This window comes from Triturus cristatus, chromosome 6 (assembly GCF_964204655.1).
Source record: "Triturus cristatus chromosome 6, aTriCri1.1, whole genome shotgun sequence".
NCBI lineage: Eukaryota > Metazoa > Chordata > Amphibia > Caudata > Salamandridae > Triturus > Triturus cristatus.
This window is the reverse complement of record NC_140589.1, coordinates 539,210,780-539,354,958: the sequence shown is the minus strand read 5'-3', so window position 1 is coordinate 539,354,958 and position 144,179 is coordinate 539,210,780.

The window sequence follows — 144,179 nt, the reverse complement described above, 5'->3', positions numbered from 1 at the left end:
CTAAGTTTCTTAACATACATTTTATTTCCCCATGACGTTGATATCAATATTCATTAGTGCCACGTTGACATGCCATCAAATTAGTTAACTGTGATTCTAAATGTTCCTCTCTTTCTTCAACTTTGTCCATAAATTCCTTCGCAGAAACATGTGAAAGATGCGTTCCTGTTTTTTTAAATATATGGTTGACTGCATATGAAAGCGCAGACAGATCACTCTCAAATAAAAGATTAAACAAATATGGAATACACTGACGAAATCTTGGTTCTTCTGAGTACAGTTGTAAAGTACGAAATTTTAAGCTGGAATCTGAACTGATCGTTCATCATATCGTCCACCTTTTCCAGTAGGGAACAGCTGTGGAAAACAATAAGCTTCCAGAGTTTTTTCCCACACACTCATGGGAGTTCCTTTTGCTTTTTTCATCTGGAACAATTCAATAGTATCTCCTATCAGTTCTTTTGAATGTAAAGGGTGTACAGTACAATGTTCATGAATTTCTTCTTTTCTGAAATTCCCCACTTTTTCTATTTGTCCACTTGAAATATGCGTTTCATCCTCTAAAGTCATTTCTTCTTCTTCTCCTACATTTACACTTTTATAGTAAATATTGTTTTGCACCAGATATAATGTAGCCTTTTGGACTTTCGTGACATCTACTAACTCTTGCCATATTTTCTGACTCCTTGTGGGTACACCATTAACAAGAATGACTACAGGTTCAATATGCTCTCTTTGTACACCAACAGTTTCAACATTTGTCTTAAAATCTAAAGGTAAATACACAACTCCTCCTTTTAAACCTCTTTGCAGATCTGATGGAGGCAGCTTACCTGTTTTATGCTCCATACAAATTATAGCCTGAAAAGGGTGCACAGATTGTATAAGGATGGCCGCATATGTACTTAAATCTTTAAGTTCAGGAGGTATAGCTACTAATTCTAAGTCATTATAGACAGCTCTAGCTGGCATTTTGTTTTCTTCTAATTTACTGTAACAATATTTACAAATACATTGTACAGTACCTAACTCTAAACGACCTTCCATAAACAGATAAGCAGCAAATTCTTTCCATTTATCATTGTTTTAGTTTTCACTTTTTGAAAACACATCTACATTCCTAGTTTGAATTTTATAATGAGTACTTCAACAACAAATACAAATATAGTTGGGATTTTTACCAGAAACTACTTTAAAGTTTGTTATTTCTATTTCAAACTTCACATCAGTACTATCTTCCCTTTCTTGTTCAACACCTACACTTATCAAACTCTCACTTTCTCTACAGTCCTCTTGACCAGAAAAGAAACATAACTCTATATCATCACATTTTTTTTTATATCCAACACTGAACCATGCAAAAGAGCTGTATTAAGTTCATTTAGACATAATCCAGGACTTTTCACGTAGTATACTCTTCTAACTAACTTTCGCATTTCAGAATGATGTACTGCTAAGATTCTTAAATGATGAAAACGACTTTGACACACTTTCCTAGAAAGACAAGCCAGAGAATGACCTTGCAACCCTGTATTTTTTATCAGTTTGCAAGGATCCAGTCCTTGTAATATCTTAATCTTCTGTTTCACAGTTTTTCTTCCATATTCTCTTAAGAACTTTAGTAAAATATCAATAGATTGTTGACGTATACTACAAATACTACTACAATCCCATGTAAACACGGGAGCCTGTGTAGCTAGTTAAAGGTCTGCATGGATAGTGCACATAATATTGTAGTTCTACTTGTGTTAGTGGCTAGGCCATTCTATAAGTACATAACTAGTAACTGGAATGATTACAGTCCTGCAAACAGAGCGCATGGTGAATTTGTAAGTGCCTAGTTATTGGCAGAGTAATAGGGTAAGTAGATAGTGCTGGATGGATGATTGGAGAAGTGCATGACACTGACAGCAGGATTGCTAAACTACATGGCACGCAGAGGGACACCTGTGGGTCGGCTAGCAGAGGATCTGCTGCGGGCCAAATACTATAGTAAAAAGTATGGGCCGTTGCCTTGCAAAGAGATAGCTACGACCGGTAATGTCGGAAGATAGAGCATGAAGGGGATATCTCGTAGAGAGAACTGCGGTATATTTCCAGTGTTGGCTTGCAGAGGTACAACTGCGGGCCCGACGGCTCGCAGATGAAGAGCTGCGAGCCGAACGATGGTTTGCAGTGGGAGAGCTGGCGGGCTGGCTCCTAGAGGAACACCTGGGAGACGACTGACTGGCACGTAGAGGAACAGTTGTGGCCCGTCGGCTCAAAGAGGAAGAGCTGAGGCCCGCTCGCACAGGAACAGCTGCATGCTGACTGCTAAAAGAAAAGATGCGGGCCATCGGCTTGCAAAGGCATACGTGCGGGACACTAATGTGGAGAGAGGGAACGTGAAGGGGCTATCTCGTAGAGTGACAGCTGAGGTATATTTCCAGTGTTGTCTTGCAGATGTACAACTGCAGACTGCCTCACAGAGAAAGAGCTGCGAGCCCACCAGTGGTTGTCAGAGGGAGAACTATGGGCCAGTGGACTAGCTCGTAGAGGAAGACCTGCGAGCCGACTGGCTGACTTGTAGAGGAACAGCTGCTGCCTGTTGGCTCAAAGATTGAGAGCTGCGGGTCGGCTCGCACAGTAATAGCTTTGTGACGACTGTAATAGGGAAAGGTGCAGGCCGTCGGCTTGCAAAGGTATAGGTGCGGGACGGTGATGTGAGGAGAGGGAGAGGGAAGGGGGTATTTCGTACAGAGACAACTGCGGTATATTTCCAGTGTGGCTTGCAGAATAACAGCTGCGAGCTAGGAAGCAGAGGAAGACCTGCGAGCCAAATGATATTTTGCAGAGGAAGAGGTGCGGGCTGGCAGGCTGGCTCATAGAGGAAGTATTGTAAGCCGACTGACTGCCTTGTAGAGGAACAGCTGCGGCCGAAGGGCTCGTTGCGGGTCAACTGCCATAGGGAAAGGTGAGGGCCGTCGGCTTGCAACTCATAGGTGCGGGACAATGATGTGAAGAGAGGGAGCATGAAGGGGGTATCTCGTACAGAGACATCTGCGATATATTTCCAGTGTTGGTTTGCAGAGATACAACTACTATCTGCCTCACAGACAAAGAGCTGCGAGCCCACCAGTGGTTTGCAGAGAGAGAGCTACGGGCCACCTCACAGAGGAACAGTTGCGGGCCAGCGGGCTGGCTCGTAGAGGATGACCTGCCAGCTGAGTGGCTGGCTTGTAGAGGGAGAGCTGTAGCCCGACTCACAGAGAAACAGCAGCGGGCCGAGTAGTATAGGGAGAGCTGCAGGCCGTCGTCTTACAAAGGGATAGCTGCGGGACGGTTATGTAGGGAGAAGGAGCGTGAAGGGGGTATCTCACAGAGAGAGAGCTGCGGTATATTTCTAGTGTTGGATTGCAGAGGTAAAACTGAGGGCCCGAAAACTCGCAGAGCGAGAGCTTATTCCTAAAACCATGTAATCTTTCAAACATATGTGACGTCCGTTTTCTTCCATTGAAACTGATAACCAGCTTCTCTATGCACTACAGATCCCACGAACATACCCCAAAAAGGTATAAGTGCTATTTTTATACTAGATAAAGCTCTATTACTTAATATTTATAAACACTACTATAGGGTGCACAAAATAAAGAATATGAGATGAGGAGAGTAAACGGAGGTGTAATTCCTAAACTTTAATTATACCATTACTTTAATATATGTATATTCAAGGGTTTCAGTGGGCTAAAAACATTACAGTTGTGTAAAAGCGGTAGCAGTGTTCAGCACCGGTAAGCTCCGGCCCACTTAAAGGCCTGTGTATATTCAGCACAGAGACACAACCTAACAATTTTCCTCACTTATTATAACAGTTACTTTAGTAGTGTGAAAAAATCGTACAGAAAATGTACTAAAACATTTTTTTTCTTTTTTCTCTCACACACATTGATAAAATATCTTTTGTAAAGAAACACCCTTCTCCACCTTTATTTTTTAAGAACAAGCAATACATAATCCCTTTAGAAGCATCTAGTCACTAACTATTAACACGGTGCAGTATAATCAATTGTAAAGCACAAATACTATTTAGATTATATCTTCAAACATCATCAAATGATTCTAACCATGCATACATAGAGAAAGCAACATGTACGTTTACTCTGTCCATTTACTCTCCATGTAATCTGTGCACATTTTCAACAGGTTCGCAGTATAACACCTGTCTTCACTTATATTCAAATATACCTCACAGTGTAAAATATAACATCACAACCAATGCATTTGTAATATTTCCAACATAACACAGTGCAGTTTTATACCAATTAAACTGATTGCACCATTCTCTACATAGTACATACTCTACCAAGATGGCAATAAACTTAGAAGTGCTATTTTTATAATGCAAAGAGCTGTATTAGATTATTTTTTATAAACAGTACCACTGGGGGCACAAAATGGTGGTGAGAGCTGCACAGAGTAAATAAAGGTGTATTTCCCAAACTTTTTATGTATCGTCCCTTTACTATACATATATTAACAGCTTTAAGTGGAATGAAAAATTTGGCAACTGTCTTAAACGGGTAGCGTAGCTCAGTACCAACAAGACCCGGACCACTTAAAGGCCTGCATATATACAGCAGGCAAACAAACAAACTCTGACAATTACCTTTACTAATAATCACATTTCTTTTAGCACTGTGAAAAAAATCGTACAGAAAACATACACAGAATATTTTCATTTATTCTTTAGCTCTCACATATTTATAAAAAATGTCTTCTGAAGAAATGCTCTCCAACAATTTCCATTTGATAAAGACACCAAAATCCAAAGCCTCCCAGTAACACACCAGTCTTAACTGATATTGAAATCTACCTCTCACTTTAAAAAATACCACAAATTGTCCACATAACATTTCTGGTTTTTGTTCCATCTCTGTTAAGTTAATAACCCATGAATTTTCTACTCTTACCCCTTCCCCACTATTTCTACACTAAGCATAACTTAACTTACGTTCATAGTTGGTATGCAGATTCCAAATGTCACAAACGCATGCAATTCTTTCTTTGTCACACAGTACATGTAATGCACCGCTCTCATCAAGAATGGAACCAGTAATGGCACCATTTCCCTGTTGCTTCACACATAAATACATGTAAAGAACAAATCAGAACAGTTGCTTGATTTTTTCAAATTGCCAAACTCTCTATTGGTTATTTTTTAACTTTCCATACAAACAGTTTTTTAAAAATGTAAGAACACATACAGGTGAAAAGTTCAACATATTCTATCAACACACTTTCTAGAACATTCTACGACACGTGCAGGTTAAAAGTTTATATTTTTTTAAAAACCTAATGATATTTTTTTGCGACATTTTCTCGAACATTTAACACACCTGCAGGTTAAAAGTCTATCATTGTTTTAAGTTTGAACAGTGCCTCCCAAATGCAGGTAGCAGGTGTGGTTGAACTGAGCACATTTTATCCTATCATATGTACTCCATGTTCAAACTGCTCTTTATGAACCAATGACAAAGATGCTTTTCGACAAACTAATATGCACCCTACTTTTAAGTAAACAATGCTTTTCATCTCCCAATCAGTTATCGTTTTGTATGAGAAAAAAGTAGTTCCCCATCTTTAAACATATCTCTTATTCTACGAATGGACTGCATGAGCTACAGACAATTATCCATATGTTCCAGCTATTCCTTCAAAATGCTAGTGTGGATCGCAGGACATAGCTATGTTTCTTGGTGCAAGAGGTATGCAGAACACAGACGTATTGACTTAGACCTAGGTTTACAAAATGTGGACATTAAATGGTTTGGACAGAGAGGATTGAAGTGGCACCAATTGCTCCCTTTTGTTAAAACCTGTTTGCATCTCCAACACCCTGACCTTATGATTGTGCACTGTGGTGGTAACGACCTAGGCACATTAACTTGGGTAGGTTTGGAAATGCTAATGAAGGACACCTTTAGACAATTGATGTTGCTTTCAAACTGTCTTTGTATATTCCAATATATGCCAAAGACGGAAGTGGAAATGGCCAAACCAATTTTGTCCTCAGATTGAAAAATCTAGGAAAAATGTCAACAAAGCTGTGTCTGCATATCTCAGAGACCATAGAATGGGGTTGATCTACAACAACATCCGTTTTGATATCTACAGAAGTGATGGAGTACACTTCACAGATCAGGGAAATCAAGTTTTTCTGTGTAACCTGAAGCTGTGCATCCACACTTATATGTAACTCCAACTAATAAACACAAAGGCTCTTTCTAGAGCCACCTTATATTCCCAATATCGGTTCGCAGAGTAACTGTTGCGAGCTGGCCAGCACAGGGAGACCTGCGGGACGTCGAGCAGCCTCGCAGAGGGAGAGCTGCGACCCATGAGCTCGTCTCGCACAGAGAGAGCTACGGGCCGTCGGCTCGCAAACTCAGACCTGTGAGCCAATGGACAGGTAGTGTTTTATGGTTTAGGGCAGTATGGAGCTGTTTGGGTAGTGTAGGGGGTCGTGCTAGGGTAGCGTTTTCCAGTTTAGGGTAGTGCAGTGGTGTTTGGGTATTGTAGGGGGTTGTGCTGGGGTAGTGTTTTAGGGTAGTGCAGTGGTGTTTGGGTACTGTAGGGAGTCATGCTGGCGGTAGTGTTTTAGGGTGTAGGGTAGTGTAGTGGTGTTTGGATAGTATAGGGGGTTGTGCTGGGGTAGATTTAGGGTTTACAATAGTGTAGTGATGTTTGTGTAGTGTAGGGAGTCATGCTGGGGGTAGATTTAGGATTTAGAGGTAGTGCAGTGGTGTTTGTGTAGTGTAGGGGGTGGTGTTTTAGGGTTTAGGGTAGTGCAGTGGTGTTTGGGTAGTGTAGGGGGTCGTGCTGGGGTAGTGTTGTAGGGTTTAAGGTAGTGCAGTGGTGTTTGGGTAGTGTGGGGGTCATGCTCGGGTAGTGTTTTAGATTTTAGGGTAGTGCAGTGGTGTTTGTGTAGTGTAGGGGGTTGTGTTTTAGGGTTTAGGGTAGTGCAGTGGTGTTTGGGTAGTGTAGGAGGCCATGCTGGAGGTAGTGTTGTAGGGTTTAAGGTAGTGCAGTGGTGTTTGGGTTGTGTGGGGGTCGTGCTGGGGTAGTGTTTTAGGGCTTAGGGTAGTGCATGGGTGTTTGGGTAGTGTAGGGAGTCGTGCTGGTGGTAGTGTTTTAGGGTCTAGGGTAGTGCAGTGGTGTTTGGACAGTATAGGGGTCATGCTGGTGATAGATTTAGGGTTACGATAGTGTAGTGATTTTTGGGTAGTGTAGGGAGTCATGTTAGTTAGTGGTAGATTTAGGGTTTAGGGTAGTGCAGTGGTGATTGTGTAGTGAAGGGGCTCATGCTGGGGGTAGTGTTTTAGGGTTTAGGGTAGTGCAATGGTGTTTGTGTACTGTAGGGGGTTGTGCTGGATGTAGTGATTTAGGGATTAGGGTAGTGCAGTCGTGTTTCGGTAGTGTAGGAGGTTGTGCTGGAGTAGTATTTTAGGGTTTAGGGTAGTGCAGTGGTGTTTGGGTAGTGTAGGGGGTTGTGCTGGGGTTAGTATTTTAAGATTTAAGGCAGTGCAGTGGTGTTTCTGTAGGTTAGGGGGTCGTGCTAGCAGTAGTGGTTTAGTGTTAAGTTAGGTAGTGCAGTGGTGTTTTGTTTGGGTAATGTAGAGGGTTGTGCCGACAAACTGACTCACAGAGCTCCGAGCCAACTGACTGGCTTCTAAAAGCATAGCCGCGACCTGATGATGTCGGTAGAGGCAGCATGAAATGGGTATCTTACACAGACACAGATACCAGTGTTGCCTCGCAGAGGTAAAACTACACACCCGATGGCTTCTAAACGGAGAGATGCGAGCTGATGGACTAAGTCACAAAATGCCTGCCAACACTTCCTAGTTTAACCGTTCACAGCTAATGAGCCACGAGCTCGTGCTCGTAACCGCTCTACCAATCAGATGTCAGAATTCTCAAATATCGATATCTGTAAAATGTGATATTTCTCAAAAACTACTGAACAGATGTCACAATTTCAACAAAAGCACGCTTTCTGTACCACAACCCTTTTCCCTGCCAAATTTGGCGTAATTCCGTTCAGCAGTTTGACCTGTAGCGTTCTCTAAAGTTTCCTATGGAAAATGCATTGAGAAAACACATTTTGGGACTCAGCCCCCCCTTGACCAATAACCCCCAAACTTTCAAGGTAGGAGCTGATTGAAAAAGAGAAACTTCTGAAAATTTCTTAGCACATGAGGGGCTCCAGGAGAGGGGCCGAGCAACCCCCCTCCCAACATGAGTGAAGCCCCGGGGCTGCAGGGACCCCAGCGGACCTTCGCAGCCCCAGCGAACCCCCACTATTATTTTTTAAGAAATGCTCCCGGGACCTAGCCTACCCGGGAGCCTCATTAAAATAAAAAATGCCTGAACCCGCGACCCTAGCGCGAATTGCGCCGATGTATTTTTTTTTTAATGCTTTTTTTGGCCCTACGGTCCTTCTGGGACCCCCTGAGCAATCCTAGGGGGTGAGGGTGTTTCTACCCTGCCCCCTTCTCTTGTTTTATACCTTTGTTTCTCTGTTTTCCAGTGACTCACTTCTTCCGAGCCACAAGATGGCTGCCAACACTTCCTGGTTTGGAATGTTGGCAGCCAATGACAGTGAAGCTCGTGCACGGGACTTAGGCCCCGCCCAGATAGCAAAAATTCTATTTTTCTAATTTCACAGCAACTACTGAACGGATTTACACCATTTAAAAAAAGGTTGCTTTCTGATCCAAGCACTACCTTTATGCCAAATTTGGGGTAATTCGTTCAGTAGTTTTGGCTGTAGCCTTGCACAAAGTTTCCTATGGGAAATTGATTTTCTGACTCTTATTTTTTGAATTTCTCAAAAACTACTGAAGGATTTGCACCATTTAAAAAAAAACAGGACGCTTCTGAACCAAGCTCTACCTTTTTGCCAAATTTGGGGTAATTCCGTTCAGCAGTTTGGGCTGTAGCTCGTCACCAAATTTCCTATGGAAATTGACATGGGGAAAATGTGTTTTGGGAACCCCCTTTTTCCTCAGCCCCTGCTTGACAAATCACCCCCAAAAACTTTCAGGATAGGAGCTGACCTGGATAGACTTTGCTTTGGGAGAATTTCACAAAGATTCGTCAAACGATGCCAAAGTTATTGGTAAGTCAAAAAATGCTTTTCCTATGGAAACTAGGTTGTAACTATAACTACCTACTGGCGACCGGCAGTAGGTAATATATATATATATCTATATATATTACCTACCGGCAGTCGCCAGTAGGTAGTTATAGTTAGGACCTATTTTCCTTAGGAAATTCGCAACATTCTATTCCCAATAACTTTGCCGCCGATTGACGAATCCACATCTGCCCAGATTCCAGGTCATTTTGCTTCGTAGCAACGCTCTTGTTGATTTCTATTACATTGTCTCCAGGACGATCGAGAAAGCATGGAATGCAAGTGTTATTGTATGAAAGCAAAAGTGAAAACAAAACTCGTGACAGAAAGGGGAAGGAACATCTTCATCTCAACAGCTCTCTATGGCCCAAGGCTCATCACATGGTGAGAGGTTCGGTGACGGCTTCGCTCGAGGGCACACAGAGGCAGCGTAGAGTTTCCGGGTGGGATGGGCGACGTTAGTGGCGGGTGATATAGGCGACGTTAGTGCTACGAGAGAATGCATGGACATGTACAGACCCGGGGCATTCCCATTGAGAGGCGACAATGAGGGCATCTCTATGAACTAGCAATGACCGGGCGAGTTGCTCCAGAGGTGCCGGATGATGTGTTCCAACCCGGGGCTCCCGCACCCGCTCTTCGGCGCCACGCTATTACTTCTCATGCTCGCAGATAAGGGTCTAGTGACATTGGGTATGGTGGGCAAAGGAGGGTTTGCGATTGCATGGGTGTCTGTGTGCATGGTGTGCATTCTGTCTGTACTGTGAATAGTCCCACGCCCTGGTGTAAATAGTCTCATGCTTGTTGTCAGTACCACTCACTCTATATCTCAACAGAATGAACCCGTCTGCCTTCCATTGTCACGTGCAGATACCAAGGCAGTTCCTAGTGTGTAGTATGGGCAGTCTTATATTCCTCCCCCAAGGGTTCGGGGCGGGCGTTGTTGCAAATCTCCTTTAAACTGTGCTCGGCAGGATGGAAGGTGAGGGGGCACGGGGTACTGAGGGTGGGAAAGTGACAGTGGCAGTATAATGACGGGTTCCATCCTGAGGTGGGCGGTATACCGAGAGGGGGCCAGGGTGTGCAATGTGCTCTGCTTCGAGGGTGAGCTCGGCGGAATGGAATATAAGGAGTATGATTTATAGAGAGGGTCATTCAGCAAGGGGGGCGGAACACTAAAGGTGGTATACGGAGGATGGTATACTGGTTAAGTGTATACCGAGGGGGCAGAATACCGAGGGAATAGTGGGACATCTTCCTCAATCAAAAGCCAGTGCCCTCAGCGACGACTCGTGGGCAGGAATATGACGTGCTCGGGGAGCGTGACACGGGAGTGTGTATGGAGGGGCTGTGACACGGAGGCCGACTATCAGACCAGCTCGTCTCCACTGTTTCGTCCGTGACACAGTGCGATGTCTGCAATATAGCCTCCACCGATCGTTCAGTGTGATGTCTGTAATACAACCTATGAGGCTTGTATTACGCCCACCTCTGTCGTACATTTAATAACTTCAATATGAACCACGTGTATCAGACATTAGGGTATGCAATATGCCCACATCTATCAAATTGTATGTTTTCCGTCTGTCCAATGTGAGAAAAATGCCCCCAACTTCGGATTAGAAAGTGTGGCGTCTTTAGAGTGTGTGTGTTGTGTGCGAGTTTGTGTGTGTATGCATGCTTGCCTGCATGTGAGTGGGTCTTCAAGAGCAGGGCTAAAAAGCACGAGTGGGTAGGGTAGCTTTCCAGGCTGGAAAAGCGGGTTACCCGCTGGGCTCCATCACCAGAGGGTTGGGTGTGGGTAAGGTGTTGTTTGAAGAGGGCAGTATCTTCATTGCTTTTGAGGGGCAACAATCAGGGAGGGAGCTTGCCGGGTGTGGGTGAAGATAGAGTTACTCATCCCAGTGTAAGAAGAGCACACGTGGTGTCATGTCTTTTCCCTGCATTTGTTGACATTCAGCTTCTTGATGTTACTCCTGTGAGTGGCATTTAGTTCCCTGAAATCTTCCAAAACGTGTGTGAGAGTGCTCGGTTTTACCGCTTCATGCATAATGCCCATCATTGAGGAGTGTAGGTGTGGTGGTACTCTGATGGAGGGAATTCTGCCACACTTTTTAAGACCCCTGACCAGTGGAGCAGTGGTGTAAAGGGTGTTCTATAGGGCTTCATGTGAGGTGGCTGTCAATGTTCAGCTTCCCGCATCAAGGGGTTGCTGTGAGAACATATTTTGGGCACCTGGGGTTGGAGAGAGAGGCCACAGGCACTTGTGACTGTACAAGGCATCGGATGATAGATCCCAATTCCCCCCTGCTTTTAAAACACGTTGCCACTCACCCCTGTAAACGACTCACCAGATGCCCCTGCCTGAAGAGGAAGGTACTGACCACCTCACCTGTGCAGCCCCCAGGCCCATCCAAGTCCCAACCAAAATGACGCTGCTCTCCTGCACAGCATGGGTCACCCCCTCGGAGAACACACCTATAACTCCTGCCTGCAACACTGCACACTGCTTGAGCCGCTGGCCCCCTCACTGCTGTACCATTTCCCTCCCCACTCAAGGGTAACCGGTGCCCCTCCCTTCGGTGCCGTTCATAAAAAGTTTCGATATCTGGGCGGAGCCTAAACCCCCGAGCACGAGCTTGGCTCTAATTGGCTGCCAACACTTCAAACCAGGAAGTGTTGGCAGCCATCTTGTGCTCGGACTGAGGGAGAAAGAAAACGGTAAATTGATTGTACTGCTCATGTGCACATCCATGTTGCACTTTTAGAGCTCCTGCGGCACTGTGTGGCTAGCCGTTTACTCACAGTGTCTCGCGAGCCACAGGTGCGTAGATTTATTAATAAGGGATGTAAGTATGGCACTCCCGAGACCTAACGAGCCTGGTAGCCTCCGGCACCTCCCAGAACTAGAGCCCCGCCGCCACTGGGCCACCATGGAGTGCTGAGTTTCGCCGCCGGCGCCCATCAATCCCATCCCCGCAGTGCACTCCCGCACCTCAGAGCGAGCTAAGGAGGGCCGCCCGGCCAGCATGGGACTGAGCTATAGCCTGTGCCCGCGGCTGTACAGGGACCCCGGCTCCATCTCCACTGCCTTTGACCATAAGCACCTTCCACCCGAGCTGAGCTGCCGAGGCATCGATGACAGGCAGCGCTCTCCCAGTGGCGGGGACCGTGGGCAGCCCGTAGACCCTTGCCGCAGCTTCTCCCAGCTTTTGACTTTCTGCTGCTTGTATTTGGGGCTGGACTTGTAGAGAAGCAAGTCCGGCCACAAATACAAGCAGCAGCAAGTCAAAAGCTGCGGCTGGAGAACAAGGAGGCCAAGAAGGAGGCCAACAAGCCTAGCTGAGCCCAGCAGCAGCAGGCGCCTGAGACAGCTCACAAACACCGGAGCTGGCCAGGGAGGGCCCATGTGAGCCAAGGAGCGCAGTGTGTGGCCGAGGAGGAGCCGATACAGGCACACAGACAGCTGGAGATACTCATGAGCTCAGGAGTCCAGCCAGCAGCTGAGCAGGGATCAGAACTCGGAGACACCCTCACACACCAGGATATCCCATAACAGGCAGAAACTATCCCAGAGAAACGTCTCCAGCACAAAGAGACCCGGAACCGGCGGAAAAACACCCAACTCTCTCCTCACTAAAGGAAACTCTGCAGGGCGCAAGAGCACTTCGGTCCATTATCATATGTTAAAGCCCATGGCGCCAGCAACTTTATAATACAAGTCTGAGCCACCAGGTCACAGCTAAAACCAATCCTTGGACTTTAACTGCCCTTGGACGGAATCGCCAACCTATTCGCGGAGACTTCAAAGGCTCCTAGTCCAACACCCTCAGCCAGTAGAGATACCGCTTTTAAAATGCAGGCATTTCCAATGGAAGGTGTCTCTGCCAAAGTTAGCCCCACTAAAAGGACAGTCATTTTGGGGAAAATCAAAAGGTCAGACTTCATTTTATCCATACCTGTAGGGATTGAGAGAAACAAACATTGTTGCTTCTGTTAAGTCCTTTTTGTCAATCTGTAAAAATATTGAATCTCGACTATGTATTTACCTTAATGATACCATGGTAGTCGATTTTTGGGATTACATGTTTTTGTTGGTCGATGTAGAAACCGATCTACATTGCGCTTTTTGTTCAATACATAATTAGAGAGCTAGTGACAATCTGGAATAAAGATGCAGCATTGGTCATTTACTTCACGTACTAATGTGTGTCCTTATCTCTCTGATAGCCCCTTCAATGTCCACCACCCGTGAGATGAGCCATATCGTAACTAACTATGCAAACACTTTGTACATGCTGGAGCAGGTGCCCTACAAGGCAGAGAACGTCCTCTCACTGTCCATCGCAGATCTACCCTTTGAACTGACAGGTAGGTGCCGGATGTCAGGATGCAACCGTGTTTAGTGAACATATATGAAAAGCAACTGCACTACCCTAATTGCATGCACCCATCCGTGGCTTCTGTAATCTGGTCTCAACCAGTGCTTGTTTTGAAGTACTGCATCCACTCCCTCTTCAGTAAAAACAAAAAATAATCTCTGTTAAGAGCTCTACTCCTTCTTGCCTAGGCCTGGGCTAAAATTTCGTTCCGTTCGCAGAAATTGTGATAATTTGACATTTTTGCGTTCCGCGGAAAGCTCGAAAATGTCAAAATTTCCGCATTCCGCAGCTTGGCGATAATTTGTTTCTTGCTCGCGCTGTAAAATAATACATTCTTGCGCGCGTGCGATCGCCTTACCTGAATCCCTGCGTTCGCCGACAAGTTTTCTTGAACCGGTCGCGTTCTCCATGAGATGTTGTATTGTTTTAAGCCATTTGCGCTGTCTCGCGACAGTTCGCGCCCGCAGTGATGTCATGCGTCGCGCGATCACGTCTTTCTTCTCGCGATTATGCACCGCAAGACAACTGAAAACAAGATGGCCGCGCCCGCGAGCAACCACATGGGTAAGTTGGCGAGCCGCAACCATGCAGAAAATCTCGCGAACATGCGGGAAAAAAACTTCCGCATCATCGCGATAATCCGCGTGTTTGCGTAAATTTTTACATTTTCGTGATAATTTGCAAAAGTGGATTTCGCAAATTCCGCCCACTCCTATTCTTGCCCCTATGCCTGAACTATTCCAAATACTCAGTATAAAAAGTAAGAATCATGCAAGTGAACTATTACACTAATCAGAGCTTTGTTGGCCCAGTAGACAAGTCTAGTTGGTTGAGTGAGCTACCGATGCTGTGGACCAGGCGGCACATGCTGGAATTGATGGGTTATCACATGGAGAAGAGCGAGTGGGATGCCAGCACCATTGACTTCACCTGCTGCAACATGGATGGGACCTGCTGTGCCAGCTGAGCCACGAGTACTTTCTCACACTCTTCGGAGGTCTTGGTGAAAAGCTCTACAGCCACATCTGGGAGCTCAGCAGCTCTGAGTATTTTATTTCAAGCGATCCTGAAGGCATGTGGGAGGAAAGTTGGTGATATTCAATCTAACTGCTGTAGCGGGTGCTTCAAGCAATATGTGCTTGTTAACTAGAGTTAAGGGCCTGAGCGGGTGGTGGGATAATTTTTAAAGGCATTGAACTGTCATCAGTAATACACCCTTGAACAGAGACTTTGCGTAGTTCTACCTTGTGTAGTGGTCACGCCTTGCTCATAATGTTAACTTCTATTGGCGCCAATAGAGCAAGACTTCTGTTTCCCAATTGGAGATTTCCGCCTTAGCTGAGATCTGCAATAGAATGTGTACATTTCTTTCCCTTTGTGATGAAAAGCCTGGAGCTTAGCACCACCGTAGGCTTATACACTTTTAATTACCCAGGCAGTACCTATACAGTCCACCAAACACCCTGTCACTCCCCATACACTCCTCCAGTTAGCCATCCAGCACCATTTACTAATCCATTCACTGTGCCAAAACCCAAACACTTACAAATTCACCCAGGCACTCTCCTTGCAGTACATTAATCATTCAGTCAGTACCCAAGTAGTCATGCAGAGACCCAGTGACCCAGGCCTTAACACATGCACTGCTACAATCCCCTGTCCACTATGCATGCAGTCCTCTAACCACCAACACACTTGTTTTTCACACCTTCAGTTCCCCAGGCAGTATACATACACTCCAGCAAACACCCTGTCACTCCCCTTCCACTCCTCCATTGACCCATTCAGCACCATGTACTAATCTATTCACTGTGCCAAAACCCAACCACATATAAATTCACCCAGGCACTCTCCATGCAGTACCCTAATCATTCAGTCAGTACCCAAGTACTCATGCAATGACCCAGGTCTTAACACATGCACTGATACAAACCCTTGTCCACTACGCATGCAGTCCTCTGACCACCTACACTTGTCTTTCACACCGTCAATTACCCAGGCAGTACCTACACACTTCAGCAATCACCCTGTCACTCGCTATGCACTCCTCCAGTCAGCCATTCTGCACCATGTACTAATCTAAACACTGCGCAAAAACCCAAACACTTATAAATTCATCCAGGCACGTTCCTTGCGGTACTCTAATCATTCACTCAGTACCCAAGTGCTCATGAACTGACCCAGGCCTTAACACATGCACTGATACAAACCCTTGTCCACTACGCATGCAGTCCTCTAGCCACCTACACACTTGTCTTTCACACTTTCAATTACTCAGGTCGTACCCATACACTCCAGCAAACACCCTGTTACTTCTCCACTCAGCCATCCAGCACCATGTACTAATGCAAACACTGCACCAAAACCAAAACACTTATAAATTCACCCAGGCACCCTCCTTGCAGTACTCTAATCATTCAGTCAGTGCCCAAGTACTCACGCAATGACCCAGTCTTTAACACATGCATTGCTAAAAAAACCTGTCCACTACGAATGCAGTCCTCTAACCACCAACACACTTGTCTTTCACACTTTCAATTACTCAGTTAGTACCCATACACTCCAGCAAACACCCTGTTACTCCCCATGCACTCCTCCACTCAGCCATCCAGCACCATGTACTAATCCAAACACTGCACCAAAACCAAAACACTTATAAATTCACCCAGGCACTCTCCTTACAGTAAGTACTCTAATCATTCAGTCACTACCCAAGTACTCCTCCAATGACCCAGGTCATAACTCATACACTGCTACAAACCCCTGTCCACTATATATGCAGTCCTCTAACCACCTACACACTTGTCTTTCACACCTTCAATTACCCAGGCAGTACCTATACACTCCAGCAATCACCCTGTCACTCCCCATGCACTCCTCCAATCAGCCATCCAGCACCATGTACTAATCCATTCATTGTGTCAAAACCCAAACACTTATAAATTTACCCAGACACTCTCATTGCAGTACTCTAATCATACAGTCATTACCCAAGTGCTCACACAATGACCCAGGCCTTAACACATGCACTGCTGCAAACACCTGTCCACTACGCATGCAGTCCTCTAACCACCTACACACTTGTCTTTCACACCTTCAATTACCCAGGCAGTACCTATACACTGCATAAGTCACCCTGTCACTCCCCATGCACTCCTCCAGTCAGCCATCCAGCAGCATGTACTAATCCAAACACTGCGCCAAAACCCAAACACTTATAAATTCACCCAGGCACTCTCCTTGCAGTTCTCTAATCATTCAGTCAGTGCCCAAGTAGTCATGCAGTGACCCAGGCCTTAACACATGCACTGCTACAAACCCCTGCCCACTACGTATGCAGTCCCCTAACTAACTATACACTTCTCTTTCACACCTTCAATTACCCAGGCAGTACCTATACACTCCAGCAAACACCCTGTCACTCCCCATGCAATCTACCAGTCGGCTATCAAGCACCATGTACTAATCCAAACACTGCGCCAAAACCCAACCACTTATAAATTCACCCAGACACTCTCCTTGCAGTACTCTAATCATTCAATCAGTACCCAAGTACTCAAGTAGTGACCCACTTGCTCTTTTCTACTCTTCTCCTGCCTCTTTCTGCACCCCTGTTGCTTCATTCTGCACTTTGCATGCTTCTTTCTGTACCTCTCTTGCTTCTTTTTGCACCCCTGTTGTCTCTTTATGTACCTCTTCTGCTTCTTTCTGCACTTTTCTTCCCTCTTTCTGCATGTCTGTTGCCCTTTTCTGCACATTCTTTGCTTCTTTGTGCACTCCTGTTGTCTCTTTCAGCACTCGTATTCCCTCTTTCTGTACCTTTCATGCCTGTTTTTGCATCTCACTTGCCTCTTTCTGCACTTTTCTTGCTTCTTTCTACACCTCTGTTGCTTCTTTCAGCAATTCTCTTGCCTCCTTCTGTACCTCTTAGTTAGAGGGAGTTTTAATCCCCTTGCCCTATTATGTACTAGGGCCATACAGAGAAGGCCATGCCAATCACAGGGGAACCCCAACCCATAGTGTACCCTAATGTATGTAGGTGTTTTCACTGTATTCTAAGTGTCTTTCAGCATAGCACTGGCTCCGGACCTGGTTAGTCAGTCAGTTATCACCAGTACCCATCAGTAAAAAGTTAGGGGCACAGGATGACTTTGCAACACGGCCTCTTTCTGCTCCTCTGTTGGTTCTTTGTGCACATCTCTTGCTTCTTTCTGTTGCTTTCTTCATCTTTCTGGACTTCTGTTTCCTCTTTCTGCATTTCTCTTGCTTCTTTCTGCGCCTTTCTTCCTCTTTCTGCACATGTCCTACCTTTGTAGGCATAGTTTGAAATTAGCATTTAAAAAACCTTTGAAATTCACTGAAAAAAACACAGGTTTCAGGGACGTTATAGTTAGAAATTAGCATTTAAAAAACCTTTGAAATTCACTGAAAAAAACATAGGTTTCAGGGACGTTATAGTTAGAAATTAGAATTTACAAAACCTTAGAAATTCACTGAAAAAAAACACAGATTTCAGGGTTATTATCGTTCGTTGGACATTTTACTCCTACAAAACCAGAGAAATTCAGCCGTTATAGTTAGTTCAGCTAACTATAACTCACGCCCCCGCAATGCACTGCTGATGACGTCACATATTACATCATTCACAAAATGGTCAGTAACATCACTGATAAAATCACTGATGACATCTCAAATGACATCACTGATGACATCACTGATGACATCATCCACGTGATAATCTGATGCACCTCCTCATACCCTAATTCAACATTTGATACACCCACTCTCAAATACAGACTACCATTTTTGAAACAGTAGACCCACCAATACCAGTTAGTACATACCCACTCAATAATTCCAAGATTTACACACACATCCACTCATTCACCCATACAGTCACTCATACATGCAGTCATCCATCAATACAGCACTATTATATGCACTCACATATCTATACAGACACTCACATACTGCCCTACAGAGCAGGCATCAGAGTTTGCAGCAGTACAATACACCACACAGGGCATGCAGGACGGGAGTGCAGCACAATAATCCATAGAAAGCAATAGGGAGGGGACAGGACCATGCACATGGACAACAGAGAACAGAGGGGGAAGCGGCAATGGTAGCTACCTGACCATAATGGACAAACAGGAGAGAAAGCAGCAGCATAACAGACCATAAAGGGCAGGAGGGATGGACCAGGGGCATTACAATGGAACAGACAAGCCAGGAGGGAGGGAATAGGGGTCTGCACATGGAAACAGAGGGATGGGGGCAAGGGGGCAGGGCAGGGGCAGCAAGATGACCATGGAGGTCAGGCAGGATGGGCACTAGAAACAAGACTATGATGGCATACACACAGACCATGGAGGGAAGGTGGGAGGGGATCAGGGGCAGCTAGCTGACCACACAGGGAAGGTGTGAGGGGCCATGGCAGCACAGAAGACCATGCATGGCAAGCGGGGGGTTAGTGGCAGCACAATGGCTATAATGGGCAAGAAGGAGGGTGCAGGGGCATGCACAAAGGACCATGGAGGATAGAAGGGAGGGTCAGGACCTGGGCACAGACAAGAGAGTTCAGGGGAAGGGGCCTCACAACACACCACGCGGGGCAGGCAGGAGGAGCAGATGCAGCACAACAGACCAGGGAGGGCAGAAGGGTGTGGCAGTAAAATGGACCATGGAGGACAGGAGGAAGGGGATAGGGGCATTGCATGTGGATAGGCAGGGTGGAGGTGGCAGGGACAGGTTACAGTCATCTGACAATGCTAGGCAGGTAGGAGAGGAGTGGCAGCTCAACAGAACACTCAGAGTAGATAGGAGTGGCAGGTCCATGGAACATGGTGGGCAAAAATGATGGAGCAGGGCCATGCACAAAGACATCGGAAGGCAGGGGAAGGAGATTAGGGGCAGCAAGCTAAGCACAGAGGCTAAGCAGGAGGTCAATGATGGGGCATAGAATTGGGCAATGGAGGGCAGGAGAAGTGGACTGGTACATCATGCTAAATGGAGGGCAGTGGCAGCACATCAGACAATGCATTGCAGGAGGGAGGAGGCTAGTCCATGGATTCAAACAACAAAGGATAGGGAGGAGGTGGATGGGGCAGCAAGCTAACTGTTCAGAGAAGGTGGGTATTAGGAACTTTATTGTTTTTAAAATGTGTGTCTGTGCGAACTACTTAAAATATGAACAAGTATGCAGCATAATCTCACTTTTATTCAGGAAGAAGAGGACGTTTGTGACTATGACTCTGGGCTCACTTGGCAGAAACACCCCCTGACCCTCCACCCCATCGCAAAATGTAATGCCCGTGAAAAGGGTAGGTGAACGCAGTGGTATATAGAACATAGTCCTGAGAGCAGGATTGAAAATGAAAACTAGATATAGAGTATGGTATAAACTATGCACCAAAAAGGGTGATATAAGATGAACTGGGGCGTGAAATATAATATGCAATACATTGTGTGCAATGACAGATTCATTGGAGAGCACAAGATAGCACAGGCACTAGCGTGGGCTATGCGATATGCGCCTTGGAGTGTAATATGTACAGGGCAGTGTTGTGTAACCTAACTAGTCTCTAAAGTTGTAATATAAAATATGTGCTGGGAGTGTAACGTTGCATATGCATTGTGACAAAGATATGGATCCCAGATTGTGATATGTATGGCATAGCGCTGTGCGTCATAACATAGGCATCAAGGAAGGCTGGTTAGATGGAGCAATATAACCCGTGCGAAGGCAAGTGTGGCATGACATATTCACGGGTTGGTGTTACAGTACACATGGGCTAGAGAGTGTCATACCATATGCACTAGCTGGTGGAATACAACACAGAGGTGTGTGGCACTCGGCGGGCACTGGTGGGTGTAACACAGCATTGGACTCAGCCAGGAGCATGCTGTGACTCTCAAGTGAGGTTCGTCTCCTTTCCAGAGAGTAAAATAAAAAGTTTTACACATCCGGCAGTGGATGTGTGTTTTATTAACCATAGGGGGGTTTCTTGCATAGTTTTTGTCGAATCCCCTTTGAATGGCTTGGTGTGCGTGTGTATTAAATGTACCCGTCAATAGCTACCTATGTTTGTATAAATAAATGACAAGGGTGTCTACTTGGAGAGAACTCACCGGTGGGTGCGCCGGGATTAGGCATGGTAGGGCATCAGACACGTCAGAGCTTCACTAGCGGTGTAAATACATTCCACGTGGATTCATTGTATGCATAGTCGCCTTTTAATGAATATCACGCAAATTGTCATGGTGATAGGTACATACGGTTTGTCCAGCATGTCCTAGGTGTTTCTACAAATATATTTTTTTTAAATTAATAAAAAATTAAGGCAGCCTCCCTCCTAAAGATTTTTTTTTTTAAAAAGCCCATGCCGCAGGGCCGATTAAGGCCTTGGGAGGGGGGGCCACGTGGCCCCCTTCCAAATGTTTTTTTTCCCAAAAATTTTTAGGGGGCTGGCCCTGGGGTATGGGGTCACCAGGACCAATAAATTAGAAAAAGAATGGGGCCACACAGCCCTCCTTCTTAAAAAAAAATTAAATAAATAAAAGACCGGCATCGCGCTGGAGGCCACTCCCCTCCTTGTAGCACTCTGCAAACGCATCCCCTGGCGAGTTGTAAGTTGTGGAATTAATTCCCCTTCAATACTGAGGGTCCCAGTATGCGCCAGGGAGCTGCGTTGCAGACAGGTGTTCAAAGGCCACGCCCCTTTTTACACCTCTCTGTAACGCAGCTCTGTGGCGCTTACTAGAGGTACCTAGTGGGCTAGTTTGACCCTAGGGACCCTTAGGATTCAAGGGGACTTAATCTCTCAACTTAGAACGGCCACAGGGCACGTTTACACAGTGGTGATAGGAGGGGACGGGGCCTGAGGTGACGTGTGCAAACGTGCCCTGTGGCGCATTTTAAGTTGTGGAAATATTTCCCTTTCAATCCTGAGGGACCCTGGTGGCTAACTAGCCCACCAGGGGCTTCCAGTAAGCGCCACTGCGCTGCGTTGCAAAGAGATGGTGCAGGCCGTGCCCCTTTTTACACCTCTCTGCAATGGCGCTTACTGGACGTACCTAGTGGGCTATTTTGCCCCTAGGGACTCTCAGGATTCAAGGGGACTTAATCTCCCAACTTAAAACGGCCACAGGGTGTGTTTACACAGTGGGGAAGGGAGGGGACGGGGCCCGAGGTGACGTGTGCAAACACACCCTATGGCGCGTTTTAAGTTGGGGAAATAATTCCGCTTCAATCCTGAGGGGCCCTGGGGGCTAACTAGCCCACCAGGTGCTTCCAGTAAGCGCCACTGAGCTGCGTTGCAGAGAGGTGGTCCAGGCCGTGCCACTTTTTATACCTCTCTGCAACACAGTTCTGTGGCGCTTACTGGAGGTACCTAGTGGGCTAGTTGGACCCTAGGGACCCTGAGGATTCAAATGAACAAATCCTTCAACTAAAAATGGCCACAGGGCGTGTTTACACAGTGGTGAAAGGAGGGGACGTGGCTTGAGTTAACGTGTGCAAACACGCCCTGTGGCGCCTTTTAAGTTGGGGAAATAATTCACTTTCAATCCTGAGGGACCCTGGTGGCCAACTAGCCCACCAGGGGCTTCCAGTAAGCGCCACTGCGCTGCGTTACAGAGAGATGGTGCAGGCCGTGCCCCTTTTTACACCTCTCTGCAATGGCGCTTACTGGACGTACCTAGTGGGCTATTTTGCCCCTAGGGACTCTCAGGATTCAAGGGGACTTAATCTCCCAACTTAAAACAGCCACAGGGCGGTTTACACAGTGGGGAAGGGAGGGGACGGGGCCTGAGGTGACGTGTGCAAACACACCCTATGGCACGTTTTAAGTTGGGGAAATAATTCCGCTTCAATCCTGAGGGCCCCTGGGGGCTAACTAGCCCACCAGGTGCTTCCAGTAAGCGCCACTGAGCTGCGTTGCAGAGAGGTGGTCTAGGCCGTAACACTTTTTACACCTCTCTGCAACACAGCTCTGTGGCGCTTACTGGAGGTACCTAGTGGGCTAGTTGGACCCTAGGGACCCTGAGGATTCAAATGAACAAATCCTTCAACTAAAAATGGCCACAGGGCGTGTTTACACAGTGGTGAAGGGAGGGGACGTGGCTTGAGTTAACGTGTGCAAACACGCCCTGTGGCGCCTTTTAAGTTGGGGAAATAATTCACCTTCAATCCTGAGGGACCCTGGGGCCAACTAGCCCACCAGGTGCTTCCAGTAAGCGCCACTGCACTGCGTTGCAGAGAGGTGGTGTAGGCCGTGCCCCTTTTTACATCTCTCTGCATCGCAGCTCTATGGTGCTTACTGGAGGTACCTAGTTTTCTAGTTGGACCCTAGGGACCCTCAGGATTAAAGGGGACTTAATCTCCCAACTTAAAACGGCCACAGGGCATGTTTACACATTGAGGAAGGGAGGGGACTGGGCCTGAGGTGACGTGTGCAAACACACCCTGTGACGCATTTTAAGAGGTAGTTTTAATCCCCCTGCCCTATTATATACTAGGGGCTTACAGAGGAGGTCTGCTAATCACAGGGGGACCCCAACGCATAGTGTTCCCTAGTGTATGTAGTTGTTTTCACTGTATTCTGAGTGTCTTTTAACATAGCACTGGCTCTAGGACTGGTTAGTCAGACTCAATTACCACCAGTATCCTTCTGAAAAAGTTGAGGGTACAGGATCATTTTACAACAAGTCTTCTTTCTGCTCTTCTGTTTGTGCTTCCTGCACGTTATCCTTCTTCCTGCACTTTTCTTCGTCTTTGAGGACTTCTGTTGCTTCTTTTTGCATTTCTTTTTTTTCTGTCTGTGCATATTTTCTTCTTTCTTCACATGTCCTATCTCTGTAGGCATAGTTAGAAATTAGCATTTAAAAAACCTTTGAAATTCACTGAAAAAACTATAGGTTTCAGGGGCGTTATAGTTAGGAATTAGCATTTAAAAAACCTAAGAAATTCACTGAAAAAACTATAGGTTTCAGGGGCGTTATAGTTAGCTGGACTTTTCACTCGTACAAAACCAATGAAATTCCCCCGTTATAGTTAGTTCAGCTAACTATAACTCGCGCGCCCGCAATGCACTGCTGATGACGTCACATATTACATCACTCATGACATGGTCAGTGACATCACTCAAGACAACACTGATGACATCTCAAATGACATCACTGATGATATCACTGATGACATCATCCTTGTGATAGAGTGGCAGACCTCCTCTCACCCTAATATAACCTTTGATACACAAACTTCAAAAATAGAAACTAAAATTTTCAAAACAATGGACATACCAATACCAGTTACAATAACCTATTCAGTAATTCTAAGATCTACATACACATCCACTCATTCACCAACAGTCCTATACAGTCACTCATCATATGTACTCATACGCCTATACATCCTGTTACACAACGCCACTCATCCATAGAGTTACTCACACACATAGTCACTCATGCTAATAAAGAATCAAACATCCATTTACTTGCATATACAGTTATACACATACCACCACACTTACTTCTACAGAAACTTACACATACTTAGTCTTTTAAACAATCACTTATAGAAACACATACTTATTCATACAGGAACTCTTCCAATCTCTCACTCTCACATATACTCACTTATATACACCAATAGTCACATATAGTAGTTTAAAACATATATATTTAGTCGTAAAGACACTATTGAGACAGTCATTCACTCACTAACACACCCATGCACATACTCATCCACCCATACAGTCCCGCACACATGCTGTCTTCAACACATACAAACAGTGACACACATGCTGTCTTCAACACATACAAACAGTGAGTCACTCATTCATGCACCTATGCACTATGTAATACCCCTCACCGAACCATACAGACACTCATACTGATACTCAAAAACCAACTAATAAGCTATATAGACACTCATGTAGCTACTCACCAACCCATGCAGCCACTTATACACAAAGTGAGAGACTGATACAGATATTTACATATTTAAACATTACTCACTAAGCCATGTATTCACTAAGATACACTTAATCAGTCCGTTATACAATCAATTTTTCAAAACAAATCATCCATTTAGACACTTATATACCCATTTATTCTTCCATCAACCTTGAGATATACATATATAAAACATTTTTAATTTTCTGAAAAACACACATTCACTGGATGATGTCATCAGTGATGTCATCAGTGATGTCATTTGAGATGTCATCAGTGATGCCATGAGTGATGTAATATGTGACGTCATCAGCAGTGCATTGCGGGCGCGCGAGTTATAGTTAGCTGAACTAACTATAACAGGGGAATTTCAATGGTTTTGTATGAGTGAAAAGTCCAGCTAACTATAACGCCCCTGAAACCAATGTTTTTTTCATTGAATATATATATATATATATATATATAAAACATATTAAAACTTTACAGAAACACACAGTCACTGGATGATGTCATCAGTGATGTCATTTGAGATGTCATCAGTGATGTCATCAGTGACGTCACTGACCATGTCATGAATGATGTAATATGTGATGTCATCAGCAGTGCATTGTGGGGGCGCGAGTTATAGTTAGCTGAACTAACAATAACGGCAGAATTTCTGGTTTTGTACTAACTATAACGTGCCTGAAACCTATGGCTTTTTCATTAAATATATGGTGCCCCCGGGACCAGGTGTTTCCAGTCCCGGGGGCATTGCCAAAATTTATTGTGGGGGCCCTGTGGAGCCCCTGCAGCCTCATGGATGGCCACCTCCTGGGCAATTTCGATGATATGTGGGGGGCACACAGCCCCCCACAGCCCCGGGGACCACCATCTCTCTAGACCTTTTTAATAAAAAAAAGTGTTGGTGTGCTTCTTCCCCCCACACTGCCCTGGGGACCATCAACTCCCCAGGGAATTCATTAAGTATGGGTGGGGGCTTCAATTTTGAAATTGGGACCACCACTTCCTGGGGCATTAATTAATTAAAATATGGGGGTCTGTTGAGGACTCACACCAAGGAGACCACCACCTCCCCGGGGCTGCACAAAAGATAAGAGGGGGGTTGCATGGCTCCTTCAATGGCCCTGGGGATAGCCAGCCCCCAGGGCCGGCTCCAGCAATGTCCCGGGATGCCCACGCCCAGGACATTGCAGTTTGCTAACTGATCTCGCTTCCATGAAGCAAAACAGATTTGCTTTTGGGCAAAAGGAGGTGCATGTTTGCAGCTCTTTTAGTCCAAAAGCAGTGGTGGATCCCACAGAAGGCAGTGAGCTGGCAGGGACTGCGGGGGCATTGTGGCTCCCCCCGTGATCCCCAACATTATGGCAATGCCCCAGGGGATGGTTTCCCATGGCCAAAAATGGCCCGGAAGGGGGCCACGCAGACACCCACCTTTTTTGTTTTTTTAAACATAAGGCTGGCCCCGGGAGATGGGGTCCCATGGGTCAAAATTGGCCTCAGGAGGAGGGCCACGTGCCCCCCCTCCAAAATTTAAAACAAAAAAGGAAGGGCCGGCCCCAAGGGATGGGTACCCTGGGGCCAAAAGAGGCATTGCCCCCCTTCCATTAAAAAAAGGTTTTGCTGGGCCCCGGAAGATTGGGATCCCTTGGGCCGAAATTGGTCTGGGGAGGGGGGCCACTCAGCCCCCTCCCTTTTAAAAATAAAAAGGCCCAGCCCCAGTGGATGGGATCCTTGGGGCCATAATCGACCTCGGAGGGTTTCATCAGTGATGTCACTGACCATGTCATGAGTGATGTAATATATGACGCCATCAGCAGTGCATTGTGGGGGTGCGAGTTATAGTTAGCTCAGCTAACTATAACGGATGAATTTCACTCTGTTTTGTACTAGTGCAATGTCAGCCTAACTATAATGTCCGTGAAACATGTGTTTTTTTCAGTGAATATCTAAGGTTTTTTATAAATGCTAATTTATAACTGTAATGTCCCTGAAACGTGTTTTTTTTCAGTGAATATATATATATATATATATTTCAAACATGAGATTCATTTGTTATCCAAGAAATGTAATTATATAATGTAATCGTTAATCTTTTCCAAAACCTACAAATGCATAAGCGTACAAATGTATTCAGTATATCATCGAGGAGATGAGAAAGTGGTGGTACGATCCGTGTTTGTGTACTAAGGACAGGGTTCCTACAAGACTTGTTGAGGCACACGGAACAGGAGGGTGTTTCTCAGCCCAGCCACAGTTTATACCTCTAGAAGACCTCATTGAAGCAATTTTGAGTCTGAAAACTAGCCAGTATTCTTATCCTTCCCACCATCATGTACAATGCAGCAACTGTAGAAACACCGAGGCATGCTGGGGATATTTATATACAGTGCTCCTAGTTACCAGCGTTTTTCAAGTTGATGGTCAATTGTTCATGAAAACAAGCACTGTGGGAATGCTTCGTACATTAAAATAGTGATTTGGAAATATAACATCACAAAACACAGATTCTATATTGAATAGGTTCACTAAAATAGCAAAGCAAATGACTTTCATGCATGCAAAGTGCCCAAATTTTGTGAATCAGAACATTTGCAAATGCAAGCAGGCTTAGTGCAACTGACCCTTAGTTCTTCCTCAGGGCCATGCTTAGATTTGGATATCAATACCATGTGGGTATGTGTTCCTTATATGGGTTTTGTTCACTATAGATACATTTCTCCTGTAGATATTAGCTAGTTCTGGGGCAAAGGCACAGCCTATTGCTACCAATAATTTGCAAATGAATCTTAATCAACCAGAAAACAAACTATTTGAGAACATTTTGGGCTAATCCTATAATCAAGTCTATGGGGATATTATTTGTCAAAGATTAAGTGTCCATAATTTATTTAATAATTTCTAGCACCTAATCTTGTGGGATATTTGTGTAAAGTGATTAAACAGCAAGTTGACCAACAGGTCAGTCTTGGAGTTGACGTGAATCTTTTCTATAATATTAATAAAGTGCCCTTGAATCATTCACATATGATTTGATAGTTTTACAATAGGTTTCAGGAAAAAACATCTATATATTGTTTGAGTGATTACAATAAAGATTTATGTCTCAAGACTATCCGTCTCCACAGTGAATTTTCTGTGATTTTGTGTTCCTTCAAAAGCATATTAAACACTGTTACTCTTGTTCCTTTCTTTTCTAGCTTGGGATCCTCTCTCACTAATTTCTATATTTGTTTCACGATTTCTACACTTTAATCAACTGGTAACTTTCTGTTATGTTCTACATTTGTAAATTGCCTCAGTACCTCTGTCTTATAATCTGTAGTTTTCAGTATAACTATCTCAAACTATTTGTTTGCTGGTTTTATCATATGTTTTTGATTTGAGGTTTAGTGTTTCTCTATTTAAATTGGGCTTGATCCATAGCTTTTAGTTCATGATCCTCTCGCAAGATTTATCAGATTCACTAATTCAGACAGATGTTAAAAGACCGAAAACATGCTAGGCTCGGTGGTATGTGGTGGCACAAGTTCATACAGTACATGCATGTCTAGTCATGAGCATACTCATTCACATAGAGAAGGAACAAGACATTTTAGCACTATTTCTCCACCAGGTACAATGATGCATGGTAGCTTGACCCAGGATGTCTGGCGCTTTTAGAAGTTCCTGCATGAATACAATGTGTGGACATATGCCGAGAGGCCATAATAGTGCATGCTAGCCTCGAAGGATGATAACTTTGGTGCGAGCAATCCTCCTTAAAATACCACACAATATCCAACATAAGGCAGTAACAGAGCTCGATCAATGTACAAGACAAATGCCTATGTACACTCCATGTGGCAAGTATGAATATGACCCATGTTACACATAGACCCATTTCACGATTTTTTATTGTAGGTCCTTGAGAAAGTCTTGAGGAGGCCTGAGAAATAAAACAAGAGGCCAAAACACGTCAACAGCCGAGGAAGCCTATTTGTTCGAATACATGGTAAAAATTCAGGATTTTTCGCAACGGAATACAGATGAGCAAAATCTGACCAATAAAATTGATTGCACAAAAAATACATTGCAGCAGGCTCTCATATTTGAACTTTTGCTTGCGTTCAGAAGCATACATCTTACATGGATCCTTGCAACTCAAGGATAAGGGAATTTTTGAACGTTAGGATATATAAAAAGTGTGTTAAGTCATAAAAGTAGTAGTAACTGATAAACGAATTGTGCTGTGTACAGTTATCATATGGTTCTTACTGTATCAGTAAGACTGTGCGTTTGGACAACATAAACGTCAAAATTGTGCAAAACTGAGTTCACGCACGGCATCAGAATATGTTGGCCTTAGTCCTGGCTGGCTCAAAGTGCACCACCTGGACCTCTAACCTTACATGGTACCAGATAATATTTGCAACCCCAGAACATGACAACTCGCACCCCTCAAGAGAATTGTGGAATTAGATTAGTCCCTTTCAATGATAACTTATGCATGCTAAAAGGGCGACACAAGAAATACTCAAATCGGCATTTCAAACATTTATTAAAGCAATATGATTGTGTAAAATACTTGTGCTGCAATTATTAATAGAAGATAACAGAACAGAGTAATCAGCATTACTAGAATGGTAAATAAGATAAACAATTCAACAATTGTGTTGTTACATTAATTAAATTCATACAATTATAATCATATCTATACTCCTACTGAGGTTCTGGACTTTTAAGAGTCCAGAGGTGTCAGGGAAACAACACCCAAAGACCCCTGAGTTCCTCCTGTCTCGGTGCACAAATAAACAGAGACACGGGCTTCTCGATGGTGGCGTCAAAGACCAAGGTTTATTTACTGCAGGGACACAGAAGTCATAGGAACCACACAGAGGCAGAATCTACGAGACTGTTCGAATTGTATTAAGTGGGTTGTTCCTTAAATACACGGAAAATGTCTTTAGGCAACATTACACGAATATTTCTCATGCCCAACCCGGTATCCCAAATAAACAGTAAATAGACATCAAACAATGATTAGTCGTAGGTTTTCGGTATTCGATCAGGCCCCCTTGTCAGTTTTCCATTCTTTACCCGATCCTCCCCATCATAAAAATCGTAACCTCCCCATTGTAAAAGCCCAGAAGGAGAGGAGCAGAGCCAGGTGCAAAGGATTGGAAAGTAGGATAAGAGGTGTTTATGGATCATAAACGGGCATGGCTACCGTCTTCGGCCTTTCAGTCAGGACAATGGACACGAGAACCAGTATAGCAGGACTGGCCTCAGGCAAGGGAGGCAGCTTGATTCTGCCTAGTCATGCAGCGTCAGCCTTTCTCGGGGCTTGAGCTTACGTGTCCTTAACAAGGTGACTCTGTCGGGGTCATTGCCCGTTCATTGACTATGTGAGGGCAAGAAACAAAATGGATGCCGTAACTAAAATGGATGCCATGATTTTACAACAGAATGCCCTATTTCTCAGTAAATTCATGCTAGTTGCGTAGCGAAAACACTGTCATGCATGTAATGGATCATTTGCGGTTCATTGGTACCAAAACCGTGTCAGTACTACGATACCGAATTCACGGGTTCGGATCGCTACAGAACCTCAATGTGGAGCCAGTGCAGGTCACTCAGGAGGGGGATGGTGTGGCTGTGGCGGGGGCGTTGACAATCAGTCGTGCGGAGGCGTTTTGGAAGCGTTGTAGCCGCCGTTGGTGTTTGGATGGGAGTTCTGCGTAGAGTGTGTTGCCGTAGTCCAGTCTGCTGCTGGCGAGGGCCTGTGTCACTGTTCTAATTGTTTCGGTCGGGATCCACCTGTTGATCCGGCGGAGCGTGCGTAGGGTGTCGTAGCAGGAGGAGGAGACGGCGTTGACCTGCTTGGACATGGAGAGGGAGGATGCGAGGATCAATCCTAGGTTGCGTGCGTGGTCGGTGGGTGTCGGTGCTGTCCCCTGAGCGATCGGCCACCAGAAGTCGTCCCAGGCTGAGGGTGTGGGTCCGAGGATGAGGACCTCCGTCTTGTCCGAGTTCAGTTTCAGATGGCTGCTCCTCATCCAGTCGGCGATGGCCCTCAGACCCTCGTGGATGTTTGTTTTGGTGGTGTGAGGGTCCTTGGTGAGGGAGAGGATGAGCTGGGTGTCATCGGCGTAGGAGATGTTTTTGAGGTTGTGGTGGCGGGCCACTTGTGTGAGGGGGGCCATGTGGATGTTGAACAGCGTCGGGCTGAGGGATGATCACTCACCCCTTACACAAGCACACACCCCCGGGGCAGCCAATGGAGTTACCCACTCTCACAATGGACATGTGACACAACAAGATCAAGCCACAGCCAAAGAAGCATCCAAGCCCAAATTTGGCATGTCAAACACCCTGCAGAACATTTCAATCAGTCCCCTGCAACATCCCCATCCACAAGTGAAAATTGATGTGAATGCTAGGCACATACAACTACCTGGAGGAACTGTGGCAACTAGAATATGTATGAAACATGGATGTCGCATTAACATTGTCTCTCTCTCACACACAGGGCAACGTCATGGATCTCCCCCAATAATGGGGGGGAAGTACCACAGTCCCAGGCTCTGGAGGAACCTGATCCCACCGGCAGCGACACCTCACAACACTCCGCAGATGACCCCAACCCACCTGGCCCATCTGGTGTCCAAGCCCCTGCAGCACCTGCTTCAGGTACATCTGTGCCAACCACCACCCCCGTTACTGCCTTACATAGGCAATAACTTACTCTTTGTCAGAGTCCATTTCTATGTTCATCAGGTCACTGATATGTTGTTGAAGCATTACTCTATCCCGTGGCGTATCTCTAAAAACAGGTGGTCTTCTTACGCATGTTGAAATGCAGAGATAACATAAGGCAGGACCACACTGAACAATGAGACAGCACGAAAATAAAAATACCAGCGCAACACCAATGACTATCAGAACCTTCCATCCCCACGCAGACAACAGGCTCCAGAACCATCCCATTAATGAGCAGTCACCTTCCTCTACATGAATAGAGTCAGAGATTTTGTGTAACTTAGAGATGGCCTTGTATACCGTTGGCGCATTATCTGGGATAAAAACACAACAACTCGATTGGATCATTTTACATACTCCACCTCGATCTGCAAGTAACACATCAAGAACCATACGGTTCTGTAACGTCATGAGACGATCCGCTTGAAGCTCAGCTGTCAGGTTACTAAGGGCACCCGCAGTTTCGGTGATAGTGGATTCAACTACCCGTGTTAGTTGACGTAAGTTTCTACTGTTAACCATAGGCCCCCAAAACGGAAGGAAACCTTTGAAGAAGTCTCCTGCTTCTTGGCCAGCAGTATCCTCTTTACTGAAAACACCTCTCACAACTCTAGTTTTGTGATAGTCCGGTGCAGCAGTGTATGTCGGAGGTAGCAGTTGAGCGATATAACATGAGCCTGAGAAGTCAGCAGGCAGCCATGTGTATGCTCTGTCTTGGCAAACAAAATAGGTACCCTTAGCAGCTAAGAATGCAGGGGAAGACTGTGACGGGAAAACATATGTTTCGATACAGTCACTCTTTCCTAGTCGAGCTTTCGGATTCCTCCCATTTCCTTGCAAACAGACCTGACCTTGGTGGGGTACGACCCAGATCGGAGTCGAGCTTTTACGTTTGTTCTCACCCAGAGTAATGCCATATTCCGTAACATTCCAACCCATGTAAACTCGCAATTCATCCTTGGGAATGAACGGAGTGTTATTGACATCTCTAACCATGTCAGTGATTCCTTTTACCAAGGCTCTATTAGCAGAGTTATACCGAGTGGAACGCGGAGGTCGTGGAGGATAGGTCTCTAGGGCATAAGCGAACATGGTCTGAAATGCCCAGAATGATCCATTATAACTAAAGGGCAGAACCAGATAAGGGATGCCCTTGTCCATGGTATGTGGTATCAAGCCACACACCCAGCAGTTTGTTGTGTTAACTACTAGTTGATGTTGGTGCAAGAGCTGAATGAAAGTGTTATTTATAAACTCAGAGCGTCGAGCTTGCTCGTGGGCAGGAAAAGGATGGAAAGAATGAAGAGAAACAACAGTCGGAGAAACAGGAACATGGGGAGATACTGTAGATGTAACAGGTGTAAAGATCAACTGAATACCAAAAATAATTCCGCCTACCAAAGTTATTAAAACAATTAGAAGTGTCAAAGTACATTGCATTAGAAAGCATTTGCTATATAATATATCATATAGCTTTGTCTTGTGCACATTTATGACATTAACCCGTCGCAGTTCAGGAAGCTCCATCTTCTACAACCGTTCGCAACGGATGGTTTGTACCTGTTAAAAACTTGCCTCTGTTTACCCTGGGAGTTCCCAAGATAGACAGAAGAAACCGACCTTATGTCTGATTCCCTGCAAATTAAAACAAGGCACACGTTACGACCCTACGGTAACCCAGATGGCAAGGTGAGAGAAACAATAAAAACAAAAAGATAAAAAATTTGAGCAAACTTCCTGACTGAATGGAATGCAGTAAGATCAAAACAGTTTTCAAACAGAAAGGTAATTATGCAATGTCATTAGTTCATAACATGAGAACGTAGATTATATCTGTACTTTCCGGGTCTTGTCTGATCTTGAAATAGCCGGTCTACAGGTGCGGAAATGTTCGACTCCACAGGTGACAAATGTTCACTTTGTACAATACTCGGTCCAAGATTCAAAGGAGCGGTTCCTGCTGAGGTGTCAGAGTTCTGTGTTTCAGTTCGTGAGTGGTCCGTTATATACTCTGCATCACTGAAAGGGATGTGCCTAGGAACAGGTTCTGTCTCGGATACGCCAATTCCCTGTCTAACCCAGTTATCATAGGGGAGTGGGAGAGGGACACGCTTCGTATGGCTAGCGTGCACCCAATTCTTCCTTCCAGCTCGGCGTACAGCAGTTCTTGTTGTGAGGAGTACCTGGAACGGACCCACGAATCTTGGCTGCAGGTTCCGAGTTCGTTCAAAGTTCCGTACTACCACTTGGTCGCCTGGTTTCAACGTGTGGCCTGGACTCTCTGGCAGTTTAGGCAAGGATTCGAATACCTGTTGATGAATAAGGCTTAATTTAGCAGTCAGGTCATAAAGATAATCAATCAACATTGGGTATTCAATCTGTTTGAATTCCTTTGGCCTAGGGACTCCCCACACATTAGCAGGACGACCGAACACAATCTCATATGGGCTAAGCCCTACTCGAGAGTGTACAGTCGCTCTGGTGGACAATAGAGCTAAAGGCAGTGCATCTGGCCAAGGTAGACCAGTGGAAGCTTGAATTTTAGCAAGTTTCAGTTTCAGGGTGCCATTGTACCCTTCAACCAAACCCGCTGACTGTGGGTGATTTGCACTGTGAAATTTTTGGGTAATATCCAAACCCGTACACACACTCTTCATAACTTTCCCTACAAACTCACTTCCATTGTCCGACCAAACAATCCGTGGCATACCATACCTGGGGAAGCACTCTTTAAGGAGGATTTTGGCAGTGGACATAGCAGTGTTGTCCTTTAACGGATATGCCTCAATCCATCTTGAAAAGGCACAGACTACCACTAGGACATATTTAAGATTATTACACCTATCCATGTGGATAAAATCCAACTGAATCACTTCAAAGGGACAAGAAGGGGGAGCAAAATGACCAGTTGGGGTTGGGGTTCCCTTGCCAGGATTATGCATCAGGCATATCATGCAGTTCTTCACCACTCTTTCCGCACATTTAGTAATTCCATCGTTCTTCCATACTGGAGCTAACATTTTACAGATCCCTTTCGAACTGATGTGCGCCGCTCCATGCGCCATCGTGACTACTGCGAGCACATACGCATCAGGCAACATCCAACGCTGCTGTTCAGACAAATCAACCCAACATCCACTTGAATCCATTTTACCCGTTTTCTCCTTCCATTCATTCTTCTCATTTTCAGTTGCTTCATTCTGGATTGCCTTCACACTTTCAATCGTATTCTCACACATTCCTGATTCAGCAATCCATCTTGCAGACGTTGCAACGTACATTCGGCTCGTCATGTTCTTGGCCGTTTCTCTAGCGATCTCATCAGCAAACGCATTCCCACGGCCAACATCATCCGTAATCTTTCGATGTGCACTGCACTTCACAATCGCAACTTCATTCGGTAGGGTCAGGGATTCCAATAGATCGCTGACTAACTGTCCATGTTGGATCTTAGTTCCATGGGACGTGAGAAAACCTCTTTCTCTCCAGAGACGTCCGAAACTATGTGCTCCGCCAAAGGCGTATTGGATATCAGTAAACACATTCACTCTCTTTCCCTCAGCTAAAACACACGCTCTTGTTAATGCAATTAATTCTGCAGCTTGGGCAGAATTCTGACTTACTCTTGCAGTCTCAACAATCGTACTCAAAGTCGTAACTGCATACGCGGCCGTCACATCACCATTCTGTAGTTTAAAACACGACCCATCGACATATAAAGTACCGTCTGGATCTAGTAACGGAGTATCTTTCAAATCAATCCGACCTTTTGTCTCTTCCTCAGTTCTAAAACAGCAATCATGGGGCTCTGAATCACTCGACTCTAGAGTAGTCGGCAACAGCGTTGCTGGATTCAATATGTTGCATCGCTTAATCTGAATGTGGTTTGCCAAAAGCGTCAGCTCATAGCCTGATAGTCTAGCACTGGTGAGGTGCTGAGTTTTCATTCGATTCATGAGTGTATCCACAGCATGTGGAACCATAACTAGTAACATGTTGTTCATGACTAGTCCAGCAGACTGTCGAATAGACACTGCAGCTGCTGCTGTAGCTCTCAAACAACTTGGCAATGCTCTGGCTACCGGATCTAATGTAGATGAGAAATATGCACAAGGCCGCTGTTTGTCACCAAATTGTTGCGTTAAAACACTCAAAGCACAACCTTCTCTTTCATGGACATATAGTGTAAACGGCTTACTGTAGTCAGGAGTACCCAACACAGGAGCTGAACACAGCGCATCACGTAAGTTAGAGAAGCTCTGTTGACATTCGTCAGACCATGGCAAAGGGCTCGGAACACCTTTTCCAGTCAGGGCTACCAATGGTTTTGCCATGAGAGAAAAATTTGGGATCCATTGCCTACAGTATGACGTAATACCCAAAAACGCGCGCACTTCTCTCTGTGTGCTTGGTACAGTCATCTGCGAAATTGCTTTGATTCTCTCTGGGGTCAACCTTCTTCCCTCCTTTGACAAAAGATTACCTAAGTAGGTCACTTCTTGGCAACAATATTGCAGTTTAGAAGGTGAAACCTTGTGATGTAAGTCTGACAAAAGACGTAATAGAGTAATTGTAGCTGCTTTGCAAGTTTCCTTGTCATCAGCAGCCAGTAAAAGATCATCTACGTATTGGATCAGAGCAACACCAGGAGGAAGTACAAGAGTATCTAATTGACTCTTCAATGCTTGGCTGTAAATTGAAGGGCTCTCACAATAACCTTGTGGAGCGCGTTTGAATCTGAAACTGCGACCTCCTAAGGAGAAACCAAAGATGTCTCTACTTTCCTCGGCTATTGGAATGCTGAAAAATGCATTTTTCAAATCGATCACTGTAAACCATGAGGCTGAGGCAGGAATCAACGTTAATAATGCAGTGATATCTGGTACCACAGGAAACTGTGGAATCACTATTTTGTTAACTTCTCTGAGGTCAATCACAAACCGGTAGATTGGAGGCTTGGAAGGGTCAGTACGTTTCAAAATCGGTAGAACAGGACTATTGCAAACATTTCCTCTAGTTTCCTCAATCACATCTTTCTGTATCAAGTCTTTCACAATCAGCAAGAGCGCACGTTCCCCTTCATTCGAAATCCGATACTGTGGGATTCGTGGGAATTTAACATTCGCCTTTAGACTTACCACATAAGGGGGAATTTCCAAGAGGCCTACATCGTTAGGTCCAGTTGCCCAAAGAGTATCAGGGAGAGAACGCAGCTCCGGTGGGAGCTTATCCATCGACATATACATTGGAGAGATTACTCTTTTGCCTAATGTGAGCTGTACTCCCGAAGGAGAACAGTACAGTGTCGCATGTAGACGTTTCAACAGATCTAAACCAAGCAAATTCTCATTGCAACCGGTTGTTAGAATAAGGGGTGCTTCTAGTTCACATGACCCAACAGATATTGATAAAGGACTAGAAACAGGATTGTGAACAGGGGCGCCTGAGAAACCTACTGAAGTGTTCGTTAAGCCAGACAAAGGTGCGCCAGGGAGTTTCGCATGCATAATTGAACTTTTTGCCGCACCAGTATCCAACAGAAACGGTTCGACCACGCCTGATGTAACTACTGCGACATAAGGTCCACTCTGATCAACTGGAACTGATACTACTCCCTCTCTTTGCCTGTGGCTGTCCTAGTACTCGCTTCTCTGAATCTCTTCATTATGATCATAATAATCTTCAACATGATACTGTGGAGATCTACCTGCTTGCGCAGATTGTGCATTTCGCTGATCGAAATAATTCGATTGGCGATCAGCCTGTGGTGTCATTGTACCACGTCCTCTACCCCTAGGGGTTTGCATAAACCCAACATTACCTCTCTGAGCTGGGACACCACTAGTCTGTGCGTGCAGTACCGGACACTCATTCTTATAATGACCCTCCTTTTTACAATAGGCACACTGATTCCATGCTAACTGTTGTCGGGAAAAACCATAATTAAATCTTTGGGGCGTCCCTTGCTGGAATTGTGGCTGCTGCTGAAACTGGGGTCGCTGCTGTGAATCTGACTGATTCGAGCGAGGCGGATACGCCTGTTGCAAAAGGACTTTAGTCTTTAAATCTTTTGTTTTCTTTTCTGACTTTTCCTTCTCTTCCTTCTCTCTATTCTCGTAATACTGAGCAGTTGCAAGTATCTGTGCTGTTGTCGACACTGCCCATGCACTTTCAGAATCCTTTAACTTGTTACTAAGTTCAGGTAATAAATTAAACACGAACTTGTCGACAAACAATCTCTGGCCTCCCTCAGTACTCATATCTTGTCCACTGTGGTCTACGAAAGTCTCTTCAAATCTAGTGAAAAAGTCAGAGACGCTTTCGTCCTTCTTTTGCTTGCATGCCGATAGTTTATCCCAATTAACTCGTAACGCTGGCATCAGCGTTTTCATCAGATTAATTATTCTGCCAGGTAGGGCAGCAATCAGAGGTTCAGGTTTAGCACCGCCAACTTGTTGCGCATCTGCTGCTACAATAGCTGGCCAATCACCTCCTAAGGCGACTGGGTGGTTCTCTTGCCGAATCTTGGCCCATATAGGCTGTGGCACTACATTACCAAATAACATTTCAATGTCTGCCAAATTCATGACGCACGCCTGAACTGTCTGCGTTAACTCTTTGTAATAACCAGCAGGATTTTTACGTGGGTCTGGCAAAGCTTGTTTTACTGCTAATATTTCAGCCCGTTTCCAAGGGATGTGTATCCACACTCTCTGGAATTGAGCCGGGGCAGCTGCAATACCATTAGCCCCATCAGCTTGAACTGCATCACGCCATATCGGTGGAACTTCCCTCATCGGATATTGACCTCGTTTTTTCCTAGTAGTAATCGGTGAGCCATCAGGGTCCCTTGTCGCTCGAATAGGGGAATCATCCCTATAGGCTAAAATCAGTTCTATCGCTCCCCTTACTTCTGAACCAATCACCATTCCTGTGGCGAATTTCTGTTGAATATTTATCAGATCAGAGGGGACAGAATCTAAGTCATCATCTTCCCATTCTTCACGCACAAGAGAACACATTACATCAAAAACATAACGTTGAGTTGGTTCATTCCATTGCATAAAGGTATCTAACACTCTTTGTGCATCATACTTCACAGCTTTCGACATCCACCTAAGAGCTGTCGAATCTAACATGTCTCGATCCTGAGGGCCAGGAAGCTGGCTACGTCTCTGTATAGAGTCAGAAACGGGGGTCCCAATTAAAGACCTGTAGAGAGGAGTTAAGATATTAGTTACAGAGTCGGTTATTTTCCGACGAACGGAAAACGGAGTCAGAATGTTCATAGGGTTCGGGGATAGGGCAGCTGGAGCAGATGAAATAGTAAGGGTGGGAGTAGCAGGTAAAGCAGTTTGCGTAACGACAGGCAAAGGCGGAGCAGGCGACCAAGGAAGAGGGGCTGCCAAAGGAACATTAACTACGGAAAGGACAGGAGCTGGAATCAAAGGAAGTGGAGCAACTATTCCAGGCTGACCAGCAGCTGGTTGTACAGCAGGTAGTAACTGTGGTACTGTAATACCCTGTGCATACGGTGGAGGTGAATTCAACAAGTAAGACAACAGAGGATCCTTTTCATGATCCTCCATCGGCTTAGTAGGACAAGATGGCAATACAGGGTAACATTTATCAATTGCCAAATTATATTTTCTATTTGCCATCTCCATTGCTTTCTCTGTTTCGTTGACCTGCAGCTGCCTAGCAGACTCCATTAAAGTCAACCCTTTCTCTTTCTGTTCTTTCTTCGTCTTCCTAATTTCTCTCTGTTTGGCTTCTTTGCGCCATACGCGAAAAGAATCAAACATTGCCGGCCGGGCATTTCTCTTAAACAACTTCATTTCTAGATTGTCTAGTATTTCGGTTTCGAAGCTACCATGCGGTGGCCAACTAAGGACACCATCTTTTCTGGTGTAACGGACCCATACTTCATTATACGTAATAGGACCCACACCATGTTTACAATAGAGCTCATATGTAGGAGTTCCAATCGGAGGAACCGAACACGAATCCTCCAACCGGGAATCCCCGTTGCAACGTAACCAGGACAGGAAACAATTACTACTGGTAGTCATGACAAACAAAGACGAATTCCAACCAAATGCGCAGAGAACTTAGGCCTACCGAAATGAACCAATACCAAAACAAAAATTATCTTAACAAGAGCAACCAATGATAATCTACGAATTAAACCAGAGCAACAAAGAACAACCAAACTGAGCGTAACCCACTTAATACTTAACTGAAATGTGGAAGACGTCACCGAGGAGAACCCGTCTACGTCTCGCCGTACTAAGGTCTGCACCTCAGGTCCAAGACAGGGCGACAGTCAGGGCAACGGTCCTCTGTAGCCATCTGGGAACGGGAACCCTCGCGGAAGAGATCGTCGGGCCACTTTTACGACATGCAGGGATCGATGAAGCGGGGTACCTCCCTCCGGAATCTTCACACGAAACTTCTCAAACTTTTCAGGCTTTGGACCGGTACCGGATGACGTCGCCCCATGTTGGGCGCCAATTTGAGGTTCTGGACTTTTAAGAGTCCAGAGGTGTCAGGGAAACAACACCCAAAGACCCCTGAGTTCCTCCTGTCTCGGTGCACAAATAAACAGAGACACGGGCTTCTCGATGGTGGCATCAAAGACCAAGGTTTATTTACTGCAGGGACACAGAAGTCATAGGAACCACACAGAGGCAGAATCTACGAGACTGTTCGAATTGTATTAAGTGGGTTGTTCCTTAAATACACGGAAAATGTCTTTAGGCAACATTACACGAATATTTCTCATGCCCAACCCGGTATCCCAAATAAACAGTAAATAGACATCAAACAATGATTAGTCGTAGGTTTTCGGTATTCGATCAGGCCCCCTTGTCAGTTTTCCATTCTTTACCCGATCCTCCCCATCATAAAAATCGTAACCTCCCCATTGTAAAAGCCCAGAAGGAGAGGAGCAGAGCCAGGTGCAAAGGATTGGAAAGTAGGATAAGAGGTGTTTATGGATCATAAACGGGCATGGCTACCGTCTTCGGCCTTTCAGTCAGGACAATGGACACGAGAACCAGTATAGCAGGACTGGCCTCAGGCAAGGGAGGCAGCTTGATTCTGCCTAGTCATGCAGCGTCAGCCTTTCTCGGGGCTTGAGCTTACGTGTCCTTAACAAGGTGACTCTGTCGGGGTCATTGCCCGTTCATTGACTATGTGAGGGCAAGAAACAAAATGGATGCCGTAACTAAAATGGATGCCATGATTTTACAACAGAATGCCCTATTTCTCAGTGAATTCATGCTAGTTGCGTAGCGAAAACACTGTCATGTATGTAATGGATCATTTGCGGTTCATTGGTACCAAAATCGTGTCAGTACTACGATACCGATTTCACGGGTTCGGATCGCTACAGAACCTCACTACCTAGCGCTTCCTAACCTGATGAACGTTTAAGAAAGATGTCAACTTCAAATGTGAACATGTAAAATGGTGGTATTCCCTCGCTGAGGCCTACATAACCACATGACACCCACTCCTTGTACGTAAGCTTCCTAAAACATGTCCCAAAATCTAAGTTCAAAGAATGCATTAAAAGCAATTTTCAAGTAAAAATAAAATCTTTACTGCTCAAAATTCCTTGTTTGTTTTAATGTTCTGAGAAGCAGATGAAACAATACTGTTACCAGTGGTCGCAGACCATGTTTCTTTTGGCACCCCTTTCACAGGTTTCAATGAACAAACATGATCAAATCCCCCCCCCTTCAGCAGCCGCTGACGGTGTGACACCAGTAGTGCATCTGCAGAGGACGATCCAAGATATAGAAATCCAGGAGCCGAAGCATACCAAGAGGGCTCTTAATATGCATTTTCTAGCAACGGTAATCTTGCAATGCAAATTCGCAAGTAAACTTTCAACAGGCCCACCAGCAGTTGTATGTCCGTAGATGGAACCAGTTGCATTCCAAGGCATAAATCCAGGGCACACTTGCAAGTGCATACTAGACAGTGGAATACAGGCTGCATGCAATATAACCAGATGTGCCGTAAGAGCAAGAACCATTAATCATTTAGGTATGATGCAAAATACTGTTTCATCATTTCATGACACAGGAGTAAATGTGACAGTGCCATCCGGATTTTGTCACTTGACAGAACATCCATTATGGAACTAATAAAATAAAATCCATATCCCAACCATGAGAAACAGGACAAGTAGAAAGCTTCCAAAAATGCTTTCAAGCATGGAATGTATAAAATATGGAATTACTCAGAAGAAAGACTGGGAGGTTAGTGCATAACAATAACTGTATCTCAGTAGAAGATCTTGCAGTGTGAAGATCAAACATCTCTATTGCAGATGTTAAAGCAACTTCCTTCTGAAACAATAATGCTTTTAGTCTGCCTAAAGCATCAAAGTTCACATTCAAGATTGCAATTGAAGGCCAAATCGTCAAATCGCTATCATTAGTAACACATGCATGCCCAAAGGGAGATACACAAAATGATTGAATTGGTTTTTCAAATACTTATTGGAGCAATAAAGTTCTTGTGTAAAATACATGAGCCGCAATGATTAAGAAAAGGAAACATAACAGAGTATTCAGCATTACTAGAATGGTAAAGAAGATAAAGAGCTCAACCATTGTGCTGTTATGTTGATTATATGCATACATTTATAATCATATCTATACTCCTACTGAGCATTGCCTAACCTGGTGGGTTTAGGGGTTGCCAGTCTGCCAAAATACCATAGGGTGATCTAATTCCCCAGTTAACTTTAGGTGTGTTTCATCTGTGGCCTGTTCTTGTGCAGAGCAGGTCATCGTCCATCTCAGGAAGGTAAGCAGGACTCATCTGGACTGGCATTCAGGCATAGGGGAGTCTTGACAGTGATAGTAAAATGCTCATCTGTCTAAACAAAGAATTGGTGTTGTTTATATAATAAACTTAACCCATGTTGCCATGCCGGAGCTCCACTCTGGAGTCATTATTGATTTTACCCTGCAGGGCTGTCACCAAGTGGACAGCAAGAAACATCAACATTTTGTGAAGTGAACTAAAGCCTGGTGCAGAATGTTCAAGGCCCTGATAATATGACAACGGAAAAGTGTACATTTAAGCAAATTTATTTCAGAGAATATTATTGTATATGTCAGCACATGCAAATGTGTGGCAAGAGTCAAAGTTAAAGAAAGATGCCAACTTTAAAAGTGAAAAGTCTGCCAATACTGCACTTTAATCCGAACAGCTTCTCACAAAGTGTAATGACTGAAACACTCACACTGGTGACTACTTTTTCTGTCAGATTTAATCATAAATAACTCAAAATCATATCAACATTTTACACGAATTGTACCACAAACCTAAAACCACATCTCATAGTGATGTTCAAAATATTTTTAGAACACATATTTATTTTTGTGTATTTGAAACATTTCTTAACATTTTGACAACAATGACCAAATACAGAACAAATAATAAATCATTCACTCATACCCATTCACCCAACTCATAATATATAAACACATCTTAGACTAACATAGATCATTAACATACAAATATAGAGACCATCAACATAAATGATATTAGTAGTTTTCTTAGATAATATGGACTCAGTTTACACTAGTGGCTGATAGACTGGCCTCGAACAGAGGTCTACGCGTTTCAGATCCCTTTTCTTGGTGGGATCCTCATCAGGACCAGTATTAACTGAAAAAACAAAAAGAACTCCATTTTACCAAATGACCTATCCACTTATTTGCCTCAGCTTTCTACCAATAGTTTGTAACGCTTACCTGCACCTCAATGCAGTGCCAATCGGGGATGGAAAAACATCCGGAACAAACCTAGAAAGTACAAATTGGAATACAGTCTTATTGCAAATGGCGTTATTTAGAACTATCAACATACCTATTCTCAGGCTGATCAGTTAAAATGTCAATCCAATCGTCTTACTTGTATGTCCGTGAAAGCTTGTGGACCCGAACTCGGGCGTATTCTCAAGTCTCTATCGAGCAGAGGGGTAGTCGCGGAAAAGCGATCGTGTAGGGGCGCCTTTGATTCGAAAAATTTCCAGCTTTGGGGCGCCTTGTGATTTTACTTAGTAAGTCGACAAGGTGGTGGCCAGTGTTGCCAATTCAATTTTCCTCGACTGTCTGTAAACACAATGGAAAAAAGCATTGAGGAGATATATCGCCCCATAGTTTTGCGCTTAAAATAATTGAAGCGGTACAAAAGGGGGTTGGTGATGGACAGAGCATCAGAACCAATCAAACACTCACACCCAGTCAACAGATCTGGGTTTGATCCATCACCGTTCTTTAGCCCACTCTGCCACCCCAGTTCAGACATTGCCATATGCAAATCAGTCTGACCCTGTGCCTCATGGGAACAGTCCAGCCCTTACTGCCAAGCCATGCCTTCCCTGGACCAGAAACAAGCTTCCTAGAACCGGTTTCTGGCATTTCAGCCGTCTTCAGCCAGGCTTGCTTGAATCCAGTGGCAAAGTGAGCAAGGGACTCACGTCTGAGCATACCCTGCCAGCTTATGGCAAACAAAGCGGTACAAAAGGGGGTGGTGATGGACAGAGCATCAGAACCAATCAAACACTCACACCCAGTCAACAGATCTGGGTTTGATCCATCACCGTTCTTTAGCCCACTCTGCCACCGCAGTTCAGACATTGCCATATGCAAATCAGTCTGACCCTGTGCCTCATGGGAACAGCCCAGCCCTTACTGCCAAGCCATGCCTTCCCTGGACCAGAAACAAGCTTCCTAGAACCGGTTTCTGGCATTTCAGCCATCTTCAGCCAGGCTTGCTTGAATCCAGTGGCAAAGTGAGCAAGGGACTCACGTCTGAGTATTCCCTGCCAACTTATGGCGAACAAAGCAAAAACCAAAGGAAATGACGGACGGAGTGTTGAACATTGCAAGCACCCTTTTGTACCGCTTTGTTCGCCATAAGTTGGCAGGGTATGCTCAGACGTGAGGCACAGGGTCAGACTGATTTGCATATGGCCATGTCTTAACTGGGGTGGCAGAGTGAGCTAAAGAACGGTGATGGATTAAACCCAGATCAGTTGACTGGGGGTGAGTGCTTGCAATGTTCAACACTCCGTCCGTCATTTCCTTTGGTTTTTGCTTTGTTCGCCATAAGTTGGCAGGGAATGCTCAGACGTGAGTCCCTTGTTCACTTTGCCACTGGATTCAAGCAAGCCTGGCTGAAGACGGCTGAAATGCCAGAAACCGGTCCTAGAAAGCTTGTTTCCGGTCCAGGGAAGACATGGCTTGGCAGTTCGGGCTGGACTGTTCCCATGAGGCACAGGGTCAGACTGATTTGCATATGGCCATCTCTGAACTGGGGTGGCAGAGTGAGCTAAAGAACGGTGATGGATTAAACCCAGATCAGTTGACTGGGGGTGAGTGCTTGCAATGTTCAACACTCCGTCCGTCATTTCCTTTGGTTTTTGCTTTGTTCGCCATAAGTTGGCAGGGAATGCTCAGACGTGAGTCCCTTGCTCACTTTGCCACTGGATTCAAGCAAGCCTGGCTGAAGACGGCTGAAATGCCAGAAACCGGTCCTAGGAAGCTTGTTTTCGGTCCAGGGAAGACATGGCTTGGCAGTTCGGGCTGGACTGTTCCCATGAGGCACAGGGTCAGACTGATTTGCATATGGCCATGTCTGAACTGGGGTGGCAGAGTGAGCTAAAGAACGGTGATGGATTAAACCCAGATCAGTTGACTGGGGGTGAGTGCTTGCAATGTTCAACACTCCGTCCGTCATTTCCTTTGGTTTTTGCTTTAAAATAATTGAAGAGCAGCATGGCGAGCTGGCTCGCCTCTTTTTAATGCGACATCAAATGTGGACGCCTCAGGACTTCACCTTCGATTGATTTTCATCCGATGTATCCGCTACCCCGCTTCTTTCCGATGTTATCCGTCTTTTCCGGTTTTAACTATGTGCGTGACATATATCGTACGCGCCTAATTAATCCTTCTGGGATTTGTAGTTCAATGAGACCTGCTTGTAGTCTAAATGCGGAGCTTCACTTAAAAAAGTGCTCTGGAAAACTTTATTAAATTCACACTGTCTTTTCATGGAGGTGTTATCGCTACATGAATACAAAAAGTCCTGTGTCTTTGTCCAGAAATACTTAATATATACTGACAAGTATAAATCGGACATGGACGCGGACGTCAGTCAGTACTAGCATTGTCATTTGTTCTGACACGTTACAAACTATTGGTAGAACGCTGAGGCAAATAAGTGGATAGATCATTTGGTAAAATGGAGTTCTTTTTGTTTTTTCAGTCAATACTGGTCCTGATGAGGATCCCACCAAGAAAAGGGATCTGAAATGCGTAGACCTCTGTTCGAGGCCAATCTATCAGCCACGAGATGAAAATCAATCGAAGGTGAGGTCCTGAGGCGTCCACATTTGATGTCGCATTAAAAAGAGGCGAGCCAGCTCGCCATGCTGCTCTTCAATTATTTTGAGCGCAAAACTATGGGGCGATATATCTCCTCAATGCTTTTTTCCATTGTGTTTACAGACAGTCGAGGAAAATTGAATTGGCAACACTGGCCACCACCTTGTCGACTTACTAAGTAAAATCACAAGGCGCCCCAAAGCTGGGAATTTTTTCGAATCAAAGGCGCCCCTACACGATCGCTTTTCCGCGACTACCCCTCTGCTCGATAGAGACTTGAGAATACGCCCGAGTTCGGGTCCACAAGCTTTCACGGACATACAAGTAAGACGATTGGACTGACATTTTAACTGATCAGCCTGAGAATAGGTATGTTGATAGTTCTAAATAACGCCATTTGCAATAAGACTGTATTCAAATTTGTACTTTCTAGGTTTGTTCCGGATGTTTTTCCATCCCCGATTGGCACTGCATTGAGGTGCAGGTAAGCGTTACAAACTATTGGTAGAATGCTGAGGCAAATAAGTGGATAGGTCATTTGGTAAAATGCAGTTCTTTTTGTTTTTTCAGTCAATACTGGTCCTGATGAGAATCCCACCAAGAAAAGGGATCTGAAACGCGTAGACCTCTGTTCGAGGCCAGTCTATCAGCCACGAGTGTAAACTGAGTCCATATTATCTAAGAAAACTACTAATATCATTTATGTTGATGGTCTCTATATTTGTATGTTAATGATCTAAGTTAGTCTAAGATGTGTTTAAATATTATGAGTTGGGTGAATGGGTATGAGTGAATGATTGATTATTTGTTCTGTATTTGGTCATTGTTGTCAAAATGTTAAGAAATGTTTCAAATACACAAAAATAAATATGTGTTCTAAAAATATTTTGAACATCACTATGAGATGTGGTTTTAGGTTTGTGGTACAATTCGTGTAAAATGTTGATATGATTTTGAGTTATTTATGATTAAATCTGACAGAAAAAGTAGTCACCAGTGTGAGTGTTTCAGTCATTACACTTTGTGAGAAGCTGTTCGGATTAAAGTGCAGTATTGGCAGACTTTTTGTTTTTTGATACTATTAGGCTAGGCCTTGCTGCCAATTTAGCCAAGACCCGAGATTGTTGTTTCCAACTTTAAAAGTGAACATGTAAAATGATGATGTTCACTGTCTGAGGACTACATACCCCCACAACACAGTAAGATATGCAAAACAGAATACGGAATGGGGTAGTAGAGTTTTTCTATAGAAAATAATTTACATTAAGTTGCATAAGACTTTGAACTATATCATCAGCAACGCAACAAAAGGAGCATACTTTCAGATAAACACATTGAGGAAGCTGAAATCTTTCCTGCCAGAAAACGACTTCAAGCAGGCAGTACAAGCTCTAATCATATCTAGAGTGGAGTATGGAAGTGTCTCTCTCTGTGGCCTGCCCAAAGCTACAACGGCCCCTCTAAGAGTCGCAATCAATACTGCAGCGAGACTCATTAATGGTTCTAACAGAAGTACTCACATTATCCGGACCTAAAATCCTTGAATTGGCTACCTTTTGACACCAGAATTCATTTGAAAATAGTATGTATGACTCACAAAGCCATGCATCACAAGGCACCCAGTTATTTGGCACAGAAACTGATGCTTTCTTGTTGGGATCAGAGCCTCAAGAAGTGCAGAAAACTTGTTACTGAAACCACAAAGATTCAACAAGAAGAAAACATATAACCAAACCTTTTCTGGGTTGGCCCCCAGAATCTGGAATGCCCTTCCCCCTGAAACCAGATTTAATTCCTCTACTGCATCTTTCAAAAAAGATTTTCATGGCTAAATTCACCTGAGCATGGATTAAGTAACTTTGAGAACAAACGTACCCTCACTATTGAACTTTATTATGCCAACGGACCATGCATGCATTCTAGACAGTATTTCTACCTTTAGCTAGACTCACCGGGAAAGTCATGTGGTGTACCTTACTACTTTGTATTTACAAGATGTTATGTATATGCGCTCTTACCTGCATTTAACCAATGTGTAAAGAAAGGTACGTTGTAACCCAGACACTCACCTGTAAAGCGCTCTGATATCCGCAAAGGTCTTGTTCGCGCTGTATAAAACGTTCAAAATAAATAAATACATAAATTAGGGTATCAATAACAAATGTATTCCTTGCCCATAGATATTGCAGAGAATATATTAAGCAATCCTTTAGAGAGTAATATATAGTGCTATAGATTTGTGTAAGTGGTGGAGCAGTTTCATTTGCCCAAAGTGTTTGACATGCATGTGCCCCCCTTCAAACCTAAGAGGTATGCTCCATAGATGTGGCGCCATACACCCAGTATTTCTAGCATTTTGTACCCACAAATAAGCTGTCTTCTTAAACTGGTGGTCAGCAGAATGTTTCCTGGACGCCTTACTCTTTACTATGAAAGTTGTGAAATTACATTTTACTTTGCTGGAAACCTGCTTTTACCACCAAATGCCATAACATGTAACTTATGTTTAGTTCAGTTTCTTCTTTGGTCGTGATCAGCTAATTGATAGCAAACCACCTTGCTAGGAAGTTCTATTTTAGAAGGAGGATTGCCAACCTTTCTGTTTTTAACATAATTACCAATAACATACTTTTGCCGATAGTTTATAATCGAGAACAGGATATATTTTAAGCAACATTTTGCTTTATTTATTGGTTTAGTAGCATTGCTTGCTCCTAATTTTTACTGTACAGATATCTAAATATTTGAGGAGCTTATCTGTTTATATAGAATAAACCTCTGGTTGGATATTGTCTCCAAGGCGACTTTAGGGTGGTGTGACAGGTGCCACAGCACTGGGTGCCGAGCTCAATGGGTGGTGTATTTTGAAATGTCTGATGGAATTAAAAGCACCTGCTGCAGAGTTTCTTGTGCACCCATCACTTTTTGGGCAATAACAAAAACATCAAGATAAATAACTCTGTTGATTAATGTACGTGCTGAGTTTTGTCTAGTCATGTTTTTTTAACTCACCATGACGTAGCACCGAGGCATATGTGCCTGCTGCAAATACATATACCATGCAGATCAGAGAAGTGTTTTTATGTGGATAGCTCAGGGGTTCATGACTTTTGTCACAGAGATTCTTTTGTAACTTGCAGTTCATAAGTCACCAATCCCAATATACCACAGGAGCTAGGGACAAGCATCAAAGAGCTACATGCAAACTGCAAGACATAGTTTAGAAACTTATGGTTTTTTCTTAGTCATTCATTCTCATAAGATTGCTAAAGAGGGTTGCTTTGGGTAGAAATACTTTCTTATTTGAAAGCCAGACCCCAACCACTCTGCTACAGTTTAAATCTTGAGTTTGTGTTTCTCCTGATAAAGTACTGTTAAAGTATACTGCCCAGAGACGTTTTAATTCATGGGCAAAGTGGGCTCTGGCCCAGGGCCCCAGCCTTTCAGGGGGGCCCCCTGACAGAGTGAGCTCTGATCTCCAGAGTTTTGCCCTAATGACCTTGAATATTTCTCAAACAGATTGTATTAAATACTGCTTTCCTTTAATTTATTTTTATGTACCTGATGTGGGAGAGTCTAGTACAGCCATTTTGCAGAGAAATGTTGTGTTTATGTTTCATGCAATATACATAAAAGAATTTTCTTTAAGTTCAAAACAAGGACTAACATATAAGAAATGGGAGGGCGTCACGGAGATTATTTGCAGTAATATTGGTGAGTTGCTGCTGTGTTACAATATTGAAAACACACATAACTATCCCTGAGTATTAGATGTAAACATATTTAGGGCCTTATTTATGAGAAGTGATGCATCGCTGTGTGAAAACAGGGATGCATCACTTCTTAGCGCGACCTCCTTGCGACCTGATGGATGCATCATATTTACTGTATGACGCATCATGTCGCAAGGAGTTACAGATACAGCAGCATTTCTGACGTATTTGTAGGCGCACAAGTGATGCATTGCTGGGGTGTGTCTGAAAATAGACGCAGCTCCAGTAATGTGTCCTTTCACATGGGGCAAGCCCCATGTGAAAGGCCCTGCATCAGTCTTACACCTGCTGTGAGGCAGGTGTAAAATATTGACACAATGGCGTCCTAGAAGTGGCACACTGAGTTCTCATAGATTTCAATGCACCACTTCTGCGAGGCTTTTTGCGGGGCAACACCCACCCTGCATTCATTATACCTGGCACAGGTATAATGTGGGGCAGGGGTTTGCATCTGCCTAGATGCATCACTTTGTAAATAGGGCGCAACATGGCACCGGCGGCATAAAAGGCCCTTAGAATTTGAACGAGTGTTCCTTTGCACTGTCAGGGACCTAATGAAATGAAATAGTGTATTTATCAAAGAGCGCAGCTACTCAGACTAGAGTGTCCTGGCATGTGACAGCGGGAGGAATATGTGTGTAAAGGTTCTTCCTGAAAGAGAGTAGGTCTGTAGATAGTCTCAGATAATTGGGCAGGATATTCCACAATCTTGTGCCTAGAAAGCAGAGGGATCTGCCTCCAGTGCGGGCAGGGCATATTTTAGGCACGATGGCCTGGATGGCATTGGAAGATCTTAGGGGTCTAGATGTTGTGTTGGGATTAACTCGCTTATTTAGGTAGCCGGCTTCTAAGCCGTGGAAAGCTTTAAAGAAGATGGTCATCGCTTTGAAGTCAATCCGTTCTTTTATGCGGAGCCAGTGTGGAGACTTAAGAATAGGTGTCATACTAGATCGGGGTTTAGGTCTCAGGATGGCTCTGGCCGCCGCGTTTTGTACTACTTGTAGGCGCTGGATAAAGGATTTGGGAAGACCGAAGTACAAGCTGTTGACATAGTCAAGCTTTGATGCCACCAGAGCCTGCACCGCGATCTTTCTGCTCTCAAGCAGTAACAGTGGCAGGAATTTTTTTAGCATCCAGAGTATGCCAAAGCAAGCGCCAGTTAGATTTTGGATTTGAAAGCGCATGGAGAGTGTCTTGTCTATGACAATTCCTAAGTTTTTGACTTTCTCTTTTTCCGCAGGCAGAGCGGCAGATCTTTTGGCCACCAAGTGCTTCTGTCAGGTGTTTCTGGATTACCAAAGAAAACAACTTCAGTTTTGTCAGGATTGCACTTCAGCTGATAGATCTTAAGCCAGTTAAAAACCTTTGTGAGGCAAGACCAAATCATTGCCCTGTCAAAGTCGGTTCCTTTTTCACACGTAAAAATCAGCTGAGTGTCATCAGCATAGGAAACAATTTTGGCGCCCAGTTCCTCTACCAGAAATGCAAGGGGGATAGATATAAAATAAAAAGGGTAGGACTGAGAATGGAGCCCTGAGAGACACCTATATTCATGTCCGAAACCGGGGATGAGAAAGGGGAGAGCCAGATGTCCTGAGATCTATTTGCCAAGAAGGATGACATCCATGTTCAGGCAGTCCCCCCCAGGCCGATGTTAGCAAGTCTCTCCAGGAGCCTCTCATGTGGGACCGTATCGAAGGCAGCCAACAGATCGAGCAGTATCAATACGTCCTTGCCTCCCTGGTCCAGCTTACCCTTGAGAAATTCAGTCACTTCCAGCAGAGAAGATTCCGTACTGTAGTTAGCCCTAAAACTTGATTGGGACTCATGAAGGAGCTTCCCATCTTCAATGTGTTTTTGGAGGGCCTTGTTTACATGCTTCTCTAATACTTTGGAGAGGGCCGGAAGAAGGGAGATTGGCCTGTAGTTGGCAGGGTCCTTTGGTTTGGCGTTAGCCTTTTTTATCAGTGGAAGAATCTTAGCGTTCTTCCATAATTTCAGCATGTTGTCTGAGGAGAGGGAAGCATAAAGAGCTGGTTTACCGTGGGGTTTATGGTGGGAGCTAATAGGTTTAGGATATTCGCTGGACATGGGACGGTAGGAGAGCCAGACTTAATGTTTTAGAGAAGGGTCAGTGACTCTTCAAGCTGAAACTCAGGGAAAGCTAGTAAAGATGGAGGATCCAAGAGGTGAAATTTGCTATTAGAATTAAGGTGGAAGGTCAGTTCTTCCTCTGAGATGTTAGTGAAGGCTTGTTGGATCACGGACATCTTTTTGTGAAAGATTTGAGCTATTTGCTTAGACCACTCTACCTTGCATGGCCCTTCCTTTGTGCCGACTTTCGGGGCGGTAAAGACTTTCACTATGCTAAAGATTTCCTTACTCTTATTTTGGGCATTTTTTTATCTTGGTTTGAAAGAAGTTTTTCTTGGCTGCCTTCACGAGAATGTAATTAGCTTTTAAGTTGTCTTTATACACCTTCCTGTCCTCAGGTAGATAGGATTTATGCAATTTCCGTTCCATTTTTCTACAATTTCTTTTGCTAGATCTGAGGGAATCGTTAAATCATGGAGCTGGTGGGGCCAAAGTCTTTGAGGAGCGCGAAACAACCAGTACTGCTGCATCAATGTTGGTTTGGAGCCATGAATCTATTGAGAGGATGTCCGAGTCGGGGCAGCCAGACAGCTCTGGTGAGGAATGACCGAGGGCGTCTGCAAACATCGGGATGGATATTTTATGGAACGTCCAGTAATTAGGGACCCTCTGGCCTGAGTTAGCCCGAGGGGCTGTGGCAGAGTTGGGAATGACGAATTTTAATAGGAGGTGGTCAGAACAGATAATGGGAAGCGGTAGGCTTACTGATATGTCAAAGTTGTGAAAGATTTGATCTAGGGTATGGCCCTTCTCATGGGTGGCCGAAGAAATAGATGGAAACATGTTGCAGGCCTGCAGAGTCTCCAACAAGGAAATTGTTTGAGGATCTTTTCCATTGTCCATATGTATATTGAAATATCCCAGAATAAGGCAGTTGCTGTATTTTAAGGCCAAGGAGGTGGTGGCTGTATTAAGCGTACTAATAAAATTTCTAATGGCACAAGGAGGTCTGTAAATCAGAAAAACAGCTAAGCTATGATGGGGGGGATAAGGTACAGCGGAAGCCTAAGTACTCTGCGCCCTCAATGTTTTCCATTAGGATGGGAGAGCAGTCTAGTTTGTGATTGTAAATTATGGTGACACCACCCCCTTCCCACTCGGCAGGTCCCTCCTAAGGATTTTATAACCCGTAGGTATGCCCAAGGTGATAGTAGGGTTGGAGGCTTCAGACAGCCAAGTCTCAGTGAGAAATAAAAAATCAGGCTGTTCGTCTAAAAGTAGGCCATAAATGTGTCGTTCATGCTTTTGCATAGAGCGTCAATTTAAAAGGGTGGCCTTTAAGTCCTCTGTTTTCTTATTGTTTTTACACTTATTGTTGCGTGGGAGGATCTTTGGTGTGAGTTTCCTGGGCTGGAGGAGAGACAAGTTGCAAGTCTACCTCCAAGCTCGGATCAGCCGCTGTACACTGACATAATGGTAGCCGCCTAAGGCTAAGCAGTTTTTCCCTATTGTAATATAGTGGAAGAAACTCACCGGAGGGGAACTGGGCAGGCTGGCGCTGGATGCCTCCGGAACGCCTCCAGGCGCAGATGGACTTGCCTTTGGTGCGCGTTCGGCGCGCCTGCTGCGCGCCTCTGTTTGCATCGGGAATATGTAGGCTAATACCAATGATGCAAACTGGATCGCTAACGCAGCTGAGGAAGTGGAAACTGAGTGGGCAGTAGTGTGGAGCCCGATAGTAGACCCAGCCCTTCGCACAATCGGCGTATGAGCCGCGGCGGACCAGGACTGGGGGAAAAGCGAGATGCGAATCGAAGCAGCTAAGGAGGTGTAGGCAATCAGAATCAAGTAAAGTGCAAGTGCGCGTAGGTAGGAGAAATTGTTAAAAAGCACAGAGTAATTCAGCCACACATATACAATTTAAAAAGTATTAAAGACATAGTAGCATGGCAGGAAACACTAAATCCTACCACTGTCAGCTGCGTGCGTCTGTTTGCATCGGGAATATATAGGCTAATGCCTATGATGAAAACTGGATCACTAGCACAGCTGAGGAAGCGGAAACTGCGTGGGAAAGAGGGGCTCAAATTGGAACATAAATTCAAAGTTGTTCTGAACAGGGGTCCCCAAAATATGTTTGGCCCAGGGCCCCCAAAATCCTTAAGATGTTCCTGATACTGCCCACCAGTATTTATGACATGTGACTCCTACACCTTTTAGTCCTCTGTCTTGGAACATTTCCTATACGTTGATAATACACATGCATGTTTCATTGCCTCTGGATAATGTGTGTGATGTAAAGCGCCCTGACGCCATACACCACTATGAGTAGCGCTATAAAAGAAATACATGTGAGAGAAGTGCTATGGAGAGATAGATGGCTGTGGGAGAATCCGAGGGGAAAGAGGTTACTGGGGAGCGCAGCCAAAGACTGTCGCACCTGGCACCAACAGCAGTAAAGCCGGCCCTGATTGTATCTTTATTGTAATTCCGATAACAGAGCTCCCGGTCTCACCTATCACGCCAACTCCTTTCAAGAAGGAGTTTACTGTTGAAAGTCCTGGATTGTCTCCTCTTTGCCGTTTTTGAGGTATCCGATTGATTTAGGACTAGGGAAAAAGTCTAACAGGAACAACGCACGTTTTCGAGTCCATGCAATGGAAATGTTACTTACCGCCCTTTCACATGACATATTATGGCAATAGTTAAAGCAACATGGATTCAACATGGCAATTGTTCATATAATTTGATCCGTTCGATATACAGCCAATTTCTGTAATTGTAAGAGTGAAAATGGGTGATGGTTACTCCATCAAAGCCTATTTTAATTAGTGATCTGAGTACCACTAAATACGTAGCCTGCTGAGGACGAGTGTTTCAGTAAGAAAACAAAAATTTCTAAAAATGAGAAATGAACCTCATTTAAGCAGCATGATTCATCTACCTTTGTTTCTTTGAGATTTATATTTGTTTCTCCAGTAAACGTGGTAGTCAATTGCACATTAGTGCCTTTATTAGAATTGCAGCAGGCGTGACTGATTGCCATATTGGTTGCACTTTCGAATACAGAAAACGTTTTTGATTTCTGCGTTGAAGAAGTGCCAAAGTTCACGAGTTCACAATTTGTATTCTATCCTTATATCGTTCAACTTTCTGCGTGTCACATTTCCTATACGCCTGTAATGTCCTCCGGCTCCCGCAGTTAAGCTGCGGGGAAGCGACCGCCGGGTAGTCGCGACTAGCGGCCTAGGATCGGACACAAAAGACCCAGGAGACCAGGTAGTGTGGTGTAAGGTCCACCGTTGTCGCCCTAGTGGCGTGCGTACGTACGCGACCGTCTTTTATTAATCCTAACCACGTGACTTGACGCGTACCCGCTAGGCGTATCGCGTCACAGTCACGACATTACATACGCCCTTACTCATCTCACACTATCTGGGCCTGAGGCAATCAGTAGCAGTGGTCCTAATCTCATATAAAATTGAATGATTACGAAATGATGATCCTCTGATTTCAATTATCCTTTGTTTGTGCAACTATTTCACCCCTGCTGGGCCATTTTATTATTATTCCGGACGAAGAGGGCCAGTTTTTGGGCTTGAGGTTACCTTTCTAATCTTTTCGGTTGTGCACTTGCTTGGCGTTTTTTGTGTTTTATGTATTTGCCTCTAAACACCCTGCTACATACCGAATCTATCTGAATAATAGGAACATGCTACTTATTGTATGACTGCATACTGCGTATTTTTGTACCTCGTAAAAGAGGCTCCATTTTTGTCTCTGAAATAATAATTGTAGTCCTGATCGCACAGATTTTTAAATAATAGGGAAGAGATTTCACAGTTTTGTATATCTTTTAGCAATACATGGCACCACTCCTGCAGTGTTCTTCTGACTCTGAGATGATTCTGTGGTCATCATATATCATTAGTGATGTTGACTGTCTATATTGCGCATTGTAAATGGAATTGATCCTTTGTTGTTGAATCACGTGATATTGTTAAAACAACTCTGTGATTGCATCGATATATATTATCATTTTTTAAAGATCTCCTGTTTTAGCATCATCATTTACACAGTAATCAAATTATTTTCCATAACTTGAAAGTGCAGTGCATATCAGGTAACTTCAGTAGTTGTCAGACTCTTTGCTGGTCTTTATATTTATTACATCTCATTGGTCAAGAAGATTTATTAAGAGAAACATTTATTTCTTAAGCAGGATTGTTATGGGTAAGGGCATTCGTTTTCCCATTAGTATCTATAATTGACTGCATGGTCTGACAAACCAGAACATTCTGGCAGTACTAGGGATTCTGTGTTGTGTGGAATTCCATTCATTAATGTGCTTGTCTTACAGAGGGAAGTGCTATATTCCGTTTCGCCAGTACAAATTCTAGGAGAACTGTTTCCTGAGTTCTAATTTTGAGAAGTAGCAGTGGTGAGTGACCATAACTGGGATAATTCCAGAACACTCGACATCATGATATAGGACAATTTCAAGAAAGTCATAAACCTATACTAGGATCCGTATCTTCCACGACAATCCCAGACCATTCGCTCCTATATTGAAAGGTGCATTTTCCTGCATGTGTGCTAACAAATGAAGTTATCACATGTGCTGAATTTCTCTATTCTTTTGTGAACCCAGGGCACAATTTAAGAGCCACGTGTTAGAGTGTCTGTGAGAAATTGGGTGGTTGGTTGAGGTAGGTAACCCTGCTCAGACAACAAACACAAACCCCGTCACTCTCCTGTAGCTTGGCACAAAACCAGTTAAGTAATCCGGCTTAATTTAGAGGCAAATTGTAAAGTATTAGCATTACTCAAGCAGCAATAATGTGAAAACTTAAAACAAGAAAAGTTCCAGAGCAATTTAGATAAATAGAGTATGTTTTAATAAATTATTTGATACCAAACCAACAAAATTCCAATTTGTAGAACCAGATTTATGTAATTTTAAAGGGTTAGTTCAAATAGTTTAAAAGCACAAAGTGGCAACTGTGGTTATCTGGTCACACCGGACAGGGACAACGCTAGAAGTTTGGGCCAACTGCAAAGGAGTGGGGTCCGGATACAAGGACCAAGTTTGTCCCACTGATAATTGTACCTTAAGTTTAGGATGCGGAGCATTGCACCATGCAGCGATGGTTTGAGGAAACAATGCGAGGTCTGCATCCAGGATGTGCAGCAGCGGTTTCGATGAGCTGCAAGAGCTGAGATGCGGGCTTTTATCAAGGCTGCCTCACAGTGTATCGGTTCCATTAAGGAGCTGTGAGACTGTGTCAGGTTAGAGTCATGCTGACTCGGTTCCGGCAAAAGTTACAGCTGGGCTGGCAGAGAGATTTTAGTCCCACTTCCAAGGATCCAGGACTGGAGGGGCACCAGTTGTGGGACTAGGACTGACAGCAGGCACAATCCCAGTACAGAGTTCAGGATGGCTGGAGCCTTCTGTCCATGAGGGTCTGATCAGGAGGCCAGCCACCAAGCCCGTTGAGTCACTATAGTGGGCCTTGATTCAAGGTGCAGGTTTAATCCTTCTTATTCAGACAGCAAGGCAGCAAAGTAGCAGGGCAATCCTTCTTAGAGTCTTCCAAAGTTCCAGAAGTGATCTGAAGGATTGAGCCTGAGGACCCACTATTTACACCTGGTGTCCACTTTGAAGTCAGAGATGATTCTAGAGTTCCCCCTACACATTTGTTCAGAATTTCCTGCCTCCCTGTCCTGGTCAAAGTCTGTCTGGGGGCACATTATGCCAGGGTGAAGTCCTTTGTGTGTGAGCTGAGACAGTGCCTTTTAAATTCAAGTGTAGTGAGTGACAGCTTCGCCCCCCTATCAGGTCAGGGATGGCTCATCCTACCAACAACTAAACACTCTCTTGTGATGCTGTCTGGGAGGAGTACACAAAGGCCAACTGACAACTACACCTATCATGTAACCCAGGAACAAGCTGCAGGCACCAAATGGTTCAGACAAAAAAATGCCAACTTTCAAAAAGTGGCATTTTGAGAACTGTGACTTAAAATCTGACTTTACCATTAATGATGATTTTAATTATTACAATTCATCAGTCACCAAACTTGACTTTCCCACCTGTTCCCAATAAAGCATTAACACTTATTAAATAAAACATGGTAACCCAATGTTATCCTACACAAGAGGGTGGCTCCACAGCAGTGAAAAATGAATTTAAGAGTTTTCACTACCAGGACATGTAAAAATGAAAAATACATGTCTAACATTTTAATGGCAATGGACACTGCTCTATGGGCTATTCAGGGCCTAACTTAGGGGTGACATATGTAATAAAAAGTGAGTGTTATGCTTGGCAAGAGAGTTATATTGTCAAGTCGAATCGGCAGTTTAAAACAGCATGCAGGCTGCAATTGCAGAACTTGGGTATGATTTTAAGAGGTAGTTAAGTGGGTGGCAAAATAAGTGCTGCAGGCCCCCTGTTAGCATTTTAATTACAGGCTCTGGGTGAATATGGTATACCAGTTCACTAGGGATGTACAAGTAAATTAAATATGCCAATCTGATGTAAGGCAATTCAACCAGGCTTCAGGGAGTAAGCACAAGCACTTTAGCACTGGTTAGCAGTGATAAAATACACAGAGCTCTAAAGCCACACATTCAGAAAACTTGTAGAGGCGAAGGCAAAAGATTTGGGTCCAACAGTGCCCTTGTCCAGAAATAAGCAACCACTAAAGCACTGTCAGTTTCTGAGCAGGAGCACTTTTGGCCTGCATTTGAAGTAAGGATCGTCCTGCCCATGAACAAGTTTGTGCTACCCCTCATCTTAAGTATTATGCAGAGATTACCCAGAACACTAAATGCCCCCTCTCAAATGGTGACCTTGTGTGGTATGCCAAAGATATGCAACCTTTTCTATGAAACACTTTCTGTGCATCCATTACTACATCTTTCCCAATGCATTCTTAAAGAATATTAAGAATTGCTCTTTTGCTGAATCTATATCTGTTCCTATTGTAGACCAATTGTTATTATTAGAGGAGCTTTACAAAACCCTTGGCAGTATCAATATTGCTCCCCTGTAGACAAAAAATCTAAATGAATTCATGCAGTGAAAACATATTTTGTAACCTGGCCCGAGTTCTCTAAATTATCTCCCAGTTCTTTAAAATGTGCTCAATGTACATACATCAGTGGGTTTAATTTACTTTTACATAAGGGAGCACTGAAGCACCAGAGAAAATAAGTAGATTATTATATGACATATTATAGAAGACATACTAATTGATTATCTTGCTATATTTGTGTAACTCTATTGATTTTGGGTGAACTAGCAACATCTTTAAGTTAAGAGCTTGCTGCTCACACCAATGAGTGTGAATTACAATCGAGCCAACTCAACACTTTTTCACAAGAGTGTCATTAAATAAGTAATGGAAACACCAGCATAAGCTCTGCTCAGAAAGTACATATGTAATTTTTACATCACTGTAAAAATAAAAACAATGTATTGATATAAGGAAGCATTATGATCAAATTGACCTTTGATCTTCAATATCAAAGATTTTTTATTAAGTCACAACGATTTTTGGTATGCTGTCTCCGACCTTACTACTTCAAATACAGCAAAATCATTACTTGTATCAAAAACTCAACTGTCATAAATGTCAAGGTCACTCTACTGAAAAGCAGGACATCTGCAGGGGTGATGAATGCCCCCCCTACCTAGCAAGACGCCTCTTGAAACTACTGGTTGGTAACAGGAGTCCAAGCAGGTGTCTTGAAAGAGAAAGGAGATTGGTGGAGGGAAAATCACACTGCTACATCTTGTCGCCAGGTCCACCCGGGCACCCTGTTCTTCAGGAGCCCAAGGGTTGTCGTCAGTGTATCGTAACAGTGTATGTTCTGTGTGGGATGACAAGAGAAGTGTAGAACAACTGAACAAGACTACAACTACACTGTGCACATAATCACCTGACAACTGGGATGTGATTCCCTAATAATCTCTCTTCATCTCATCTTGGGCTTTCACTGCCATCATCATTGGGGAAGTACCAAAATGGCAACGGACTCAGTGGGTGTGGAAAATGACATCCACACTCTGTTACCAAGCTTTGTTATACATTCACGCAAAGCAAAGAAAATGAATATCGAATAAACAAAACACAAAAAACATAACTGGCAATATGCCCTCTTGAGCGCCTTACCATTCATCCATATGGGTTCACTGACATCGGTATTCACATATTGCCCAATAGTTTGCAGCACTGGAATTAACCCTGGGCGTAGTTCGCGAAGTAGCACTTCGCGAAGCAACGCAAAGTGCACTTCGCACTACGCGAGCTACGCGTAGCACTTCGCGAACTGCGTAGTACCTTGTTCGCACTGTGCCAGATGTCGTTTTCAATGATTGCACAGTGCGGACAAGCAACGGCACTGTGCAATCATTGAAAATGGCATCTGGCACAGTGCGAGCTGTAGTTTTCTGCTGCTCGAGTAGATTTTTACTCGAGCGGCAGCTTCTCAACGCGAACTGGTAGTTTCTCATCGCGAACGGTCGCGAGCATACGCGACCACTCGCAATGAGAAACCTGACCTCCTCGCGTTGGGAATCTCGCCGGGAGGTTTATTTTCCATGCTCGCAATCGCCAACTTGATGTTGCTGATCGCGAACAAGGAAAAAGTCTCGCCGGGATGTCATTTTGCTTGCTCGCTGTCGCCAACTTGACGTTGAGGACCGCGAGCAAGCAAAAAATGACCGCGGCACTATGCAACACTACGCTACGCGTGTTCGCACTGTGCTACGTGCAATTCGCGTCATGCGTAGTAGCGCGAACTTCGCAAACTACGCGAGCGTAGCGTAGTGCTTTGCCCAGGCTTAACTGGAATGTTCTATGTGCACTCAAGAATGTTCTGAATATGGGTGCTAAGCGCGTCTCTCATAGTTCACAATTCTCTTTTGCTTTTCCATTTTGTCCATCCTTTACTAGAATTATAACAATACCGTAGCAAGTGTGTTACTCACAAGGTATGCTGTGCTCCAACAAATGTCCAAAGCGTGTAGTACAAGAAATCAAGTCAGAAAGCTTAGGGGAGTAATAATTGGTTTGCCCAGCTACTCTGTGAGTTCTCAAGTGAGCGCCCACCTAGCTCTTAGGAGAAGGTTCTATTTGTTGCTTCTGTTGGAAGGTGACTCCACTGGGAAGAAGAGTAGAACTCTGCAGCACGGAGCTAGATGGAGATTCTTAGAAGGCAGCCATAACTGGTCCTCTATCTGATAGGTTGGGGCTGGTCTTCTGTATGTATCTGCCTGTGTCCTAGTTTGGTTCTGGAAATGAGCCAAATACTTCTGGACCTGTTGTTGAATCGTCTGCACACTTGTGTGGCGTTCCTGTATAGATGGGACCTTTGTGGGTGCTTGAGAGTAGCGTATAGGGAGCATACTAGGGAGCTGTCCAACTATGCAATAGAAGGGGGAAATACATGTGGTCGTATGCACAGCGTTATTATAAACATCAGATCCATTTTGCAAAGTGTGTTTTTTCTAGTACACTGCCTTATATTTGGAAGAAGAAAATAGAGAAAAATCCAAATGATGATAACAACTGTTCCACTATTCACTGTTTCCACACTTCTCCCAATAAAATCAGTACCTCACTTCTGTGACTGGGCCTATCACCTGAAACAGGAAAAACCAAAGAAGCACCAACGAAAAATCACGATTTGGCTGTGCAAATGGCTCCTTTCTAGCGATGTGTATAGCTGCGATATTTAGGATTGGTTTCAGCACCACCTACAGGAATTAACCAAACTCAGACATTTCTGAAAACTAGAGTCCCTGGGTAGTCCAAGGTGGATTAACATGCATAGATTCCACTATGATTTCTTACACATAATGCCTTACAAACATCAAACATTAGCAAAATTTGCTGATTGTCCTCAGATTTCTGTAAGTAGAAGTTTCAAAATCTGCAAAGATCCACAATAGTACTAATGCCAAGCCTCCCTGCACTTCTCACACTAAAAATGTCAGCACTCCTTGTCCTATTGTCCACCAAAGCTAAGTGCCCAAAAGACAAGGGAACAGCAAGATTTTGCCTTGCGAATTGTCCTATTCTTGCAATGTAGATTTTCTGCAGTATTTGTGCCAGGGCTCTTATGACACCCAGAAACATTCACCAAACACAGACATTTCTAAAAACTTGACACCCTGGGGTAGTCCAGGGTGGTGTGACTTGCATGGATACCACTGCCTTTTCTTACGAAGGATGCCCTTCAAACATCACACTTTTGCTAAAATCACATTTCCCTCATATTTCCAATAGGGAAAGTTCCAGAATATCTGGAGATTGACTATTTCCTCCCACCCAGAATTTCCACACATCTGCTGATAGTGGTGGTCTTACACTTGTGTGGATGGGTGTATGGCCAGCAACAGGAAAGCAAGGGAAAACTGCCCAAACCCACACATTTCTGAAAATGTGTGTGGATCGCTTATGGTTTTCCCAAAGAAACTAATTAGCAGCATTTTAAAAATAATGAAAATAATGAGGAAAAAATGAAATAGGTGACATATACATCTGTAATTCTGGGCCCTAAAGACAAGATTTACAAAAGACAATATAAGATTACATTTGGAAGACTCCTCTGGAGGCAGGTATATAAAAGGTTACCCAGCACTAACTATTGCGATTCAGCTTGTAGTGATTTTTCGCTGTGAACTTTCAAGACATTAATTCATATGGAACATTTATCAAATGAAAAATAGGAATGATTTAAACCCATGCATTTTTTAAATATGACCAGGATAATGAGATTAGGAATAGTCATTATCTGTAGAACTTAGAATTTGAGATTAATTTTACTATAATGTGATTCTGATCGCATTTTGCAACTTGTTCTTTCTTATACACAACCTTAAATGTGGAAGCAGAAAACTGAGAAAAATTAAAATGATGATAACAAATGCTCTACAATTCACTGTTCTCACATTTCTCCTAAGAAATTGCCAGTAAAATTTGCAAATACCAAAGTTTGGTAAAATTCAAGATTTTTTTCATATGTCTCAGAGTGTGAGTTCCTGAAACTTTGGGTATCCACAAATTTCCTACCACCCAGTATTTCCAAATGACTCCTAATAACAATAATACCCCATTTGTATGACTAGTCCTTTTGCCTACAATAGAAACCAATCATAACATGGAATGTGTGAAATTGATTTGGTGTCAATTAAGTTTTCACATGGTTATAGATTTTGTCTTTTCCAATGATGTACATTAGGTACACCAATATACGGGAGGAAGCACTTCCATCAGGAGAAGATTAGTAATCACAGTAGTAAGTCTTTGGTGACTGGCTGTAAGTCACCAAGTATTCTGTTGGACAAATATGGGGAAAATGGTCACTTTTAACCCATACTTTAATTTTGGGTTGGTAGTGTTCCCTTGTTGTCAATTGACAAAGAACCTGAATAGTGCAGTCACTTACCATGGCAAGTGAGAAGAAATTGGGATTGCTTTCAAAATATTTTTGACATATGGAGTGGCAAAGGGGTGATAAATGAAAGATCCTGCTTCTCCTGCAAATAGATATACTGTCCTGCCCTGGGGTATGGGGACCGATGCAAAGATGGTCCAGCACAGTACTCCATTCCTTTGCTCACTTGTTTGGTGCTTTCAGCCCCTCCCCTCTGGGTAGGCAGATTGTGGGTTTTATCACCTATCAGCCCATTTCAGGTGTTTCTAAAAACTCACCGGGCCAGAGAAATAGAATAGGGTGTGGGATTAACCCATCCTAGCACTACATGCGCTTCCTACACCCCTGCAACAACCAGTATTGCTACCACCTAGAGGAGGGATAATGGTAGGGTTAACATCCTTTCTACTTGCATACATGTCAAAATTACACTGAAAAGAAAATCAATTTTCATCTTGCCTGTCATGGGAATGGGCAAAAAGACTGCTGGGGCTTTAAGAGTAGGTGGGTGGCCTCGGAGGGTTGACAGTTAACTAATTTCCTTTTTATAAATAAACATTGGTTTCTAGTGGGTTTCTGCCATGTGAGGAAGACAGATAGGGGATAGAATACTGTTAGGGCATTTAGGTGTATAGGAGTCCAATTTGATGCCAGGGCAGGCTTCGCCCACCCTATGCCTGTTGTTTTTAAACATAATTTCGGGAGTCTAGTGGCTTTCTGCTTCTCTGAGGAGGGCAGATAGAGGGTATACTTTCAATGAAGACTGTTGGGGCTGCTAAGGGATAGGGACATAGCCCAATGTCAGACCAGGTATTCCCACAGCATTTAAAAAAACACATTCTCTAGCTGCAGTGGGATTTCTGCCCACCTCGGGCAGATTGTTTGTAAACGACAGTCAACCTCCTCCATAAAAGCTGAGACATAGATTTTGAAACCAGGGCATTTGCCCCTTCTGAAGGGGCACTCCTCTCTTCCTGGTGTCCAAGGGGTGGGTCCTTGCTTGGGGATTGCCCTCCTGTGGAAATCACCAGACAGCGATAAACTAAGGAAAGGAACTGTTGAAAAGAGGGCATTGTCCCTCTCCCATCTTGATACATTCTAGGTGAGCTGTAGTGTGATTTCCAGTAATGATCATACTGAAAGCTGCCAGAGGAACTGACTTTTACATTGCTTTATGTCTGCATAATGTACTCACTACTTGCCACACATTGTGTAAAAAATAATCTTGGAACATGTGGGAAGCTTTCTGTTGTGTCCCGAGTTTGTTTAAAAAAAAAAACATCTTTCTGCTGGAGGCTCCGGAAGGATTTTCACAACATATGCAGAGGACGACATGTTCATGTTCTCTGCACGGCGGAGGTAATACAAAGAACGTGAACATCTTGTCCTCTGCATTCAAAAGGTTAACAGGAGCGAGATGGAGTCATGCAGTCTCTACATCTGATGAAGCCACTGATGCAAACTCAATTACCTAAATGGGTCTTTAACACTATATTTCCAAAACAGGGAGCAAAATGATGTTTAGTAAGCTAAGATGACATTTTATATCCATGTAAGTGCTTAATTCCACATTAAAGGAAATGTCTCAAAAGGTCACATATTTTGCTTAATTTTAGTACCTTGGAAAAGTGTTAATGCAGAAGATCTCTCACTAAGAGACAGTGTCTGCGTAAACCGGCCTGGTGATATATCTCACAACACTTTTTTACTCAAAATTCATGCTCATGTGAGAACGTCATGCAAACCATATTTCTCTCATAAAGTGTAAATTCATGTAGTTGTACAACATATTTTATGACATTTGGTCAAATTGTGTGATAAAATACATAATTTTGTTTGCCTCTACACTTTTCTTGCATTTCTATTATAACGATTAGTTAATTACTGTGTCACATAATGACGTATACTTCCTTAGTAGTGTATTTGAAGTAGAAAATACACTTTTTGTCATCAACAAGGCAATGGAGAAGCAAAGATCCACTTGAATAAATACGGTTATGTCACTGGTTTTATTAAAGGATTATTAATCTGAAAATATATGTGATGTATATAAAACAGGTGGAATTTGAGTAGTTTGTACATTGCAGACTAATATAGGGGTTTGAACTAAGACAATATCTTGAACACCTTAAAGTTGTTGCATCTTGGATAAGGCATCACAGAAGAGAATGGTGTCAGACCATCAACGGGCTCCTAACACAGAGAAAGGGTTGGATGCCATCTGTGTAATGTTCTATGGCTGCATTTTCTAAATTGATTTCTAACAATTTTGAGCCTGCCTTAGGAGGTCGCTTTTTAGTTGCTGGTTTAATGGTGCATGGTATATTATGAAACCCTTTCTGATGGACTAAAAAATGTAAAGAGTGTTTGCCTGGAGTTCAGTTTCTTTGTTAAAAAATCCTTGTAATGGCACTTTTTTCATATTTTGCGTATGGATAGAAATTGTACTGGGTGCAGTTTTTGATGATATGAATGTTAATTCTGAGTTTTTTAAAATACTTCTTTTGTTCTTATTCTTATTTTTTTATTATATTCTTTTTATACTGAAGCAGAATAGTGGCATATGTATTGGATCAATGGAATGTTGTGGAGTGGACATCACACTGCAGTGAACAAATAAAGCAAATTTTGAATCAAATGGCAAACCCAAAGGAGTAAGGTTTGGTGCAGTTTATTGATATATGGAAACCTCTCCTTGCTAGCAGGATTGCCACATGATTTTAGATTGGTTATTCATTAAAGAAGCTAGTAATTTCCCAGTGCTAAGTTCCTTGTTTTAATAGTAGACTTATTCCGAAGACTCATTCCAGACAGTCGAGTGACTCTAAGCCAAGTAGGTCCATGATATCAAGAAAGACAAGTGGTTGGTGTTCAGAATGAATTCTGTTTTTATCTAGGAATTTGCCAGGCTATTCGCCCTCCTTCCATGTTTCTCAAGGGATTTTACAAGCCCCTTTGCATTTCAGAGCTCTGTAGTGAATTAAAATGTGCCTTGGAAGTTTATGTCGGCTGTTCGAACGTTCAGCTTTTGGGTGATATTCCTTCAAATGTTTTGCCTTCACCATCCTATTTTTTCTGAATTTGTTTTTATGCTACCCTATGAGCACTTTACCAGAGCTAACCAGTGTTAAGTGCTTGTGCTCACTCCTTAACACCTGGTAAAAAAGGCTTAAACTTGATTGGCATATTTAATTTACTTTTAAGTCCCTAGTAAAGTGGTATACCATATAACCAGGGGCTTAAATTTAAATGCTACTAGTGGGCCTGCAGGATGCTTGTTTCTGGTCCAGGGAGGACCTGGCCTGGTAGTTTGGGCTAGACTGTTCCCATGGGGAGCAGGGTCAAGACTTTTTTTCGTATGGCTGGGTTGAAACAGGAATTTCTTCACGTGGAAAAAAACGATGGATTTGACCCAGATCTGTGACTGGGGTTAATGTTTGATTTGCTCAGCACTCTGTCCATTAGCTGTTCTATTTGTCACTTCAAGTTGGAAGGGTATGCACAGACATGGGTCCAAGCTAGCTACGCCATCAGATTAATGCTAGCCTGGCTGATGAGGGGTGATACCCTAAAACCGGTCTCTGAATGCTTGTTTCTGGTCCAGGGAGGACCTGGCCTGGCAGTTCGGGCTGGACTGTTCCCAAGGGTCACTACTGATTTGCATATGCTTGGTTCAAAACTGGAATGGCGTGCCTTGTAAAAAAATAATGGATTTAACCCAGATCAGGGACTGGGTAATTGTTTGATTTGTTGTGCCTTACATCCATCATCTGTTATTTTTGCATTTGTCACGCAAAATGGGAACGTTATTGCCAGACATGGATCCTGTGCTTACTACACCACCAGATTTAGAGTAGGCTGGCTGATGAGGGATGATATCCCGAAACTGGTCTCAGGATGTTTGTTTCTGGTCCGGGGAGGACCTGGCCTGCCAGTTCAGGCTTGACTGTCCCAATGGGGAGCAGAGTCAAGACTGACTTTCATATGCCTGGGTCTAAGCTGGAATGGCATGGTGTGCAAAAAAGATGGATTTAACCAAGATCCGTGACTGGGGTGGCATTTTGATGTAATCAGCATTCTGTCCATCATCTGTGCTTTTTGCACTAGTGGGACTGCAGCATGTATTGTGCCACCCACTTAAGTAGCCCCTTAAATACATTTCTAGGTCTGCTAATGCAGCCTGAATGCAGTTTTAAACTGCCAATTTGACTTGGCAATATAATCCACTTTATCAATGATTCCAAAAGGAGAAAGGGTCCTAGGGAAAGTTTAACGACCAAACAACAGACTTAATCCCCACTACAACTAATAACAACAACAAATAAATCTAGTGGTCTACAAAAGGGAGCAAGAACTGAAATGTCAGGTCACACAGGAGTGCCAGCACCCAAGAGTACCCAAAAAGCAAAAGGCAAAGACCTTAGCGAACTGGTTGGATTTCCATCAACTACCAAGAGAGGTCAGTGTCATCATTTGGATATCCTTCCTTCCTACCACTGCCCTCTAGATATCAGAGGACTGTCATGTGGATCGGATTTTGGCAAGGTCACGGAAATCACGACAGGAGGAAGTGAAAGCAAAAAAAGGAAGAAAAGAAAGAGACCCTTTGTTCACCTCATTATAGGTCTCTATAATGGATATTAAATGCTTTGGGTGATGGAATTATAAGTGCAGTGCATGTGAGTGAAATTAAAAAGGATTTGGAAGAGAAAAACTCCCTTTAAAAAAATACCTCTGCCAATCCTGCATTAAAAATATTGTAGAAGCAGCTTTGAACACATAGGCCGCTTCACAGCATGGTCAACACGTTTCAGCCTGATATAATCCACTTGCCAAGTCTAAGAATTTCTTTTTATTTTGTTATGTGTTATGTTAATGGATTTGTAGAGCACAGCTTATCACTCATGAGGGTTTCCAGGGGGCAGTTAGGTGAAAACTGAGGGCCCGATTCACAAAGGTGATGTTAGACCGAAGTCTAAGTTTAGACCTGAAGTCTAACGTTAGACCAGCAGTCTAACTGTAGACCAGAAGTCTAACTTTAGACTATAAGCCTAACTTTAGACTCAAAGTCTAAACTTAGACTTCAGGTCTAAACTTAAACTTCACATCTAAGTTTACCTTTGTGAACCAGGCTGAGTTCTAGAAGAGAAGTAGTTAGTCCCACATAGCAGAGGAGGGAGTAAAAGAAAAAGAAAGAGACAACCAAATGCAACTATGAGGACCTCAGAGCGAAATTTTGGATACCCATCAATTGTCTGTGTGATCAATCTTATCATCTGGTCATCCAATCCAAAATAAGATGCTTCTCTTGATCATAGAGAGCATCTAATTGGGAGTGATTTCACTCAAGGGTGGTCCAAGATTGTCAACGGATTGGAGCGAGAAGACCAACCATTGTCAGATGGTAGAGCAATCGAAAGGAGTGCAGTGCTAACAAAAGAAAATAGAGTGGTGTGTTAAAATAGAATTGTGAGAAAACACTACTAGTTTAATATGTGTCTTACATTCTAAGTAAAACAACAGTGCAAAAAGCAGTGTTAAACAAATAACTGCTATATAGAGAGGTCGACATGTTTCAGCCTAATGAGATCCATTTATCCCTGCGGCTTTCTTCAGGACCCTTGTTGTTAGATTTTCGCTACTGCAAACATGTGAAGAATAAAATGTATAGTGGAGAAAAGGAAAAAAGAAAATTAAAATTTATCTCACTATCATTTAAAGGTGGCACAATGTACAACCTTAAGTAGATCCTCCGCCTCAAAAGGATGCAGCGTGCATCTGTCAAGAGAACAAATGGAGAGTGTCTCAGTCTTTAAAAATAGTACTCCCAATATTGTATTCATACCCAGCCTTGTGTTAGGGGGCTTACCCGTAATGATCGAGGAACGGACCTCACCTCGCCTGGATCCTGGCTCAGGACTAGGAGGCCCCGCTCTGTATGGAAGAAAAATTAAACTCCCAACATCCAGAAAATAATCATAAAAAACTTAATACATCTTCATAGGTGTGCTAGTGTAGTTAACTACTAGCGACTGTGTACCAAGTATTTGTAAATAAAACCACACATATGTCAACCCAAGGGAAGAAACCCTTTGCCCATATACTGTGATAAAGTGCCGTAAAACAAGGGAAGAGGCAGTGTGAAAAACCCATTTTTTCTTTGCTTGCCCATGATGCTAAACGTCAAGTTTACACTATGAAAGTTCCTACAGAGTGTAAAAGTTATCAGGTAATAATACAAATTAATGTTGTCAGAAAAAGGAGGGTGTTCTCTATAGTGTTAAAGACATAGTGGGAATGACAATCTGTATGTGCCAAACATGCTAAGATTTTAAATAAGCTCCTATATAAAGTATCCACCAGAGGGAGCCTAAAACACGAGAGATTGCATATGAAACTACAGGCACAATGACAGTGTTACCTATGAAAAACCTCATAAGGGTAGGGAGAGTGCTCACCTATCCGTCGTTGCCTCGTTGTGGCTGCAGAGTCAGGAGAGAGGTAACCCGAGCATTCAGCCAGGCGCGTTTATGAAGTCGAGAAAACCACGTCAATTGCAAACGCGGAAGCCTATGATGTGCGTCATCAACTGTTGCCGGAAAAACATCAAGGACTACAAAGTGACGTCACAATGGAGGCGTCTGTAGTCTGTATATGTAGTTTACGCGCTAAAGATGTTGCTCGCGCGTTGCGGTTTGAGAGGGAATCGCTGTACATGTACACCGTAGCATTAACTGTGTATTGTCTGGTTTTTATTTTAAAGCCACTATTACAGACACCAGATTAAAGCACTCAAAACCTCAGTGTTGAAAAATTGAAGCGGAAACCATGGCAGCGTAAACACGTGACCGCTAGTGTGTAGTAACTGACTACAAAGGGATGTCATATGTAGTTCTTAAGGAGATGTATAGGTACTGATTATACCTCTTGAATGCTTGTATACAACTCACTCGTTACTGTGTGAGAGAGCCATGTAAAAGCAGCGTGAGTGCATAATCCCTAATAGGTAGTCACTACTAAAGAGGACTACAGGAAGATGTCAACAAAAATATATATGTTGGCATCTGTAGTTCATAAAGATGCACTGCCTGGCCAAGTATGCGGTATTGAGATGTCATGGGACACTTAGCTATAATGCAACATCCTAAACCTTATGTGCATACCATGGTATCGTGGTGTCAGAACGTACCCAAAGCCAAATGCCATGCCTTGGAACTGTAATGTAACATCATAGACCTCATGAGGGTACCGAAGTGACAGGGCATCCTAAATGAAAGAAACCGAAACCGCATAAGGGAGATATATAGAAAACATGAATTTCACAAACCCTTTTAAAGGGTGGTCCAAGGGATGTCATCGTTAAGACCCCTGACATCACTATGTAATCTGAACACCCATTTCTGCTCCTTTGTAAAAAGGTATTTAGTGATGTCACAGATATGGGACGGTATCATAGGCTTTTCAAGCACTGTCCACGAAAAATCTTCTGCCTTGTGATTGTTTTCAATGAAATGTCTGGTTAATCTAGTGGTTGATTTCTTGCATCTGAATGAACTCTTGTGTTCTAACATGCGAGTCCTTACTTTGCGAGTTGTCATACCTACATATTTACATTGGCATGGACAAGTGAGTAGGTAAATGAGATTATCACTATTGCAATTAGTGAACTTCTTTTGCAACCAAGGTCTGTTAGTACCTATATCAATGGAGGTGGCGTGTATCGTTTGTGGGCAAATGGAGCAATTCCCACAGGGAAAATGGCCTGTCACTGCGGGGAGCTCCCATAAAGTGCCTACCGCTCTCTGAGGAATGGATTTCGGGCGTGTGTGTACTAAACGATCTCGTATATTTCCAGATCTCTTGAAAGAGAACAAAGGAGGTGCCAACGATCCATCACAAGAGGTCAAAATGTGCCAATGTTTTCGGACACTCTTTTGTATCTCATTAGCCATCGTGCTGAAGGTGGTGACAAACGTCATCCGTTCAAGTATAGGTTTCTCAAAAGTGGGTTCCAAAAGTGCTTGACGGTGATTGTTAGTAGCCCGCTTTAATGAACGTTTCACCAATCTCCGAGGATATTGTCTAGAGACCAATTGTTCCGTTAGGGCCTCAGCGTGTTTCCTGAAAGTATTATCAGTAGAACAGTTCCTACGGACTCGCAGGAACTGTCCAAAAGGTAAGTTATCCCTTAATGATTTGGGGTGTTGACTGTCATATCGTAGTAGAGAGTTTCGAGACATAGGTTTCCGATAGAGTTCACTCTCTAACCCTGTAGGGGTAACAAAGATCGACAGATCTAGGAAGGCTAACCTTTTATCATCAATTTCAACTGTAAACTTCAGGAACTGGTTTCTGGTATTGAGCCATTGATGGAAAAGATGGATCGACTCACGATCGCCTCTCCACACCACCAACACATCGTTGATGTAGCGTTTCCACAATCGGATAGACTGAAGAAACGGATTAGTTGAATTGAAGATGTGTTGTTGTTCATAGGAATGGACATAGAGGTTGGCCAAATTAGGCGCAAAAATACTGCCCATGCTGGTCCCGGAGACTTGCAAGTAAATCTGGTCTTCAAATTTGAAGAAGTTGTCCTTCATGGCAAGTTTAGCCAATGCCATGATGAAATGAACCGGAGTGATGGAGTTCAGTTCGGTTTCATATAGAATAGCAGAAACTGTATCCAAGGTCTCATCTTGGGGAATAGAGGTATATAATGCCTCCACATCAAAAGAGACTAACAGATCCGTGTTCATATCAAAATCAATGGTGGGCAGCAGACGTAATACATCTTTCGTATCTTGGAGATACGTAGGCATCTTGCTGACAATGGGTCTCAAAAAGAAATCTACAAACGTAGAAAGGGGTTCCAGAATCGCTCCTTGTCCTGAGATGATGGGTCTCCCCGGCGGAGGTCTTTGGGCTTTATGTATTTTGGGTAAAATGTAGAAATACGGCATGATGGGGAATTTCGTTTGTAGAAACTGAGACTCTTTAGTGGTGATCCAGCCTTCACAGAGTGCCTCCTCTGACATATCACTAATAATACGCTGCAATCTATTAGTGGGGTCTTCTGCTAGTGGTAGATAAAAGCGGCGGTCTTCCAGTTGTCTGAGGCACTCAGTCCTATAGTCCACTGTGTCGAGAATCACAATGGCCCCACCCTTGTCCGCTGGTTTAATAGTAATCAAAGGGTCTGCAGAAAGGTCTCGAAGGGCTCTTTGTTCAGCCAAGGGCAGATTAATGTATGTAGATTTATGATTACTACATAGCCAGGTGACATGTTTCTGAACTGCTTTTTCAAAAGTTAGGACTGCCAGCGGTACTGCATGAGTTGGAGGATTGAACACCGAGCGTTTCTTAAGACCGGTGTTGATATCAGTTTGATCATCTTCGGTCAGTTCCTTGTCTTTGAAAAAGTAATGTAGTCTGAGTTTACGAAAAAATTGTGCTAATTCGCACTGTGTCTGGAAAGGATCCCCATCAAAGGTGGTAACAAACCCAAGGCCTCTGTTAAGAACTAATTCCTCATCTTTCGTGAGTGTCTTGGAGCTAAGATTTACAATCAGATCTGGTGGGGGCTGTCTGTCGGAGGATTATTCCTCTGTGTCTGGCTGCGAGTCCCCGTATGTGGTCGCGTTTGCGGGTCCCAATGTACATGGGATCGTTGGTTTCTTCTTCTGCCTCTCGATCTGGGAGGGCCTGATCCTAAAAAAGAATGCGAATTGGGATCAGTTGGAAAGCCTTGAAAAGGTGCCATTGGTGGTTGAAAAGGATGTGTGGGGTAGCTCCACGGTGTTGGTGGCCACCACTGTTGGAATTGAGGCATGGAGTGTCCCCTGTAGCTATTAAAGCGATTGAATCTGCCCCTTCCCCTTGGTGGTTGTTTATACGACCCTGGACCCTCTGAATCGCTGTCTTCAGTGCTAGATTCTGATTAAGTGGATCCATATCTTTTACCATTATTCCTGAATTCGGGAGGGGAGTAATTCTCGTTGGTATATAGTAAACAATCTCGTGTTTAAATTTGGCCAGGTCTTTCTTAAATTTTTCAATTTTTGAGAGTAAGATGGAATCTTTAAACTCTTTATTGTTCTTATTAGACTCTTCTTGGTTTTTTTGAAAGAGAGTTGCAGTGATGGTTGTTTTTATTTGAGATTCTAAGAGTTGGATTTCAATCAGAATTGAATCGGCGACTTTTTTGGCAGTACTGATAATCAGTATAAGCCAGTCGCGCGTGCAGCGCCAGGCTATCAGAGACCAATCCTTTAAAAATCCCTTGTCTGTGAGAAACAAGCGTGGAACATTGGTGACTATTAAGCCTGGAGGTGCGCAGTTGGCCCGTAAATATTCTGCCATGATGGCCCCATGTACCGAAGAACGGGAATGTGATTTTTTAAGAATTAGAATTTTACCCCACTCGTCAACCCCACTAACAGAGGAGGTGGTAGGCAAAGGGTTTCTTCCCTTGGGTTGACATATGTGTGGTTTTATTTACAAATACTTGGTACACAGTCGCTAGTAGTTAACTACACTAGCACACCTATGAAGATGTATTAAGTTTTTTATGATTATTTTCTGGATGTTGGGAGTTTAATTATTCTTCCATACAGAGCGGGGCCTCCTAGTCCTGAGCCAGGATCCAGGCGAGGTGAGGTCCGTTCCTCGATCATTATGGGTAAGCCCCCTAACACAAGGCTGGGTATGAATACAATATTGGGAGTACTATTTTTAAAGACTGTGACACTCTCCATTTGTTCTCTTGACAGATGCACGCTGCATCCTTTTGAGGCGGAGGATCTACTTAAGGTTGTACATTGTGCCACCTTTAAATGATAGTGAGATAAATTTAAATTTTCTTTTTTCCTTTTCTCCACTATACATTTTATTCTTCACATGTTTGCAGTAGCGAAAATCTAACAACAAGGGTCCTGAAGAAAGCCGCAGGGATAAATGGATCTCATTAGGCTGAAACATGTCGACCTCTCTATATAGCAGTTATTTGTTTAACACTGCTTTTTGCACTGTTGTTTTACTTAGAATGTGAGACACATATTAAACTAGTAGTGTTTTCTCATAATTCTATTTTAACACACCACTCTATTTTCTTTTGTTAGCACTGCACTCCTTTCGATTGCTCTACCCTCTGACAATGGTTGGTCTTCTCGCTCCAATCCGTTGACAATCTTGGACCACCCTTGAGTGAAATCACTCCCAATTAGATGCTCTCTATGATCAAGAGAAGCATCTTATTTTGGATTGGATGACCAGATGATAAGATTGATCACACAGACAATTGATGGGTATCCAAAATTTCGCTCTGAGGTCCTCATAGATTGCATTTGGTTGTCTCTTTCTTTTTCTTTTACTCCCTCCTCTGCTATGCCCTCCATTTCATATTTCTGCTCAATTTGCAGGATTTTGCTAGACCCCCAGTTCCTTTATTTGTTTTTCAATTATAGGATTAGGGGATTAGAACTGAGGCAGGTCATTAAACTTTCCCTTAGACCCTATCATACTTTCTTTGTGCTTGGTTATTGAGCAGCTTACAGCTGCGGGTCTGTATGTTTGATCACTATACCTATAGGATAGTGTACATCTAACTCATAGTTAGGGTTTCTTCTTTTTTGTAGTTTTCCACACATTTGTGTTTGTCCTGCGGGTGTTTCCCGCTGTCCTGTTGTCTAGTGATAAGATGGCCGAATACAGTGGCTTAGCCTACGATGATGCTATTTTACAGTCTATTCTTGACAATACTCCCAGCATATTGGATTTACCTACCACCTCCTCTGTTAGTGGGGTTGACGAGTGGGGTAAGATTCTAATTCTTAAAAAAGCACATTCCCGTTCTTCGGTACATGGGGCCATCATGGCAGAATATTTACGGGCCAACTGCGCACCCCCAGGCTCAATAGTCACCAATGTTCCACGCTTGTTTCTCACAGACAAGGGATTTTTAAAGGATTGGTCTCTGATAGCCTGGCGCTGCACGCGCGACTGGCTTATACTGATTATCAGTACTGCCAAAAAAGTCGCCGATTCAATTCTGATTGAAATCCAACTCTTAGAATCTCAAATAAAAACAACCATCACTGCAACTCTCTTTCGAAAAAACCAAGAAGAATCTAATAAGAACAATAAAGAGTTTAAAGATTCCATCTTACTCTCAAAAATTGAAAAATATAAGAAAGACCTGGCCAAATTTAGACACGAAATTGTTTACCCATATACCAACGAGAATTACTCCCCTCCCGAAATCAGGAATAATGGTAAAAGATATGGATCCACTTACTCAGGGTCTAGCACTGAAGACAGCGATTCAGAGGGTCCAGGGTCGTATAAACAACCACCAAGGGGAAGGGGCAGATTCAATCGCTTTAATAGCTACAGGGGACACTCCATGCCTCAATTCCAACAGTGGTGGCCACCAACACCGTGGAGCTACCCCACACATCCTTTTCAACCACCAATGGCACCTTTTCAAGGCTTTCCAACTGATCCCAATTCGCATTCTTTTTTAGGATCAGGCCCTCCCAGATCGAGAGGCAGAAGAAGAAACCAACGATCCCATGTACATTGGGACCCGCAAACGGGACCACATACGGGGACTCGCAGCCAGACACAGAGGAATACTCCTCCGACAGACAGCCCCCACCAGATCTGATTGTAAATCTTAGCTCCAAGACACTCACGAAAGATGAGGAATTAGTTCTTAACAGAGGCCTTGGGTTTGTTACCACCTTTGATGGGGATCCTTTCCAGACACAGTGCGAATTAGCACAATTTTTTCGTAAACTCAGACTACATTACTTTTTCAAAGACAAGGAACTGACCGAAGATGATCAAACTGATATCAACACCGGTCTTAAGAAACGCTCGGTGTTCAATCCTCCAACTCATGCAGTACCGCCGGCAGTCCTAACTTTTGAAAAAGCAGTTCAGAAAGATGTCACCTGGCTATGTAGTAATCATAAATCTACATACATTAATCTGCCCTTGGCTGAACAAAGAGCCCTTCGAGACCTTTCTGCAGACCCTTTGATTACTATTAAACCAGCGGACAAGGGTGGGGCCATTGTGATTCTCGACACAGTGGACTATAGGACTGAGTGCCACAGACAACTGGAAGACCGCCGCTTTTATCTACCACTAGCAGAAGACCCCACTAATAGATTGCAGAGTATTATTAGTGATATGTCAGAGGAGGCACTCTGTGAAGGCTGGATCACCACTAAAGAGTCTCAGTTTCTACAAACGAAATTCCCCATCATACCGTATTTCTACATTTTACCCAAAATACATAAAGCCCAAAGACCTCCGCCGGGGAGACCCATCATCTCAGGACAAGGAGCGATTCTGGAACCCCTGTCTACGTTTGTAGATTTCTTTTTGAGACCCATTGTCAGCAAGATGCCTACGTATCTCCAAGATACGAAAGATGTATTACGTCTGCTGCCCACCATTGATTTTGATATGAACACGGATCTGTTAGTCTCTTTTGATGTGGAGGCATTATATACCTCTATTCCCCAAGATGAGACCTTGGATACAGTTTCTGCTATTCTATATGAAACCAAACTGAACTCCATCACTCCGGTTCATTTCATCATGGCATTGGCTAAACTTGCCATGAAGGACAACTTCTTCAAATTTGAAGACCAGATTTACTTGCAAGTCTCCGGGACCAGCATGGGCAGTATTTTTGCGCCTAGTTTGGCCAACCTCTATGTCCATTCCTATGAACAACAACACATCTTCAATTCAACTAATCCGTTTCTTCAGTCTATCCGATTGTGGAAACGCTACATCGACGATGTGTTGGTGGTGTGGAGAGGCGATCGTGAGTCGATCCATCTTTTCCATCAATGGCTCAATACCAGAAACCAGTTCCTGAAGTTTATAGTTGAAATTGATGATAAAAGGTTAGCCTTCCTCGATCTGTCGATCTTTGTTACCCCTACAGGGTTAGAGAGTGAACTCTATCGGAAACCTATGTCTCGAAACTCTCTACTACGATATGACAGTCAACACCCCAAATCATTAAGGGATAACTTACCTTTTGGACAGTTCCTGCGAGTCCGTAGGAACTGTTCTACTGATAATACTTTCAGGAAACACGCTGAGGCCCTAACGGAACAATTGGTCTCTAGACAATATCCTCGGAGATTGGTGAAACTTTCATTAAAGCGGGATACTAACAATCACCGTCAAGCGCTTTTGGAACCCGCTTTTGAGAAACCTATACTTGAATGGATGACGTTTGTCACCACCTTCAGCATGATGGCTAATGAGATACAAAAGAGTGTCCGAAAACATTGGCGCATTTTGACCTCTTGTGATGGATCGTTGGCACCTCCTTTGTTCTCTTTCAAGAGATCTGGAAATATACGAGATCGTTTAGTACACACACGCCCGTAATCCATTCCTCAGAGAGCGGTAGGCACTTGATGGGAGCTCCCCGCAGTGACAGGCCATTTTCCCTGTGGGAATTGCTCCATTTGCCCACAAACGATACACACCACCTCCATTGATATAGGTACTAACAGACCTTGGTTGCAAAAGAAGTTCACTAATTGCAATAGTGATAATCTCATTTACCTACTCACTTGTCCATGCCAATGTAAATATGTAGGTATGACAACTCGCAAAGTAAGGACTCGCATGTTAGAACACAAGAGTTCATTCAGATGCAAGAAATCAACCACTAGATTAACCAGACATTTCATTGAAAACAATCACAAGGCAGAAGATTTTTCGTGGACAGTGCTTGAAAAGCCTATGATACCGTCCCATATCTGTGACATCACTAAATACCTTTTTACAAAGGAGCAGAAATGGGTGTTCAGATTACATAGTGATGTCAGGGGTCTTAACGATGACATCCCTTGGACCACCCTTTAAAAGGGTTTGTGAAATTCATGTTTTCTATATATCTCCCTTATGCGGTTTCGGTTTCTTTCATTTAGGATGCCCTGTCACTTCGGTACCCTCATGAGGTCTATGATGTTACATTACAGTTCCAAGGCATGGCATTTGGCTTTGGGTACGTTCTGACACCACGATACCATGGTATGCACATAAGGTTTAGGATGTTGCATTATAGCTAAGTGTCCCATGACATCTCAATACCGCATACTAGGCCAGGCAGTGCATCTTTATGAACTACAGATGCCAACATATATATTTTTGTTGACATCTTCCTGTATTCCTCTTTAGTTGTGACTACCTATTAGGGATTATGCACTCACGCTGCTTTTACATGGCTCTCTCACACAGTAACGAGTGAGTTGTATACAAGCATTCAAGAGGTATAATCAGTACCTATACATCTCCTTAAGAACTACATATGCCATCCCTTTGTAGTCAGTTACTACACACTAGCGGTCACGTGTTTACGTTGCCATGGTTTCCGCTTCAATTTTTCAACACTGAGGTTTTGAGTGCTTTAATCTGGTGTCTGTAATAGTGGCTTTAAAATAAAAACCAGACAATACACAGTTAATGCTACGGTGTACATGTACAGCGATTCCCTCTCAAACCGCAACGCGCGAGCAACATCTTTAGCGCGTAAACTACATATACAGACTACAGACGCCTCCATTGTGACGTCACTTTGTAGTCCTTGATGTTTTTCCGGCAACAGTTGATGACGCACATCATAGGCTCCCGCGTTTGCAATTGACGTGGTTTTCTCAGCTTCATAAACGCGCCTGGCTGAATGCTCGGGTTACCTCTCTCCTGACTCTGCAGCCACAACGAGGCAACGACAGATAGGTGAGCACTCTCCCTACCCTTATGAGGTTTTTCATAGGTAACATTGTCATTGTGCCTGTAGTTTTATATGCAATCTCTCGTGTTTTAGGCTCCCTCTGGTGGATACCTTATATAGGAGCTTATTTAAAATCTTAGCATGTTTGGCACATACAGATTGTCATTCCCACTATGTCTTTAACACTATAGAGAACACCCTCCTTTTTCTGACAACATTAATTTGTATTATTACCTGATAACTTTTACACTCTGTAGGAACTTTCATAGTATAAACTTGACGTTTAGCATCATGGGCAAGCAAAGAAAAAATGGGTTTTTCACACTGCCTCTTTCCTTGTTTTACGGCACTTTATCACAGTATATGGGCAAAGGGTTTCTTCCCTTGGGTTGACATATGTGTGGTTTTATTTACAAATACTTGGTACACAGTCGCTAGTAGTTAACTACACTAGCACACCTATGAAGATGTATTAAGTTTTTTATGATTATTTTCAGGATGTTGGGAGTTTAATTTTTCTTCCATACAGAGCGGGGCCTCCTAGTCCTGAGCCAGGATCCAGGCGAGGTGAGGTCCGTTCCTCGATCATTACGGGTAAGCCCCCTAACACAAGGCTGGGTATGAATACAATATTGGGAGTACTATTTTTAAAGACTGAGACACTCTCCATTTGTTCTCTTGACAGATGCACGCTGCATCCTTTTGAGGCGGAGGATCTACTTAAGGTTGTACATTGTGCCACCTTTAAATGATAGTGAGATAAAAGTAAATTTTCTTTTTTCCTTTTCTCCACTATACATTTTATTCTTCACATGTTTGCAGTAGCGAAAATCTAACAACAAGGGTCCTGAAGAAAGCCGCAGGGATAAATGGATCTCATTAGGCTGAAACATGTCGACCTCTCTATATAGCAGTTATTTGTTTAACACTGCTTTTTACACTGTTGTTTTACTTAGAATGTGAGACACATATTAAACTAGTAGTGTTTTCTCACAATTCTATTTTAACACACCACTCTATTTTCTTTTGTTAGCACTGCACTCCTTTCGATTGCTCTACCATCTGACAATGGTTGGTCTTCTCGCTCCAATCCGTTGACAATCTTGGACCACCCTTGAGTGAAATCACTCCCAATTAGATGCTCTCTATGATGAAGAGAAGCATCTTATTTTGGATTGGATGACCAGATGATAAGATTGATCACACAGACAATTGATGGGTATCCAAAATTTCGCTCTGAGGTCCTCATAGATTGCATTTGGTTGTCTCTTTCTTTTTCTTTTACTCCCTCCTCTGCTATGTGGGACTAACTAGCCCTCTATTTCATATTTCTGCTCAATTTGCAGGATTTTGCTAGACCCCCAGTTCCTTTATTTGTTTTTCAATTATAGGATTAGGGGATTAGAACCGAGGCAGGTCATTAAACTTTCCCTTAGACCCTATCATACTTCCTTTGTGCTTGGTTATTGAGCAGCTTACAGCTGCGGGTCTGTATGTTTGATCACTATACCTATAGGATAGTGTACATCTAACTCATAGTTAGGGTTTCTTCTTTTTTGTAGTTTTCCACACATTTGTGTTTGTCCTGCGGGTGTTTCCCGCTGTCCTGTTGTCTAGTGATAAGATGGCCGAATACAGTGGCTTAGCCTACGATGATGCTATTTTACAGTCTATTCTTGACAATACTCCCAGCATATTGGATTTACCTACCACCTCCTCTGTTAGTGGGGTTGACGAGTGGGGTAAGATTCTAATTCTTAAATAATCACATTCCCGTTCTTCGGTACATGGGGCCATCATGGCAGAATATTTACGGGCCAACTGCGCACCCCCAGGCTTAATAGTCACCAATGTTCCACGCTTGTTTCTCACAGACAAGGGATTTTTAAAGGATTGGTCTCTGATAGCCTGGCGCTGCACGCGCGAATGGCTTATACTGATTATCAGTACTGCCAAAAAAGTCGCCGATTCAATTCTGATTGAAATCCAACTCTTAGAATCTCAAATAAAAACAACCATCACTGCAACTCTCTTTCGAAAAAACCAAGAAGAGTCTAATAAGAACAATAAAGAGTTTAAAGATTCCATCTTACTCTCAAAAATTGAAAAATTTAAGAAACACCTGGCCAAATTTAAACACGAGATTGTTTACCCATATACCAACGAGAATTACTCCCCTCCCGAATTCAGGAATAATGGTAAAAGATATGGATCCACTTACTCAGGGTCTAGCACTGAAGACAGCGATTCAGAGGGTCCAGGGTCGTATAAACAACCACCAAGGGGAAGGGGCAGATTCAATCGCTTTAATAGCTACAGGGGACACTCCATGCCTCAATTCCAACAGTGGTGGCCACCAACACCGTGGAGCTACCCCACACATCCTTTTCAACCACCAATGGCACCTTTTCAAGGCTTTCCAACTGATCCCAATTCGCATTCTTTTTAGGATCAGGCCCTCCCAGATCGAGAGGCAGAAGAAGAAACCAACGATCCCATGTACATTGGGACCCGCAAACGGGACCACATACGGGGACTCGCAGCCAGACACAGAGGAATACTCCTCCGACAGACAGCCCCCACCAGATCTGATTGTAAATCTTAGCTCCAAGACACTCATGAAAGATGAGGAATTAGTTCTTAACAGAGGCCTTGGGTTTGTTACCACCTTTGATGGGGATCCTTTCCAGACACAGTGCGAATTAGCACAATTTTTTCGTAAACTCAGACTACATTACTTTTTCAAAGACAAGGAACTGACTGAAGATGATCAAACTGATATCAACACTGGTCTTAAGAAACGCTCGGTGTTCAATCCTCCAACTCATGCAGTACCGCCGGCAGTCCTAACTTTTGAAAAAGCGGTTCAGAAAGATGTCACCTGGCTATGTAGTAATCATAAATCTACATACATTAATCTGCCCTTGGCTGAACAAGGAGCCCTTCGAGACCTTTCTGCAGACCCTTTGATTACTATTAAACCAGCGGACAAGGGTGGGGCCATTGTGATTCTCGACACAGTGGACTATAGGACTGAGTGCCTCAGACAACTGGAAGACCGCCGCTTTTATCTACCACTAGCAGAAGACCCCACTAATAGATTGCAGCGTATTATTAGTGATATGTCAGAGGAGGCACTCTGTGAAGGCTGGATCACCACTAAAGAGTCTCAGTTTCTACAAACGAAATTCCCCATCATGCCGTATTTCTACATTTTACCCAAAATACATAAAGCCCAAAGACCTCCAACGGGGAGACCCATCATCTCAGGACAAGGAGCGATTCTGGAACCCCTGTCTACGTTTGTAGATTTCTTTTTGAGACCCATTGTCAGCAAGATGCCTACGTATCTCCAAGATACGAAAGATGTATTACGTCTGCTGCCCACCATTGATTTTAATATGAACACGGATCTGTTAGTCTCTTTTGATGTGGAGGCATTATATACCTCTATTCCCCAAGATGAGACCTTGGATACAGTTTCTGCTATTCTATATGAAACCGAACTGAACTCCATCACTCCGGTTCATTTCATCATGGCATTGGCTAAACTTGCCATGAAGGACAACTTCTTCAAATTTGAAGACCAGATTTACTTGCAAGTCTCCGGGACCAGCATGGGCAGTATTTTTGCGCCTAGTTTGGCCAACCTCTATGTCCATTCCTATGAACAACAACACATCCTCAATTCAACTAATCCGTTTCTTCAGTCTATCCGATTGTGGAAACGCTACATCGACGATGTGTTGGTGGTGTGGAGAGGCGATCGTGAGTCGATCCATCTTTCCCATCAATGGCTCAATACCAGAAACCAGTTCCTGAAGTTTACAGTTGAAATTGATGATAAAAGGTTAGCCTTCCTAGATCTGTCGATCTTTGTTACCCCTACAGGGTTAGAGAGTGAACTCTATCGGAAACCTATGTCTCGAAACTCTCTACTACGATATGACAGTCAACACCCCAAATCATTAAGGGATAACTTACCTTTTGGACAGTTCCTGCGAGTCCGTAGGAACTGTTCTACTGATAATACTTTCAGGAAACACGCTGAGGCCCTAACGGAACAATTGGTCTCTAGACAATATCCTCGGAAATTGGTGAAACGTTCATTAAAGCGGGCTACTAACAATCACCGTCAGGCGCTTTTGGAACCCGCTTTTGAGAAACCTATACTTGAACGGATGACGTTTGTCACCACCTTCAGCATGATGGCTAATGAGATACAAAAGAGTGTCCGAAAACATTGGCGCATTTTGACCTCTTGTGATGGATCGTTGGCACCTCCTTTGTTCTCTTTCAAGAGATCTGGAAATATACGAGATCGTTTAGTACACACACGCCCGAAATCCATTCCTCAGAGAGCGGTAGGCACTTTATGGGAGCTCCCCGCAGTGACAGGCCATTTTCCCTGTGGGAATTGCTCCATTTGCCCACAAACGATACACACCACCTCCATTGATATAGGTACTAACAGACCTTGGTTGCAAAAGAAGTTCACTAATTGCAATAGTGATAATCTCATTTACCTACTCACTTGTCCATGCCAATGTAAACATGTAGGTATGACAACTCGCAAAGTAAGGACTCGCATGTTAGAACACAAGAGTTCATTCAGATGCAAGAAATCAACCACTAGATTAACCAGACATTTCATTGAAAACAATCACAAGGCAGAAGATTTTTCGTGGACAGTGCTTGAAAAGCCTATGATACCGTCCCATATCTGTGACATCACTAAATACCTTTTTACAAAGGAGCAGAAATGGGTGTTCAGATTACATAGTGATGTCAGGGGTCTTAACGATGACATCCCTTGTACCACCCTTTAAAAGGGTTTGTGAAATTCATGTTTTCTATATATCTCCCTTATGCGGTTTCGGTTTCTTTCATTTAGGATGCCCTGTCACTTCGCTACCCTCATGAGGTCTATGATGTTACATTACAGTTCCAAGGCATGGCATTTGGCTTTGGGTATGTTCTGACACCACGATACCATGGTATGCACATAAGGTTTAGGATGTTGCATTATAGCTAAGTGTCCCATGACATCTCAATACCGCATACTAGGCCAGGCAGTGCATCTTTATGAACTACAGATGCCAACATATATATTTTTGTTGACATCTTCCTGTAGTCCTCTTTAGTAGTGACTACCTATTAGGGATTATGCACTCACGCTGCTTTTACATGGCTCTCTCACACAGTAACGAGTGAGTTGTATACAAGCATTCAAGAGGTATAATCAGTACCTATACATCTCCTTAAGAACTACATATGCCATCCCTTTGTAGTCAGTTACTACACACTAGCGGTCACGTTTTTACGTTGCCATGGTTTCCGCTTCAATTTTTCAACACTGAGGTTTTGAGTGCTTTAATCTGGTGTCTGTAATAGTGGCTTTAAAATAAAAACCAGACAATACACAGTTAATGCTACGGTGTACATTTACAGCGATTCCCTCTCAAACCGCAACGCGCGAGCTACATCTTTAGCGCGTAAACTACATATACAGACTACAGACGCCTCCATTGTGACGTCACTTTGTAGTCCTTGATGTTTTTCCGGCAACAGTTGATGACGCACATCATAGGCTCCCGCGTTTGCAATTGACGTGGTTTTCTCGGCTTCATAAACGCGCCTGGCTGAATGCTCCGGTTACCTCTCTCCTGACTCTGCAGCCACAACGAGGCAACGACGGATAGGTGAGCACTCTCCCTACCCTTATGAGGTTTTTCATAGGTAACATTGTCATTGTGCCTGTAGTTTTATATGCAATCTCTCGTGTTTTAGGCTCCCTCTGGTGGATACTTTATATAGGAGCTTATTTAAAATCTTAGCATGTTTGGCACATACAGATTGTCATTCCCACTATGTCTTTAACACTATAGAGAACACCCTCCTTTTTCTGACAACATTAATTTGTATTATTACCTGATAACTTTTACACTCTGTAGGAACTTTCATAGTGTAAGCTTGACGTTTAGCATCATGGGCAAGCAAAGAAAAAATGGGTTTTTCACACTGCCTCTTCCCTTGTTTTACGGCACTTTATCACAGTATATGGGCAAAGGGTTTCTTCCCTTGGGTTGACATATGTGTGGTTTTATTTACAAATACTTGGTACACAGTCGCTAGTAGTTAACTACACTAGCACACCTATGAAGATGTATTAAGTTTTTTATGATTATTTTCTGGATGTTGGGAGTTTAATTTTTCTTCCATACAGAGCGGGGCCTCCTAGTCCTGAGCCAGGATCCAGGCGAGGTGAGGTCCGTTCCTCGATCATTACGGGTAAGCCCCCTAACACAAGGCTGGGTATGAATACAATATTGGGAGTACTATTTTTAAAGACTGAGACACTCTCCATTTGTTCTCTTGACAGATGCACGCTGCATCCTTTTGAGGCGGAGGATCTACTTAAGGTTGTACATTGTGCCACCTTTAAATGATAGTGAGATAAATTTAAATTTTCTTTTTTCCTTTTCTCCACTATACATTTTATTCTTCACATGTTTGCAGTAACGAAAATCTAACAACAAGGGTCCTGAAGAAAGCCGCAGGGATAAATGGATCTCATTAGGCTGAAACATGTCGACCTCTCTATATAGCAGTTATTTGTTTAACACTGCTTTTTGCAATGTTGTTTTACTTAGAATGTGAGACACATATTAAACTAGTAGTGTTTTCTCACAATTCTATTTTAACACACCACTCTATTTTCTTTTGTTAGCACTGCACTCCTTTCGATTGCTCTACCATCTGACAATGGTTGGTCTTCTCGCTCCAATCCGTTGACAATCTTGGACCACCCTTGAGTGAAATCACTCCCAATTAGATGCTCTCTATGATCAAGAGAAGCATCTTATTTTGGATTGGATGACCAGATGATAAGATTGATCACACAGACAATTGATGGGTATCCAAAATTTCGCTCTGAGGTCCTCATAGATTGCATTTGGTTGTCTCTTTCTTTTTCTTTTACTCCCTCCTCTGCTATGTGGGACTAACTAGCCCTCTATTTCATATTTCTGCTCAATTTGCAGGATTTTGCTAGACCCCCAGTTCCTTTATTTGTTTTTCAATTATAGGATTAGGGGATTAGAACTGAGGCAGGTCATTAAACTTTCCCTTAGACCCTATCATACTTCCTTTGTGCTTGGTTATTGAGCAGCTTACAGCTGCGGGTCTGTATGTTTGATCACTATACCTATAGGATAGTGTACATCTAACTCATAGTTAGGGTTTCTTCTTTTTTGTAGTTTTCCACACATTTGTGTTTGTCCTGCGGGTGTTTCCCGCTGTCCTAATACAGTGGCTTAGCCTACGATGATGCTATTTTACAGTCTATTCTTGACAATACTCCCAGCATATTGGATTTACCTACCACCTCCTCTGTTAGTGGGGTTGACGAGTGGGGTAAGATTCTAATTCTTAAAAAATCACATTCCCGTTCTTCGGTACATGGGGCCATCATGGCAGAATATTTACGGGCCAACTGCGCACCCCCAGGCTTAATAGTCACCAATGTTCCACGCTTGTTTCTCACAGACAAGGGATTTTTAAAGGATTGGTCTCTGATAGCCTGGCGCTGCACGCGCGACTGGCTTATACTGATTATCAGTACTGCCAAAAAAGTCGCCGATTCAATTCTGATTGAAATCCAACTCTTAGAATCTCAAATAAAAACAACCATCACTGCAACTCTCTTTCGAAAAAACCAAGAAGAGTCTAATAAGAACAATAAAGAGTTTAAAGATTCCATCTTACTCTCAAAAATTGAAAAATTTAAGAAAGACCTGGCCAAATTTAAACACGAGATTGTTTACCCATATACCAACGAGAATTACTCCCCTCCCGAATTCAGGAATAATGGTAAAAGATATGGATCCACTTACTCAGGGTCTAGCACTGAAGACAGCGATTCAGAGGGTCCAGGGTCGTATAAACAACCACCAAGGGGAAGGGGCAGATTCAATCGCTTTAATAGCTACAGGGGACACTCCATGCCTCAATTCCAACAGTGGTGGCCACCAACACCGTGGAGCTACCCCACACATCCTTTTCAACCACCAATGGCACCTTTTCAAGGCTTTCCAACTGATCCCAATTCGCATTCTTTTTAGGATCAGGCCCTCCCAGATCGAGAGGCAGAAGAAGAAACCAACGATCCCATGTACATTGGGACCCGCAAACGGGACCACATACGGGGACTCGCAGCCAGACACAGAGGAATACTCCTCCGACAGACAGCCCCCACCAGATCTGATTGTAAATCTTAGCTCCAAGACACTCATGAAAGATGAGGAATTAGTTCTTAACAGAGGCCTTGGGTTTGTTACCACCTTTGATGGGGATCCTTTCCAGACACAGTGCGAATTAGCACAATTTTTTCGGAAACTCAGACTACATTACTTTTTCAAAGACAAGGAACTGGCCGAAGATGATCAAACTGATATCAACACTGGTCTTAAGAAACGCTCGGTGTTCAATCCTCCAACTCATGCAGTACCGCCGGCAGTCCTAACTTTTGAAAAAGCAGTTCAGAAAGATGTCACCTGGCTATGTAGTAATCATAAATCTACATACATTAATCTGCCCTTGGCTGAACAAAGAGCCCTTCGAGACCTTTCTGCAGACCCTTTGATTACTATTAAACCAGCGGACAAGGGTGGGGCCATTGTGATTCTCGACACAGTGGACTATAGGACTAAGTGCCTCAGACAACTGGAAGACCGCCGCTTTTATCTACCACTAGCAGAAGACCCCACTAATAGATTGCAGCGTATTATTAGTAATATGTCAGAGGAGGCACTCTGTGAAGGCTGGATCACCACTAAAGAGTCTCAGTTTCTACAAACGAAATTCCCCATCATGCCGTATTTCTACATTTTACCCAAAATACATAAAGCCCAAAGACCTCCAACGGGGAGACCCATCATCTCAGGACAAGGAGCGATTCTGGAACCCCTGTCTACGTTTGTAGATTTCTTTTTGAGACCCATTGTCAGCAAGATGCCTACGTATCTCCAAGATACGAAAGATGTATTACGTCTGCTGCCCACCATTGATTTTAATATGAACACGGATCTGTTAGTCTCTTTTGATGTGGAGGCATTATATACCTCTATTCCCCAAGATAAGACCTTGGATACAGTTTCTGCTATTCTATATGAAACCGAACTGAACTCCATCACTCCGGTTCATTTCATCATGGCATTGGCTAAACTTGCCATGAAGGACAACTTCTTCAAATTTGAAGACCAGATTTACTTGCAAGTCTCCGGGACCAGCATGGGCAGTATTTTTGCGCCTAGTTTGGCCAACCTCTATGTCCATTCCTATGAACAACAACACATCCTCAATTCAACTAATCCGTTTCTTCAGTCTATCCGATTGTGGAAACGCTACATCGACGATGTGTTGGTGGTGTGGAGAGGCGATCGTGAGTCGATCCATCTTTCCCATCAATGGCTCAATACCAGAAACCAGTTCCTGAAGTTTACAGTTGAAATTGATGATAAAAGGTTAGCCTTCCTAGATCTGTCGATCTTTGTTACCACTACAGGGTTAGAGAGTGAACTCTATCGGAAACCTATGTCTCGAAACTCTCTACTACGATATGACAGTCAACACCCCAAATCATTAAGGGATAACTTACCTTTTGGACAGTTCCTGCGAGTCCGTAGGAACTGTTCTACTGATAATACTTTCAGGAAACACGCTGAGGCCCTAACGGAACAATTGGTCTCTAGACAATATCCTCGGAAATTGGCTGAAACGTTCATTAAAGCGGGCTACTAACAATCACCGTCAAGCGCTTTTGGAACCCGCTTTTGAGAAACCTATACTTGAACGGATGACGTTTGTCACCACCTTCAGCACGATGGCTAATGAGATACAAAAGAGTGTCCGAAAACATTGGCGCATTTTGACCTCTTGTGATGGATCGTTGGCACCTCCTTTGTTCTCTTTCAAGAGATCTGGAAATATACGAGATCGTTTAGTACACACACGCCCGAAATCCATTCCTCAGAGAGCGGTAGGCACTTTATGGCAGCTCCCCGCAGAGACAGGCCATTTTCCCTGTGGGAATTGCTCCATTTGCCCACAAACGATACACACCACCTCCATTGATATAGGTACTAACAGACCTTGGTTGCAAAAGAAGTTCACTAATTGCAATAGTGATAATCTCATTTACCTACTCACTTGTCCATGCCAATGTAAATATGTAGGTATGACAACTCGCAAAGTAAGGACTCGCATGTTAGAACACAAGAGTTCATTCAGATGCAAGAAATCAACCACTAGATTAACCACGCATTTCATTGAAAACAATCACAAGGCAGAAGATTTTTCGTGGACAGTGCTTGAAAAGCCTATGATACCGTACCATATCTGTGACATCACTAAATACCTTTTTACAAAGGAGCAGAAATGGGTGTTCAGATTACATAGTGATGTCAGGGGTCTTAACGATGACATCCCTTGTACCACCCTTTAAAAGGGTTTGTGAAATTCATGTTTTCTATATATCTCCCTTATGCGGTTTCGGTTTCTTTCATTTAGGATGCCCTGTCACTTCGGTACCCTCATGAGGTCTATGATGTTACATTACAGTTCCAAGGCATGGCATTTGGCTTTGGGTACGTTCTGACACCACGATACCATGGTATGCACATAAGGTTTAGGATGTTGCATTATAGCTAAGTGTCCCATGACATCTCAATACCGCATACTAGGCCAGGCAGTGCATCTTTATGAACTACAGATGCCAACATATATATTTTTGTTGACATCTTCCTGTAGTCCTCTTTAGTAGTGACTACCTATTAGGGATTATGCACTCACGCTGCTTTTACAGGGCTCTCTCACACAGTAACGAGTGAGTTGTATACAAGCATTCAAGAGGTATAATCAGTACCTATACATCTCCTTAAGAACTACATATGCCATCCCTTTGTAGTCAGTTACTACACACTAGCGGTCACGTGTTTATGTTGCCATGGTTTCCGCTTCAATTTTTCAACACTGAGGTTTTGAGTGCTTTAATCTGGTGTCTGTAATAGTGGCTTTAAAATAAAAACCAGACAATACACAGTTAATGCTACGGTGTACATGTACAGCGATTCCCTCTCAAACCGCAACGCGCGAGCTACATCTTTAGCGCGTAAACTACATATACAGACTACAGACGCCTCCATTGTGACGTCACTTTGTAGTCCTTGATGTTTTTCCGGCAACAGTTGATGACGCACATCATAGGCTCCCGCGTTTGCAATTGACGTGGTTTTCTCGGCTTCATAAACGCGCCTGGCTGAATGCTCGGGTTACCTCTCTCCTGACTCTGCAGCCACAACGAGGCAACGACGGATAGGTGAGCACTCTCCCTACCCTTATGCGGTTTTTCATAGGTAACATTGTCATTGTGCCTGTAGTTTTATATGCAATCTCTCGTGTTTTAGGCTCCCTCTGGTGGATACTTTATATAGGAGCTTATTTAAAATCTTAGCATGTTTGGCACATACAGATTGTCATTCCCACTATGTCTTTAACACTATAGAGAACACCCTCCTTTTTCTGACAACATTAATTTGTATTATTACCTGATAACTTTTACACTCTGTAGGAACTTTCATAGTGTAAACTTGACGTTTAGCATCATGGGCAAGCAAAGAAAAAATGGGTTTTTCACACTGCCTCTTCCCTTGTTTTACGGCACTTTATCACAGTATATGGGCAAAGGGTTTCTTCCCTTGGGTTGACATATGTGTGGTTTTATTTACAAATACTTGGTACACAGTCGCTAGTAGTTAACTACACTAGCACACCTATGAAGATGTATTAAGTTTTTTATGATTATTTTCTGGATGTTGGGAGTTTAATTTTTCTTCCATACAGAGCGGGGCCTCCTAGTCCTGAGCCAGGATCCAGGCGAGGTGAGGTCCGTTCCTCGATCATTACGGGTAAGCCCCCTAACACAAGGCTGGGTATGAATACAATATTGGGAGTACTATTTTTAAAGACTGAGACACTCTCCATTTGTTCTCTTGACAGATGCACGCTGCATCCTTTTGAGGCGGAGGATCTACTTAAGGTTGTACATTGTGCCACCTTTAAATGATAGTGAGATAAATTTAAATTTTCTTTTTTCCTTTTCTCCACTATACATTTTATTCTTCACATGTTTGCAGTAACGAAAATCTAACAACAAGGGTCCTGAAGAAAGCCGCAGGGATAAATGGATCTCATTAGGCTGAAACATGTCGACCTCTCTATATAGCAGTTCTTGGTTTAACACTGCTTTTTGCAATGTTGTTTTACTTAGAATGTGAGACACATATTAAACTAGTAGTGTTTTCTCACAATTCTATTTTAACACACCACTCTATTTTCTTTTGTTAGCACTGCACTCCTTTCGATTGCTCTACCATCTGACAATGGTTGGTCTTCTCGCTCCAATCCGTTGACAATCTTGGACCACCCTTGAGTGAAATCACTCCCAATTAGATGCTCTCTATGATCAAGAGAAGCATCTTATTTTGGATTGGATGACCAGATGATAAGATTGATCACACAGACAATTGATGGGTATCCAAAATTTCGCTCTGAGGTCCTCATAGATTGCATTTGGTTGTCTCTTTCTTTTTCTTTTACTCCCTCCTCTGCTATGTGGGACTAACTAGCCCTCTATTTCATATTTCTGCTCAATTTGCAGGATTTTGCTAGACCCCCAGTTCCTTTATTTGTTTTTCAATTATAGGATTAGGGGATTAGAACTGAGGCAGGTCATTAAACTTTCCCTTAGACCCTATCATACTTCCTTTGTGCTTGAGTTCTAGAAGAAGCAGGAGGCTGTGAAGGCATTGACTTGGGAGGCAATTGTAAGTTTGCTGTTGAGGAGGATTTGGAGGCTTCTTGAATGCTCTGTGGGGGCTGATGTGGAGCACAACTATGAGGACCAGCAGGAGGAGTCCCAGGGGAAATACTTGTTTCAGAAAATCAGCACTTGTGTTCCTGGTGTTTGTCAAGTTGCTGGTTGATTGCTTTTCCTATGAATTTGCCCGGAAAAGGTAGTAATAAGATGGGATGGTAGTTTCTGAATTTGCTGGGGTCGGCAGATGATTTCTTTAGTAGGGCGCTGACCTCTGCGAGTTTCCAATTTTATGGAAAGGTGTGCTTGCTATTGAGGCATTGATGATGGTCGAGTTTTATAGAGATCAATCTATATGAGGCAAAAAATAGATCTAATATATGGCACTCTTGGTGAGTTGGACCATGTATCAGTTGTTGAAGGCCAAGAATTTTACATGGACTCTGTAATTTCTAAAAAGGGGGAGACAAGTCCCCCTCTGCCGATAAATTAAAATCATTTAGCAGAAAAAGATTGGAATGGGCAAGAGCTATGTTAGATAGCCCTTCTATGAATAGCTGAAGATTTTAATTTGGGGATCTAGGGGGTCTATACCATAAGGCCCCCAAAATACATTGCCCTTGTCAGATTTCAATTGAAATCCAAACATTTCCCATCTTTCAACCTCATCAATAGACAAGTGGGAAAAATCCCATCTTTCATTATAAATCATACCCACTCCCCCCTATTATTTAGCCTGGGTTTGTGGAAGCCCTTAAATCCCACAGGACAAACCTTACCAAGATTTACTGCTTACTCGGCATTGGTCCCGGTTTCAGTAATAAATAAGGCATCACAGGTTCCTGATCAGGTTAATTTCTTATGAGCGTTTTTCTAGGGACAAAGCATCGAGTAACTGCAGTTCAAACTGGCAGGCATTCTAACCACTAAAGAAATCTGCTTATCCTCCCACTTTGCCCTCATAACCAGTTAAGGTATCGGAACTGCTTACCAATTGATAAGAATTGCTCTCTCAACTACCTTATCCTAGTATCTATCAGACATTTTCACCCAGGGCCTCTGGAAGGCAACTGGCAGCATATTTGGTGCTGTGTGTGGTCAGTGCATTACTACAGATTTATTCATAAAACCTAGCATATGTTACCTGACTGTTTAAGATATAAGCTAAAACAAACTGCAGTCTTAATATGAGGTACGATCGCAATTGAAAGTATTGATAGTTGCTTGATGCTTTACCTTGCCCCAGCCCCACATTTCAATGTCTGTTAAAATAGCCAGCTTCTCCTCCCATCTTTTGAAAAAATATATGACAAATTTGTTCCACTTAAATTCAACATCTGACAGAAGCAATTGGCATACATAAAAAATGTAAAAGATCCTACTTCTAGTGAAGATCTGAGAATACGTTTGAGCGAAACTACTTTTTTCAAGGAAATCCATAAAAAGTCACTCTGAAATTGCTCAGCGACTTGGCCAATTGTTAATGAAAGTTGAAAAGAGGGAATGGGGTCCAGAACAGGTGGATGTTGTAAAACAACTTAAGAAGAGTTTGTCTCAAGCTAATTGCTTGCCCTTGACATGTCCAGAGTAATAGGATAAATACCTTATTCCAGCAAAACCTTGTCAATTTTAGAGCAAACATTTGGTGAATGTTAGAAAACTATTATTGGGCACTGTTTAGGCACTGCAACATTTGTCCAAGGAGAAAATGTTATAGTATAGACTGCCCATCAAACTTTATTGTTTCTACATAGCGACCGGATTTGATCAGGTCAGTTGCCAAACTTTAGAATAACTTCTCTGCTACTGTCAATGAAGGAGTAAGCCAGTAAATGAAAATATGGCCAAATTAGAAAAATAAGTTAGTTTAGCATGATTGCATTGCTGCCCTTACCCAGCAAAAGATATTAATGCAAACATATGAGAGCTTTGCAACCTTTCCCCTCATGGTTTATAAAGATGATGATTGTATGTGAATGCCCAATGTTTACATTGATGGGTGTTCATTAGAATAATAAAAAGGGGAAGAAGAGTAGATCAGCACCAGTAATACAAAACACTTAATGTGATGGCAAATTCAAATTAACCGAAACATGGAAAACATTTTTGAATCAAGTATGGTCTAGTGCAAGACAGTTTTGTGACAAAAGATCTCCAAAAAATATCAAAGTACTAAAAATTGTGTTGAAAATATTGACCAAAAATATATCAACTATATATCCATACACTGTGAAGTAAAGACATATTGACTACCAAAATATTGTGGTTCAAAATATTGCAATTGCATTGTTAGGTTTGTTTATTTAATTATAATTACAATTGTGGTGAAGGAAAATGAAAGTTGAATTTTCAATTACTTTATATTATAAAAAGATTTTTGAAAATACATATAAATCTGAACAATTATAAATGAATAAGAAGTACATGTTATTATTAATTTATAAATTAAAATAAAAGTAATATCCAAATGAAAACAATTCCTAAATAGTGGTAATGTACATTAAATAATAATACACAACATAAACATATTGTAAATATTAATTTAGAACATATAGAAAAAGTTATAAATGATACTTAAATATATGTAGCTAAAAGTGATATTTTCAAAATGTTAAAGAATATAACATCAATGGGCCGAGAATGAAGAAAGGATACTTACAGATTTATGACGTCAAAACAAATCTGGTCTGCGTGCAAGCGGATGGGATATTCCTGTTCAAATTGACCAACCCTGACATGAAGCAAACCTGAGGAATCTATGCTGGGTGAATTTGTAAGAGAGGAAGGACAAATGAGTGCAAATCGAACTCAGGCTGCAAGCACAGTTGGGGCAGCCTCTTAAGCCTAGGCTGAGAATGATCTGTTGGTAGTGAAGAAAGTCTATGATGATAGATCCTGAGGGTCCAGAGAACACTATTGGACTTACAGATTGGGAGCTAGGGGAGACATGGCAGTGAGATTGATACCAGTTACTAACAATGTATGCATGACTTAATAAGTATTAACTTGCAAGCTCCCAGTTCATGTCACCACGTGATATTTATTCTCAGTAATATATATTGAGCATGTAAATATTTGTATCAAAGGTAACAATGAGAAGGCTCTATGTACCATGCACATATACATGTTAAATATTTAAACTAACAGTTTCTTTTTAAAAAAAAACAATAGAAAAATAATTAAATATTTTAATATTTCCAAAATAAAAAAGTATAGAGTAAGCTAAAACAAATTGAAAATCTTTTTTTTTTTAAACTACTACAATAAACTTTCCAAATTACAATCCTACACAAATTGAGGAAAATGCATACTTTGTAGAGTGGAAATGAGTGTGTAATTCATTAAGAAAACCCCAGCCTAACACACAGGCCTACATTGGGGTGAGGGAAGGTGACATTCAGATTTACTATTATAATTCCACTCTTAAAAACTTTGGGGGAAATGCATACGGGTGGAGGCTGATTTAGTACTTAAATCCCAATGCAACAAATTTTGGGGACAGTGCGTACATTTGAAAGGATTGGTTTACTATTGTAGTTCCATTCTAAGAAACATTGGAAATAATGGGCCTGATTCACAAAAGTAAACTTAGACCAAAAGTCCAAGGGCTTGATTCACAAATGTAAACTTAAACCAAACTTCTAAGTTGGACCTGAAGTCTAAGTTTAGACCTAAAGTTTAACTTCACTACTAGTAAAGTTAGACTTTTTGTCTAAGTTTAGACCAAAAGTCTAACTTCACTACTACTAAAGTTAGACTTTTGGTCTAAGTTAGACTTTTATGCAAAACCTGGAAAAAAATGAATTATTCCTCTGTCAAAGGGTCAAAACTTTTGTCAAGTGCGTCCTGCTTTACTGCTCTTAAAATTATTGCATGATGAATTTATGACTCATAATGTTGCCAGTTTTTAAAGTGCGGCTGGTAATGTGAGGTGTTTTTGGGTTGACTGATCTGCCATGTTATTTTATGTTGTGTATTAACTTTTAACTAGTTGTAACATTTATAGTTTACTGTGAGGTGTTCTTGGGGTGACAGATCTTGCATATTTTATTTTATGATAAGTGCCAATTTTCATTAACCCGCAGCAGTTATGGTTAACTAATAACCGAATAAAAACATTTACATTTTATTTTTAAAAACAGAAACCCAGATATTTGTAAATGTTATCTAATTAAAGATATGTAAAATAATTCCAAAACACAAAGAGGCTCATTACGAATGTTGGGCAGAAATCCCCCCCCTGACACCGACTCGGAATCGGGACAGACTGTCTTGCAGAAAGTGGGAGGAGGCTCTTCCCCCAACATCGTAATGAGCCACTAAATGTATCTAATCAATCTATATTAAGCAAATATATATATATATATATATATATATATATATCACTGAAAAAACCATAGGTTTCACACAAGTTATAGTTAGCTGTACATTTCACTCGTAAAAAACCAATTAAATTCCCCCATTATAGTTAGTGCAGGCAACTATAACTTACGCGAGCGCAATCCTCTGCTGATGCTAATACTGTATTTAGACACTTATTTGCCCATGTCTTCTTCCATTAAATTTTAGCTATACATATATTACAAATATTGTTTTTTTCATAAAGACACATATGTCATCAGCAGAGGATTGCGGTCGCGTGAGTTATAGTTGCCTGCACTAACTATAACGGGGGAATTTCATTGGTTTTTTTACGAGTGAAATGTACAGCTAACTATAACTTTCAGTGAATTTGCAAGGTTTTTTAAATGCTAATTCCTAACTATAACGTGTGTGAAACCTATGGTTTTTTCAGTGAATTTGTACGTTTTTTTAAATGCTAAGTTACTTTACGCCATTCGTGGCGTGCGCGCCCAGTTAACGCAGTTCGTTCCGTGCGCGCACTTTACGCAGTTAGTGCCGTGCACGCACGGTGGTCACGCGGTGCGCTGCGCGCACCGTGTGCCCACGTTACGCGGGATGTGCCATGTACGCACGAAGCGCTTCACGCACCGTGCGCACATGGGGGACATATTATGCGCTTCGTTGTGAAAAGGTATTCATTTGTAGTTTCCTTATTATTATATGCCATGCTCAAATGATGCCCTTCGGGCACCATTTGCACACGTGGTGGGGATAGTGTGGATAATTATTTTTTTTTTTAATTAATTTTAACCGTACGCGTACGGTAAGCGTAATCGGCGATTTTTCGAAAAAAAATTAAAATTGTTTTTTTGGCCTTGGGGGTTGTTTGGGGACACCTATATCGATGCTGGGTGGTTAAGAACTGAATATACTGCCCCTTTAGATGGTTTTTGTCTTTGTTTTTGCTGCCCCCCTCAGAGTGCGAGAGAGAAAATGGCGGCCGCCGCTTCCTGGTTTCGACCGATTTGAATGTTTACTTAGATCGAACAGCCAATCAGAATCGCGCTCGCGCACGTCACCGTACGCGTACGGTAAGCGCACCGTAAGCGCACCGTAAGCTGGCTCAGATATATATATTGATTTAAAGGCTATTTTCTCAGAATCTACTGAACAGATTTACACCAAACCTACAAAAGGCACTTCCTTGACCTGTAGACTACCTCTCTGCCAAATTTCAAGGAACTCTGTTCAGCCGTTCGTGCTGTAGCTGTGTCTAAAGGTCCTATGAAAAAATGCATGGGAAAAACGCGTTTTGGGACCCCCCTTTTATCTCAGCCCCCGCTTGACGAATCCCGCCGAGACTTTCAGGGTAGGAGCGGAGCGTAGCGCCCCACCTATTTTGAAAATTTCGCGAGGATTCGTCAACCGGCGCCAAAGTTATTCAAAATAGAATGTTGCGGTTTTCCTATGGAAACAGGGTCCTAACTATAACTACCTACTGGCGAGCGCCAGTAGGTTATATATATATATATATATATATATATATATATATATATATATATATATATAATATATATATATATTTCCAAATGTGCTCCCCACGAAACCCCGAGAAGCATTAGGTGGCACGCCCAAACTGGAAAACATCTCCTTTAATAATTTCAGCAGCAAGAAACATGAATTGCCTCCCAACGCGTTTCGACAATAAGTCTTGTTCACGGGCATGGCAGAGTCAACGGCTACTGTGTATCTCACAGGTGACTTCACTTTAATATGTTGCAAAGAATTAAGTAATCACGCAATGCATCCTGGTCACAGTAGTTCCTGAAAAACAATCAAAACCCACCATTAGGTAAAATAATGTACGTTTGATGCCCTGAATAAAAACAATCAAAGAGTCCAGTTTATCCCGTCTTGAGCCCACAATCACCAATGGCTCGGACAGGCCCCAAACGCGGAAATCCGCGGTGATTCGGACCACACATTTGAGAATTCCGTAGGCAGCCCGAAGTCCTTTTACGGGTGGTGCGCTCCTCTGCCGGCACTGGGCTGTGCCGTGTAATATATTTCCAAATGTGCTCCCCACGAAACCCCGGGAAGCATTAGGTGGCACGCCCAAACTGGAAAACATCTCCTTTAATAATTTCAGCAGCAAGAAACATGAATTGCCTCCCAACGCGTTTCGACAATAAGTCTTGTTCACGGGCATGGCAGAGTCAACGGCTACTGTGCATCTCACAGGTGACTTCACTTTAATATGTTGCAAAGAATTAAGTAATCACGCAATGCATCCTGGTCACAGTAGTTCCTGAAAAACAATCAAAACCCACCATTAGGTAAAATAATGTACGTTTGATGCCCTGAATAAAAACAATCAAAGAGTCCAGTTTGTCCCGTCTTGAGCCCACAATCACCAATGGCTCGGACAGGCCCCAAACGCGGAAATCTGCGGTGACTCAGACCACCCATTTGAGAATTCCGTAGGCAGCCCGAAGTCCTTTTACGTGTGGTGCGTTCCTCTGCCGGCACTGGGCTGTGCCGTGTAATATATTTCCAAATGTGCTCCCCACGAAACCCCGGGAAGCATTAGGTGGCACGCCCAAACTGGAAAACATCTCCTTTAATAATTTCAGCAGCAAGAAACATGAATTGCCTCCCAACGCGTTTCGACAATAAGTCTTGTTCACGGGCATGGCAGAGTCAACGGCTACTGTGCATCTCACAGGTGACTTCACTTTAATATGTTGGAAAGAATTAAGTAATCACGCAATGCATCCTGGTCACAGTAGTTCCTGAAAAACAATCAAAACCCACCATTAGGTAAAATAATGTACGTTTGATGCCCTGAATAAAAACAATCAAAGAGTCCAGTTTATCCCGTCTTGAGCCCACAATCACCAATGGCTCGGACAGGCCCCAAACGCGGAAATCCGCGGTGATTCGGACCACCCATTTGAGAATTCCGTAGGCAGCCCGAAGTCCTTTTACGGGTGGTGCGCTCCTCTGCCGAAACTGGGCTGTGCCGTGTAATATATTTCCAAATGTGCTCCCCACGAAACCCCGGGAAGCATTAGGTGGCACGCCCAAACTGGAAAACATCTCCTTTAATAATTTCAGCAGCAAGAAACATGAATTGCCTCCCAACGCGTTTCGACAATAAGTCTTGTTCACGGGCATGGCAGAGTCAACGGCTACTGTGCATCTCACAGGTGACTTCACTTTAATATGTTGCAAAGAATTAAGTAATCACGCAATGCATCCTGGTCACAGTAGTTCCTGAAAAACAATCAAAACCCACCATTAGGTAAAATAATGTACGTTTGATGCCCTGAATAAAAACAATCAAAGAGTCCAGTTTGTCCCATCTTGAGCCCACAATCCCCAATGGCTCGGACAGGCCCCAAACGTGGAAATCCGCGGTGACTCGGACCACCCATTTGAGAATTCCGTAGGCAGCCCGAAGTCCTTTTACGGGTGGTGCGCTCCTCTGCCGGCACTGGGCTTTGCCGTGTAATATATTTCCAAATGTGCTCCCCACAAAACCCCGGGAAGCATTAGGTGGCACGCCCAAACTGGAAAACATCTCCTTTAATAATTTCAGCAGCAAGAAACATGAATATCCTCCCAACGGGTTTCGACAATAAGTCTTGTTCACGGGCATGGCAGAGTCAACGGCTACTGTGTATCTCACAGGTGACTTCACTTTAATATGTTGCAAAGAATTAAGTAATCACGCAATGCATCCTGGTCACAGTAGTTCCTGAAAAACAATCAAAACCCACCATTAGGTAAAATAATGTACGTTTGATGCCCTGAATAAAAACAATCAAAGAGTCCAGTTTGTCCCGTCTTGAGCCCACAATCACCAATGGCTCGGACAGGCCCCAAACGCGGAAATCCGCGGTGATTCGGACCACCCATTTGAGAATTCCGTAGGCAGCCCGAATTCCTTTTACGGGTGGTGCGCTCCTCTGCCGGCACTGGGCTGTGCCGTGTAATATATTTCCAAATGTGCTCCCCACGAAACCCCGGGAAGCATTAGGTGGCACGCCCAAACTGGAAAACATCTCCTTTAATAATTTCAGCAGCAAGAAACATGAATTGCCTCCCAACGCGTTTCGACAATAAGTCTTGTTCACGGGCATGGCAGAGTCAATGGCTACTGTGCATCTCACAGGTGACTGCACTTTAATATGTTGCAAAGAATTAAGTAATCACGCAATGCATCCTGGTCACAGTAGTTCCTGAAAAACAATCAAAACCCACCATTAGGTAAAATAATGTACGTTTGATGCCCTGAATAAAAACAATCAAAGAGTCCAGTTTGTCCCGTCTTGAGCCCACAATCACCAATGGCTCGGACAGGCCCCAAATGCGGAAATCCGCGGTGACTCGGACCACCCATTTGAGAATTCCGTAGGCAGCCCGAAGTCCTTTTACGTGTGGTGCGTTCCTCTGCCGGCACTGGGCTGTGCCGTGTAATATATTTCCAAATGTGCTCCCCACGAAACCCCGGGAAGCATTAGGTGGCACGCCCAAACTGGAAAACATCTCCTTTTATAATTTCAGCGGCAAGAAACATGAATTGCCTCCCAACGCGTTTCGACAATAAGTCTTGTTCACGGGCATGGCAGAGTCAACGGCTACTGTGCATCTCACAGGTGACTTCACTTTAATATGTTGCAAAGAATTAAGTAATCACGCAATGCATCCTGGTCACAGTAGTTCCTGAAAAACAATCAAAACCCACCATTAGGTAAAATAATGTACGTTTGATGCCCTGAATAAAAACAATCAAAGAGTCCAGTTTGTCCCATCTTGAGCCCACAATCACCAATGGCTCGGACAGGCCCCAAACGTGGAAATCCGCGGTGACTCGGACCACCCATTTGAGAATTCCGTAGGCAGCCCGAAGTCCTTTTACGTGTGGTGCGTTCCTCTGCCGGCACTGGGCTGTGCCGTGTAATATATTTCCAAATGTGCTCCCCACGAAACCCTGGGAAGCATTAGGTGGCACGCCCAAACTGGAAAACATCTCCTTTTATAATTTCAGCGGCAAGAAACATGAATTGCCTCCCAACGCGTTTCGACAATAAGTCTTGTTCACGGGCATGACAGAGTCAACGGCTACTGTGCATCTCACAGGTGACTTCACTTTAATATGTTGCAAAGAATTAAGTAATCACGCAATGCATCCTGGTCACAGTAGTTCCTGAAAAACAATCAAAACCCACCATTAGGTAAAATAATGTACGTTTGATGCCCTGAATAAAAACAATCAAAGAGTCCAGTTTGTCCCGTCTTGAGCCCACAATCACCAATGGCTCGGACAGGCCCCAAACGCGGAAATCCGCGGTGACTCGGACCACCCATTTGAGAATTCCGTAGGCAGCCCGAAGTCCTTTTACGTGTGGTGCGTTCCTCTGCCGGCACTGGGCTGTGCCGTGTAATATATTTCCAAATGTGCTCCCCACGAAACCCCGGGAAGCATTAGGTGGCACGCCCAAACTGGAAAACATCTCCTTTTATAATTTCAGCGGCAAGAAACATGAATTGCCTCCCAACGCGTTTCGACAATAAGTCTTGTTCACGGGCATGGCAGAGTCAACGGCTACTGTGCATCTCACAGGTGACTTCACTTTAATATGTTGCAAAGAATTAAGTAATCACGCAATGCATCCTGGTCACAGTAGTTCCTGATAAACAATCAAAACCCACCATTAGGTAAAATAATGTACGTTTGATGCCCTGAATAAAAACAATCAAAGAGTCCAGTTTGTCCCGTCTTGAGCCCACAATCACCAACGGCTCGGACAGGCCCCAAATGTTATAATGCGTATGTGAGATCAACACCTCATTTCAATCGGCTTAGTGCCAGTATCTTCACGCAAGGATATATACGTGGTGAAATTGATAAGTCACGCATGCTTATTGTTCCTATATCACCTTATAGGGTTAGCGTTACTGAAGTGTTGCGTTATACTCATTCACATCATTATAAAGCTCAGAGTATGAAGTTGATAGGACCATTCTCCCAATTTGTACTGATAAATTCTAACTTATTCAGATGTTCCTATCACTCTGGTTACCTGAAAATCTGGGGCTGATACACAAGAGTGTATATACATCACTGGACTAGTGCCCGTAAATCACAGTTGCCATGTACCAAGGATATTTCTAAGCACCAAATGGTAAAAATAATTCACATTATAGCATTATATATTATATATTTACAATTTACAGGTGAATCCATGGTAACCTATCCTGTTTATTTCTTGATGGGGGCCTGTGTAGTGCCATCACATTATTAAATCCTGTTTTGATAATTGGTTTCCCAAATGCATATATAAATACATAAATATCAATATAAATATATAATACATAGTGAATATATATATCTTTCTTTATAAAGTGCATTCCAACAACTTAAAGTTTTTAGGATAAAGTTCATTATGATTTGTGCATGATTGTTTTGATCTCTATTACATTGCTGAAATACTCAGGAAAATCCATATTTTCATAGCAATAACATAATGAGGTACCAATTGTATGAAAACATAATATTCAACCAATTTGCACAGTTGATTCCCACTAATGAGGATATAAATACATAAATACATAATATAAATATATTATAAATTCATTCCAACTGCATAAAATTAGATAAAATTTGCTAAAACACGATTGGTAAAAGTTCTAAGAGATTTATGTTCAATGTTATTCAAACCATAAGGACCTATAGATATGCATACATGTCGTCACTCATATTTAATCCCCCTGGCTGCTTAGTATCAAGTTCCAGTATATATCTGGTCTCTAGGCGTCTGAGTTTTGCTTCCCTGTCGCCTCCTCTTTTCTGTAGCGGTATTGAATCTAAAACAAAATAGTTAAAATGTTTAAGACTGCTGTTCTGTGTATTTCTTTAAAATGCCTGGCAACAGGGGAGCTAGGATCATTATTACCAATGGCCCTGGTGTGTTGCAGAATCCTTTCGTGTACGGCCAATTTAGTGCTGCCTATATAGTACAAATTGCAGCTGCATTTTAGGGCATATACTGCATATTCAGTTTTACAGGAGGTTCTGGGTGATCATGTGTGTGTGGTCGCTGAAGGACGTTTGGTATGAAGTTTTGTTAATGCCAAACTGACAAGCCTTACAGCTAGAACATTTATAAAACCCCTTTCTAGCTGTCAACCACGTACCAGCTTCTTGATCTTCTGGGCTATTCCTTACCAATACATTGCCCATTGACACAGTTTTTCTATACATTATAGCTGGCTTCTTGGGTAGGAGTCCTCCTATAATTGGATCCCCAATTTAATAGGTCAGTTGCATCTTATAATGGACCTAATCTGTCCCTCTTGTCTTGAATATGACAGTATCAATCTTGTTGGCTCCTCTCATCTTTTATCTTTTACGCCCTGAGGTTTACACTTGTACTGGAGTAAATCCTGCCTAGCTCGCCTTTTTGATTTCAGGATTACTACATCTATAGTTCTAGTACTATAACCCCTCTCCAAAAATCTTGTCTTGCATTCAAATTGCTTGTCAAGTGTATCACTGTCTTCACTGCAGATAAGTCTTATCCTAAGCATCTCCCAATAGGGGATGCTTTGTATAAGGTGAGAGGGGTGAGAGCTAGATGCATGCAGTACTGCATTGCCAGCAGTTTGTTTACGGAAGAGAGATGTTGACAATCTATTATTAGTTATGTATGCTTGCACATCCCAAAAAGTTATTCTCTCACTACTCATAGTTGAAGTAAAGCTCAAATTAACATTGTTGTCATTGATTTGTGTGATAAAATCATTAGCACTTTGTGTAGAACCATTCCACACAATAAATAAATCATCGATAACTCTCAGCCATGATATTACCCCTTCTTTGTAAATGTGCTCATATTGCTTCATGGGGACCAGCTCCTCCCACCAGCCCATGAAAAGACATGCATAACTGGGAGAGAAGCTGGCCCCCATGGCCACACCCTGTATCTGCTGGTACATTTGTTTTTTATACTGGAACAAATTGTTTTCTAAGCAAAACATAATCATGTCATTCAATATTTTGTTATGCTGGGCAAATTTCATCTGCATGTTGGCCAGGAAGTATTCTACCGCCTTGATGCCATCTTGATTCTTGATACATGTATAAAGTGCAGATGCATCTAGTGCTATCAATTGATAACCAACTTGCCATTGTATAGTTTCTATTTTTCGTAAAAAATCACTTGTATCCTGCACATACAATTTAACATTTTTGACATGCTCCTATAAAAAAGAATCTATATAAATCTTACTCCATCTCTAAGGAAATAAAAAACCTGCATTGGCTCCCGTTAAGGAGACGAGTGCGTTTGAAATCACTTTGTATGGTTTTCAAAGCTCTTCATGGTACAGGCCCAGACTTCCTAATCAGTTGTTCCAGTGGTACATTCCGGAAAAAACATTTCGCTCGCTGGGGGCCAAGCTGATCTCCGTACCGAAGACAAAAAAAGCTTTGTAGGGGGGCAGAAGCATTGCGGTCTGTGCGGTGAAAGCCTGGAATGATCTTCCGTTTCACTTAAGAAACACCACTGATCTTTTAGACTTCAGGAAGGGTCTAAAGACCTGGCTTGTTACTGAATAATTCCTGTCCTCCTAGCTCATTGCCTTCAGGATAAATAATATAGCGCCAGGACACCCTTTGGTAATCACTGCACTTTATAAAGGTTACTAACATAACATAAATAGACATATTTTCAAGTGGCCCATCACACACAGTTATAATAGGTCTGCCAGGTGGCTTGTTTAGGCATTTGTGAATTTTTAGAGCAAAATATATTATAGGTACAGTCGGATATTCCTTTTTCAAGTACTTATGTTCCCCCAAATTCAAAAGGCCCAGACTCTTCCATGCCAATAATTTTGTGAAGAACAGGTCCTGTAAGCTTTAACCGTTGCATAGAGCCTTTCTTATAGCAGTCAGGATTGTTTAATTGAGATGCTGCTTCTTCCATATAGTCTCTCAGGGGCCACAACAGAATATTGCCCCCCTTATCAGCACTCCTGACCACTACTTATTTTTCTTTTTTGAGTTTTTCTTTCAGTTGGTGGTACTTTCTTTCTTGATTGCAATTCTTCCTACTGAGTTTGTTGGTGTCAATGTACAATTACGTCACTTGCGCCACCACTTGTTCATTAAATAAATCAAGTGAGTCTCTTGGCATAATGGGAACAGATTTTGATCGTTCCTTGAACAACGTCTCTGGCTTTGCGCAAGTTTCATATGATGGTGACATGTGACTTTGGGAAATTCCTTCAAGTTCCTGACTATTCTCTACTCCCCACATAGCTCCTTGATCTTGTTCCAAGTTGTGGAGGTCCCTTAGTTAGCCCAGGTCTGCTACTGTTAGATTTGATGTTTTGAGATTACCAGGTGTAGAAACTGAGGTAGGGGTGCCCATGACTCGCTCACTAGGATTGGCTTGGAGCTGATAGAATTTTTTAAGCTTTAATTTCCTAATGAACTTGTATATGTCTGCCCGTGTGTTAGTATATTCAAAATTAGTTTCAGGGCAGTAAGATAGACCCAAAGAGAATAACTGTTGTTCTGCTGCATCTAAGTTCACATTAGCCAGAATTATTATAATAGTATTGTCATTAGAAGTGGTCTTAAGGGATCTGATTGTTGTTTCTATTTGTGTGTCCATTGCCCCGTCCACTCGCTGGTCTTGAGTTGCCACTGTTGCCCTCATTTTCTGACTGCCTGCCTTCGTTCTCGCTTGCTCTCAGTCCGTTGTTTTTTGCCCGTTTGTTGTTTCTTGGCCTTAGCATCTTCCTTCTGCTTCTCCTTAGGTAGTCCAGCTCTTCCCCTGTGATAGCTTGATAGAACTTTGGTCAGGTCTGCTTTTTACCGTTTCCGTCTCGGATTCACTCTCTAATGCAGAGCTGAGTTCTGATGCTGCTGTTGTCTCTCGATGATCAGCATTTCTTCCTGTTTGGAGCTTTCTCTTTCTTGCTGTGACATTCCTAAATGAGTCATACTTGTGGGTGAAAGTGAAGATTTGGCATTTGTGTAGTCATCCTTATCCCGTTTGAATTTATATATTTTTTCTGTGTAATTTTTTCTTCCTCTTTGTTTAATCTAACGATCATTTCATCATACAATTTTTGCCTCTGCTGTGGTTCACCTTGCACCTTTATTTCTTCACTCATAGTGTCTATTTTGACCTGAAGATCAACCCGGTCCGTCTCCGCATATTTTACCAGAATCTGGATGAGCCTGCGGGAGGACTCGAGGTTGCATTCGGCCTAATCTGTCATCATTCGCGGATTGGGTGTCTCATAACTAGGGGCTCGCATGATCCGGAGCCCCCTAGGAATCCTTCCCACATCCAGATACTTCTGGAGGGATTTTGCGTCCCACCACTTGGATTGTTCTTGACGCATGTATTTTTCAAGGATGCGAAAATTATCCTTTAAGCTTTTGGCTCCCCAAGATGCTTCAATAGTGTTACCATCATCATGCTGCTGTTCCGAGGGAGAGTCCGAAAACATCTCCTCGGTTGCCGACTCGCGATCCCTTAGTGTTGCAGCGTACATAGCGAGTGCACTTAATATTGTATACTATTACTTGTTGCCTGTTCCCTCTTGTTTTGATGACTATGGGGATTACAACAAGCGCACACCTCCCCGCCTGTTTAGCGAAATTCGCAATGTTCAGTACCTTGTTTTTCACGGTGGACTCAGGCTTCGGCACAGCTTCTTGTATGGCTCCACTCCTCCAAGCAGCCGCCGTCGTACAAGCTCTGCTTCCCACTGTCCACCTTCCAAGGCTGTATTCAGCGATCACAGGGGGCTTCCGTGGTTTCCGTTATATATCTTACCTACTGTTGGTCGCCGGTAGGTAGTTATAGTTAGGACTTTGTTTCTATTAAAAAAGCGTTTTTTCTTTTCCCAATAACTTTGGCGCCGTTTAACGAATCTTTGCAAACTTTTTAAAGCTAGTGGGGCGCTACGGTCAGCTCCTGTCTTGAAAGCTTTGGGGTGATTTGTCAAGCAGGGGCCGAGAAAAAAGGGGAGTCCCAAACGCGTTTTCCCCATGTTAATTTCCATTGGAAACTTTAGCTACACCCTGAACCGCTGAACGGAATTTGGCAAAAAGGTAGCTCTTGGTTCAGTAGTTCTTGAGAAATTAGAAAAAGAATAAGTTTTGATATCTGTGGGTGCGGTGGGTTCGTGAACCCTCCCGGGCACGAGCTTCACTCTGATTGGCTGCCAACACTCCAAACCAGGAAGTGTTGCCAGCCATCTTGCGACTCGGTAGAAGTCACAAGAAAACAGTAAAACAAAGATAAAAAACAAGAAAAGGGGGTAGGATAGAAAGACCCTGACCCCCTAGGCCACAAGGAACCCAAGGGCCAAAAAAACATTTTCCACAATCATTTTGGCAGAATTCACATTGGGATAGCGAATCCCACCGATAATTGTGAAAAAAATGAAGTGCGGGCTCCCGCGCTTAGTTTTAATGAGGCCCCCAGGTGGGCCAGGTCCCGGGGGCATTGTCTATAAATAATAGCAGTGGTCCGTGGGGGCCCCCGCAGCCCCGGGGACCACCACCTCCCAGGGGCTATGCTGATTATGTGCGGGGGCAATTGGAGGAGAAATTTTAACAGCATTACCCTGGACTGGGGAGGCTGCTGTGGAAGCGCGAGAGCAGCAAAGGCATCGATCGCACCTGTGAAGCACAGAACATTTTTTGAGATTAAGATACAAAATAGTATTTTGGATCCCCGATTTATTCACGCTTGTATGTTGCCATGAGCAGAAATATTTCCTTTCGTGGTTGTGGAACTGTGTTAGTCAGCCACACGGGTGCGAATAACTGGAAATGTGCGTATGCTGACAGAAACAGATACCAGCACGAAACGGTGCGCATTATGGACGTACAGGCCCAATTTGGAGGTAAATAGGATGCACTTCATTATGCCACCTGCAATTGCAATATCGCAGGAGCCCTCGTGAGTCAAATGATCATTTCAACGGAGCGTTTCCCAAAACCATGGAAAAAATAAACTGTTTGTTCGCTCCGTTTTAGAAAAACCACTAGGTGGCGTGCCCTTCCTTGGGAATGAAAACAGCAGCGAATTGCCGTCTGGATTTTGTGCAGTTTGTGAGGTGACTTTGTGGTGTAAGCAGCTATTGTATTAGTGCTCAAATCGTACCTCTGGGTTTTTCAAATACACCAAGTTCCTACTGTCAAAGACTTCAGCAGTGCCCGGACTCCGGAAGTCCAGGAGACTGCTGGTGAAATCTTGCAGCAGATGTCCCACAACGGCGGATCGTGTACCAGCGAGCTTGCAGAAGAGAAGCGAGAATGATGCATTTCAAGGGAACTTCGCACGCATTTAATTGGCATTTCTGAAGCGAGATAAGGTAAGCTTTCGGCAGGGGCGTGTGTAGAGGTGCTATTAATGCATACTTGTGCAGTCGCATGCTCTGAGCTGCAATGAAATCTTTCTGATTAATCCTCGTTGTAGATGCTTATTGAAAAGTCAGATTGTCAATCAACTGGTTGGTTGTATTGATGGTATGTACAGAGGACAGATGCACACTGGTGTCCTATAACTTTGATGACCAACCCATGACACGGAGGAAAAACACCTCGCTGCGTGCACTGGTGTCATGCAATTATCGAGGAAGACACCGCAGCGTTGTCCGAAATACTATTCACCAAGCGAACCCAAAAGAACTCAGCGCGCTTTATAAAAACAAGGTCAAGGCAAAATATGTTAAGCCTGGTCCTTTACAAGACGAGCAGACCCGAGCCCGGCCTAGTTACTTTTGAGTAAGTGAAAGGACCAGCACGCGATGTGATGAAAGGTGCACATCCTGCTTATACCCAAAAATGCAGGACAAACCTGAACATTAAATTTGTTGCTTCAAACCTGAATGCGATGCTTTGTATTTGATAAACGTGAAATATGCCATCTTGCTGCATATCTAAGCATTTAAAATGGCATGCAGATTACATCGAGTGCATGACTCGCGCAGCCCAGGTCTGTCTGATAAAAGTGCAATCTCAGATTCCGTGTGGAGTTGCCTATTTGTGCCAAGGAGGTGTGGGTTGAAGTGGGGAGATGGGGTGGGTGATGGGGTTCCTGTTCTGCCTTTGGGACATTCTCTATTGTCTGTGACCTTAAACATCCTAGGAGGTTTCCGTTAGAATGACAGTATTAAATGATTACATTTTTTCGAACAATCAATGACACAGAAACCAAATATAGGCAGTGGGCAGCTTGCGGGATCTGGATGAACAATTTATTAACAATATTATGAGGAGAAATCACCTGCAAGGCACAATGACTCCTGCGGCTAACCTGCGGAATCCGGGGCTCCAAGCACTGACTGAACTAGAATATAAAACAGACCCTCATGTCTTGTCATTGGGTCTGGATAGGCCAACACAATACCAGGACTTCGCCATCATCGCAGGACAAAATACAAACTCATTGGAAGCTGGAAGAAGCAAATTCCAGAAATGACCATATTTCTATCCTTTACGTATTAATTGGCTTTCCTGTTTTCAGTTTCTATTTTTGATAAATTCTGGTGGGGTTTTTTCAGTGTTTTAAGTGATTTCAATACCTTAAATAAACTGTTGTTGTCAGTGGTTACACATTTCTGCACCACTAAAAACAACAGAAAAAGGGTTTTTCCGGTGTTTATGGAACTTTTTGCTTTTATTATTGCTTGCTTTCTGCACTGATTGAACATGGTATATAGATCAATCAATCAATCAATCAAAGACATTTATAGAGCGCACTACCTACCCGTAGGGTCTCGAGGCGCTTGGGGGGGGGGGGGTGCCGCTACTGCTCGAACAGCCAGGTCTTGAGCTTCTTCCTGAAGGAGAGGTGGTCTTGGGTCAGGTGCAGGTCGGCCGGGAGGGAGTTCCAGGTCTTGGCGGCCAGGTAAGAGAAGGACCTTCCTCCTGTAGTGGCTCTGCGGATGCGTGGGATGGCGGCGAGGGCGTGGCTGGCGGATCGGAGGTGGCGTTTGGGGGCGTAGAAGTTGATTCGGTTGTTGAGGTAGCTCGGGCCTTGGTCGTGGAGAGCTTTGTGTGCGTGGGTAAGGAGGCGGAAGGTGATTCTCTTGTTGACCGGGAGCCAGTGCAAGTCTCTTAGGTGTCCGGAGATGTGGCTGTGTCGTGGGATGTCGAGGATGAGTCTGGCTGAGGCGTTCTGGATGCGCTGGAGTCTCTTCTGGGTCTTGGCGGTGGTTCGTATAGTGTATGTGAGTTCCAAATAGATTTTTGCAAATGAAACCTATTTTAATATACCATACAATACTTCTTCAGTGAGTCTTTGGTCATGTGCGCTCGCTCTTTCCTTCCCATGTAAACTTCTGTGAAAAGGCCCTCTCAACATTGGCACTTGAGACGGGCAATGCCAAAACAGCCAGTACACAATTTCTTAACTCTGGCCACTGACATAGCTTTCCATGCCAATACTGGTGCACTTGAAGATTGCGATTGTCAGGGCAGGTTCTGCAACATTTATGTTGAGCTGGGCGCTTATGCCCTCAGAGTTATTGAAGCGGTCAAAAATGAAGCAGCACTTTTGAAACTACAGAGGAAATTCCGCTTTACTGAAGGGATCTAGAACTTGTACAGAGTACCACAGTGAGATTTCATTGACTTCAAATGCCATTGGTGGTGAAAGGACAATTCTATACATCATTGCTAGCCATTTCTCATACATTGTAAAATAAACGTTCCTGAATTGCTCTTTAACATTGCTTTGCTTACCAAGCACTCTAACATGGAAAATGTTGCAGTGTCAAAGTCACTAAAGGTGTCACCCAGCCTACTCTCAAGGAGCTGTTTCTCATCTACACCAATTATGCTGAACACTTGGAAGACAAGGGTTTTTTCAGACTCTAGTTTTTTTATTATGTCCTCTGCAGCAGTTAGGTTTTCCTGTAAAAATCTTAGAATGCAGTAGAGTGTACTTTTTCACATCACTATCAATATGCAACCAAAGATCCTCACATTTCTTGCCTTTGGCATCATCACTCAGCACAAATTCTGTAAACGGTTGCAACATGGATAATATAGCATTCATACCCCCTTGGACTGAGAACCATCAGCTAAGGGACACATTTGGGATGACTCTTTCTTTGATGCCACACAAAGCACAAAATGATAAATATTTGTGTTTTAGTTCCGGTGCATAAGAAAACAGTGCACCAAAATGGACTAAAGAGTCAATAGTATCCCATATTAACTCTGAAGATTGTAAAGATGCTTTCAGCATACCATCTAACAAGTGGCAAGGATCTCCTACAGGGAATCACTCCAGCTCAGGTATCAATTTTGACAGGTCATCACACAATTTTTTCATATACGTAGCTGAATCACTGCAAATACAAACAACATCACTCCAATCTTTGTTGAACTTGGAAAGAACCTTTTTTGCAGAGCATTCCAAGTGACACCGCGTTCCATTTTTTCCAAAAGTTTGGTGTCATGCTTTCACCACTATCCCAGATGCTTGGTGATAGCGTTCTTTATACATATACTTTTCACTATACCTTGCATTAAATGTTTAAAGCCTGGGGTGTTGGCAATTCACCTACTATCAATACTGACCCATTAGAAATTGTGGGCTGATGTATTAAGGGTTTTTACACATTCTCTGTGGGTAAATGTGATGACACATATTAGTAAAGATTCTTATGAAACCAGCCATTTTACCTATCAGTAAAAGAATCAAACGCAGTCAAAATATAAAATATGATTTTGCTATTTCCTGATCCTCTACAGTTTATAAAATAATTAAACAAGACCTAAAACATGCTTCTAAACCCTGCATCTTTAGACCAAAGACCACAAAACTGAAAAAAGCAAAAGGAAGAAGAAACAATATTTTAGTGGCATCCCTAAACAACAAAACTTAAGCAGAATAATATTAGCCCAGTCTTTCTTACTGCTAGCTTGTATAACAAATTTATACTGTATTGACCCCTTAAGGAAGAAAAAAATGACTCTTTCACTCTCTTTTTCCTTTCATTGAATGGCATTTAGTTTGTGGTTGTGCAGGTGTTTTTTCAGTGTTTATATGTTTTCACTGGTGAGGGCTATTTCTCTTTCAGTGGGGTTTTATCAGTTAATATAGGTTTAAACCTAAAACCCCACAGCCTACGTATTAATAATGAACAGCCCAACGCTGCAGCCACAGCATAGCAATAACATCACCCCTTGAGTGCAAGCAGCAGCATAACCATGATTTATTTGAGAAGCTGTCTTCATGCCAGCAATGGCTCCCCTTCATGTTCACAAGCAGCCAGGAGCGCAGAGTGCACCGCTGTCAACAGCTGGACAGAGACTGAGAAGTCAAAACAAGCCCAAATTCCTCTCAAAGTCCTGCATGATCCCGGCTATTTTAATAAAGTGTATTACTTTTATTACTTAAATCAGACATGGCAACTGGCCTTTCTTCAACCAAACACGGTTATCAAGAGGCACACGATTACTGAGGCGCTCATTGCTGGAACACACAGCCCCTGCTCGGTTTACTGACCGGTTTAATTGCGGGCCATGTCATTAATAGCTGTGTTACCATTCACAGTCAGGTGTCTGTCTCTTCGGCGACAGAGCACAGTAAATATGTGGGTTGCAAATGAGGCATCCTTGCTACAGCATGGCATGTCAGCTGTGCCCAAAAGAAGGCCATTTCACTATTTGTGCAAATAAAGGGCTCCGGTCTGTTTACATCCGTTTGAGGTAGACCGTGCACTTCCACAGGAATTTTACCTTTAAAATACAAAACACGCTTCGGAGAGACCAGCTGGGAATAAGAACATACACCTTTGAGAGCTCGCCTTGGTATTTTGCTCATATGCTGTCCCAGGTGGAACACCCACCCCCCAACAAAAAAGCAGGATTATTAATTTATTTATTTATTGCACTAAGACATTTTTTAAGATGAACCAGGCGAGCGACTTTGGACAACAAGTCTGCACGGAAAAGTACAAGTTATTTATTGCTCCAAGGGGGTCGCAGTTTTAAAAGGCCCCACAATCCCCACTCCCTGCTCCGAGTTCCTCATTAAGCTATCAAGAATCTGGGCTCGCCTCTGTGTTGAGCAGCTTAACTGTTTCATTGGCAAGAACAATTAATTTGCCAAAGCGCTTGAAACGCTGTATAAAATAGAAGGCTCAATATCGTGTATTTCATTCAGCAAAAGGTACATAAATAAGTATAAACTCAACTGATGCAGTTTTAAATTTCAAACTGAGATTGAATGCGTGCAACTGGTGACGGCATTCCATTGGCTAACCATAGGAGCTAGTGATGGATCGTGGATTTTTAGTATTTGATGTCTAAAGTGAACAATATTATCATCTGTACAGCTAATGGCTCTTATTCTGGACATGTGACAAATAGCCATAAGCCACATTTGCAGACCGGTGTAAAAAGGGGCGTGGCCTCGGAACAGCTATCTGCAACGCAGCTCTGTGGCGCTTACTGGAGGTACCTGGTGGGCTAATTGGCCCCCAGGGACCCTCAGGATTCAAGGGTAATTAATCCCATAATTTACAACGCGCCAGGGGGCGCGTTTGCACAGTGGTGCAGGGAGGGGGGCATGATATTACAAGTTAGCAATCTTGCTGTGTAAGACTTACTGGAGGTAATAAAAGGGGTAGTTGGCCCCCAAGGTTGATGTTGGGGGCGAACTACCCCTCCTGTTACCTCCAGTAAATCCCACACTGTGGGATAGCTAAAAGGTGTTTGGATGCCACGCTCACATTTCTCCACCACTCTGAAAATGAGACTGCTATGTTATAGTTAGTAATTAGCTTTTAAAAAACCTTTGAAATTCACTGAAAAAAACATAAGTTTCAGGCACGTTATAGTTAGAAATTAGCATTTAAAAAATCTTAGAAATTCACTGAAAAAAACACAGGTATCAGGGACGTTACAGTTATTTGGACATTTCACTCGTACAAAACCATTGAAATTCCGCCGTTATAGTTAGTTCAGCTAACTATAACTCACGCCCCTGCAATGCACTTCTGATGACCTCACATATTACATCATTCATGACATGGTCAGTGACATCACTGATGACATCACTATTCCATGGATGACTAGAAATCAATGAAATACTATGGCATAGCTATGGTGACAAAAATCACAGAGAACAGGATAAAAATCATCTCCAATGCCAGATATATTCCAAATATAGCATCAGGCCACTCAAAAGGGCACATTATGGACTCAATAATAATGAAGAAATGCATGTACATTTGCAATTTGGTTGTTATAAACTTGATCCCTCTTAAAGTCAACATTGGTTATCTCACTCTGACAATACAGATGGCAAGCAAGACGGAGTATGTCGGACAATGAAAATCTAAATAACATTGTGCTGTAATCTGTGGCTATCGACAAGGTTACATAAAGAAAGCAAAATAATACAAAACATAGTGGCATTAAATGCATCGGAGATTAAATGGAACATGGAAATGTAGGAAATCATCAACGTTACATGCAGCAAAACCAATCAATAGACCCACAATACCTTGGGTTTAGCAACAAAATGATAAAAACAATGAAAGACAACAGCTCCGAATTCTGAATAAAAAACTCAAATATGCTGTGATACAGTTCTGATGCCAAGTGTATATAAAAGACAAAATCTTATATCATCTAGAGGACATTTTTCGATACTTTTGTGAAGATTAGCCAAACGGCGCCAACGTTTTTAGCAAACCAAAAAATCTATTTCCCATGGTACCTAGGTAATATCTATAACTTCACAGTGGTGACTGCTATCTATCTATCTATCTATCTATCTATCTATCTATCTATCTATCTATCTATCTATCTATCTATCTATCTATCTATCTATCTATCTATCTATCTATCTATCTATCTATCTATCTATCTATCTATCTATCTATCTATCTATCTATCTATCTATCTATCTATCTATCTATCTATCTATCTATCTATCTATCCATCCATCCATCCATCTGCCTGTCTATCTGTCTATCTATCTTAAAAAGTTCATCCACCTCAGTTCCATTCTTAGCGGGGTTCCATAAAAAAGGGGGTGGCTCAAAACATGTTTTACCCATGCAAGTTTTCATAGACATAGTTGCAGGCAAAATGGCTGAAGGAAATTACACCAAATTGGGCAGAAACCTAGACCTTAGTTTTTGAGAAATTAAGGTTCAACATTTATTTATATATCACACTATGGAGGAACTAGAGATGGGGGCAATGTTTCATTCCGTCTTTGTAATTTCCAGAATTTGGTGACAAGAAAAATTCTACCAATTGCTGCATTGCGGAATTTTTTCCCACAATGCACCAGACTGACTTGACTTTTGATGAGCTACCAGTCAGTCTCTGAAAGCTGCACCTCTGGACGATCAGAGGGCTGCTTCTTCAGTATATATGTTACTGCAGATTTTTTATCGCTACTCGTGCAAAATTTCAGCGCAACATGCATATTTTCGTCCCATTGGCGGAACTCCGCAGAGGTTTTCTATAAACTAATATGGCATTAGAAGTCTAAATATAAGTACAAAATAGCTCAGAATAATATGAAGCATCATTAATGCCATCACAGATGCAAGTCCCTGTAGCAATTTTGTGTTATGTGCAACATTAACCCTACACCAAGCACTCACCGGGCAGCCTTGGTTCTGTTAACTATAAAACTCAGAATGTATGGGAAAACCTTACTTTACATGGCATTCAATCTGTAAACAGCTGTTCAGAGAAAACCAAGTTCATCAAGATACTCAAAGCCTGCTTCACAACTAATGCCCTGCTAGGGATAGCCTTTACCTATATGAAACAACTCACAGTCACCAAACCTACATAGAGAAATTAAATTGGTATGAGTAGAAAGGTGGGTATTGTAACCAGAGATTACTCTATGGAGAGAGTTTACTCTGTGGCATACTGTTTGCAGACAGTATAACTCTCATGATAAATACACCATGGAGTATTAAAAAGTATATACTAAGGTCAGTGTTCCCTCTATTCAAAACCTGTGCAAAGAAGCACTATTCATTAAATTATGCACAGTTTGAAGGTGCTAAAGTCATACCCCTGCATCCTTCATACTTTGGTGAAACCTTTACAGATGGTGCATCTTTTGAAGCTAAAGCACATTGACATTGGTTAGAACCTGGTGCACACTGTCTTCTTTGTTATGTAGGAATGTTCATGCTATGATAATTCTGTCTAGAAACTCTAGGCTGCTTGCAGTACTTGGTATCTACTACTTTGCACTGTTGGAAAATGTTCTGCAGAATCACATGTGTGAAACATACTGGACACATGTCATCAACTGTCATCTGCACACAGATGTACTCTTCAAAACAAACTTTAAACCATTTTCAATGTTTCTATGATGCATTACCCCCACCGCAGGATGCAGCCAACCCCACACTGTGCACAGGAAAATGCATATGGAAATTTGCTTTTGGGACCCCCCATTTTTCTTAAACCTCCCACTAGACATATCACCCCAAAACTTTCTAGGAAGTAGCTGAAGCAAATCTTCAGTTTTTTTGGAAGGTTTCATAATGATTCAACAGCACTAAAGTTATCAGCAGACCAAAAAACATGTTGTCTATTGAAAAGCATTCTTAAAATATATATTTTTCACTGAAATCAACAAAATGTTTCAGGGCCTGATTTAGAAGTCGGCAGAGAGGAACACTCCATCACAAACATGACTGATATCCCATCCGCCGTATTACAATCACATGATATCCTATGGGGATTATAATACAACAGACGGTATGTATGTCACGTTTGTGTTGGAGTATGTCTCATGACAATATAGTTAAGTGAATATTAAATAACTAAAAACCATTGAAAAACTCTAGCTCCCACCATGCACAGTAATTGTTGAAAAGTGGATTATTAGTCGTGATAAATATATATCTACCACTGACAATAAGGGCTCAAAATTGGTCTCAGAAAATGATCCCATGCTCAACCCTTGGTAGCTTGGCTTGGAGCAGGTAGGCTTAACTTCAGAGACAGGTATGTAAAGCATTTAAAAACACAAATTCAGTAAATAATTAAGACACACACACAATACAAATCCAACGCCCATTTATAAAAATAGGAAATATTTGTATCTTTATAATGACATCAAAACAACAAAAATCCAATATAGGGAACCAGATGTATAAATGTTTAAAGATTTAGTACTATATAGCACATAGAAACCTAGGTAATATCTATAACTTCACAGTGGTGACTGCTATCTATCTATCTATCTATCTATCTATCTATCTATCTATCTATCTATCTATCTATCTATCTATCTATCTATCTATCTATCTATCTATCTATCTATCTATCTATCTATCTATCTATCTATCTATCTATCTGTCTGTCTGTCTGTCTGTCTGTCTGTCTGTCTGTCTGTCTGTCTGTCTGTCTGTCTGTCTGTCTGTCTGTCTGTCTGTCTGTCTGTCTGTCTGTCTATCTATCTATCTATCTATCTATCTATCTATCTATCTATCTATCTATCTATCTCTCTCTCTCTCTCTCTCTCTCTATCTATCTATCTATCTATCTATCTATCTATCTATCTATCTATCTATCTATCTATCTATCTATCTATCTATCTATCTCTCTCTCTCTCTCTCTCTCTCTCTCTCTCTCTATCTATCTATCTATCTATCTATCTATCTATCTATCTATCTATCTATCTATCTATCTATCTATCTATCTATCTATCTATCTATCTATCTATCTATCTATCTATCTATCTATCTATCTATCTATCTATCTATCTATCTATCTATCTATCTATCTATCCATCCATCCATCTGCCTGTCTATCTGTCTATCTATTTATCTATCTTAAAAAGTTCATCCACCTCAGTTCCATTCTTAGCGGGGTTCCATAAAAAAGGGGGTGGCTCAAAACATGTTTTACCCATGCAAGTTTTCATAGACACAGTTGCAGGCAAAATGGCTGAAGGAAATTACACCAAATTGGGTAGAAACCTAGACCTTAGTTTTTGAGAAATTAAGGTTCAACATTTATTTATATATCACACTATGGAGGAACTAGAGATGGGGGCAATGTTTCATTCCGTCTTTGTAATTTCCAGAATTTGGTGACAAGAAAAATTCTACCAATTGCTGCATTGCGGAATTTTTTCCCACAATGCACCAGACTGACTTGACTTTTGATGAGCTACCAGTCAGTCTCTGAAAGCTGCACCTCTGGATGATCAGAGGGCTGCCTCTTCAGTATATATGTTGCAGCAGATTTTTTATCGCTACTCATGCAAAATTTCAGCGCAACATGCATATTTTCGTCCCATTGGCGGAACTCCGCAGAGGTTTTATATAAACTAATATGGCATTAGAAGTCTATATATAAGTACAAAATAGCTCAGAATAATATGAAGCATCATTAATGCCATCACAGATGCAAGTCCTTGTAGCAAGTTTGTGTTATGTGCAACATCAACCCTACACCAAGCACTCACCGGGCAGCCTTGGTTCTGTTAACTATAAAACTCAGAATGTATGGGAAACCCTTACTTTACATGGCATTCAATCTGTAAACAGCTGTTCAGAGAAAACCAAGTTCATCAAGATACTCAAAGCCTGCTTCACAACTAATGCCCTGCTAGGGATAGCCTTTACCTATATGAAACAACTCACAGTCACCAAACATACATAGAGAAATTAAATTGGTATGAGTAGAAAGGTGGGTATTGTAACCAGACATTACTCTATGGAGAGAGTTTACTCTGTGGGATACTGTTTGCAGACAGTATAACTCTCATGATAAATACACCATGGAGTATTAAAAAGTATATACTAAGGTCAGTGTTCCCTCTATGCAAAACCTGTGCAAAGAAGCTCTATTCATTAAATTATGCACAGTTTGAAGGTGCTAAAGTCATACCCCTGCATCCTTCATACTTTGGTGAAACCTTTACAGATGGTGCATCTTTTGAAGCTAAAGCACACTGACATTGGTTAGAACCTGGTGCACACTGTCTTCTTTGTTATGTAGGAATGTTCATGCTATGACAATTCTGTCTAGAAACTCTAGGCTGCTTGCAGTACTTGGTATCTACTACTTTGCACAGCTGAAAAATGTTCTGCAGAATCATATGTGTGAAACATACTGGACACATGTCATCAACTGTCATCTGCACACAGATTTACTCTTCAAAACAAACTTTAAACCATTTTCGATGTTTCTATGATGCATTACCCCCACCACAGGATGCAGCCAACCCCACACTGTGCACAGGAAAATGCATATGGAAATTTGCTTTTGGGACCCCCCATTTTTCTTAAACCTCTCACTAGACATATCACCCCAAAACTTTCTAGGAAGTAGCTGAAGCAAATCTTCAGTTTTTTTGGAAGGTTTCATAATGATTCAACAGCACTAAAGTTATCAGCAGACCAAAATACATGTTGTCTATTGAAAAGCATTCTTAAAATATATATTTTTCACTGAAATCAACAAAATGTTTCAGGGCCTGATTTAGAAGTCGGCAGAGAGGAACACTCCATCACAAACATGACTGATATCCCATCCGCCGTATTACAATCACATGATATCCTATGGGGATTATAATACAACAGACGGTATATATGTCACGTTTGTGTTGGAGTATGTCTCATGACATTATAGTTAAGTGAAAATTAAATAACTAAAAACCATTGAAAAACTCTAGCTCCCACCATGCACAGTAATTGTTGAAAAGTGGATTATTAGTCGTGATAAATATATATCTACCACTGACAATAAGGGCTCAAAATTGGTCTCAGAAAATGATCCCATGCTCAACCCTTGGTAGCTTGGCTTGGAGCAGGTAGGCTTAACTTCAGAGACAGGTATGTAAAGCATTTAAAAACACGAATTCAGTAAATAATTAAGACACACACACAATACAAATCCAACGCCCATTTATAAAAATAGGAAATATTTGTATCTTTATAATGACATCAAAACAACAAAAATCCAATATAGGGAACCAGACGTATAAATGTTTAAAGATTTAGTACTATATAGCACATAGAAACCTATAGCGCCTATTGGGGCATCTGGTTGCGCTAGAGTAGGACAAAGTCAAAGTTCTAGGGTGACCGCAATGGAGCCCTGCACGGCTATCCTTCGAGGTAGGCCTCGATCAAAGTTTTTACCTTCTGTTTTAGAAACTTTTTTGGAGCTTTTTCTGCCAGGATCCCTCAAGTCTATGGTGGGTGAAGTTCGCTGACTTGACTTTTGATGAGCTACCAGTCAGTCTCTGAAAGCTGGACCGCTGGAGCTTTTCAATGGGACGAACCAGGGATCCAGGCCCGCTCACGCCTGAATGTGTGCAGCTTGCGTCTCGCTATGAAGCCGGTCACGTTTTTACCTTCAGACTTATAAACTTTTCTGGAGCTTTTTCTTCCGGGGTCCATTGATGCTCTTCACCAAGCTGGGTTTGGTGAGGGTTCACCAGCTTAACTTTCAACGAGTTCTGGGTCAAACTCTAGAAGATGGACCCCTGGAGCTTTTCAGTGGGATGAACCAGCAGGGCAGATGACCTAGCGGTTTACGATGGCCGGTTTGGCTCTACAGGTGGAGCTGGTCCACTTTTGGAGCTTTTTTCCAAAGTTGCTCCAAAATATCTGGAAGTTTCTCTGAGAGTCTCAAAGTGTCCAAAACACAATCGAAGCATCTGGAAGCTCCAAGATGGTCCTTTATTCCTCTTTACGCCTGTTAGGTCCACAGGTCTGTAGTTCCAGAATGTGCAGCAGGCGCCGTCAGTCAGAGTGCAGGGCCTGGTTGGTGCAAATCAAACTTCCAGCCGGGACCCTTCTTCTCTTACTTTCAAGCAGCAGATATGAGAGGCTCTGCCCTTCTCAAATATTTGTTCAGTGTTCTCTGGGGTCACGCAGGAGGGCACTCTTGTAAAATGATGTGCAAGGCAACACCCAGAGCATGACCACTTCCTCCAAAGTGTTGTACAATGGTCTCCCAGAAAGCACTATTCTTACAAAGTTAAATATGGCTGAAATCTCAGCAGGGGAGGAAGAACTAGCTAAACCAATCTCAAGTATGGCTCATTTCAATAGCTCTCTTCCCCCTGGCATCTGCAAATGCCTTCCTTGGGCCTCCCATCTGGCTGGGTTCAAAGTGGATGGGGGTAGATGGACCTGGCTGTCTCTCCCTGTCCACTTATGTCTTTGAAGCTGATGCTTTATAAGCCCTCCCCCTTGCTCTGGCATTCATATGGAGCAGGGGCATTTACAAGAGATAGCCTCTCTCCCTAGGTGCCACTTATCACTTCATCAAAGCAGCCTGGCTAATCCTCTTAACTCTGACCAAGCAGGGGAGACCACTAGAAGGCTACATTTTGGCTTACAGACATGAAAGTCGTATAACTTTGTTTCTATATACTTTAGGATAAATTCAACCATAGCATATTGTTGGATTTTTCAATACCATTCTCCTATGTCTTATATGGTGATATTTATTTCTTTGATTCCTAGCGTTAGTAATGAGTTCATAGGTTATCGCAATGCTAACCTATGTGGCTTGGGATCTACAATGGGAAAAATGGAACGTCCAATTTCTCCAACACCAGGCCCTATAAATCATCCTTTATAAGGACCCTGCTTATAGCTACATGACCCTCCACCGCACTTGGGATACCTAATATGCCAAAATATTGTAGTTTATCAATCTTTAAGTGCCCCTACCCCCAAAGTCTAATTTGGACACAATTTATATTTAAAAGCAGTCCTGCAATACCGTGCTGCTTTTAATATTACCTCAGGCTCTCAGCAGTGCACACATGCAAGTACAGAAAGGGCTGCTTGCCTCTAAACTGCCATGCCCTAAGATATAGTAGGGACTTAAAGTAGCTTTAGTACCCCTGCCCTATTATGTACTAGGGGCTCATAGGGTAGTTCATGCCAATCATAGAAGTACGCTAACAAAGAGTGCACTCTAGAGTATGTGGGAGTTGTTACTGTGTTTTCACCATAGCATTGGCCCTGAGCTTGGCTAAGGAGAGCCCAGGTATAGCTACAGTCAGTTACCACCAGTACCAGTCAGCAAAGAATGGAGGTGCTCAGGGTACAAGATGACTTTGCAACAGTAATGTAATCCGTGATGTGAATTCAGCTGACATCAGTGATGTGTTCGTTGATGTCATCAATGAGGTGAGGTATCTATGTAAAAGATTAACATGTTTATGATTTATTACTAAATAAAATAGAATGTACTAAAACCACAAGCCACCCAATCCCTAAACAAGAGCTAGAGGCCAAAATTAAAAATAATGTATCGACTTAGAACTTTATGAACGATGTATACAAATTAATAACACATGACATTTTTTTAATGAATCAGCATACTTAGGGGCTGATTTTGATGTCGGTTGGAGTTGCCTCCAACCAAAATCGTTTCAGTGTGTGAACCGCCTGACCATAGTTCAGCAGTTCCACACAACGTATTACAATACGACAGCACACAGTGCATTCGCAAACTCCCATTTCTGTATAGAAGCTTGTGTGAGAGGCAGAAACCACCCGCAGAACAAGCTCCTCTGTGCCACGCGGTGCAGGGATTTTCAGGGGGGCACATGAAAGGCCGATATGAAAAGTTTGTTGCTAGATTTGGGGGTCTCTACTTGGCACAGGTAGGTACTTGTGACAAATAGGGACCCTTGCCTCTAGTCAGGGTAAGGGGCTACACTCCAAAAATAACCCCTGCTCACCCCCTTGGTAGCTTGGCACTAGCAGACAGGCTTATCTCAGAGGCAGTGTGTAAAGTATTTGTGAACACATACAGTAATCAAGTGACAACTCTCCAGATGGACACCACACAAGTTTTATATCTAAAACTAAGTATTCTTTATATAGATTTAACACAAGACCACAAACGACAAAAATCCACAATACTGTTACTTTAAAATGGTAGAATTGAGCTTAGTTCTCTTTAGATCTTTAATGCGACATTTTGAGTCAATGTACCTTAAGATGTGACACGCAGGGCAAAGAAAGTGTTGCAGGGAAGGTGATGCGGTGGGTCCTTACACACAAAGGCGGTGATGCGTTGAAGATATGGTGCAAAGAAACAAAGATGGCGTTGTCTTGTCGATGCGACACGCTTCTCCGATGTTGCGCTATGTCTCGGCTCGATGCGTCAGCTGCAGCGGCGACACCCTTGTCCAGTGATGCGACAACAGCGGCTTAGGCGGCGATACTCTTCTCCAACGATGCGAGACGCTTCTGCTCAATGCGACAGTTGCAGCGGCAAGACCCTTGTTCAGTGACACGACGACAGCAGCTGCGACGGCGGCATGCTTCTCCGTGTATGCGAGGTGCTTCTTGTGATGCGGTGCAATGAGACAGCTCCAGCAGCGACACCCTTGTTCAGTGAAATGCGACAGCAGCAGCTGCGACGGTGACACACTTCTTCGGTGTTGCGAGACACTTCTCGTGATGCAGGGCAATGCGACAGCTACAGCAGCGACAGCCTTGGTCAGTGATGCGATGGCAGCGGCTGCGACGGCAATACGCTTCTTCGGTGTTGCGGGACGCTTCTCGTGATGTGGTGCAATGTGACAGCTGCAGCAGCGACACCCTTGTTCAGTTATGCGACTGCAGCGGCTGTGACGGCGACACGCTTCTTCTTGAGTCGCGCTTCCAGCACCTTGCGACACGCAGTTCCTCAGAAGGCCCAAATACAGCTACAGGCACTTCCAAATGACTCTTGGAGAGCTGGTGGTTGAAGTGTGTTGTCCCTGAGACTTCAGCAGCAGGCAAGCTCTTTTCGAAGACCTTGGGAATCCTTTACAAGTTGAATGAAAATGCATACAAAGTCCTTTCTCCTTTCTTTGGCAGTCCGTCAACCACTGCAGGCCAATCCTCAAGCAGCACTTTAGCTTAGGGATAGTCTCTCCTCAGTTTCTTCTGGTTCCACTCCTCAGCAAAGGTTTCTTCTTGTTCCCAAAGTGATCTAAAGTTCTTGGGTTTGGGTCCCAATATTTATACCCAGTTTCTCTTTGTTCTCTGAAGGCAGAGAGGCCTTTGCCTAGTCCAAACCAGTTCTGGTCAGTACTGGAGACTTTGTTGACATGACTCCTTCTTTCCTTTCACAGTGCAGGGCAGGGACATCAGATGCACCACAGGAGGCGGAGCCAGCATTGTGGAGGGAGAGCACAGCCCTATTCAGGTCCCAGGTGCAACTCCTCCCACCCATCTACATGGAGATCTCTCTATACAGCCCTGTGCTGACTCACCCTGTCTCCGGGAATTACCCAGCCCCCTGGAATTCCCCAGCCCCTGTCACTCAAACTCCAGACAAGGAATACACAGCCTAGCAGAGGCAGGTTTGGATGGTTAGACAAGAAAATTACTACTTTTTAAAAGTGGTATTTTCAAACACAGAATGTTAAAACCAACTTCACTAAAAGATATATTTTATCATTCTGAGTTCAGGCATACTAAATTCGAATTTCTACCATGTTCCCTGAGTCAATTAGGATTATAAGATGTAATAATCAAACTGCCCATTCTGGCCAATGGGGAACAGTTAGCATTGCAATAATGAAAACGGAAATGGCTGTAATTCACTATTAGGACATGCCACACACACCAGGGCATGTCCTACCTTATACTTACAATGCACCCTGCCCATGGGCCTACCATAGAGGTGTCTGATATGGAGAAAGGTAAGGTTTAGGGACTGGCAAGTGGTTGGACTTGCCCAGACAGCATGGCAGTACCAGACTGCACACAGGCTCTGCAATGTCAAGCCTTAGACACACTTTTACGGGCTGTTTCTGTGGGTGGCACAACCAGTGCTGCAAGCCCACAAGCAGCATTTGGATTACCAGCCCTGGGCACTCCTGGAGCACTGTACTAGGGTCTGACAGGTAAACCGAACCAGCCAATCATGGAATCACTAATCCATCAATTTACAATAGGGAGAGCATATGCACTTTAGCACTGATCAGCAGTGGTAAAGTGGCCCGAGTCATAAAACAGCCAACAACAGGTAAGAAAAAATACAGGAGGAAGGCAAAATGTTCAGGGATGGCACTGCAAAAAGGGCCAAGTCCAACAAACATCATAATACCGATGGCGTAAACACTGTCCGACTGCCGACCAACATTGTAATTAGTCCCTAAATATATAAATGAAAAACCTACCTATAAACAAACAATTTTATTCAAAACACCATATTAAACTTCAGCATTATTGTAAAACAGTTTTAAAAATCATATAATTACCTTCAATTGTTTTGTCCACAATATTTTATGTAGTTACAATATATTGACCTCCATAATTTGGTCACAGTCAATAGTTAGATAGAAAATCATTAGAGAATGGGATCATAATTTGTTAGAAGAAGACACAAAGACATGGCAATATAGAGAAAGATGTCAAGGCAGGGAATGATACTGCAGATCAATGTGCCAAACATGGTGCCCGTCACAGAAAATGCATAGACGCTGTAGACCTTTTAGGTCAATTTGAAATGCAAGCGGTAGTAAAAAAAAGAAATTAAGCTGAGAAATAAATGCTGTCATGAGATGTAGCCTGATAACCCAAATATTGATCTAATTGTTGCACGAAGGGAATATCCTGTTGTTGGGAAATCTTTCAAAGTTTGAATAATCATCAGAATAACCGATAGACTGGGGAGGATTGCTCTGGTAGAGAGGTTTTGAGAGTGTTGTTACTGTTCGTGAATTATTGAAGGTACAGGGTGGTGTTTTAGTGAGAAAAACCATTCTGGATTGACATAGTTTGTAGTAGTAGTGGGCCAACAGGATACCTTACTTAGGAAACAATAATGCTGAACATACTCCAAAGCAGGGCTAGAGTACGTTGGGTATTGGGACTTATTTTGGCATGAGTAACTTTAGAAGTACAAGTTGTGAAAACAATGGTCTTACTGTTTTGTGGGTGGGTGTTTGCTTTTGCATGTTTCTCACTGAAACCCACTTTACTCCTCCCTTAACTCCTCCCATTTAGGTATAAGTATTTCAAATGCTATAACCGTTCCCCCACCCCTCCCATATTTACTACTAAAATGTAGACACACATATGGCAGAGACTTTAGGTTTTAAATAGTTTCCTGAATTTAAGAAGATTATTGCTCTTTCGTAAGACTATGGGGAGTGATTTCCAAAAACACGAGGCAAGATAGGCAAAAAATGTGCCACCAGTTTGAAGTTTATTAAACCAAGGGACTACTAGCAGAGCCTTCTCTCCAGAGCGCAGAGTTCTGTAAGGACGGTAGTGGACGAGTTTTTCCACCAGATATCTGGGCTCCCTATCATTGATTGCTTTATGGGCCAAGCAGCATATTTTAAACTTGATTCTATCACGGATGGGGAGCCAGTGAAGGCATTTCAATAACGGCAAGGATGATGATATGGGAGGCATATTAAGAGCCAGATGTGCTGCCGTGTTTTGGACTACTTGTAACTTATTTAACACCGCATCATTTGCAGCTCCCAAAAGTGCATTGCAGTAGTCAAGTCGACTGACTACCAGAGCTTGGATCAGGGTCTTACGGACAGATAAAGGGAGAAGGTAGAACACTCTCTGAAGGAGCTTCAGCATGTGAAAACATGTGCCTGAAACAGCAGCCGCTTGGTCTTTCATAGGTAAAGAGAGGCCCGGATACCCTCCCAGATTTTTTGCCTTGGTTTTAGGGGTGAGGGCAGGGCCTATTTCTGACGTCCACCAAATGGGGCACCACAGAATTTGTGCTTTGCCAAACAGAAGAACTTATCGGCATTCAACTGGAGAAAATTCTTCATCATTCAGTCAGAAGTAGCTTGCATACCGTCTGCAAAGAGCTTTTTTGCTGCCACCATATCATAAAGAATAAGTTGTGTGTCAGCTGCATATGAAAAGGGAACAAAGCCATGGTCTCTCATGATATTTGCAAGGGGGGCCACATATATATAAAAAAGAGTAGGACTGAGGCGTGTGTCCTGAGTAACCCACTTCATAAGGGATTTAGCACCAGATCGAAAGGGACCCAGATTAACGGTTTGTATGCACTGCTCTAAAAAGCTGGAAAGCCATTGAAGAGCCAGCCCTACCACACCAATTTCCATCAGTCTTTGCAGTAGCCTATGATGAACTACAGTATCACAAGCTGCGAACCGGTAAAGCAGCACTAATGATACTGACTTCTTATTATCTAGACATATGTTGGGAAGCCAGCTTAAAGGACATGGACTCCACATGAAAGCCTTTTAGACATTATTTAGTAGAAAATGTTACATTGTAGTCCATGGACTATTTTTTCGTGTGAGAAGATGAGGAGTGATCCTGTTCCCAGGAGAATATCAGACACTGATTGACTAAGGGGAAACGAGAAGGGCAACATGTTACAAAGTCATAACATTTGAAGGCTATAATACTTCATGTACCGAGAGTAGGCCACTACATTTTTTCCTCACTTCTCTTCATACCCTTTTACTAAGACCCACACTTTATGTCATTTTTACTCTGAGACTATGAGTTTCTCAAACTACTCCTTATGGGAAGTTCTGCTTTGAGAATTTAGATTTTTGTGATCTGGTTTAAATTATGAAGTTTTATGCTTTTCTCTCACTCTCTCAAAATAGAACTCTTTAAGAGTTCTGACTAGCTCCATTTTTAACCCGATTTTGGGATTAGAGATTCATCCTTTTATGGAACGTGCTTAATGCACTTATTATACAATTGACAAACCAAAATTGAATTTTTGATTCTGACATTTATTGACTATTGATATTAATCTGAGTTTAGCATGTGATTTGCAATAAAGATGACCTACTAAAAGATGTTATCCTTACTTGGACCACTGTGCCATGAGACAGCAGACTCATCTGAATTGTTATGGGGGCATACTTCAGCCCAGAGTTGACAAACATTAGACTTATAAAAGGACGTATCACTGCCCTTCAGTTGCACATTGTCTGTACCTCTACATTTTTACATACAATGTATTTTGACGACAACCTTGCACAGATTAGGAATGGAGGACTACCTATTTGGAGAATTGACTCATGAATTGTGATGAGTTCATGCCCATATCCTACACTCTCTGCCTAGCACTTTAATGCTTGATAAGTCTAAACCACATGAACTACTGAAATAGTTTCTCCCTGTGGATCTTCCACTACATTTGAAAGACATCAACAGATTTCAAACAGCACATATAAGGACATATTTCTTGGCTGTTCTTTTTTGGTATAAAGATGACACAACATTGATGGATTCTCTTTGAACATTTGAGGATCGCCCCCCTTACGTAGCCTAGCCTTGAAGAAGTTACGAACGTAACAAAACACGTGTTGGCTGTCATGTCTCTATTTCACTGTGCTATTCTGTTCTTCCAGCAACAAGACCTGGACCTTGAAAAAAAAACTGTTTAAACATGAAATGTTTCATAAAAAATATTTTTCTTGTATGGATATATGTACAATATGTATTGACTAAATGTCACACTGATTATTACAGTTGAGAGAACCCCAGTACAAATCCAAATATTGTCATATCCTGTGATTTGAGCGATCAATAGAATACATAGATCTTGTGTTTCAATTTAAAAAAATCAATGTTGTAGTAGTATTGTTGAGTGCCAGGGTACATCTGTCTGCCTAAAATATCCCATTCCCTGACTGATTACACACAGGAGCATGCATCCATTGAAACCCTTCCTAATTTGTATGGGAGCACTTGAAGGCTATGATCATTTGAACAGCCTTCTCAGCAACTACGATACGGCTTTAGAAATTCTGCAGACCGCATTTAAGCTACAGTTGCCCTTACTTAAGAAGTCACTAGTTTTAATCTCGAATGGGACCATCACTACACATATTGGCCCTCAGAATCATATCAAAAGCAACTAGTCCTAAATTATTGAAGAAATACCGCGTGGCCATTTATAACTGCTATAGAGGCCCCCCGGGGGTAAGTCGTGGAACTACTTCCCGGCCCGAAGATAGAATACAGAGGCACATCTAGGAAGTGCTACATGATTAGATGTTTTATTGGTTGTTTTTATAAGCCTTTTAAACAGTTCAAGAGAGTTTATCGTTTGGTCTTGATAAAGATGGAAATATTTTACACCCATCGAAATGCGTCAACGCCCTATTAACTACATAAATCGTGAACACGGGCGGTGGTGAACGAGTAGAAACCATAAAGTACCAAGTTCCCCGCCATATGCATTGTTACATCACGGATATGTAAATCTTAAAGACATATCTTATTTGTCTGTCTTATACTCTCTCTTTTTAGTTTTTATTGTTTTTGTCTTTTGCCATTGGACTGTAGTAATGAACCATTTATGTGATTATTGCAAGGTACAATGTCAATGAATGTATTGTCCTTTTTTATCTTAGATCTTGTCAATAAATTAATGTATATATAATTTTGTTAATAGAGAATTTTATTGTATTTTCATTCATCTGTTGATTATATATGGTTCAATCTTCTCTAGTATGAATGAGTGAGCTAGAATGGTAATGGTGTAGGTTGGTTTTGTAACGCGCCTAGGCAATCCAGTTTTGCCCAAAGTATTTTTTTCCCTTTTCACTGTCTAAAATATCAGACACTGATTGACTGAGGAGAGACGAGAAGAGCAACATGTTACAAAGTCATAAACTTTGAAGTCTATAATAGTTCATGTTCCTAGAGTAGGCCACCACATTTTTACCTCACTTCTCTTCATACCCTTTTACTCAGACCCACACTTTATGTCATTTTTACTCCGAGACTATGAGTTTCTTGAACTTCTCTTTATGGGAAGTCCTGCTTTGAGATTTTTGATCTTTGTGATCTCGTTTAAATTATGAAGCTTTATGCTTTTCTCTCACTCTCTCAAAATAGAACTCTTTAAGGGTTCAGACTAGCTCCATTTTTAACCCGATTTTTAGAATAGAGATTCATTATTTTATGGAACGCGTCTAATGCACTTGTTATATGATTGATGGACCAAATTTAATTTATATTTCTTGCATTTATTGACTCTTGATATTAATCTGAGTTTAGCTTGTGATTTGCAATAAAGATGACCTACAAAAAGATGTTATTAATAAAACTCTTTAAACCTCTGCAAACTCTCATTAGTCTCTAAGAATTAGAAACGTTATTATAATTATTATTTGATGTAATGCTCGAATCCTCAAATTCTCTAAACCAATGGCAAAGATCCATTGCATTGAGAGTAAGTGGCAGAGGTTAGCCCTGATGCTAGTAAACCATATCATTTAGTCCCTGTTTTCTGCTTTAAATCTACAAAATGCAGTTTGTGAAAGGCCCCTTTATCTTACCTGCAATATCCAACAGTCCAAAAAGTAATATATATGCACATTATGTCATCTACCATATATTGATCCTACCTATGGCTATTTGACAGTCAGATGTGGGTAAACAAGGAGTTGGTATATTTATTGTAGGTTCACATAGTTCTGCTAAATTGATTATTTGACCTTCTTTTTTGTGATTTCATATGACTGCATGAGATATTAATATAGATCACAATAATCAAAGCACAAATTACTATATGAGACATCTTCATAGATGGGTGAGTAAGTAAGACTACAAAGAGAGTTTAGAAAGTAAGATTTAAAACAATTTTAATTAGGGAAATACTTGCACTGTTCATCCAGCGAGAGAGAGTTACACTTAAAGTGTGCTAAACCGGTGTGGTGTTTTTCTGATTATTGCTTTAGAAACCATACATGAAGTCAGCTGAACAAATATAGGGTGAACATTAGTTCAGAGGTTGAAATTGCTCCAATGAATTTGGCAATGTATTCCAAGTCTTTCACAGTGGAAGTTTGGCAAGATAGATGTATTAATTCTTGAGAAACCATTACAGTGAGAGACTACACCTACAATTTTAGTCCATTGAAGGATGGGAATTAAATGCCTCCACTGAACTAAAGAAGATGCAGCGTCAATGCTCGCTTTACCAAAAAGTGCTATACGTTCTGCCAAAGCAGAACCTATTGAGAGCAGTAAGCCAAAACATTATGCATTCTTCCTTCAAGCATTGGTAATAAACAGATATCTTCGACCCCGGAAATATTTTCAACGTTCCATTTTTTTATAATCATGACTACATAGTCAGCCTATCAGGCTCATTAAGTCCATACTAGAATAAGTCTTCTCTTACTCAACTTTTAAAAAAGATACTCTGTTCTCAAGTAGCTTTGGTCACCAAGTTTTCAACACAATACTTCTCCTATCATCTTTTCACAAGTTTAATCTCCTTAGGCTAGGCTTGTGCTGACAAAAGTGTAATTGGGACACTTTACTTTTACAAATTACTTACTTTTTCCTACTGATTTACATGGAGTGCCAGAGGATTCTGTCTAAAAAATTACATCCATAGGTTTTCTGTTGAAATGGTTAAATCCATTTTCCCTTTAATTTATCTCTTCTTTTTGTTCTAATTAGGGATTACATGTGTCAATTTCTTTTTGCCTATAATGTTTATTCGAGCCATTGATGCTTTCACCCTGAAGCACCTCAACTAACTTTGTCTTGAGCATAGTCAGTGCTATTAAATGGTGAAACCACATTGCTTTTAAAGAGAGTTTGCTTTGTTTCTGCCTCCATCATGCATGCATGCAAACATGCATGAAACCATGCCAAAGCATTTTTGTCAACTTTCCTCCAAAAACCGGGCAAGAACATTTAACAGAATTTGTTTGTTTCTTTTTATATCACTAATAATGTCTGAAAAACTTTGAAAGAGTATTTTCTTATTTTGGCTTGTTTTCTGTTTGGAAGATCCTAGCAAGCAAAACAATGAAGCATCAATTTTGAATTAACATAGTTCATTAGTGTATTTATGTGTGTAAGTATGTAAGCATGTATTTATTTAATTATATGTATAGAACATAATATTTCTCACAATGCTGCAATTAAAAAATCTGAATGATGAGATGAATTAGAGGCCAATAATCATTTTAAGAGGTGTTAAGAGGTGTTGGAAAGTGGTTTATTAGTAGTGATAAGTAGTGACTTACTGTGTGGTGACTGTTCCTAAAGTTCAGATCCATAACCAATTTTGGTTACGTTGGTAGAAGGAAAGGGGAAAAGAAAGGTAAATCTCAATATATAGTTCCCAATAGATGGACCTGGGGGAATTTCTCCTTTAGAAATTAGTGCCCTCACACACCCTTGCGAGTGTCATGCTTCATCATCGGGTAATGCTCCTCGTGGGGGTGGTGCTGCTGTCTCCCACGGGCCCTGCGAGAGGGCTCTTTGTTGGATATCTTTTTAGGAGATGCCGCAGTTGTGCATGTGGGTGTGTGGGCCTAAAAGGATTCATGCTAGTGTATTAAAATTACCCCACCGGTGCCGTGAGGGTAATTTTATTAGTTGGTCCGGGAGGTAAGAATAAAAGAATTATACAGCGGCATGGGGGTACCTCTATTAACAAATAGCATAGAGGTCAGGGTATTACTCTGCCGCTCCTAGTGCCCGTGTGTGACTGTGAATGCGCGTGCTGGTCAACATGTTTCTCACTGTCTATGGGTCCCTAATGGATCCCCATGCGCTTCGTCAGGACCGTGTGTGAGTGATATAATTAAATAATTGAATAGAAGTAGGGAAAAGACACCCTATCTTCCTATAATACCTCTATTCAGGTCTGTATGCGCTATTCGCGCTTGCAGGAACACCTCTCTCGTGTTCCAACCTATTACCCCTTTAAAAGAACAGTCATTGTCTCATCAGTTGTCCCCGTGGTCTCGAGGGGGAATCTATTTAGTCCCCTTCGTACTGGCCTGATACCTGCCCTGCCGCTGGATGGACGTAGGGCAGGGCAGGTAGGGTATCCGTTCAGTGCGAAGGGGTAATTTGAATACACTAGCACAAATCCTTTCAGGCCCACACACCCACATGCACAACTGCGGCATCTCCTAAAAAGATCTCTGACAAAGAGCCCTCAGCAGCGCCACCCCCACGAGGAGCAACGCCCATTTATGAAGCACGACGCTTGCAAGGGTGTGTGAGGGCATTAATTTCTAAAGGAGAAATTCCCCCACCTCCACCCTTCGAGAACTATATATAGAGACTTACCTTTCTTTCCCCCTTTCCTTCTACCAACGTTACCAAAATTGGTTATGGATCTGAACTTTAGGAACAGTTACCACACAGTGATTACATGTTAGTTCTTGGGAGCAACAGTACTGGACATAGTCTTTTCTAAATTGCTCCCTGTCCCTCCTCTTTAGTGTCACACAAGTAGTGGCTTACACCTAGTAATAAGGCCACAGACACAAACAAAGATTCAGTGAGGGTCTCAATTAATTAAATGTTTCCCTTGCTCAAACCTTGGTAGCTGCCAAACAGCAGACAGGCTTAACTGAAGAGACAGGTTTGCAAAGCAGTTAAAAACACCAATACAATAAAAATCCAACATCAATTTATAAACGTGACTTATATTTGTATGAATAGATCAACACGAAAATGATAGAAATGCAATGTAGTGAACCAGAGATATGAACCAGAGATATGAATTTTAAAGATTAAAAGTAAAACTAGTGATTAGAAGTAAATAGTAATCACAGGGTTAAAATAGGTTGTGGTGAACCAGCGCAAAGTCAAGTGTTCTTTACACATACTTACAGAAATATTTCTTGATGCAATAAAGTGGTCCACAGCATAGCACCAGCAAAGGATTCAGATACTCCGGTATCCCTCTTGGGGACTAGGACTATAACTCCCACAATGCACCTGGTCAACCTACGGAGGTTATTTACAAAAGGTGCTTCAAACGTCTCCAAACTTCAGGATCTTCTTCCAGAAGGTCTCCTTGATGGTTCAAAGTGATCCACAACACCAATCAAGAGATCTAGAATCTCTGAGATGGTCCTGGGACATTGGGACTACAATTCCCACAATGCACCTGGCTAAATCCTAAACAGTCTGCTGGACGCACTCCAGGATGGGAACTTTTTAAAGTATCATTCTTGCTTTAAAGTCCAGTTGGGCCACTACTCCTTCATCCTGCCTGTTGCTTCTACACCTGCAGTTCTCCACGCACAGGAAATCCATTCTCACTCTAGTAGTAGGTGTTGGACTTGGCCATTTTTGCAGGGTCATCCCTGAACTTTTTTGCCTTCCTCCTGTATTTTTTCTGACCTGTTGTTGGCTGTTTTATGACTCTGGGCACTTTACCACTGCTGATCAGTGCTAAAGTGCATATGCTCCATATGGTAAATTGATGTATGAATTAGTGATTCCATGATTGGTTGGTTTGGTTTATCTGTCAGACCCTAGTACAGTGCACCAGGAGTGCCCAGGGCTGATAATCCAAATACTGCTGGTGGGCTCACAGCACTGGTTGTGCCACCCACAGAAGCAGCCTGTAAAAGTGTGTCTAAGGCTTGCCATTGTAGAGCATGTGTCCAGTCTGATACTGCCATGCTGACTGGGCAAGTGCACCCACTTGCCAGTCCCTAGACCTTCCCTTTTCTTCATATCAGATACCTCTATGGTAAGCCCAAGGGCAGGGTGCATTGTAAGTATAAGGTAGGACATGCCCTGGTGTGTGTGGCATGTCCTAATAGTGAATTACAACCATTTTCTTTTTTCACTATTGCAAGGCTATCTGTTCCCCATAGGCCAGAATGGGCAGTTTGATTATTACATCTTATAATCCTAACTGACTCAGGGAACATGGTAGAAATTCGAGTTTAGTATGCCTGAACTTAGAATGATAAAATACATCTTTTAGTGAAGTTGGTTTTAACATTCTGTGTTTGAAAATACCACTTTTAGAAAGTAGGTATTTTCTTGTCTAACCATCCAGGCCTGCCTCTGCTAGGTTGTGTATTCCTTGCCTCGAGTTTGAGTGACAGGGGCTGGGGAATTCCAGGGGGCTGGGGAATTCCTGGAGACAGGGTGAGTCAGCACAGGGCTGAATAGAGAGATCTTCATGTAAATGGGTGGGAGGAGTTGCACCTGGGACCTGAATAGGGCTGTGCTTTCCCTCCACAAGGCTGGCTCCACCTCCTGTGGTGCATCTGATGTCTCTGCCCTGCACTCTGAAAGAAAAGAAGGAGTCTTGTCAACAAAGTGCTTCAGGACTGACCAGAACTGGTTTGGACTAGTCAAAGGCATCTCTGCCTTCAGAGAACAAAGAGAAACTGGGTATAAATATTGGGACCAAAACCCAAGAACTTTAGATCACTTTGGGAAACAGGAAGAAACCTTTGCTGAGGAGTGGAACCAGAAGAAACTGAGGAGAGACTAGTCCTAAGCTGAAGTGCTGGTTGGGGTATTGGCCTGCAGTGGTTGCCTGACTGCCAAAGAAAGGAGAAAGGACTTTGTGTGCACTTTATTAAACTTGTGAAGGATCTCCAAGGGCTTGGAAAAGAGCTTGCCTCCTGCTGAAGTCTCAGGGACAACAGACTTCAAGCACCAGCTCCCCAGAGCTCTTTGGAAGTGCCTGCTGTCTTGTGAGGCTTTCTGAGGGACTGCATGTCGCAAGGAGCTGGAAGCACGACTCACGAACAAGAAGCGTGTTGCTGAACTGCCGCTGCGGCTTCACAACATGAAGCGCCTCGCATCACTGGAGAAGAGGATCAACATCGCATCAGATGCCACCGCAACACCGGGAAGCGAGCAAGATGAAGTCAGCGTGAGTGCTCGCGCTGCTCGGCTGCTCACGCCAGACGCGTGGATGATCGGCTAGCCGCCCTGCGTCCCGCGATGCGATGCCAGCTCTCAGAACGCAGAGAACTCTGAGGCTGCCACCGAGAGGTTACGAATCTCGGCAGCAATTGCACGGACGTGGCATTACTAACGAGGGAAGAATCAAGGCCACTTTTCGCTTATCTATCTACACATCGGATTCCCTGCCTCTGGCCCTGCCTCTGCTAGAACGGTGCTTTAGCGCGGCCTAGATCTGGACCTCGCCGCTTGCAGCACCATTGGCTCCAGCTTTCAGCAAGATCTACAATCTCAACATGAGCGCCCGGGGGGCCAGGAAAGGTGGCAAAATGAAGACAGCAGCCATCCTCGAGGCCAGAGATCACAGGGATACAGCATCTACAGAAGGAACTGTTAAATCCAGGCAAGAGGATAGTGGCAGCAAAAAACTGTTGGGTAGAGCTGGGGGGGCGGGCCGCCTAAAGACGTAAAAGACACCAAAGACACAAAAGATTTAACATCTATGCAGCCCCCCTAGCAAAATTGTTTCTGGGAGCCAGAACTCAATCCTCAGGCGCTATTTCCAAGACCCTCACGCCCCCCACTGAGAGTATCACCGCAGCCTCACTAACCATGCTGACTGCACCAGCATCTGCACCTGGTCCGCAGCAAGAGGTTTGCTTAGCGGTTAACCAAGAGACTGTCCTGGCAGAAACTGGACCCAGGGAAATACCATGCACTGACGCCGGCACTAGCACCAATGGCACCTTTGTGGCACTATCAGATCCGGCTACGAACTTAGGTATCTCTCTCTGTGTACCTCCTATCAATCCCCCAAAATCGGCAACCATGTAACAAGCTTTACCAACTCTGCTCTTCATAGCGCAGGAACTTGGCAGCAGCTCCAATGTTGGTACCCTTCTCACAGCGCCTGAAATACAGACGTCGGGTAGAGCCAACTTTATTCAGTACTTAGAGGCTCCCCCCGGCGCACAAGCTCCCTGGACCCCAGAAGCAGGGCCTGAGCATTTCTACTCCGTCTCCGATAGGACACCCACCTCTTCGGGTGAGGGAGGGTCCAACACAAGTGAAGGGGACAGCGAGGCCTCAATTCAGGACACTGGCACGGTCCAGCGACCAAAGAAACCTAGAAGTAAGAGCAAGCGGCGTAGCCAGCTGAAATGGGACTACTCAGACTCTCAAATGTGTTACCCTCTGGACGAGGATGATCCCAATACAACACAGTGGGGATCTATTAAAAACCCGCCTGCAGACCTAGCTGAGCCATCCCTCGCCTCTATTCTAGCTTCCATCTAAGAGTTTCAGGAGGAGGTCCAGGCCGACAACCGTGTGGCCAAAAGTGCTTCTAAGAAACTTCAGGGAGGTATAAGAAGGCTGAATAAAACCTGCACTGACATTAGTGACCGCGTTTCCATGGTGGAAGCGCGTACTGAGCATTTGGAAACTGAAGCCGTGGCAGTCAAGCAACAGAGCAAATCGAACACTGCCTGCCTGGTAGACCTAATGGCTAAGATGGAGGACCAGGAAAATCGCCAGCACAGGAACAACCTTCGCCTGCTCGGTATTCCGGAGGGGAAGGAAGGGGACGACCCCAGACGCTTCATTGTGAAACTTTTGCAGGACTCCTTCCCTGACCAACAGGGCTGGGACTGGGATCGTGAGGTGCAGAGGGCGCACCGCTTTCCCTTCAACCAGAGACAGCAACATGGCCGCGGCAACACCACTGGAGGACAGCCAAGGGTATTCCTGGTTTACTTTGGCAATTTTCTTCTTAGACAGTTAATCTACGATCAGGCTCGCCCCAACTCCAAAAAAGGGGCCAATGGCATAATATTTTTCGCTAAACCTGACTTTTGCCATCAGACAGTAGAGCGGAGATGGCGCCTGAGACAACTGATCTCTCCGTTTCAGCAGCTGGGGGCCGAAGTATATTTAATTAACCCTGCTAGACTTAAGTAATTTTCAACGGGGGACCAAAGTTTTCCTATCTGAAGTAAAAGCTGGTGAATACTTGAATGAGCTGAAATCTAGAAAGAGTCTTAGATGAAAAGCTCATTCTCTTGCCCCTGCTATTTTCTCTCTACTCTTACTCTCGTTCTACAGTTTCTATAAATTTGCAAGCCTTCAAGGGCCGTGACCATGATCACATTACAGCAGCTTTATGTGAATCTTAAAATTGACATAGTGGGCAGCCCTTTTGTTTTTTTTTTCTGATTGTCTGTTCCGCTGTTTGTTTCACTTTTTCTTAAAGGAAAACAAGAGGGCTACTAGCCGAATGAAAGCTTAATTTGTTTTTTTTAAGGCGTGGTTGACAGCCGGGCCTCATGACTGACTATCATCATTCACGTCATTCCTGATTGCTCAGAAGATGGGGGGGTGGGCAGGGCGGGGGGGAAGGGACGGGCACTAGAAATGGCACAGAAGAATCAAGGGCACTTTTTGGCACGTATACATTTCTGTACTCACTTGTTAAGATATTGGGCGAGGAGAAATGTTTTCTCTCAACATCTAGATGGCTATGATAGATTCACTTAGGCTTGTCTCTGCTAACATTTGCGGTTTGAATGATACTTCTAAAAGGCAAAATGTTGCTCAAGGTCTACGCTCTCTAGGGGGCAATATAATCTGCCTTCAGGAGACCCACATAGAGTGTTCACAGAAGCACCTATTAGATACACTAGGGTTCAAAGTTGTGGGGGCTACCACGCAGGGCGCCAAGACAAAAGGGGTGGGAATTTTGGCAGATAGAAGACTTTCTCTTAGTAATCCCCGGGTTAAATCAGATCCACTGGGCCGATGGGTAATAACTGAATGCCACCTTTTCTCTAACCCTCCTTTTACCCTCTGCTCACTGTACGGCAGCAATGTAGATGACCCAGGGATTATTAATATGGTCTCAGGGGAGCTGGCCCATTGGCCTACTCCTATCATCCTATGTGGCGACCTCAATATACATCTGCCCTCCGACTGGAAAATAGACAACAAATGGAGATACAAAGGCAGAAAACCCCGAGTATTTCAAGCACTAGTGAACCTTGTTCAGATCCAAGGGTTAAGTGATATCTGGGCCAGTTTAAATCCCACGCAACCTGGCTATACCTTCTTTTCCGCCCCACAAAACACTCTTGTTAGATTAGACTACTTTTTTGTTTCATCTTCACTCCTTAGCAATTGTACCATAGACACTGCACCTCGCTTTATGTCAGATCACAACCCTCTTATAGTAAATATCAAGGGATTAGGGAAGTGGAAGGAGGCACCTAGATGGAGTTTCGAGAAAGCCCTTTTACAAAACGCAGGCTATAGGGCACATATGCAAGGTTGGATCCAGGAATTCCTGGAAATAAACATCAGAACCACTTCTTCAACAATGACTGTCTGGGACACACTAAAGGCGGGGGTCAGGGGCGAAACTTTGAGGTTTTCAGTAAGGAAAAACAGGAAGGAGAAGTTGGTAATTAATGATCTACAGGAGAAATTAAGGAGAGCAGAAACAAACTTGGTCCTATTGTTTAAGTCAGGACAAGATACTGAAAATGCCCCAAAAGAGAATAGAAAGCAGAAATAGGAGCAGTATTTGCCGAAAAAACTGCAGCTAAGTGGGCAAAAAAATTACGAGTGCAGTGATTGCATTGGGCATCACCTAGCCGTCAAAACCAGGCAACAATCCACAAGTAGTGAAATACATGCAATCAAATTAACTACAGGGAATGAGACCAATGATCCTAATGCAATACAGAAGGGATTTCAGGAATTCTACTCCGAGCTATACACTGAAGAGAACCGCAGTGCGGCTGGCCCACTCGAAAGCGAGATAGCCAGCTACCTAAGCGAGATAGATCTCAGACAGCTTACCTCTGATAACACCGAGCTACTAGAACTCATTCCAACTTGGGATGAAATCATGGAAGCTCTATCTAGTCTACCAGACGGGAAAGCCGCAGGAATGGATGGTATTCCTGTAGAGTTCTATAAGATCTTCGCCCCTCAAATCAAATCTATTTTCACCGACGTGGTAACATCTATCTTTAATGGGGCTTCCCCTCCTGCTTCCTGGTCCAATGCTAGAATCTCTATATTCCCCAAAAAGGGTAAGTCCCCACTAGAGATGAGCTCATACAGACCCATCACCCTCATCAACTGCGACTCTAAAGTCTTCTCTAAAATACTGGCATCCAGAATATTCTCTGTGATCGAGTCCTTAGTTTCAGAATGGCAACATGGTTTTATTCCTAAAAAAGGCACCACGGAACATGTCAGGCAAGCCATTACCTTGTTTGACGCAGCGCAGGCAGCAGGAGACCCGATGTCATTAACACTACTAGATGCTGAAAAAGCATTTGATCGGGTCTCCTGGCGGTTCCTGTGGGCTGTCATGGGCAGGATGGGTTTTGGGACTAGATTCACGCAGGCGGTACAGGCTCTATATTTACAACCGATGGCTTGTGTCTCCATTAACGGGCGACTTACTGATCAATTTAACATCTCCCGGGGCACCAGACAGGGCTGTCCTTGTTCCCCGCTATTATTTGCCCTCTACCTAGACCCATTCATTAAACAAATTGAAAGGAATCCCGCCATGTTAGCAATCAGCACCCAGGGCATTAACACCAAAATTATGTCTTATGCGGACGACCTGGCCATAACTTCCCCTGATCCCGAGAACGCCATAACTGCATTGGAGCTAGAGGCACAAAAATTTGGGAAAATCTCGGGCTATGCCTTGAACAAAATTAAAACCCAAATAATTATAAATAAGGAAATCACCTGGATCGATGCTAGGGTAGTGTCAAAAGCTAAATATTTGGGGGTTTTCATATCTGCCAGCATTGATGAAATCGTAGCAGATAACTTAGCTCCTCTCGCTGCAGAAACCAAGAAGGCCCTTAAACAGATTGATAACCTACACCTGACCCTCGTTGGTAGATGCAACGTGATTAAGAGGACATACTTTCCTAAACTTCTTTACTTTTTTTGTACCGTACCCCTGGAATTCAGCAAAGCTAATCTGCAGAAATTCCAGCAAATTTTCACGCAGTTTATTTGGGCCTATTCACAACCAAGGAGGGCTCTAAGGCAATTATCTCTTCCTAGAGAGCGGGGTGGGTGGGCCTTCCCTAACATTATGCTTTACTACTGGGCCGCAGTTATGCAATATAGTTCTGAGCTGGTGAGGGAACCCCCCTCGCACCCACACTTGGTCTTTCCTCGCCATTCCGACTTCTACTCGGTGAAGACCACTGGGGCTGTCTCCTCCGAGAGACCTCGTTTGGATATTACAAACGTGTGAGATTCAAGACCTTAATGAACTCATATAAGGTCTTCCGTAATATCCGCAGAATATTTGGGTTGGGAAGATTTAACTATTACTCTCCCATCATGACAAATTGCAATCTTCCCGCTATTTTTGGCAGGTCCTACTTCTCAGATTGGCACAGGGCAGGTATTACGAAACTGGGGGATCTCATTACCAGCGAGGGAGTCAAATCATTCGTAAACCTGCAACTTAAATACAGTCTGAAAAATCAAGACGTTTTCAAGTATCTATCTATCTCTAATTTTCTCTCCAGAAAGGTTGGGGGCAAGGCAGGATTCACGGAAGTAGAACTTCTCAACAAATTACGTGACACCACGGCCCCTCGGATAGGTCTTTTGTACAACATACTAAATAGACAAACCCCAGACGACTTACAAACAGATAGCCGACAAATGGCACACCAAACTCGAATCTTCATCTAGTATATTTTTCAACTCATTAGCATTGTCTCAAAATATCTTGCTTTCAGCCAAACGACAGGCACAACATTTTAAAACTATTTTTTCTTTGTTTATTACCCCCAATAAGATCGCCAAGTGGGGAGCTGGCAAAGGGACATTATGCCCCCGGTGTTCTGAGTTTGGTGTCGACTCAATCCACATCTTTGCAACCTGTCCTAAACTTGCCGCAACCCTCCTTAAAGTACAGGAATTTCTAGGGGAAGTCACCACCCAGACTATTGTGCTAACCCCCACAGTCATTCTGCTGGGGACTCAATCTGAAACCATCAGGATCAAAAGTGGGGGCCTAATATTCATTGCAATGGCAGTCTGGAGGATCTGTGTTGCTTCCGCATGGCTGGATGCTGATCCTCCACCATTCTCTCAGTGGCTGGCCAGACTAGTCGCTACATACCATCTAGAAAAAGCAGTTTACGCTAGGAAAGGGCACAAAAGCCGGAAGAAGGGCCTGGATGTGTGGGGAAAGCTAACATCTTGGCTAAAGCAGCCGGGTTGACCCGGCCTGTGTTTCTTACCTTGCCTGTTTTCTTTTCCCTACGTTGTTATATTCTTTTTTCCTTTTTCTACTTTCCTTCTTTCTGACGCCTGGATTATCTCTTAGTACCCTCTCTTTTATTATCATCTTTTTCTTTTTTTTTCTTCTCTTCTGATTCTTATAACGCCATTTAATTATGTTTACCCCTCTTTCAGTGCCATTGATTCAGTAGTTACACAGAGTGGGGGGTGGGAAAAAAAAAAGAAAAAAAAAAAAGCACCCCCAAAAGTCCACATCTGACCATGTAAAATGAGTCACATTGTGTTGCAATGTTACGTACCATATAAAAATACAAATGAAAAATCTAAAAGAGGGGTACTGTCATTGGACAGCCAATTGATACACAAGTGTTGACATAATAAGCATTCAATTGGAAGCAACATACATCATTACAAATTTGAGCTGTGAATAAAGGAAAGACAGGGGAAAAAAAAAAAAGGGAAGCGTGTCGCAGAAGAATGGTTGAGTCAGCGCAGGTCCACCAAAGTGCCTCGCATTGCCATAGAAGAGGTTCGACGTCGCAACAGATACCGCCGCATCTCCGGGGAAGCATGTCGCAGGGCCTGTCGCAGCTCATCGCCGGAGAAGAGGATCGGCGTCGCATCAGGTGCCGCCGCATCTCCGAGATGCGTGTCACAGGACCTGTCGCGGCTCATCACTGGAGAAGAGGATCGACGTCGCATCAGACACCGCCGCATCACCGGGAAGAGAATTGCAGGGCATGTCACGGCTCCCATCATTGTGGAAGCAACTCGCATCGCCAGGGAAGAGGATCAACGTCACAACAGACGCCGCTTCAGCACTGGGAAGCGTGTCGCAGGGCCTGTTGCGGCTCGCATTGTGAGGAAACATCTTGCATCGCCAGAGAAGAGGATCGACGTCGCAGCAGACTCTGCCGCATCACCGGGAAGCATGTCGCATCAAGAAGAAAGAGCCATCTTTGTTTCTTTGCACCAGATCTTCAACGCATCACCGTCCTTGCAACACTTTTGTTGTTTTGCGTTACGCATCTTAAGGTACATTGAACTCTGAGTGTCGCATTTACCATCTTAAGAGAACTAAGCCAAATTCTACCATTTTTAACTAACAGTGTTTTGGATTTGTGGCGTTTATGGTCTTGTGTTAAATCTATATAAAGAATACCTATTTTTGATATAAAACTTGTGTGGTGTCTATCTGTAGTGTTGTCACTTGGTTACTGTATGTGTTCACAAATGCTTTACACACTGCCTCTGAGATAAGCCTGTCTGCTCGTGCCAAGCTACCAAGGGGGTAAGCGGGGTTATTTTAGGAGTGTACCTCCTTACCCTGACTAGACGCAAGGGTCCCTATTTGTCACAGGTACCTACCTATGCCAACTAGAGACCCCCAAATCTAACAGTAGGCCATTTCACACCTCATTAGGACAGCTTGGCTCAGCCTGACAGAGAATAGCCAATCAGGATAGTGCAGCTGGAAGGCTCGATTTTGGCTTACAGAAAAGAAAGTTCAATGAATTATTTTCTGTGATAGTTATTATAAATCTAACAATGGCACATTACTGGATGTATCATAACTATCTTTTCAAGTCCTTGAGTGACATTTATACCTCACTCATGTCAATATTTATACTTAAATAAAATATTCCAATATTAGCCTATGGAGCTAGTAATCTCAAATGGGGAAAAACACATTTGGCAGTTTTTCCTCACCAGGGATTACAAAACATATTTGATATGGTCCCTGCTTATAGTTACATGGCACCCTATCCCGGGGCACCTAGGATATACCTTAGGGGTGAGTTATATGTGCAAATAAGGTAATTTACAACTTTGTAAGCACCTTTAATTTCAAAGTTGAATGTGCATATAATGTAACTTTTAATGCAGCCTACAGAGCCAGGGCTGGCATTTAAATCGACAGCAGGCACTACAGTAGTGCATACGTAGCACACTAAGTCTACTGGGCCCCTAAACCTACATGCCCATATACTAGTGACTTACAGGTAGGATGTCAAATCCAATTGTAACTACACCTAATTCCCATGTATTTTTAATCAGAGCACATGCCCTGGTTCCGGTTAGCACAGCCCAGGGCACATTTAGAAAACCAGCATTTAGTAGTCAAAATAGGGGCAACAAGTGATTAATTGCTCAATCGTCCACCACCTTATAAAGAATCTCAGAGTGAGATATGATAA